This window comes from Eupeodes corollae, chromosome 1 (genome assembly GCF_945859685.1).
Source record: "Eupeodes corollae chromosome 1, idEupCoro1.1, whole genome shotgun sequence".
NCBI classification, from domain to species: domain Eukaryota; kingdom Metazoa; phylum Arthropoda; class Insecta; order Diptera; family Syrphidae; genus Eupeodes; species Eupeodes corollae.
In genome coordinates, this window is record NC_079147.1 from 299,578,956 (window position 1) to 299,723,134 (window position 144,179).

General features: G+C 35.0%; 6 protein-coding genes across 8 annotated transcripts; 3 read left to right on the top strand and 3 right to left on the bottom strand.

Annotated features, from left to right (window-relative positions):
• Positions 1 to 18,181: 18,181 nt before the first annotated feature.
• Positions 18,182 to 45,674, bottom strand: LOC129941364 (calcium channel flower). Of its 3 annotated transcripts, XM_056049978.1 has the most exons (6): positions 45,417 to 45,670; positions 45,187 to 45,316; positions 29,871 to 30,078; positions 29,685 to 29,792; positions 21,113 to 21,246; positions 18,182 to 20,935 (listed from the first exon to the last, which is right to left on the bottom strand). In XM_056049978.1, the coding sequence occupies exons 1-6, from the start codon at positions 45,417 to 45,419 to the stop codon at positions 20,928 to 20,930; spliced, it is 591 nt and encodes a 196-aa protein (XP_055905953.1). In that variant the 5' UTR covers positions 45,420 to 45,670; the 3' UTR covers positions 18,182 to 20,927. The 3 variants fall into 3 exon arrangements, with proteins under 3 accessions (XP_055905953.1, XP_055905952.1, XP_055905954.1); XM_056049977.1 differs by having other exon boundaries at positions 18,182 to 21,246; positions 45,417 to 45,671; XM_056049979.1 differs by lacking the exons at positions 18,182 to 20,935; positions 21,113 to 21,246 and adding an exon at positions 28,725 to 29,314 and having other exon boundaries at positions 45,417 to 45,674.
• Positions 45,675 to 51,388: 5,714 nt separating this feature from the next.
• LOC129942593 (zinc finger protein ZFP2-like) lies at positions 51,389 to 54,477 on the top strand. Its single transcript, XM_056051603.1, has 3 exons — positions 51,389 to 51,583; positions 51,711 to 52,673; positions 52,740 to 54,477. The coding sequence occupies exons 1-3, from the start codon at positions 51,425 to 51,427 to the stop codon at positions 53,547 to 53,549; spliced, it is 1,932 nt and encodes a 643-aa protein (XP_055907578.1). The 5' UTR covers positions 51,389 to 51,424; the 3' UTR covers positions 53,550 to 54,477.
• A 164-nt stretch (positions 54,478 to 54,641) lies between these two features.
• Positions 54,642 to 56,623, top strand: LOC129951806 (uncharacterized). Its single transcript, XM_056064156.1, has 4 exons — positions 54,642 to 54,805; positions 54,848 to 55,098; positions 55,710 to 56,029; positions 56,093 to 56,623. Exons 1-4 carry the CDS (start codon positions 54,642 to 54,644, stop codon positions 56,621 to 56,623), a joined length of 1,266 nt encoding a protein of 421 aa, XP_055920131.1.
• Positions 56,624 to 62,977: 6,354 nt separating this feature from the next.
• LOC129941385 (F-box only protein 32) lies at positions 62,978 to 115,584 on the bottom strand. The gene is made up of 5 exons (XM_056050010.1): positions 114,781 to 115,584; positions 69,217 to 69,485; positions 68,966 to 69,147; positions 64,715 to 64,807; positions 62,978 to 64,650 (listed from the first exon to the last, which is right to left on the bottom strand). The coding sequence occupies exons 1-5, from the start codon at positions 114,882 to 114,884 to the stop codon at positions 64,267 to 64,269; spliced, it is 1,032 nt and encodes a 343-aa protein (XP_055905985.1). The 5' UTR covers positions 114,885 to 115,584; the 3' UTR covers positions 62,978 to 64,266.
• An 8,533-nt stretch (positions 115,585 to 124,117) lies between these two features.
• On the top strand, positions 124,118 to 125,312 carry LOC129941393 (dimethyladenosine transferase 1, mitochondrial). Its single transcript, XM_056050017.1, has one exon. It carries the CDS (start codon positions 124,263 to 124,265, stop codon positions 125,271 to 125,273), a length of 1,011 nt encoding a protein of 336 aa, XP_055905992.1. The 5' UTR covers positions 124,118 to 124,262; the 3' UTR covers positions 125,274 to 125,312.
• On the bottom strand, positions 125,295 to 126,230 carry LOC129941394 (uncharacterized). The gene is made up of 3 exons (XM_056050018.1): positions 126,032 to 126,230; positions 125,822 to 125,962; positions 125,295 to 125,759 (listed from the first exon to the last, which is right to left on the bottom strand). The coding sequence occupies exons 1-3, from the start codon at positions 126,084 to 126,086 to the stop codon at positions 125,476 to 125,478; spliced, it is 480 nt and encodes a 159-aa protein (XP_055905993.1). The 5' UTR covers positions 126,087 to 126,230; the 3' UTR covers positions 125,295 to 125,475.
• Between the last annotated feature and the right edge of the window lie 17,949 nt (positions 126,231 to 144,179).

Below are 144,179 nucleotides of genomic sequence, written 5' to 3' on the forward strand. Positions count from 1 at the left end.
ATTTGATAGAAACAGACATTTTTCTTGGCCAATTTTAATTAGTATGATTTTTAACGAAGTTCAACGAACTTATCTTAGCTTCAAGTGCCTTATATCGTCTGAACCTGTCGATTTTTCTCACTTTCCTTCTTAATGGGTGAAGCACAAACACGCTTCAGCTTTGTCTTCACCAGACGTTTACGAGTTCAGCCATAGGAATTCAATGCATGCTATCACAATGAAGCTTTGACCTCACGTTTCGTTTGACAATCATAAAGAAAAGTACGTAATGTTACGTAATTTGACTCCAAACGGAAACTCAGTTCAAATTTGCTGAAAATTTGCTGAAAATTTGCTTTGTATGACAGCTAAAGAGCTGTAAAAAAAAGTCAACAAACAGTATACATTGCTTTTGGATGGATAATGGTTAGTAGAAAAAGTTAGTAGGTAAGTTATTGAAATAGAATACAATTTTTTCTTGAGGACGTTTTATTTTTGTAGAACAGAAAATTAGCTTCGAAGAACTGCTCATTTAAGAACTCCTTAGATAGGCTGTGTAAGCTACTTCCACGATGAATTAAATTTTTTCGATTTTATAATTCACATCTTTTACTGCACGAAAAATCAAAACAAACTTTTGAGAAAAAATAACAGCTGCTGATGACAGAAGTTTCATTTAAAGCAACCTCGAAGCAGGCCAATCGTAACGCAGACGAAGCCGAAGCGTGTTTGTGTTTCAGCCATAATCGAATTTTTCAAATTGTGTAAATTGAAGTCTGCAAATCGTCACACTTAAACTTGGTTATGTCAGCTAAGATTACTAATGTCAACCCCGAACATTTCGCAGATTCGGAAACTGAATTGTCACAATTACGATGAGAAAAATGACAACTGTAGAGTTTGATGTTTAAGCTGATTTTGTATTTGATTGCAAATGTCTCATCTTTTTGAAATAACAACTGTTATTTTTGCCCAGTAAACACTTTCAAAAGAGTTCATCAGAAACGAAATCATATATGTCACTTTTTGTTGATTGTTTTAACAAATAAAATGCCGCGTCTTAAGATTTATTTGTTAGTTTATGAAACTTATACCTAAATATGAATGTTTTTGATTGAAGCAGAGTTTACAAACAATAGAGATGTCCCAGTTACAGTATTAATTTTACAAAATATTAGAAAAATGTAGTTGAACACCTCTTTAAGCTATGGACAGATGTAGCAATTTTCGTTACCTTCTAGTACTTCCAGTTTTAATGGGGTGGCCATTTTGTATACTTTTAGTTGTCAGTCAGTTGTCAGCCACAATTTGAATAATGTTGAATATTCAGAGATAATTTTTTAATTTTTGTTCTCATTTCTTAATTTTCTTATAATTTCTTTTGATGTGCAGGCAAGAACAAACAAAAATTGATTTATATAAAGAGGAGACTTGTCAATTTAAAAGTCTTTGGGCATATTCGAGCGACTTAAAGGTAAGCCAAGTTCTCAAGTACCTGATAAAAACTTAATTGGAAAGTTGACTGAATTGTTAAGGCCCAACTATAATAGGTATAAGCTAGGATATGCGCGCATAAGTAAACGTGAACATAATGGAATCTAGCTCCGTTTCGTTAAATTTTTCTCAGTTTCGTTAACTAAAGCAAACTTAAGCAAGAGCGATCCCAGTCGCTCGCCGCATAAGTAAAATGTGACATATAGATACGTGAGCTAAATTGCATTATGACTATACGCAGTAATTTCACAAACTTAAGTGAATTTTCGTTGGGTTTTTGACATAAGCTTATTTTTGCTTATGCCTATTATAGTTGGACCTTTACTGTTAATTCAAGTCCAATTATGTCAAAATGACAGCTAATTATGATTTTTCAATTAAGTGTAAGCTGAACTTTATTACTCTGTGATTTATTTATTTTCTGCATAATTCGATTTAATGTTTTATGTTAAATGTTTTGGAAAAGGAATAAGTAATATTTATCTAAGATACAAGTCGAGATAGACTGGTTGCTAGCTTAAAAAGTTTTTTGTACGCAATCATGTTGCCGGTTTTTTTCGCACGATCACATGAAAGTATAGGTTAATGAATTAAAGTTCCGACTTTGAAGTTTATTACACTTCACTAACTAACTAGTTGTTGTGGTTAAATTTACGTTACAAAAAAATGAGGGACAAATGAAGTCCCTCTTGTTGTCTGAACCTGCTCATTGTCAGACGGCAGTGGCATTTGGAACTGTCAGATGTCATTGCTCTATAGATCTTACGATGGCATTGTATAATATTCTTTTGTGTGGATGCAAAATCAGATCAGCTACAAATGTGGCAATAAAGTAGTTTGACCTGTGTAAACAGACAAATTTTCATTTTAAAGGGTTTTGGACTACTGTCAGCTAATTGGAAGGCCATTTTTATAATTTGTAAGCACTAAAAGGGTAATAGCTTTCCCTTACATAGTGCTAACATTATTAAAATAGAAAATAATTTTGACATTGATTTCAAAATTAAGTAAGACATTCCACATTCTTGATGTGCTACTGAAAAAACAATATTTATAGTTGTTTACTTTAAATGGTTTTATGTTTTATCGAAAATAGACACCATTTAGTTCCTAAACTACCGATTACGAGAGCTTGATGTCAAACTTTACCTAAAGCCTTTTAAATATCGATATTTGTTTTTAATGTTAAATCTGACAATCATTTTTATTTAGTTCATATGATAAACATTTTTTCAAAATTTTCTAATCATTTGAAAAAACCGACTGAGTATAATTTTCTGAAAAACGTCACGCTGTTTCCTAAATAGGTCATAATTTCAAAAGACGTCCTTTTAAAAAATCAAATTAATGGCTTTGGCTTCATGCTTCAAGGATGCACTCCGTCTGTTTAAGAAATGATCTTTTATTACCAGAAATGATCATCAACAAAGAAACTTTTGTTGTTCTAAATTCGGTACTTTAATGTCTCACTTTATGGTTCCAACAAAATACAAATTATAGAAGGCAAAATCACAAATTGTATCTTCCTTTAAAATAAAGAAAACACAAAACAAAAAGACACATTGCGAGGGTGTAAAGTAGGGACAATAATTGAGATTTCACGGTGCATCATTGATTTCTTCATTTTTTCTTTTTGATACAATCTTCCAAAGAACCACATTGTCCTGTGCTAAGAAAATATATTTCCAAAAAAGAAGCATTTTTGAAAGAAAGCAACAAATGATAAAGATATAGACGTAAAATATTTCACTTAAAAGGATCAATTCAAGACAATGGTATTGCAAATCATTGCCATGAAAAGGACAATTATCGCATCCACAAAAGCAACCATGATGAGAGAGACGATATACAATAGAGAGGTAGATTCAGAAAAAGGAAAGATCAGCACTTCTTATAACTTCCTGCAGGGCAAAATTTAGCAGATGTCTCCATGTGTATTCTAGATCCTGGCACTGATCTCTTGCCGATCGGTATTGTTCTGCAGTCTTGTTATCCTGTAACTATTATTGGTCTTATCCCTCGTTGCACATTGTGGCCAAAGGATAAGGATTTTTTCGTCCGATAACAAGAAGCAATTGCGCTTTTCTTCCTCCTTTTTTTGTATACAATTTTTGCTCTTTAAGTCCTTTGGCAAACAAAAACTGCACATCGTCATCCTTAAAATAGAATGATGAGATCTTATTTACGGTATAAGATTATTTGTATTCCTTCAGTCAGGTTCAGGTAAAGAGATTTACTGGATACCTTTACTGATGCTGTGTATTTTTGATTCACTCCTCTTTCAACATGTTCCCCAGCAGGAGTCTCGGGATATGGTGTTGCTTTCGAAGGAATTCGGACAAAAGATTCAAAAATGCGAGCCACTGGTCAAGGGAGGCATTCACTTATAAACTAACTTAACATGGGGTCCTTTTTTGACAACCTTTTGTGTAAGAAGTTATTCATTGTTGTTTTTTTCTGACAATGACGGTAGCCGAATAATTGCAGACGCAATCTGCGGTAGCACAATAGATCGACTTTAGCTCAAATGAATTTTGCAAAGAAGATTTTAAAGAAAGGACCTTTTCCTTTGTAAAGGACTTCTTTACAAAGATTTTGTGTTTGTTTTTTTTTTCAAGCTAGACAGCATGTATTTGTCGGGTTCGCGGGACAGGAGCACACGATGTGATATCTTGTTTTTGACTAACCGAAGGCGCAACAGGATGTAAGTGTCAAGGGGAGTTTCGTTTTTTAACTTTACTGCCATAAACCCATTCAAACAATCTGCGCTGGTTTCCTCTTTTTTAAAGGAAAACAAAATAAAGAATGACATGTATTGTTTTGAAAGCAAGTAAAATTCTTTATATTTCTTGAGCAGATAATGCAAATAAATTTAAGACTGTTTAATATTTGTTAACTAAGTTTGGTTGAAATGCCCTCTCTTCTGGAACCTGGTGGTAAATAAAATCCTAATTGGTAGGATGCGGAGGGTTTCAGAGTGATTGTCTATGCGCATAGCGTTACTATGGTAGCTTCAAAATGCCTTAGAAAAACTAACACTTTGGGTTGATCGATGTGGACTAGGTGTGAACCCACACAAAACCGGATTAGTTCTACTTTCAAGAAAATACAAACATCCGTTTGTTAACTAAAGGAATCTTTTGGACAAAAAACTAAATTGGAAAGGCAATATACAAAAAAGACTCAAAAAAGCTTCTGTAGCTCTCTTTTCTTGCAAAAAAGCTATTGGTAAGAAATAGGGCTTACAACCCCGAATTACCCATTGGTTATACACATAGGTAATCACACTGATTTTAATGTACGGTATGGCAGTACGGTGGACTGCTTTAGAAAAAGCTATAAAAAGCTATACACAAACTAAATTAAGTCCAACGTTCAGCTTGCCTATGTAAAAGCGGATCACTTTGCCTTAGAGCTTCATCGCAGTGGATTAACAACAACATTGGCTACTCCCTGATTCTTAAACATAAGGAATTAATTCCTAAGCACACAGAATACACCATGCCCCAACTGCAATTCGACAGAAACTTTCAGATTTCTATAGCTTCCAGATCTTTCTGGGAGGATAGGGCATTCCTAGAAGGCGAGTCTATCCACTTTTATACAAATTGATCAAAAACAAAAGAAGGTGGAGGAGGTGTGTAGTCTGAACGACTAAAATTAAGTCTCTGATTCTGCCTTCCAAATCATTGTAGAGTGTTCCAGGTGTTCTTTTAACGAGAGTTGCCCTGGCTTAAAGAAAACATGATAGCAACATAAGATATCCGTATTTTGTAAGATACTCAGTCCGCTATAAAATCTCTGGACTCTACAAACTCTATAACAGTGCATAATAATCAATCATCTCTAATGCAGATAGGTGCCGGGCCATAGCGACAGGAATGGTACAGTACAACCCATTTGGCTAATGCTGGCACCCTAATCGCTAGATGTAAACTATTGCTAATGGCAAGACGATATGAATAAGGCAAACATCAGGTGGACAACACCACTTTTCAGGTCACAAAAAACATCTGGCCTACACTAGACTTGAAGCTATCAAGGTGATTGCTTTCTCTAAGCAGATCGCATAAAAGCTTGATAATCGGATAATAGGACAGCACGTATTCTCAAATGACTTTTGCAGAAGTTTTATGGATGAGGAAGAAGAAGAGGAGGAAACAGTTCTTCACCTCACCTGTACATGTCCTGCTCTAGCTCAAAAATACAAGAATCTTAACGATCTCAATCCTGAACTACTCAAAACAAAATAGGGCCCACAAAGTCTTTTGGCTTTCGTCTAAAAAAAATTAGTGTTTAAATTTTTGTTTTGGTTATTATGTTTCAGATAAGTATTAATTAATAGTGTACACACTTTTAACACTGTTATAGCCTTTTCTTTTTTCTTTTTTTAAAGATCAATTTTATAATAAATGTGTTAAGAAATAAGTAGTACCCGTGGCATGATGGTTTCCGCGATGGACTGTCATGTGAGAGGTTTTGGGTTCGATCCCTGCTTATGCCACCAAAAGTGCGATTGGAAGAACGTGTTGACGCAGAAAACGTTATACTCTGACCACAATTGTGTACATACTTTTCAATTTTTTGAAAAAAAATTCAAAAAAGCCGAATACAAACTTAGTTTTGACATAAGGAATGCCAAAATTAAAATTCTGCAGAGTCATTGAACAGACACCGACCAAGCTGATGACAACGTCGAGGATGACGATGTTATAAGCGGAGTCGAGATGACGAGGACAATTTTCAATATCTGCCACAAACATAAGTTTTACCAACCGTATAAAGACTCTCTTAAAATTTACAAACAAGCCCTGTCATCAGCCAAAAGACAAGGCTGGAGAGAAAACTGTCAATCAATCGAAGACATAAAGGACTCCGCAAGGCTCACCAAAGTTTTATCGAAGGAACATTGTAATCCTTCATTTCTAAAAAAGTCTGATGGAACCTGGACAGCCTCTCCAGCCGAATCTCTTCAGCTACTGATGAAGACGCACTTTCCGGGTTGCGAGAGTGATAACCCTGAATCGCTTGAAACCACAGAGCTAAACTTAGCTCATGTGGAGCAAGTCAATTCTGTTATAACCAGAGAAAATATTTTGTGGGCCATCAATACTTTTTCTCCATATAAATCCCACGGCATGGATGGCATCAGTGCCGGATTAGCCTCAAGGCAAACTAGGCAGCTGCCTAGGGGCCCCGCTTGAGCTAGGGGCCCCTCGCTCGGCCCCGCTTGAGCTAGGGGCCCCTCGCTCTGACTACGAACAAAAAATTTTTTTGGAGATGCACCTTCAATAAAAAACAGCATTACATTTTTTATACTTGCCATAAATATAAGAAAAAAGAACAACAAAAAAAGAAACAGTGTATACGTGTTTATAATGAATTATGACTCCCATGCCCCATTCCATCCTAATGGGCCCAACCCAGCGATGCCAGAATGAGAGATTTTTACCTTTTTTTTCGGATTTTCGACAGTCAGCTCAAATTTTTTTCACGTTTTAATATCTAATAAAAGTTAGTATTATTCTCTCTTCGGATTTTTAACAGATTTCATGACAAAGACGAACCAAGAGATCAAAGACGCATGTATAAAATTCATTGAATATTATTCTGACGACATCGAGCCACAGTTTACTAATGAGATGGTGCAATTCAAGTTGTTTATGTTGCAATCAGGGGATGCACCAGAAAAATCTAAAATTGTGGATGCCGAGAAGTTACTCAAAATAATTTCAGATAAAATGGTCCAATCAACGTTCCCAAATGTTATGATAGCCTTAAAAATATATAGAAGTTTGATGATTTCTAACGCGACTGGTGAACGTCATTTTTCAAGACTAAAACTTATAAAAAATTGTCTGCGTTCATCAATGTCCCAAAAGCGATTGAATTCGTTAGCAATAATGGCGATAGAAAACGATGTTCTGGATGAGGTCAATTTTCAAGACATAATAAGCGATTTTGTTTCAAAAAAAATTAGAAAAGTCAATATTAAAACTTAACTTGGAAAAAACATTTTTCTTTCTTTTATTACATAATAATAAAACCAAAATTGAAACTTTTGCGTATTATTTAACTCTCCAGTTTTATAATGAAACCGTAAGTATACTTATATACCTTATGAATGCAAGATAATTTCTAATAACTTGTAGTTAATCGAAATTGTCTGAGAACCATGAAGTTGTTATACATATATGCTTTGTTGAGATATCACTGCATATATTTACTACAGTTATTAATTTATATATCAACTGCAGACTGTTGTCTAAGATGTTTCAAATGTTTTAGTTAAGATTTATAAAATGACAGATTATAGCTGATTATTCCTCAGGAGGTTACCTACACCTTCTAACCTAGCTCAAAAAGAGCTTATAATATCGAAAAACCATCGGAAAAGGGCCCAAGAATTACTCTGCCTAGGGGCCCATGACATGGTTAATCCGGCTCTGGATGGCATACTGTCAGTTATGCTTCAAAAGTTGCATGATGTGGCAGCTCCATGGCTGGAACAAATTTTCAAAGCATGTCTCCTTCTGAAACATGTGCCCATGTCGTGGAGACAGGTCAAAGTAGTTTTTATCCCGAAAGTGGGTCACGAATCCGCAAAGGATTTCAGACCAATTAGCTTAACATCTTTTGTGCTTAAAACCTTGGAGCGAATTCTTGATTACCATATTAGAGAAATCCTTGTTGGACGACCTCTCGAAAGCTCTCAGCATGCTTATCTTAAGGGCAAATCTACGGAGACTGCCCTCCATGAAGTAGTGCGTACTGACTACTGTAGAACAAACAATCCATTATAAAGAATTTAGACAAAGAAGGTGCTTTAAACAACGTCCTTACAGAATCCATAGAAGAATCGCTCGTTAAGTTCGGTGTAGAAGACTTCATTCAAGAATGGATTATTTCCATGCTCAGTGGTAGGAAGATTCAAGCCACTCTAGGCAACACAATCGCAACAAAACACGTGAGTAGGGGAACGCCCCAGGATGGTGTCCTTTCGCCTCTTCTATGGCTTCTGGTCATGGATACAATTCTCGTTAAATTAGGGAGATGTGGAGCGAAGGCGGTAGCCTACGCGGATGATTTGGTGCTATTGGTGTCAGGAAAGTACACCTCTGTGATTAGTGAAATCACGGAGTCAGCTTTGAAGAAAGTTAGCAGCTGAGCCACTAGTTGTGGACTAGGAGTTAACCAAAGTAAAACTGAACTGTTGCTCTTTACCACCAAAACTAAAGTACCGCCCTTCACGCTACCTCGACTCAATGGTCAAATCCTATCATTGTCTTCCAGTGCAAAATATTTGGGAGTTGTCAAAAAAATCAAATGGGGTGGCGCAACAGTCCGTTGTGAACGAGGGCCTAGTGACTTACGACTCTCAACCATTCCTGTGTGCGAGTACTGTTGTCAGGAATGGAAGGGACCTACAATTTTAGGCCGAATCCGAACGGCTAGTTTTGAGAAAGCACTTTTTTATGACAAGAATTACTCTTGAAGGATTTGTCAATTCCTCGCAAGAGGCAGTACCCGCGAAAATTATTTTTTTTTAAATTAAGGTGGCACAGGCAGGGATTGAACCCAAGACCCCTTGCATGACAGTCCAACGCACTAACCATCATGCCACGGGTACTACCGTGGGAGTTATACTCGACCCTAAACTAAACTGGAAACTAAATATTGAAGTACGGGTTAAGAAGGCCTGTGTTGCCTTCTACGCCTGCAGCAAAATTTTCGGCAAAAAGTGGGGACTTCAGTCGAAGATGATTTTATGGACGTTCACAGCCGTAGTACGCCCATTCTTCACATATGGTTCGATTGTGTGGTGGCCTGCTCTTAGCAAAGCCTATAACATTAATAAGATAAAGAAGGTTCAGAGAACAGCTTGCGTTGGCACCACAGGGGCCATGCGTACTTGCCCAACGGACACCTTAAACGTTATTTTGGATCTTCTACCAATCGACCTTTTTATTAAATACATAGTTTCCTGCAGCGCTATTAGGCTGAAGGAATCAAACAGCTAGTTGTCAAAACCTTATGGTCACAGCAACACTACGAAATTAATTCCCTCAGATATTATCTCGGTAGACACTGACTACTGCACTCCTACTTTAAACCTTAGTAAGGGTTTTAAGGTTATTTTCCCATCGAGAGAAGATTGGGAGGATGACATTGACATCGTGTCGATAGGTTTCGACACAACCATCTTTACTGACGGCTCAAAGATGGAGTGTGGAATTGGTTCTGGGATCTTTTCTGAGTCCCTAAATGTAGCCAAATCATTAAGGCTTCCTGACTTTGCTAGCGTTTTTCAGGCTGAACTGCTGGCAATAAGGGAGGCATCTAAGATACTTAAACAAAACCAAAACCGAAATGTAGCTATCTTTACAGACAGTCATGCAGCTGTCAAAGCCATTAACTCGGCCATATCCTCATCTAAATTCGTCCAGCAATGTCGCGGTGAGCTTGCGAACCTGAATATTAACCTCGGTGTCACCCTGATCTGGGTTCCGGGCCATAGTGGTATCGTGGGAAATGAACGGGCTGACGAGCTAGCCAGGCAAGGATCGGCCCTTCATAGCTCACTTGCGGAAATGGTTAACATTCCTCTTGGTGCTAAGAAGAGTAAAATCTTTTCTATCTACCAAACTGAATCAGACCGAAGGTGGAGCAATTTACCCAAGTGCATTATATCTATATCCTATAACAAAACCCGTAAAAACGACCTTCTATGCAAGCCAAGGCAAGACATAGCCAGGATTGTTGCGGTTTGTACCGGACATTGGCATATAGGAGTTCATGCGGAGAAGTTGGGTATCTCTGACAACACCTTTTGCCGTAGCTGTAGTGACCAAAGAGAAAGTGAAACGATAATCCATTTCCTCTGCAAATGTCCTGCTTTGGCAAACACTAGAATGAAATACTTTGGTAAAGCATTCCTTCACGAACTTTATGAGCTATCTGAGACAAAGATTAGAGACCTAATCTTTTTTCTCAATGCGACAAAATGGCTCTAACATAATCGCTATGAAGCTTCTCTATCAATCTATCCCTTTCAATCACAGGTCAAACGAGTTTTTGGTACCAAAACGGCGCACTACAGAGCTAATTGGATCTCAGGCTAGGTTGCCTTGAGATCGCCATTTCTACCTACCTACCTGGGAGTTTTGTTCATCATCATCATAATTGGTACTCATGTCCCTTTTAACGTGTTTTTAGTCAAAATAAAGATATAAGACTTTAAACCCGTTATTTGGATTTATTCCTAGATACCTACACATTTTTTCTAGTATATTTGTTTTCCAAACATAGAGTGTTAGAAACGTTATGAATTCCAATAATTAAGGTTTAGTTTTTTCTCTTTACCTACTACACAGGTATTACTTTTCCATTATTTCATTAAAAATATCAAAACTATTTACAGAATAAATTTATTTAATCTAGATAATATTCTATACACATTTATTAAATATTTGTTGATGTTTTTTACATTTGTATTTAATATTGTATTTTCTTTTTGTTTTTTTTTTTGTTTTATTTTTAAGAATCAAATCCAAACAAAGGTTAAAATTTTAATGCTTTAGCTTTTTTAACTAACCTGATTAATAAGAATTGAACACATAATATTTTTCATATGATAAATATTTAATTTTTAAATATATATATGCATATTTTTTTTATTTAAATAAGAAAATGTGTATTTATGTTAATTTAAAGGTACATTTGTTGCAATGTAATAAATTTATTATGAGTGTTACAGTTTTATATTATAAATTTTATACAATTCCACTATTTATTAAAAATAAATGGGTGTTGAATGTGTGTTTGTTTTTTAGATTGAAGATTTTGTGTAGGTGCTGTAAGTGAGAACAAGTTTGAATGTTTTTTCTTTTAATGAAAGAAAATCAAATAAAATCAAAGATAAATGTATATACAATGGAAATTAATTAAATTATTATGAGAAAAACCTACTTTTGAATTATATGTTAAAATTATGTCCCAGGACATGGTCAAAGGTATCGATAGGATTTCACTTGCAGTTTATCATTATATTAAATGTTTTGTTCGAATTGTATTTCGTGGAAGATTTACAATGACATACATATTTCTGGAATAGAAATAGAGAAAGTATAAAATTGATGTAAACCCAATTCAAATTTTAAACTGATTAGAAATAGACTTCCCATTAAATGTTCACGGTTTATAGTCATGCACACATTTGTTGCATATTTATAGGCATTTTAGTCGGTAAGGTAGTATACATACACTTTCAAACATAAAAACGGTTGCATTCAATTTGCTTATTGATGATATTTCACCATTTTTATGCTTCGAAGTTGGCAATTAAAATAATAAAATATAAAAATACTTATAATGACAAACAATATACGTAGATTTTAAGCCCGTTATTTAGAGAAATTAAGGATTTTTTTTAAATCAGACAATTTACAAATTTAATGACCCTCAAATTCTAAATCATAATTGGCTAAAAAAAGCTTACCGAACAAAATATATAACGTTTTCCTCAAAATGATAATGCTTAAAACTTTGCCCCTAAATTGAGATCGGAAACTAATCTCAAAAGAAACTAGGTTCTTATTTTATTGGATTATGATATCTACGATATCTGAAAATATGTCAATGAAAAACAAACTATTCCGAGGGAAATTCTCGATATGGCCCAAAAGTTAGACATTCATATCACAATCATCTAGATAGATAATAAGGTGGGTCGATTATTAAATTAAATTATTTTGTAATAGTGATGATTATGTTGTGCTTTTATCCCAATTGCACACACTTAAAATAATATTCAATTATTTAAAGTGTAAGACCCCGCGCGTCGAACCTTTAGTATTTTAAGATCGTGTAAAATAACGTTTAAATGCAATGTTATCCTAGGCCTCTAGAATTATAAGTTTGGAAGCTAAATGCATATCGTTGTATTATTTTTAGGAGGCATAGAGCTTTTGGCCCTCGTAGAGAAGCGAGCTTAAAAACTTGCGATTCGCTTAGATTAAACTCGCTTCAAATGTCAAAACATTCGTTAATTTATGGCTAAATCACAAACAGCTTCAGCTTCGCCTTCACCTGACGTTTACGAGTTCAGCCATAGGAATTCAATGCATTCTATCACAATGGAGTTTCGACCTCACGTTTCGTTTGACAATCGTAAGTTCAATTATCTGAACATTTGCTTTGTCTGACAGCTTAACAGCTGTAAAAAATGTCAACAAACTAAATATTTTCTCTTTGGAGGTATGAAATAATAGAAATGTTATTCAAAGCAACCTCGAATCAGGCCCACGAAGCATGTTTGTGATTCAGCCATTAAAGACTCAAAACGTCAAATCTATCGCATCAAAATATTCAGTGATAACCCTAGCGCATTTAGAGTTTTCCGTTTGTATTTGCAAATAATTTTTATATTATAATAACAAAAAAAAGAAAATGAAAAATTATATTTTCAACGACAAATGCAAATCAATTCATGTTCAAATGGTAGACATGTGTATTCAAGAGGACACAAGCGTCAACAGGTTTTTCTCAAAACCAACCTCTGTCTATTAACTCCTACTCTCACCCCCCGTGGTGAACATCGGGTGCCCAGTAACTCAACTGGAGATTGGGTTCCAACCCCAGTGGAAAGTTGTTGGGGGCAGCAAACGAGAGAGGTGGGGAGAGGTATTTCCACTAAGGCACCTCTCCTTATCCAGACGGCAGCGGAGGAATTCCCGAGATAGAATCATGGTGGCGTCTACAGTTCCAGTAAGGTTGAACTACTTAGTGAACACCTTATAGGGCTTCTTCGAACTATTCGGAGCGGAGTGGTTTTCTCCGGCTAACCATCCTTGGAGTTATACTTAGGATCTGGCCCTCCAGGTTGGGGGTGACTTCCTGGCCACGTAAAAGCTTTCATAGTTGCGAAGCACCAACAATCCTCGGATACGAACGGATTTAATGTTGACAACCAACGCAAACGAATTAAGGACAACGAACTTCGGATATGCACGTAGAATGTTAGGTCCTTTAACAGACTACATGCGGCCGACGAATTATCGGAGGCAATAGGCCGCTATAAAGCAGACATCACCGCCATCCAGGAAATACGATGGGATGGACCGGGCAAAAAGAGGATGAAAAACTGCAATATTTATTATGGTGACTGCTACCACGAAAACCAGCAGCGCTTATTTGGATGTGGCTTCGTCATTAGAGCCAGACTTAGGCAACATGTCTTGGATTATAGGTGCATCAATGAGCGCCTCATGACCATACGCATCAAGGCTTAATCTGGCAACATTAGCCTGATATGCGCGCACGTCCCCTAATTTTCCTAAGCGATTTTAATGCCAAGCTAGGAAGGATAGACATCTTTGGTGGAATAATCGGGAAGAACAGCCTGCACGACAACACTTCCGACAGCGGATTCAGGCTTATAGATTTTGCTGCCGGGCCAAACGTCATGGTATCAGTACGCGTTTTCCACACCTCAACATCCACAAAGCACTTACAAGTTACAAGTAACCTCTCTCGAAGTCCTCTGCCGGCAACACAATTTATCGAAAACCAGTGGCAACATTGCCAAGATGCAATCAGAGAAGCCGCCTCTGATGTGCTGGGTTAAAAAACAGCCACCAACAAGGAACCCCTGGTTTGATGAGGAATGTCGGTAGGCAAATGCAGCCAAACAACAGGCACGCAAAGCGGCGCTGCATAAAAGGACGAGAGCTGCTCATGAAGTCTATGAGCAGAAGAGGCGAGAGGAACGCCGACTTCTCAGAAGGAAAAAGAGAGGGCATGAGAAGCCTGCGGTCGAACATGTTGGGAGGTTCAAGAGCAAGAATGAAGTTCGAAAGTTTTATGACCAGGTAAAATGAAATTCAAAGGTACATATACCTAGAACCGACGGCTTCAAAGACGAAAGTGGAAACATCATAGTGGAAACGCAGTCAATGCTGAGGATATGGAAGGACCACTTCTGCAGACTGTATAACGGCGACTTCGAACCGAATTCCGCTGTCAGGCAGGATGATCCATTCAACATAGACGACGAAAGCCAACAATCCCGCTCTCCCGACTAAGATGAAGTAAAGATTGCCATATCTAAGCTGAAGTCTAATAAAGCCGCTGGAGTGGATGGCTTGAATGCCGAGCTCTTTAAAGCAGCTAGATATAAGTTGGTTAGGAGCATGCACCAACTTATCTGTAAGATATGGTCGGAAGAAAGAATGCCCGATGAATGGAACCTCAGTATTGTTTGCCCGATCCTGAAAAAAAGGAGAACCTCTAAACTGCACCAACTATAAAGAAATCAGTCTACTTAACATCGCCTATAAAATCTTCTCTGCCGTAATATGTGAACGTCTAAAGCCCATCGTCGACAACCTGAAAGGTCCTTATCAGTGTGGTTTTAGACCAAGAAAGTCCACAGTTGATGAAATATTCACATTACGGCGGATCCTGGAAAAGAAGCCAAGAACACCAAATTGACACCCACCATCTTTTAATAGATTTTAAGACCGCATATGACAGGATCTACAGAGACGAGCTGTATAGAGCCATGTCTAGTTTTGGCATCCCATTCAAACTAGTCCGTTTGTGCAGCATGACCACGGAGAATTCACGCTGCTCCATGAAGGTTGGAAACAACTAAACAGAACCTTTCGATGTCAAAAAAGGTTTTAGACAAGGTGATGCGCTGCCATGATGCTGATTTAAAGGTTAATGAGGGCAAAACAAAGTACATGCTATCGTCAAGAAAGGACATACAACACCGAAGTCTGGGTCAAAACCTCACCATCGACAGACGTAACTTTAAGGTAGTCAAGGACTTCGTCTACCTGGGTTTCACTGTAAACGCAGAAAACAACAGCTAAGAAAGCAGTTGAGTGGTAAAGTCCTCTCTCGAGGGACCAAAGTGTTGCTATATAAGACCCTTATCATCCCCGTCCTGTTATACGGTGCAGAAGCATGGACTATGACAAAAGCGGATGAAAGCACCTTGGGTCGGTTCGAGAGAAAAGTTCTTCGTGTGATCTACGGTCCCGTATGCATCGAAGGTGAATGGAGGAGGCGATGGAACGACGAGCTGTAAGGGCTGTACAGCGACGTAGACTTAGCCAGAAGGGTAATAGTCCAACGACTAAGATGGCTGGGTCACGTAGAACGCATGTAAACCAATGCTCTGGCCCGTAAACTCTTCGAATCCACACCCACAGGACAGCGCAGTAAAGGAAGACCGCGGATCAGATGGCGCGCACAAGTGGAAAGTGAACTCACCCAACTTGAAGCGCGAAACTGGAGACATCTACTGTTTTAAATATTTACCAGTTGCGTTTTCCTTTTTGTATACTATTTCCTGTTGGAAAATTATAACATTTCTGTTTTGAAACAATCTTTAAATTGAAAAGATACACGTTTTTTTAGTTTAAGATTCCATAAAATTAGTGTGCCATTACTTTAACTTGTTCCTGGAAAGAGGGTTTGATAAAACATCAATATATAAATCTTAATAACTTTAATGGAAAACAATCAGTTTTATAGAATTTATGCCGACGCGATTTATAATACATTTTTTTAGAAATAGAATTCTGGGGTTTCAAAAATAAAATGGTTTTAATATGACAATGGAATATCGAAACATATTTTATCGAGAATATATTTACAAGATTTATAAATGTTAAAACTGAATGGTAGAATTTTGTGTAACTTATGAGGTAGATGGATTCTTTTTACACCATTTACAAATCAATCAAAACAAATTATTAAAATTGAAGAAGAAGAAAAATAAAACAGAACCAATTAAATTAAAAAATAAAACCAACAAAGCCAAATTTTCTTTGTGTTTTTGTAAACCAATTAAAACAAATTTTAAAAAGAATGTTATTTTCTTATTATTTATCAGTATCGTTCTTTATTTGATATATATGTTTATTTTTATATATTTTTTAATATCCTTAAAATTAAGATATGGACAATATAATAATAATAATATTTTTTTTTGTAGTTTTAAACTTTTTTTTTCAATACAATAAAAAAAAAATGTACATACCTATACTTGTATTATTATTAATTTTAATCTTTTATTACATAAGTATGCAAATGTTATTTAAAGAAATAACAAAATAATCAAAAAATCATTAAATTACAATAAAGAAACAAATTTTTAAAGCTGTCTTTTTTTAAATATTTTTATTTTTATTTTTTTTAGATATTAATTAACATAATTGTTTAACTTTTAAAAATGTTTAACAATATAAAAAAAAAGAAAAAAGAATACAAAATAAAAGGAATAAACAAGAGAATATATTTATGGAAGAAGAAATAAAGAAAAATACAATAAAAAGACTTGACAAGTGGAATATATCAGTTTACAATTCAGTTTCATTCGTGTGTTTTGTGTTTTGTTAAAATTATTATTATAATAAACCACACTTAGGATACAATTTCTTAGAAAAATATTCTTATCAAAGAAAAATTATTTTTCTATGAAATTGTAGCTCTTAAGTGTATTTTCATGTTAAATTTTTAATAAAGTTAAGTATTTTTTTTTTGTTTTTTTGTTAAATGATTTACTTAAAAATAGATTTTATTTTTAAACTTATTTGTTTTTGTTTAACTTTTGATAGGATAATGCAGGAATATTTATAATAATATATTTTTAGTTTTCTTTTTTTTTCTTTATTTTGTTATGCGAACATTTACATCAATCGTTTTTTTTTGTTTTTGTTTTATTTTTATATAATAATTACAATTAAATAACTATTTACTAAATATTGTTTTGTTTCCTTTGCATTTGAATCGTTTCTATATAAATTTCTTTCTTTATTTAAATAATTTTGTTTTTTTCTTTAATTTGATTCAGTTGTTTGTATACTTTTTTTTCTTTGTTTAAACGTAAAGTTTTTCGCTGGATGGTAGGAATGGGAGTTGTGAAGATTGTAAAGTGGAACTTAACTAAGCTGAATTTAAATATTTTTAAACTTGAGGCAATTGATGGGAAGCTAATTTAAATTTGTTGAGTAACGTCATCTTTAACACTTGACGTCAATTCACCTTCAAAAACATCACTTTCCATATTAAAGATGAGAGCGAATAATATGGATGAAGTTAAGGTGTAATATTCTTTTGAAATACTATCAACCACCAAAGTTGGTGGGTCTTCAGCAATTTTGTTAACCTTAAGTGAGAATGCATTTTTGTATTTCTTTCGATTTACTAGTTCAGTTTATATTCAAGCATTGACTTAATCTAAACGTAGATTTGTTGTTACTTAAAAACCCCTGAACTGGATGAATTTAAAATGAATCACACATCGTGTACATTCAAAAAGCAGTATAGAAAGAAATAGGCCCTCATTATTAATAGCGAAGCGAGTTTAAAAACGTTCGAATTCCATAACTCGTATTATGATTATCGTTTTACTTAAAATGTCAAAACATTATCGAACTTGGTTGAAAAATGCAAATCAATTTGCTACATAGGGAGTATTCAATCCATCAAAAAGAAACCCAAAAAATTAGTGGCAGAATTTTGCAAAAGAACTGAACACTCTTAGGACTTTCGTTTTGCGAAGAAAAAGATTGTCATAAGGTTTGTTGATCAAATTTTTCAGGTCTGGTGGTTAGCCACCTTTTCGCGGGTATTTTAAATATATTTCAATCTCACCTAACGGTACAATTCTAATTTATACGTGTACTTTGGTATGTTTTCCTTGTACGATGCGGAATCTCTGCAAACGAAACGCAGCAGATGAGCTATAAGATTTTTACAAAACACGTTCAGTGTCATTTTTGTCAATGTTAAGTTCTGAAAATCCTTTAAAAACGTAAGAGTGCTTCTGGTGTTATGATTTTATTGTTTTTTTTTTTGTAATGTAGTGTTTATTTGATTGATTTATAAAAACACTATGTTACATTTGTAGAATACCGTGTTCCGAATGAAGGTGATATGGCTGACTTTTTTCTAGAAGATATCCTATCAGATGATGAAAGTGTTTGTAGTTTAGACCTAGACGACGAGTGCAATGATGGGCCTCCAGCTATGATGGTGCTTGGTGACATACCTATCAACCTTCAACTAGAGTTTACCTAATAGAAACAATGCTAGTTTTGGCGAACTCTATAAAGTACCTAAGGCCAATGTTAGACATTCTAAAACGAAATTTTGATCAAAACTTTTACTCCTCAAAAAACATTGTCATTGATGAAAGTGTGTTCAAATTCTATGGGCGCACCTTTTTAAAGCAGTATATGCCAAAAAGCCAATCAAGCGGGGATATAAGGTTGGGATGAAGTGTGCGGAGTCTGGATAAAGTAGGAAACATAGTTCAGACTGATCTCAGCGGCAAGGTGGTTCAAAATTTGGCGAAAATTAAGAATCGAAGAATAATAGAGTATTCTTTGATAATTATTTTAAAAGCTAATCCCTACAGGTAGACTTACTGAAAGACAATATATTAGCGTGTGGAACTGTGCATTCGAATTTTAAATATCTGCCGAAACAGAAAGAAGAAAAAAAATTGACACGAGACCAATTAGATTATAGGGTAAGCGATACAAATGTCGCAGCTATAAAATGGAGAGATGAAAGATTGATTTTAGTGTTAACCAACTATTTAGACTCGACAAAAACAGGTGTTGTATGTCGTAAAGAACGCAATGGGGACATGACTGAAGTGTCATGTCTTGAAGCCGTGATGCAATATAATAATTGCATGAACTATGTGGATAAATTTGACCAACTAAAAAGTACATATGCCATTGACAGGAAGTCCCACAAATGGTGGCATCAAATTTTTTCCACTTTTTGAACAGGCACTGGATCTTCCCGTCCGAACGAATTACAGACGGAAAGCAATTTGCGCCAACCACCACCTTCAAGTACCTTATGGAAATGCAACACTTGTAAAGTCCCGAAACAAAAAATGTTTTCTTTTTACTTTGTATGTAATGAAATTATTTTTTTCATTCTTATTTAAGTTTATTTATGTAAAAGGTTTAGCGCCACGGAGGTTAGTAACATAACCACCTAATATCTCAAAAACAGTTTGTTGAATTTTCAAATTTGTGTTTTTTTGTAAATAATAAAACTATAATTAAGTAGAAAATACGTGTATTATTTTTATAAAGCAGTCTCTGTAAATCCGTGGCTGAAAGAGTTAAGGTAGTTTTAATTTACAAATAGGTTTGGTTGAACTACAATGTAAAACTCAAACAAAAATTTGCTCAACATAAAAATACTTGTGTTATAGTTCACCTTCCTGAGAACTTGACTAAGTACCAACTTAATGTTGGATAAAAAGTTTCTTTTTATTGTTTCCACATCTAAAACCACACAAATTGGGAATTGAAATTTGTGATATAAGCCTTTCCTTTTCACGTCTTGAGTAATGTGAGAATAATAACTTTCAAGTGGTTTCTAGATTCTTGTTCCAAACAAACTACAAAGTTTTGATTATTCAAAATATCACTTCACAATTGAATTGATGATGCATGATCCTCCCAAAAACCAACCATCCAGCTAAACCAACAAAATAAACAAGACTTTAATAATTAATAATTCCTTGCTTCAAATAGTAATTTAAAAATTATAATTTATAAATATGTAGATATCTATTTTCTTTTTGCAAAATAAATATCTAAATTATTTAATATATATATATATGTATTTTTATACTCACTTTGTATGTACCTTTATTTTATATATATATATACTTATTTATATAATATTTTGCATCCTATTTTGAAAATGACATTTAATTTAACATGTTTTTAAGTTTTTGCTATGTAACACTTTTAATGCAAACAAAATTTACATACAACGTTTTTATTTTTGTTTTAATTTACTAAATTTAAGTATTAAATTTTGTATTTTTATTTTTATAAATAATTTCATATAAATTTATTATTTCTTCCAATTTTTATTATCTATTGCTTTTGTGTCAGGTTTAGTGTATTTTTTGTTTCTCTTTTTTGTTTTAAATATTTATGCCATAAGGGTCACTTTTGCAAAATGTTTTTTTTTTAAAAATGTTTCATTGAAGAAAATGTATTATGTTTTGTTTAATGGAAGTCCTCAATTTTGAGCGTTTTGCCTTTTTTTGTTTTTTTAATTTCTGGTTTATATTTGGCTTTTCATTCAGTGGTGGTGTGTTTTTTGGTGGTTTTAAGAAAAACTTAACACAATAAGAAAAATGTCGATATTAAGGGAATTAATTAGGTTTTTAAAATTAAAACCAAAAAACAAAATTATTAATTATTACTTTTATTATTTTATATCCAAAGAAAACAAAAACACAATACATTATATTGGAATTGACATATAAAAAATAAATTAAAAAAATCTTAAGATTTACATTTTATGTATATATGTTTTTAAATATATCATCGCGCACAAACCTGGAGAGGGGGGGGTGTTTTATGATAATATTCTTTCACTAGAAAGTTCTTAGTTTAATATACTAAAAAACAAAAAAGACAAGAAATTGAATTAGATTTTCAAAAAAGGAATTAATATTTTTGTATATATAAAAACAAACAAAAAGGAAATTGTAATGTCTTTCTCTCATTGTTAAATGTTAGTTATTTTTTTTTTAAATAATTATTCTTATTTTGTTATCACACATTGCTATCAGTACCTACGGCACCGGTGAACGAAAATGGTTGTGCATTTTTCACGATACTGGCACGATCATTTGATGTTGGTGTTGTTGCTGTTACACCGGAGAAGCCAGAATTCATTGCTGCGTTACGCATTTCTTCCGCTGATGCTCTATTTTTTTAAATAAAAAGAATTTTATTAGTATTCAACTTGATACAAAAAATTTATAAAACTATAAATAAAAAACAAAATATTTGCTACTTTATAAACCACATACAAAAGAAAAATAACTAATAATAATTATGGAATTAAATTGTGAATTACAGTCAAACTTTTTTGTTGCCACATCTAGCAGTTTTCTAAGTGCAAAATAAACTCAGGTAATATACTTTTGTTTGTATAATCAACTAAAAAAAATAAGAAATATCGTGTAAACTATATTTTATCTATAAAACCAAATAAAAAAATCTTTCATTGACATCAACAAGAAAACTTGCCATGCAAATGTTCAACAAAAACAAGGATATTTTGAGGGAGGACATTTCTTTTTGGTTGGCTACGAATGCGGAGTCAGTGGCTGTATGATGGATTGTGAACGTATAGCTCGTTGTGTTGCCAAACGCTACTTGTTCCAACGATGTAAACCTACAATTAGCATAAAATTAGAAACCGCAAATATAAAATACAATTGTTTGTTTTTGTTTTTAAATGTTTTAAGTTTCTCGTTAAGTGCAGCAGGATGCATGATGCAAGAGCATGGATACGATAATATACATATTTTAAAATATGATTAAGTGTAGATACATTATGAAGGTTTGTATTTTTGAAGTGATTTTGATGTTTTTGACTTCCGAAAGTTTTTTGTTTTAGAAGCCATCGCTTCGTGTAATTATTTTTTAAGCAAATATTAATGAAGTATATGAAAGGAAAATATTCATGTTTTCTTTTTTCCTTCGAGCTGTTCTACCACTGTTTTGTATTGTGAATTAATTTTAAAAAATAACTACTCTCAGATTTGTTTTCTAATTGCCTTAATAACGGCTAGTTTTGATTCTATATAGAAGAAAAATAAATTAAGCAAAGTTAAACTATGCAAAATATCTTTGGTTTTAAAGCCCCATCCTGTATACGTACAATTGTAAAGCCGTAATGAATATAATTGTAGAGGAAGTTTGCGCAGGTCGTTGTTTGCTGAAACAACCATAATAGTAGATAGGGGTTTGATGTCAAATTCCATCGTATTCAAAAGTTCTACAAATCGCGAGTAATGTATTGTAGAACCTATTCGTAAAGTTGCAACACTGAAACGTTTAGATATCCACTCCAATCTATTTCATGTAAAACACAAATTAATTCCGTCCCTATAAATCTTCAGGTGTGGATGCATACAACTAACTATGCTCCAAAAATTGCAAGATATAGCAGTTACATGGCTGGAGATGATCTTCAAAGGAAGTCTTTTTCTCAATTATGTGTTGAGTGTAAGTGTGGTCATGAATTCGCGAAAGGATTTTTTTCAATAAGCTTGACATCTTTTGTTTGTAAAAAGACTAGAACGCATCCTGGAAACCCATATATAATATATATATTCTCTTGCTACCTTCCTAAATTTAGAAGTTGCTATCAAAAACGTCCTCACTATAGGATTTCATTTAGGTTAGGTTACGTTAAAGTGTCTGTGATAGAGCACAACCAACTTGGGCCAGTTTAATGGGTCGTTGTGATACCACATCAATCTTGAGGCTTTCTACTGAGCTCAATAAAATCAGTTTGAGTCCCTTACTTATGATGAAGAATACTCCTAGGTGATTCTTGTGTTTTTGAGCTAGAGCAGGACATGTACAGAGGTGACGAAGAATTGTTTAGTCCTCTTCTTCATCCATACAGGTTCTACGAAAGTCATTTTAGAATCTATTAGACAGTGCCCGGTTATGACACCGATTATCGAGCTTATGTGCGATCTGCTTAGGCATAGCAAGCACCTTGATCGCTTTAAATCTAGTGTAAGTCAGATGGTTTTCGTAACGTAACATGTGGAGATGTTATTATACTTGATATTTGCCTTCTTCATAGCAATGGTTTATATGTAGCGATTGATACCATAATCATTAGCCAAACGTGGTAGAAAGGGTTGTACTGTACCAGTTCTGGCGGGTTCATGTGCCTTACATTTTCCTGGAATGTCTCTTTGGCCCGGCACCCAGCAAAAGAGAATATTAAACTGTTTATAGAGTTTGTAGAGACAGAGTCCAGAGATTTGATAGTGGCCTGATTATCTGAGTAAATATGGATATCAAATGTTGATATTAGGTTTTCTTAGAAACAGGACAAGACTTTTTTTTATCGCCAAAAATTCCGCCTGGAACACGCTACAATGATTAGGAAGGCGGAATGAGAGACTTTATTTCAGTCATTCAAAATACAAGCTTCCACCAAACCCTTCGTTTGTATTTGATCCAAATGTGTCTCGTCTTTCAGGAATGCTCTTTCTTCTGATAAAAATCTGTAAGGGATGGTGTAGTCTGTGTGCTTTGGAATTGATTACAAATACTTAAGAATTACTGAGTGATCAATGTTTTTGTTACCCTACTGATGAAGCTTTAAGGCGAATAGCAGAGTTTGCAGCTATTTGTTTGCTAAGTATATCTAGAGTTGTTAGGTAGAGTAGGGTATCCAGTGCCGCAGATGAGGTCGTGCGAAGCGATCCGCTTATACATATACGAGCTGCAGGATGTGTATAACCAATGCGTTATTCAGGGTTGTAAGCCCCATTTATTCAGGCCTATTCTGCTGTTCATCGAGGGTATTTTACTTGAATATTCACTAATCATTATTCTGCTATTTATTCGAAGTAAATCTGTCGGTAAAACGTCGGTAATACTGCACGTTATTCTTCTATTTACGTGAAAGCATTCATTCAATACAATTCAGATCCGCATATGAAATGTAGCCGTTTTTCATTTAATGTTTAATTTATTGCTAAATTAAGAATATTTATTTTATAAATAACATATTATTTACATTTTTAGGGGAAAGAAGATACTTTTTAAGAATTCTTTTATTCCTCTGCTTGCAATTAGAATAAAAAGTACAATACTGCACAATTACAAAAATTACACAAATTATTCTGTTTAGGCGGATTATTAAACTTACTTTTTTTATAAATCAAAACAATTTATCCAATATTCCCAAGATTTGCACATGAATAGCTGTTTACTTGAATGTCAAATTGGTTTGGGAAAGTGTAGTTCACCTGATGGATAGCAGAATGCAAAGGCAGTGTGAAAGAAATCGAATGGGTGAATCGAATATACGATCCACGTGAATAGCAGAATAGGGATGATTATCAATAGCTTTTTTGTAAGAAAAGCGAGTTACAGTAGCTTTTTTGACTCTTACTTGTATATTGTGTTTCCAATTTAGTTTTTTATCTAAAAGATTCACTTAGGGAGGATTAACAAATGGAATTTTGCATTCCCTCAAAAATGAGACTAATTCGGTTTTATGTGAGTTAACACCCAGTCCGCACCGATCAGCCCAAAGCTTATAATGTCTTAGGGATTTTGTAAGAGTTCTTTTAAGGTGTTAAAATGGTTTCCTGAAACCGCCATAGCAACGTCCTCCGCATAGGCAATTACTCTGAAACCCTTTTCATCTACACCAATTAAGATTTTATTTACAACCAGGTTCCAGAGGGAGGGAACGCCACCTTGGGGTGTCCCTCTACTAAAGAGTTTTCAGGTATTTATTCTGCTACTTAGCATTAAATGAATTAACTTTCCAAGCGAACACCCCAGGACGGTGTTCTTTGCCCGCTCCTATGAATTAATGGATTTTAAATAAAATCCTAGTTTATATAAAAAGTTAAGAGGAATATTATATCGACAAACTAAATAATTCGACCCTGCCCAACAGAAGTCCCAAATATTATACTATTACCACTAAAGAATCAAACTGTTATTTTTCAAGGCCTTACGGACATGATAAAATCACAGAACTGATTCCATCAGATATTTTTACGGCAAACAACGACTACTGCACCCATATCATAATCTTAAAGAAGGATACAAAAGTTATTTTTGAAACGGTTACGAAAGATTTTTTTTATATATAGTCTTGTCGGTGATCTGATTTTGCCTGCGGATTTCAAGTTGAATAACTAGGAATAATCAAACGTTAGGAAGCATTCAAAATACTCAAACCAAAACAGAAACACTTCACTTCACACTGAAAGCTCAGAGGCTGGTCTCGATTCGACATGACCCTCTTTACCTGTCCAAAATGTCCTCCTGATGCAATGAAGAGCAGAACCTTCTCATTTTTTCTGTCAGAATTGGCTCTAGCGTTGGCTCGCTGAGATGTCTCATCCACAGGTCTAACGACTTGGTGGTATCGAGAAGTCAAATGTTCAACAGTAATTGAGTGGCGAATCAATTGCTGCTCGTATCGGTCATCTCTACCTAACTATCCGTTCCTAGTGGAAAACATAGTATGATTTCCAAATGTGGTGAATTTGGAAATGAAACGGAAATATGAAATCCTTATCTATAAAAGATGCCACTTTTGTAGTCAAGTGGAAATTAGTTTGTGTTTCAGTTTTTTAAATTCTAAATTCTTCCAAAATTAAGCTAGGAAATAAGTCAATGTGTTAAGTGCCATTTTTACATTTATTGTTGTATACTAAAATTAAAGTCATTTGGACGACCTATGGTTATCAATTTTGCTGTTTCGAGATCTGTCAAACAAAGTTGTTAATTTTTTTTTTTAAATTGAAAGTCTGACATTAACGAAAATGGATCGCTTAACAACACATGCAAATTGTTAAAACCTACTACAAAAATATTGAATGTGCCACAGCCACATAATGTGCTCTATGTTTTACAAATCGTCCAACTACGCAAGTAATTGGCAAAATATAAAGAGACCGGATTGGTTACCGATATTGCAAGGCTTGTGCATCATCGTTTCGCTCGTACCACTGAAGATATAGCTGCTGTAAGTAAAAGCAATGCCGTGTCGATTCTTCGTCGTTCTCAGGAATTAAGACTGTCTTACTGCACATTAAGTCCAGCTCACACAACGACGAAACACATTTCTCACTCGGTGGGTATGTTATCAAACGAAATAGTCGTATTTGGGGTTCTGAGCATCCTCAAGTAATTAAAGAGAGGACAAAAATTCACTGTTTGGTGGTTCGGAAGCGTGATTGCATCTTACTTCTTCGAAAATGACGATGGAACGACTGTCAATTTAAATGGTAACCGCCTGTTTTTGCCTGCTATTGAAGAATATGTGATTTCAACAAAACGGTGTCACATGATAATACAAATCATTTCGAATTTGTTTCTACGCCATTAATTACTTAGTTGAACTCCCTAATTGACCTTAAAACTGTATCATTCATTCCATAAATTGTCCTATGTTTAGGTTGAAAAAGAAGGTATCTTTCTCTCAATGGTCTAATCGGGGCATAAATACAAATTAACTATAGAAGGTTAGGACACTTTATATGAATAGTTCTTTGAGATTTGAAAGATTTCAGACCCAGAAGATTACGTCGAGCTTGAGAATCTGGACAAAAATTCCAGCGCATTTTACAAAACACATATTTTGTGAAACGATTCTGAACTTTTTCAATTATATGACATCAGCAAACTCAAGTAATGATCTAACTAATGAGTTATATAGAGATGTAAGCGTATAGAGATCCGAAAAGTCAGTTGAGTTTTTACTAATAAAAACAATCATAGAGTTGGCTTTAGCGACAATAGCATCCATATGCAAAACAAATGCAAACTTGGGATCAAAGGAGATACCCAAATCCTTTACTGTAGCAGTTTTCTGATGAGGGATACCATCAAGAGAATACGAAAACTCAAAAGTAAAGAGTTTCCTAGAGAAAGAGATAGCGAAGCATTTCTTAACATTTAGTTTAACACAGTTAATCAAAATTAAAGTAATCATAAATAAAATTCAGTTTTAAAAATAATTTAAGATCATCAGCATATTGATTAAGACATTGACATTAATGTTTCTGCAAATGTCATCGATAAATATTATAAATAAAAGTGGACCAAGATGACTGCCCTGGGGAACTCCTGAGGTACATCTAATAGATCTCGAGGTTTGATTGTCAAGTTTTACTTTTTGTACCTTATCAGTTAAAAAAGATGAAATCCACTGAAGGATATTAGAGTGAATCACAAAGTTATGAAGCTTACGAAGCAGTATGTTGTGGCATACAGAATCAAATGTAGATAGCGTCTACTAGACTTTGACTTTCTATACAATTAATAACGAAAGAGGAAAAACATGCGAGATTAGTGACAGGTGATCTACCCGATATAAATCCATGCTGGGCATCACTTACATGTTCTTTTACGCAAAAATCCAGTTTGGTCTTTACTAAACTTTCGAGCAGTTTAGGAAATTTAGACAGCTTGCATATGCCTCTGTAATTTTCAACATTATTTTTCGAACCAGACTTAGAAAAGAAGATTTTCATTCGTCCAAAAATATTCCGAGCGATAAAGATAAGTTCAATATCATAGCATTTTTTTAAGACAAGAGTAGGGACGCGATCTACACCAGGAATGTAATTGGGTTTAAGATTCTGGAGGCCATTTAATACATCAGATAATTCTAAGTGTATTGAGATATTGAAATATCTACTTTAGGGGTAATATCTAAAAAAAAATCCAAATTTCCTTTTGAAGTTTAGTAAACTGATTCAAAAAATTGAGCAAAAAGATCAAGAGTTTTATTAATGTCAGTAAAATTATCCCCTCTAAAATTCATCGTAGTTATAATGCCAATTGTTTTCCTTTTACCTCTAAAGAATCGATGCTTGAAACAATTCGCGTGTTGGTCATTTAAATGATTTAAGGTTGGAGAATGTTGAAGAAGAGTGAAGGAAACGGCTCTTAGTAAGTTATAAATATCAAAATTAAAATATAAATTTGATACCTCAAATGATTTACATAAAGTCAAATAAATTGTTATGTGTTTTGATTTCGCAACACTGAAATGTCATGGAACGCAACAAGCTATTAAAAAATGCATTGAAGATTAGGATTACAAGGTGTGTTTTTGAAAATCTAAAACAAAGGAAGGAAGGATATCAAAAAAAAATTAAACATTTTATAGCATACCACCATCCAGCCATTAGACTCGCACTTTCTTATTGTTTTATTTTCTGGGAATATTGCATTCAAGCATCTAATCTAAGTGATTTGTTGTGAATTAATAAATAAAATATTATTCTACGGGTTTCTAACAACAACAAACAAAATTTTAAAACTTGCAAAAATTTAAACTGAACAAAATATTTTTTAATATATTTTTGGTTAGTTCAACTACAAAAAGTGCAACCAACAAAATTGTAAGCTTAAATAAACAAAACAAAAAGAAATAAGTTATTTGCCTTTTCCACGCACGCAAGTTATGTCTTTCATTAAGCGCGATGTTTTTTTTTGTTTTTGTTTAAAATGCACTTTGGCGTTATTATGATAATTTATAATTTTTTGGCAGAGAGATGATGGAGGAGCCACTGGCGCATTAACTACTATGATGATGAGAAGGCTTGAGGCTGGGTGATGCAAAGTGGCGGTGGTGTTGTTTAGTAGATTGTTTTATATTTTAAATATTGGATCCGATTAGAGGTTTTTTTTTTTATTGATTTGTAGGCGCGCTAAACATAAAGAGGAGACACCAAACTGAAGAAAAGAGGAACTCAAAATAGGAATTGGAAGGGGATCATGGCTGAAGAGAAGAATATAGAAAAGGATCATCATGGGCAGGGCAAGGGGTTTTGAGGACTTTTAAAATCTTCTGTGTCATTTTGTTGGTTCTTTTGAGCAAAATGTTTTTGTTTTTTTGCTTTTTTGTTTTGTTTTTGAATGCAAATGTTTGTTGATGTTGTTGATTTTTCAATGACACCATTCAAAAATGAAATTTTCTACAATTTGATTTTTGGTGGGGATGTTTTTTGTTTTTGTTTAGTTTTGTTTTGTGTCTGTTTGAATGGTTTTTGTTGTTGAAAGAAGAACTTTTTTGTTTGTTGTTTAAAATTTGAATGAAATTCTCTACGATTTGTTTTTAAATGATTTATGTTGGACGCCATACATCGGGATCTTCCATTAATGTAACGTGCTGATCGGTGCTCATTTGCATTTGTCCACCACCAGGTGTCATTGTTGTGGGTGAAGTTGCTGCCGCAGCCATTTCTTCACGTGTTGCTCTGTTTTGTTCGTTTTATTTGTTTTGTGTCGATTGATTTTTGATTTGTTTTTGTTAGTTATTCAAACATTATTTGTTTTAGTAAGAAAACGTTTGAGAATATTAAAAGAGGAAAAGAAAAAAAGGACAAAGTAAGAGAAGAGACAAAAAACGAAAAAAACACACATATTAGCGATAAGATTCTTCTCCATTGGTTTTAATTATTAAAATTCCAAAAAAATACTTTAAAGCAGTTATTTTGACTCAAGTATATTTTTGAGGGTTTATATTTGTTTTTTTTTTTTTTTTTTTTATTCATATTGCGTGTAAACACACTGTGGTATTAAAAATCTATGGAAAAAAAGGGATGTAACGAAAAAAATTGTACTTACTTTTTACCAAGTGACATCATTCCGTATATTGTTCCAGTTCCAAAAATCAATAAACCTGGGAATAAGCTTCCTAAGCCAAAGCACATGATCAATGGAATAACAGCAAGGCTACAAAAAATAACAAATAACAAAAGAACAAATTAATAAAACTGTTCTTGAAATCTTTTGAGTAAAATTTCTGCTTACGCGCAATAACAAGCCGCCCGATTCCATAAAGGCCGGCTATCAGCTGTTGTTGCAAATATCTTTGCATGTTCGATGAAGAAACAACAACACGGCGCTTCTACGGCTAATATAAAGAAGCCTATGACTATTTGTAGCGCTCCGGCGACCAAGCACATGAAATTTAATGTCAGAAGTCCCAGGGTATTGTAGAAGCCAAACAATATGGAAACTGAAATATAATAAGAAAACAGATTTTTATTAAAATTCATACAAAAGGGTGGATGAAATACAAGTTTTCTTTTTAAAATGCAATAAAATAAAAAAAATTATTACAATTAATTATGAAACACAAAGTCATGAAAGTGACTGCTTCATCTTGAATTTTGCAACACCTTGTTGTTGGTTGGGGTTGTATCCTTAAAACGAATAAATCTTATTTGAAAGTGTTTTTATTTCGGCGAGAATGATATTCATACGTAGGTGACCAAAATTGGCAAAGATATGTTTTGAAAGAGATTTGCAAAATACGAGGGAAAAACTGAGTTGGTCAAAGCATTCCACATCCTCGATTTGCGGTTTAGGAAAGAATCTTGATAGTACACCTGAAATTGAGCTCAAAGGCATTCCTGGAAGTGCGAGTGTTATGGCTGACGCGTTTGTGGGGTGGAATGCAACTGGCTAATTCGACAGAACATTGTTTGTAAAAATATCGATAAAACAACGAAAAGCATGAAACATTGCAGTGGTGTCCGAGGGACGTAAATGTTTCAGTAATAGTTCTATCGCTTATCATTTTTAAAACCCTCTTTTGAATTCTATCCAAGAGATTAAATATGTGATCATTCCATAAAAGGTGATAAGTGTACACATAACGAGTACTGAAAAATGATTAGTTTTCTGGATGCAAGTGCTTTTCATAGATAGGGAGGGTGTTACGCTTTAACGACATGAGACAGCATTGGGTTATCGAATCGGGATCAGGGCTGTCTTTATCTTTAAGTTTATTAATAACTAAATTCCTTGTTATTTTGACTTAAGATTAAGGACAAACGATTAAATAACTAAGGAATCAGTCATTAGGTTGAGAGAATATTCAAAGAAGTTGGAGACTAAAAAACTGGGTGAAAGTCCGTGTGATTTTCTTTTTATATTAATAAAATTAAAAAAAGCAAGAGACCGTTTCCAAAATATTTATAAACATTCTAAAAAATGGTGAATTTTTCTACCTCTCTTCTTTTCTTTCCAAGATCATGAAAAAGCTTATTTAAAATGTTCAAATGGTAGACATGTGCATTCAAGAGGACACAAACGTCCACAGGTTTTTCTCAAAACCAACCTCTGTCTATCAACTCCTACTTTCACCTCATTGAACATTGGGTGCCTAGAACCTCTACTGGAGATTGGGTTCTAACCCCTGTGGAAAGTTGTTGGGGGCAGCAAACGAGAGAGGTGGGGAGTGGTGTTTCTACTAAGGCACCTCTCCTTATCCAGACGGCAGCGGAGGAATTCCTGAGATGGAATCAACGGTGGAGTCTACAGTTCCAGTAAGGTTGAACTACTTAGTGAACACCTTATAGGGCTTCTTCGACTTATTCGGAGCCCAGGCCTATAAGGAGCGGTTTTCTCCGGCTCCCCATCCTTGGAGTTATACTTAGGATCTGGCCCTGCAGGTTGGGGGTTGTGCCGTCGGGGTGACTTCCTGGCCACGTAAAAGCTCTCATAGTTGCGAAGCACCAACAAGCCTCGGATACGGAAGGATTTACTGTTGACAACCAACGCAAACGAATTAAGAACAACGAACTTCGGATATGCACGTGGAATGTTAGGTCCCTTAACAGACCACGTGCGGCCGAAGAATTAGCGGAGGCCCTAGACTGCTATAAAGCAGACATCACCGCCACCAACAGCGCTTATTTGGATGCGGCTTCGTCATTGTAGTCAGACTTAGGCAAAAAGTCTTGAGCTATAGGTGCATCAATGAGCGCCTTATGACCATACGCATCAAGGCTAAATTCGGCAACATTAGCCTGATATGCGCGCACGTCCCCACACAAGAGAAAGACGACAACACCAAAGATATGTTCTTCGAGTTCCTAGACAAAACATATGAGAAGTGCCCTAGCTACGATATTAAAATAGTCCTTGGCTATTTCAATGCCAAGCTAGGAAGGGAAGACATCTTTGGTGGAATAATCGGGAAGAACAGCCTGCACGACAACACTTCCGACAACGGATCCAGGCTCATAGATTTTGCTGCGGGGCGAAACGTCATGGTAGCCAGTACGCGTTTTCCACACCTCAACATCCACAAAAGAACTTGGACTTTTCCAGATCAATCTACACTCAACCAGATTGACAATATTGCGATCGACGCCAGACACGCTTCCAGCATTATGGATGTCCGAACTTTCCGAGGAGCTAACATCGACTCGGGTCACTACCTCGTTGTACCCAAGGTAGCACTTCGGGTTTTCAAACCCAAGCAAAACAGGGCGATGCTGGGAGAAGGTACAACGTCGAACGGCTACAATTGCCAGAGATCGCCAAATCCTTTTCCGACCCAGTTACAAGTAACCTCTCTCGAAGTCCTCTGCCGCCAACACAATGTATCGAAACATTGCCAAGATGCAATCAGAAAAGCCGCCACTGATGTGCCGGGTTTCAAGCAGCCACCAACAAGAAACCCCTGGTTTGATGAGGAATGTCGGCAGGCGAATGCAGCCAAACAACAGGCACGCAAAGCGGCGCTGCATAAAAGGACGAGAGCTGCTCATGAGCTGTATGAGCAGAAGAGGCGAGAGGAACGCCGACTTCTCAGAAGGAAAAAGAGAGGGCATGAGAAGCGTGCGGTCAAAGATGTTGAGAGGTTTAAAAGCAGGAATGAAGTTCGAAACTTTTATGAACAGGAGAAACGAAATTCACAGGTACATAAACACAGATACGACGGCTGTAAAGACGAAAGTGGAAACATCATAGTGGAACCGCAGTCAATGCTGAGGATATGGAAGGACTACTTCTGCAGACTGTATAACGGCGAATACGAACCGAATACCGCTGTCAGGCAGGATGATGATCCATTGAATCAATTCCAGACGACGAAAGCCAACAATCCCGTCCTCCCGACTTAGACGAAGTAAAGATTGCCATATCTAAGCTGACGTCTAATAAAGCTGCTGGAGCGGATGGCTTGAATGCCGAGCTCTTTAAAGCAGCTGGAGATAAGTTGGTTGGGAGTATGCACCAACTTATCTGGAAGATATGGTCGGAAGAAAGCATGCCCGATGAATGGAACCTCAGTATTGCTTGCCCGATCCTGAAAAACCTCTAAACTGCACCAACTATAGAGGAATCAGTCTACTTAACATAGCCAAAAAAACTTCTCTGCCGTAATAGGTGAAAGTCTAAAGCCCACCGTCAACAACCTGATAGGTCTTTATCAGTGTGGTTTTAGACCAGGAAAGTACACAGTCGATCAAATATTCACACGACGGCAGTTTCTGGAAAAAAACCTAAGAACACCAAATCGACATCCACCATCTTTTCATCATTTCAAGGCCGCATATTACAGCATCTACAGGGACGAGGTGTATAGAGCCATGTCTAGTTTTGGCATCCCTGCCAAACGAGTCCGTTTGTGCAGCATGACCATGGAGAATTCACGCTGCTCCATTAAGGTTGGAAACAAATTAACACAACCTTTCGATGTCAAAAAAGGTTTAAGACAAGGTGATGCCCTGTCATGTGATTTTTGTAATATCGTGCTTGAAAGAATAGTGCAGAGCCCACACGTCAACACTAGAGGCACTATCTTTCAAAAGTCTGTCCAATTATTAGCATATGCTGATGACATTGACATAATCGGAAGAACTCAGCGTGATGTCAATGGGGCTTTTGTGAGTATTGAGGCAGAGGCGGCAAAAATGGGTTTCACGGTTAATGAGGGCAAAACAAAGTACATGCTATCGTCAAGAAAGGACATACAACACCAAAGTCTTGGTCAAAACCTCACCATCGACAGACGTAACTTTAAGGTAGTCAAGGACTTCGTCTACCTAGGACCCACTGTAAACGCTGAAAACAACACCAGCGCTGAGATCAAACGCAGAATAACTTTTGCTAACCGCTGTTTCTTTGGGCTAAGAAAGAAATTGACTGGTAAAGTCCTCTCTCGAAGGACCAAAGTCTTGCTATATAAGACCCTTATCATCCCCGTCCTGTTATACGGTGCAGAAGCATGGACTATGACAAAAGCGGATGAAAGCACCTTGGGTCGGTTCGAGAGAAAAGTTCTTCGTGTGATCTACGGTCCCGTATGCATCGAAGGGGAATGGAGGAGACGATGGAACGACGAGCTGTACAGCGACGTAGACTTATCCAAAAGTGTAAAAGTCCAACGACTAAGATGGCTGGGTCACGTAGAGCGCACGGAAACCAATGTTCCGGCCAGCAAAGTCTTCGAATCCACACCTACAGGACAGCGCAGTAGGGGAAGACCGCGGATCAAATGGCGCGCACAAGTGGAAATTGACCTCATCCAACTTGGAGCTCGAAGCTGGAGACATCTAGCTAGGGACCGAGCTAGATGAAGAAGGTTGTAGCGCCACCTTAAGTAAGTAAGTAAGTTTGGCAGTTTACTACCTGTTTCATGTGGCATGAGAGAATGGCTGGAAGGGGTTCGGACGAAGTGGCATCTCGTCTATATATGTATTTAAGGCAACATTGCGACGGTAAACCATTTGTCCTGATAAGCGATATTTGTGGAGGGCAGAATCGAAACGTTAACATCTCGGCAATGCTTCTCTACTCGGTTCAATCACTTGACATCCCGCAAATAGACCATTGCTATTTCTAACCTAGACACTCTATGATGGAGTGCGATTCCGTTCATGCCCATATTGAACGATGTTCAAAAAACATTAATATATTTGACCCCGTGTCGGATGGTAAACTGTCGTAAGGATGTCATCAAAACAATCAAAATATACATTGGTAGAAATGGGAAGCGATGATATCTTTAGCTTCAAAGCAGTAAGTTCTACTTTGATTGAAAATCGTAAGGTAAAAATAATAAAATAAATAAGAAAGCTTTTTTGAAAATTATTATTTTATTCAAAAACGTTTGTGTCACTAAGGCGACGAATTGGAAGCAGTAATCACCAGAACCAAACAAGATCCCAGACGTGAAACTTGTAAAGGAGCATTTAATTGTGCGTAAAATATTAATCCTGCGATAACATTGAATCACATTGTTAACTATTTTTTGTAGTATTTTTTTCATAAGTCTTCACAAATAGTACAGATTTGACCCACTCAAATAAACCATCCCACTTCCTCTACCCCTCTCATTCAAGCTCAAATCAATAGCATCTTCATAGTGAAAATCATTAAAATAATTACTATCAAACTACCTAAGAAATTTATTTACATGATAAAGCTATTAGATCAATCTGCGTGGCGAATAGTCCCAACAACAACAACATTATCATCAATAACAACGTCACTTCAAGCCTATAGTGAGTCGAATTTATTGTGCTTGTGCTTCTGCCTAAGATAAGATTAATCAGCAATAAAAACAAAGAAAAAACTAGAGCTAAAAGATGGTGAATCATTTATTTTGATTTCACACAAGGTGAAGAGGCGAATGGGATGAGGAGATTAGATGAGATGAGATATTATGAGATACTTTACTTTTGATGTTAAGTAGATAGGTGTCTTTTATCTCCTTCTCTTCTCTTCTCTTTGCATAGAAAATGTTATTGGAGAAGAAGAAGCAAATCGAATTAGTAAATTAATTCCATTTGATAGAGTTTCAGTTCGCTTATTTTTAGTTTTTTTTTTTAATTCGTGTTTGTTTTTGTTGTTTTGCTTTCTGATGATTTCTGCGTTCCATTCTGTTGCAAGGTTTTTTTTTACTTCTATTTATACACAGAAATATAAAGTTTACGCGAAATTAGAGAACTTGTTTTAGTACGTATGTAATTACTATAGCAATTGAAGCCAAGTAAGGTACTAAGTTATTTTTTTTTTCATTTCTCCAATGCGGTTATAACATAGTTGTGGACAACAAAGTTGACAGAAAACAAGAACTCATAAAAATACCGCAGCACGGAAACCAACCTAAATTGGGTCTTCTTCTCTAACGCAACAGTTACATAAATATGTCATCATATTATACTTTTTCTTGATAAGAAAAAATCTTAATGACTTAATATAAGCGCTTGACTTAATACAGCGAGAGATAATGTTGCTTGGAATTATTTTCTGTTTGAAATATGTACAATTTAGATCGAATTAAAGTCTTCTCATTACACACACCGCCACGTTAAAAGTAGAAGTAAACATATTTATGTTCTAACAATCTAGTTGTGATATCATTTTTTGGTGTCAAATAAGATAAATTATTTCTGTTTAATTTTTTCAGTCTTATCAATTTTGGGGAGTGTGACTAAGAATATAATAATTGTGCATATCAAAGCAATTTAATGATAGATGAATTGATTACGAAGCAGTTTGATCGTGAATCCATTAAGTGAAATCAGGTCTCGAATTTGAATCTAAATATTTTATATCTTGAGTTTAAGTCAATGATCGCATAGTATCAGCTGTTTGAATTATTTATAAACAGAAATATCAAACGTCTTTGTTTTCACACGATTCAATAAATCATTTTAATTCATTTTTGATGTTGTATTTTAGGAATACATTTTATACTAATTTGAATACGTAAGAGCCCTTAACCTAGCAGGACGAATAGTTTTTTACTATTAGCGTACCCTCCAAGGGTTTTGCATGCGTTCAATATACCAAAAATACAGTATAAAAGTAGTACCCGTGGCGTGCTGGTTAGTGCGTTGGACTGTCATGCCATAGGGCTTGGGTTCAATCCCTCTCTGTGATATCTAGGAATTGACAAATCCTTCAAGAGTGATTCTTGTCGTAAAAAGAGCTTTTTTATACTGTTTGAGAGGCTTAAGGAAGTCGCTGAAGTACCAGCCCAGAGATTGAAGTTATTAAGATTTTGTAAATTATAGATAGATCAAAACGAGAACAAATTTCTTGCATCCTCTAAGAAAACCCAGATATTTTCCCGCATTTTTGGCGACATAACATATTTGATCGTTTAACAAGAGATGGAAACCGAGAATATGGAAATGTTCAGTTTCTTGATGAAAGTGCTACTCATGTATAATAGCTTAGTTTTTGAAGCACTAAATTCCACACTCTTTTTGTATTCCCTATTGGAAAATGCTGTGTAGATCAGAATTTAGTGAGCTTATCATATTTCGTCATTGCAGTTTCACACCCGGAGAGAAGGGATGAGTCAGGAATCGAATATGAATGAAAAACTTAGATTACTACCGTCGACGAAACATTTAATTGGTGTAGAAGAAGTGAAGAATGAGAACGAGTGCAGGATACAAAACATAGCCTTTTGGCACACCAGCGTTTATTTTCCGGTTTACAGACATTAAGCCTTTCAATACTACTTACAATGTAGTTTATAATCCAAAAAGGACGGATTCATCAAGAGAACAAGATGACAGACTTTATCCAATGATTTCAAAATATCAAGTGCTTTAATCTTAACATCTCGAAAATTATGTATATATTTGCTTCACTGTTCGGTGGTAGTACACGTGGCATGATGATTAGTGCGTTGGACTGTTATTGATATTAGTTTTTTCAAAATTTTCTAATAAAAACAAAACAAATAAAATTTAAATTGAAGTAAAATAGATCTTAAGGACGAAAGGCATTAGTAATTAGTGTTATAGTTTAGCTTAGAGTGTCCGTATGGGACCATTAAGTTAGTTGTAAGTTATGGATAATTAGGCTAGTTTTATTAATTTTTGTCTAGCTTTAAGATAGGTTTAAGATTGAATTAAATAAAAATGAATTTAAAAAAAAAAAAAAAAAGTGCGTTGGACTGTCATGCAAGGGGTCTTGGGTTCAATCCCTGCCTGTGCCACCTTAATTTAAAAAAAAAAAAAAAAATAATTTTCGCGGGTACTGCCTCTTGCGAGGAATTGACAAATCCTTCAAGAGTAATTCTTGTCATGAAAAAGTGCTTTCTCAAACTAGCCGTTCGGATTCGGCCTAAAATTGTAGGTCCCTTCCATTCCTGACAATAGTACTCGCACACAGGAATGGTTGAGAGTTGTAAGTCACTAGGCCCTGGTTCACAACGGACTGTTGCGCCACCCCATTTGATTTGTTCGGTGAGATGAACCATTAGATTACTATCGACCGCACTGACCGATATTAGGAAGCTTTCGTCCGTTAAGATATTTATTAAACTAATAATTAATCTACGATTCCATGGTCTTAGAACATAGGGAATTAGGTGCATTTGGTCGATCATTTGAGAGAGAAGAAAATTGGCTGAACAAATACTGTTACTTATTTATTTAATATCAATTATAGTTTATAATCGCAAATAGACAATTGAAATTTTAAAAATATTCATTGAGCTATTATCAAATTAAACTTATATAAAAAAAATTACAACTATTATTACATTATTTAATTTGTTAAAAAATATAAGTTTAACGTGTTTTTGAATGAGTTTCTACGAAAGTGAAAATTAAAATCTATATTATGAGATACATTATTAATCTCCCTTACATTGCGAGTTATGAGTTCATTAAAAGCATAATTTACTCTATGAACGTTTTCCCGGAATAAGGTTCGAAATCTTAGTTCTTTAGAAGGAGCGTAAAGATTAATAAGCGATAATAAATAAGGACAATCAATATGATATGATAAAATATCACGGACAAAATTTATGGCAAACATCTTACGGCGGTTTTCTAATGTCTGCATACCAATACGCTGACATCTAACGTTATATGAAGGCATTTCAATGTTCCAGCCTAGTTTGTGTACTACAAATCTTGTAAATTTCTTATTAGAAATTTTGGACCTTTTCTAATAAGAATTCCACACTTCGCAGCAATATTCCATAATTGATCTAACATACGCCACATAAAGGGCTTTTAGTGTGTAGGGGTCCCTAAGACCAAACGAATTACGAAAAATAAAACCCAACATAGAGTTGGCTTTGTTCACCATGAATTCAGTATGCTGTAAAAAGTTTAGCTTGTAATCAAAAATGACTCCAATGTCTTTTTTAATAGATACTCTATCAAGGACATGATTTTGCATATTGTAATCGTAAACGATAGGTAACAAACGACGGGTAAACGAAAAACATTGACATTTGGATATGTTTAGGGTTAATTGGTTAATATTGCACCAGTTGATAAGATTGTTTACATCAGCGGCGTAAAGACTGTTTAGTTTTTTACACGTCTAGCAAATTTTAAATCATCCGCTAACATAAGACGCATTAAGTTTGTAAGGACATCAGGTAAGTCATTAATAAAAATAAGGAACAGCATTGGGCCTAAATGACTTCCTTGTGGAACGCCAGAAGTTACAGAAAAAGGATGTGATGTAATCGAATCAATTGAAACAAGCTTGGAGCATTGGAAACAATGTTGGAATGAAAATCTATGTTCTCTTATTTTTTTTAATACAATTTTATGATGCACCCTATCAAACGCTTTTGCAAAATCGTCAAAATGGTATGGTTACTGGAAGTTGATCTACCGGATACAAAACCGTGTTGGTGAGGGGATATAGTTTCTTTTAATAAAAATTTCAATTTATCGCAAACAATTTTTTCAAATTCTTTAGGTATTGCGGACAATTTACTAATAGGTCGGGACTTTATTATTTCCTGTTTTGGACCACATTGTGAATAGGAGTAACGAAGGACGTTTTTCATTCTGGCAAAAAATATGTTAACGAACTATTAAACTAGATCAAGCGACAAAACATTTTTTTAAAACAATATGTGGGATTTCATCTAGGCCAGAATTGTTGTCTTCATCTAGACCAGATAGAGCCAATTCCACTTCTTCTTCTGATAAGGTAACACTTAAATTTCCTATGTTTATACTGTTTAGGGACGTGTTATCCCACTTCTCGGAACGAGCTCAAAAACCCCAGAAAACCTTACGCTGTGGTTTTGCTAGCGTGAGTTAAGAAGACTTTTTTATAATAATGCGGTGAATCTTGAGATTTTTTAAAACTCTCGCAACAATATTCATAGGAAAAAATATTGCTCTCATAGAATCGCTCGAGAACTGGCGTAACCATGACATTATAAGGCAAGGAGGAACTTGAGGCGAACTATCTTTCAATGAAGTTAACTTTCTTAATAGTGGTTATTAATGGAATGTCATTGAAAATAAGCGTAGGGACCCATTCAAAAGAAAAATCCTTACATTTCTTAGAAATTTCCAAAATTCTAACTGCCTTTGAGGCATGTAGTATTTTTGCCGTAAATAAAGTTGGTCCTTTAAATATGGGCATTACAGGCCTTCCTGGCTTGAACTGACCACCAGAAAATTGACTTTACCTCAAAGAACCATGGACTAGTTTTGGATCCGATACTTTTAACCTTCCAAAAGAATCCTTTTTTATTTATAACAACTGCACTTGAGTCTTCTTTACTAATGAGGAAGACAAGTGACCTGTTTAAGACCTTAAAGGAATTAGACTTGTATTTATTGCCAAACGGGAATCTCAGGGCACATTTTTTTGATAATTATCAACAAATTAAGGACCTCGTTCTTGATGAAATTTTACCCAAACATAAAATGTTCAAATAGAAAAGAAATACAATTCCTTGGTTTTTGAACATTTTATGTTTGAGTACCGGTTTTACTTGTGCTTTTTTATTACTGTCAAATCCTTTCCTTTTTTAAAAAAATTGTACTTTCAAACGAGTATCGAGTTGTTTGACAGTTTTAAAAATAAAACATCAAATGTTTGTACAAGGATAATTATTACAATATTTACACTGTTGGAATTTAGTTTAATTTGCAAAGAAATGAAGAAGAGTACGAGCAAATTAAACGCAGAAGAATAAGAGATAATTCCAAAATAATTAAGCTGAGTGAGAAAAGGTTTAAACAAATAAAGGGTGATTTTTTAGCTATTATTTTCGACCCATTGTCACTGAAGCGGCCTTTCGGGCTATTGAGACTGATTTTTGCACCAAATTAACATTGTTGGAAATTAAACCACCAACACGTTTACGTAGAGTGTGAACTGAAGAAAACATCGCAGATGTATCGGCCAGTGTTAATGATGACCATCAATTATCGATTCGTCGCCATTCGCAGCAATTGGGCCTCTGTTACTCAACAACGTGGAAAATTTTACGGAATGTTTTGGGTGTGATGCCTTTCAAAATACAACTGGTGAAAGAATTGAAGAAGAACGACCTACTGCAACGTACAATTTTTGGTGAATAGGCTCTTGGAAAGTTGGCCGAGGATCCACTTTTTTACCGAAAAATTGTGTTTATTTTTGACTCAATGGGAACGTAAATAAGCACAATTGTCGATTTTTAAATGTATATCAGCCAAAAGCAGGGCCGGATTTATGTGAGAGCAACCGGGGCGGAAGACAATTTTTGTTTCAAATTGCAACTAGTAAACATCTTTTCCTTTGATATGTATTTCTTGCATGCTCTTTTACCTTTACCTACAGCCTACAGTACTTTGTCCATGATTATTTAATTATATTAATCTTAAATAACAGAAATCATTGATCTATATTTGCCTCAGTCAACGGCTATTCGGAAATCGAATAAGTTTTAACCAGCATATCTTCCAATAAAGACCAAAAAGACATAGTGAGGAATAAAGCAACGCACTTTCTACAGAATATGAGTCATCTTGAAACCGCTGTTTGCAATATTTTGGAATGATATCTAGGAGCGATTCAACGCTACAAACAAGATGTTGCAAGACTATAATAACTCCAATATTCAAATCAGGTTCAAGACAAAACATTTCTAATTATCGTTCTGTATCTAAATTGACATTGATTGCGAAAATTTTCGAAGCAATTGTAAAACGAAGAATTTATGATGAAGAGAAGAACTAAATTTGGGAACCCCAATATGGGTTTTTTACCGGTCGATCTACCACTACCAATTTAACTTTATTTTCTAATTTCTTAAGAACTGAATTAGGGGATGGTTGTCAGGTAGATGTTATATTTACTGACTTTGCAAAGCACTTTGACAGGGTTCAACATCAAATACTTATAAGAAAATTACAATTAATGGGGTTTCACTCTTCTTTGCTTATATGGTTGTTCAATTCCAACGACGAAGGCAATTTGTAGGTATTGGGAACAAAATGTCAAAGGTTATCCTTAACCGATCTGGAGTTCCTCAGGGAAGTCATTTGGGACCTATACTTTTTCTGCTTTTCATAAATGATTTGCCTTTGTATATTATGAATTCAAAATGTCTGCTTTATGCTGATGACCTCAAGATTTTTAAGTCTTTAAAAAGTATAGAGGACTGCAGTCTTCTTCAAGAGGATCTTAATAATGTTGTTAATTGGTGTGCTATTAAAAGATTGCACTTTAATATTTCTAAATGTAATGTTCTCTCGTTTTTCATGCTTCGTCATTCTTTTTATTTAAATATTCTATCTCAAACCCAGATCTAGTTAGAGTCAATTTTAAAATGGACAGAGGCATAATTTTTTATCAGAAACTTAGCTTTGTACGGCATTATGATTATTTAATCTCGAAAGCCAATGCCATGTTGGGATTCCTAAGAAGAAAATCTCAAGATTTTTCCGATCCTTAAGCTTAGAAATCTATGTATACATCGTTAGTAAGATCTGTTTAGGAGTATTGTTCTGTTATATGGGATCCATATTATGTTTGTCATATTAAGAGAATTGAAAACATTCAGAAAAAATTTACACGTTTTTTGTTCCTTCTTATAAAGACCGATGTAATCTTCTTGGGCTAATGAATCTTCAATCTAGAAGAAAATATTTTGTAATAATGTTTGCTAGAGATGTGTTTATAAACCATATTGTATCTCGTTCTATTCTTTCTCTTTTTAATATTTATGCACCTGAAAGATCTATAAGACCTAGAGATTTTTTTATATTGAGTACCATAGAACAAACTATGCCCGTAATGATATCATAATCAAATTTTGTACTGTTCAACTCCATTTCCAATGTAATCGGCTTTAGTCAAGTGAGATCAATTTTTAAACAAAATGTTCTATACGTTATATATATTGGGGCTTTGCATCTTGGAAACTAAGTTTTAATTTAAGTTGTACATATTATTACATTATAAAATTTATTTTATCATTATTATACTATTTATTGTTAATGTTAGTCTGATAGATGTAAGTCGACAGATGAAATACAAATGCAAGAGCTTGACTTGCATGCCACACCGCACGCCCAACACTGGACTTATTGAGAGGTGAGTTCGGTGAACATTTTATTTCACGTTCGGGACTAGTCAATTGGCCGCCTATATCGTGCGATTTAACGCCTTTAGACTATTTTTTGGTGGGGCTATTGTTTAGCTCATGTCCATACAGACAAGCCCGCTTCAATTGACGTATTGGAAGACAACATTGAAGCATTTATTCCTGAGATGCCAGCCGAGATGTTGGAAACAGTAAGCCAAAATTGGACTTACCGGATGGACCATTTGAGGCGCAGAGAGTTCAACATTTACATGAAATAATCTTCAAACATTAAATTATATGGACCGTACTATCGATTCAAATAAAATATTCATGCATTTTTCTGAATTTTATGTGCTTTTTTAAGTTTCCTATAGCTTTTAAAAAAACACCCTGTCATCATATACGGTAGAATATTTGAACGCATTCTTAATGAAAAATATTTACTTTAATTTTAGCTTTGTTAAGATCTATCGTTTTCCTAAAGACGGATTTATGTAGTAGGGTCCTTGTATATGTGTATCTTTCTAATTCTATTAAGCTGCATGTCATTATGTAACTTCCTCAAAGATCCAATTAAATTTCCGTACATTTAAACCTACTTTAGGTTTTAACATATTTTTGGAAATAAAATTTAATTTGACAAACATGTTCTTTTAAAAGCGTAGCCTTGAATCACTTTAAAAGTAAGTTCAAGAGATCCACTCTTGTTCAAATGAAAGAACTCAATTGGAATCCTTTAAGGACGTAAGACCAGCCATGAAATTACTTCCTTCAAAATACTTGACCCTGACCGATGTTTGATTTACAATGTGTTTTCTTTTATGCCAGAATCTTTTTTGTGCCAGAATTAAGACATTTTAAATTGCGTGTCAAGTGTAATGGAGGTTATCTTTAAAAAGTATTTATTTGGCAATGCTTGAAACTAAGCCCATGTATATTCTGCCGAAATGAAAAATTGATAATACAATCAGAAAACAACACATCTCGAGAATGAGCAGAATCATTCATCAAATGCGTCACACTTGCATATCACAGAATTAGAATATGTTAGGAGAGTTGTGATTTATGGTAAAACACAGTAATTTTATCGATAATATGAGCCAAGTACAACTCATCGCATCGCATCCCATAGCAGCATCCTATCGTCATTAAGAGCAGCTCTCCATCACCCGCATCCACCCATTTATCGATAAGAGTTCAATGAGATGTCGACATCGACATCAAGTTATTTAATCACATTGTATTCCATATGCAAAAACATGGATCTATTTCAAACCTCCCATACAATGTACTCCCCCCTTGTTCACACCACCACCCTACCCACCACCCTCTTATTATCCAAAATAAAGGAGAGAGAGAAAGAGGAAAGACATTGACATTGTTAGCGCAGCAGCAGCAGTAGCAGCAAGGAGCAAAAAAACGCTAAGTACACAGAAACAACAACACACACGGGTTATTTGAAGAAAATTAGTTAGAAGCATGAAAAACGGCCTAGGTAAGGTACCTATATATATGGAAAAAATAATAACTGGAGCACTTGACCAAATCAAGAGATGATGGGGCAGTTAAATCTTGTCAAACAAGTGCACAAGATACACAACATCTAATTCCACTGTTTTATTTTTGTGTTTGTCCAACGACACAGAGAAAAACAAAAACAAGGAAAAGAAAAAAAACTCTTTTTTTGTTTTCTTGTTTTCCATTTCAAGAGGAGCAGAACATGACAATTTGATGTATGTACCCTACTATAGGTAGGTATAGAAAAAGCCTTTTCTTCAAGAACACACCATGAACACCGTGATATATACACAAAAACAGATAATAACCGAAAAAAAAGAAAATGTTATGTGGAAAAATCGATACGAGAATGAAAAAGAAAAATCCCAACTGCTACTGCTGGACAGATTTATATTATTTTTCCCCCGATCAATTTTTGCTTCCGCATATGGATGTGTGGATAGCTGAGTGTCCAATGCCCAAGACAACAAAAAGAATTAAAAATTCCTAATGAATCATACTTACAGAATGCTCCTATTGTTCCGAGCAGAGGTGCTCCGTACCGCATAAACCAAGGAACATCAGCGCTTTGGCTCTGCTGTTGGTCTGTTTGACCTGGTCGGGCCATAAGTGTAGCAATTTTCTCGGCGAAAGACTGCGGAAAAATTGCAATTAATATAACAAATCAGCAAATCAGTCCTTGACCGAGGAGGAGTCTTCGTCTTCATCTCCATCTCGATATTGAGTTAACTTACCATTTTTCTGGTGGTTTGGTGAGAAGTTAAATGAGTTTTTCAGTAAATTAGTTTAATTTTCGGAGGAATTGTTCTTTTTCTTTATCTTTTTTTTCTTGGTTTTCTTTTGCAAACGAAACGACGACGACTACGACGAAAGACGAAACGAGAACACGAAGGCGAAAAACCTTTTCTTTTTCTGCTTCTGCTGTCAAGTCAACGAACGACGAGAACGACACGAACAACGATTGAAAATTTTTTGACACATCAGATCAATGCGCGTACGCAATACAAAAATTTTGTGTATGGATGGAAAAAAAGTGACAGTTCTACTTTTGAGCGCTTTTGAGCACAGTTTTGAGTGATGTTAGTTATTTTAGCTCAGTTTTGTTGGCATTAAGGTACAAACATATTGGATTATGTACTAAAAGCATTATAAATTTTTGATATTTGCAGTCTTATTTAATAGAATTCGCTAAACAGATGAATAGTTATACAGTGAATAAGGATTTATGTAGGCTCTATGTAACGTTGCAAAAATTCCTATTTATAAAAAAATCTGCTATAAATTTTAGTTATACAATGCTTATATCAAAAAAAGTGCCAAAAGTACTATAAAATCTGCTAGTTGTCATAGCAACTAAAATATAACAAAATAATTCCAATTATTTGTATGATATTCTCTTTCGAAAATCTATATTTTTTTTAGATTCTTCGTTTCTTCGGCTCACGAGCTAAACTCGAGAGGCATTATTGTTTTTATTTTAATTTCAAAAAGAGAGGAGAGAAATCAAAATGACATTTACGAAATAATAATAACAATAATTTCCTTATGTAGGCTCTATTCAACCTCAAAACGCGTTTAGCTTATTATGGGACTATGCAACCTTGTATAAGTTTTATAAATAGCATTTTTGCGTTTAGAGGCATTATAGAGATAACATAACTTTATGTAGGCTCTATACAGCGTTTTTAAATAAGACTGTTGATGTTTATCAAAGTTTAAAGAAAGATGCAAATACGTGAGAAAGACAAAGTTGGTGAAACAGAAATACTTCGATAAGTCTCAAACCTCAGAGTTTTAAGTTCAGGATTGTCTTAGATGAGTTTAAACGTTTCTTTTTCTTGGCATTCTATTTTCTTGACATTGGTTTATTATTGTTTCTAATGTTTCCCAGTAAAAAAGACACCGGACAATTTCAAGTGGATTAAATACCTTATAACCGAATTAATTTAAATGAAGGAATGGTTGAGAGAGTCTAGCTTGGTAGTTGAAGCTTTGCTTTGATATTGCGTCGTTATTTCCAATGAACGACAAAGGCAGGTTAAAAGTTTCTTCATTCATTCTTATATAATTGTAAAAAAAAACGATGGTTTATCATTCGATTTTAAGCCTAGTACATACTTGTGAACCATCTCGTGAACCCATACAAATTTCAGTTTTTGGTTCACCCGTGAACTTGCTCGTGAAGCTGAGTGGAGAACAAAGTGGAGAGTTTTCGTTCACGGGCAATTCACGCTTTGACATTTGGTTTCCGTATTTAAAGCCTAGTACATACACAAGTGTGTACGAGTGAGCAATGTCAAAAGTTCACTTTCTCCACTGGCGAACGTTCACTTCACGAGGAAGTATGTACTAGGCTTTAATTCTTTCGTCAAGAAAGTGAAGGATCCGAAGTCAGATTTATTTTCTCTCCACATTTTAATCCAATCCCCTTTCTTCGTTTGCTTGGAAATTCGTATAGCATCCTCACAAAGGTCTTACACATCTTACAACATTTCTTCATCGGATGAGATGAGAACAACAAATAAAAGAGAAGTGTCAAAAACCCGCAACCGAAAAACACTCTAGTGTAATAATGCAAGATTGACGGGATGAATGTTCAAAAGAAAATATGCGAAACACGCAGCATAAGAAAGTCTGAGACTAATAACACACAATGGCACAAAACGCTTTAAAATTATATTTTAGGATTATGTAGCACTACAAGGTAGAGTTTTGACCTTTTTGCACACTGAGCTAAGGGTCTCTATAGAATAGCTTTAAAATTCCAAGCTTAAGTTCCAATTGGAAATTATGACGAACAAACAAAGAGCTATAGAACCTGCTTCGAACACCATAGGATTTTTGGTATATGCGAGGTCGGATATTTGCAAGATTTCTTTTGCATTTGACGACTAGAAGACATAAAACAATTTTCTGTCTTGTTCTATACAAATAGCACCTTTTACAAAATTTTCTATCAAATATCAAACCAAATTTCCTAAAAATTAAATAAAAAAATTAAATGAAATTCTAAAAAAAATCAAGGATACCACCACTGAAATAAAAAAATCTGCGAAGAAATGTCAAAACAAACGTTTTTGCGTGTTGCATTATATGAAAAAGTAAAACTTAAAAAAAAAATTAAAACATAAATAAATTATTCCTCACTTTTGAATTGCGATATTTATATACTTTTCGGCATAAATGTATCAAGTAAAATTATCCACGTCATTTAATTAAAGCTGAGCCTCTAATAAAGGGGCCAAGTGGGCCAAAAACCACCGTGAGTGGAGAAACTGAGGAAGCTCGTTTTAGCCACATCGACTTTGTATAAAAAATATAATAATATTATCATGGAGCTTTTTTTTGCTCGGGCTAGCCTCAAGATGGCGTTGAAAGTTTTATATACGAAAGCGAAATACAAAAAACTTTACTGTCTCCGTAGCCACTAAAGACCAGGCCCATAAGATCAACGATGATAGTACTAGGTTTTTTCTACCAAAATGGCGATCCGTTTGGATTTTTAGCATATCAAAAATTAAGTACCAATGAGTAGTTCTGTCTGATTACACAATTTAGGTTCGCCTATCTAAATCTATCTCACATAATAATTGAACTTAAGCATACCCTCACTATCCCTTGTTCTCATATAATTTCTCTAGCCCATTTTCCAGTTTACATATGGAAAATAGTAAACACGGTGTTCATTTTTAAAAACAAATCCACAAAAAAATATTTTCATAAAAGAAAATATGAAACTAACCAATTTGTCAAAAGTGGCTTTAGCTTTGTCGTGTACGCTAAGTTAATTTGGACCATGTCTTATTAATCCAATTAGTTCAGTTGTGCATGGCCGGCTTTACATTTATATGTTAAAACGTATAAACATGGTTTTCATTCTGTTATAATTAATATATAATTTTATAAATTTAAATTTGAATTGAATGAAAACCATTTTATAAATTTGAATTTGAATTGCAATAATGAATAGAGCTTAAATAAAAGCTTATAAATTAAGAAATTCGGTATCGCCATTGAAAACTACTGTCTAAAGACTTCAAACTCTCAACTATTCCTAAACGCGAGTAATGCTGTCATAGTTGGAGTTTTAAGCCGAGGATTTGTTAATTCCTCGCAAGAGGTAGTAACCGTGATTGGCATGACTGTCCTGCGCACTTACCACCCGCAACTAATCACTCGTTGAAAAATGAATTCCAAAAAATACATAAGTGAATAAATTAAATAAAACATAATCTTCTTAAAGCGTAATGTAAATCATAGAGATATGTATATATCTAAGTAAAGTAAAGTAAGTATATTTCTCTATGATTTGACATAACGAATTGAACTCAACAATTAAAACATTTTTTTTATATTTTCTTCAAGGCATCATTCAAATCAAACACATTGTTTCGCTGACGATAGTACTCTTAGCTTTTCAATTTCGTTTCCAGACGCACAACTCTCCTCTTCGGATGTGGAACTGCAACGACAAAATATGATTAGCCCATAAAATTCCGAACTACACAGCATTGTACAATGGTTAATAGAATCGTTTGGAATGTAATGCTTCGAAAACGCAATGCTGTCTTGTATCGTTAAGGCGAGATAAACCCTCTTTGCCACTATCTATGAGTTGGCATTAATGAAACGCAAAATCTTGACATCCTGCATCAGCAACCACCTTTTATGGAGCGATGACATACGCGATGTTGCTCAAAATGCTCAAAAACGCTCCACTGACATCACGCTTGACAATTATGTCAATATCATCTGCGTATCCAAGTAATTGGATGGACCTTTGGAAGATTGTGCCTTTAGTGTTGACGGTTGAGTTTTGCACAATTCTTTCCAGAACGATGTTAAAGAAGTCGCATGACAGTGCATCGCCTTGTCTAAAACCTTTTTTGACATCAAATGCATCGGTGAGATCTTTTCCGACCTTGATAGAGCAGCGTGCATTCTCTATCGTCATTCTGCACAAACGGATAAGTTTGACAGGAATGCCAAAACTAGACATTGCTTGGTAGAGCTCTTCCCTATATATGCTGTCATACGCGGCTTTAAAATCAATAAAGAGATGGTCTGTATCTATTTGAAGCTCCTGGGTTTTTTTCCAAGATCTGCCAAAGTGTGAATATTTGGTCGATAGTGGACTTTCCTGGTCTGAAGCCACAATGATTAGGACCAATCAGGTTGTTGACGAATGGCTTTAGACGTTCACATAATACGGCAGAGAGGATCTTATACGCAATGTTAAGGAGACTGATGCCTCTGTATAGTTGGCGCAGTTTAGAGGGTCTCCTTTGTTATGTATCGGGCACACTATGCTGAGATTCCACTCATCGGGCATGCTTTCTTCCGACCACATTTTGCAGATGAGTTGGTGCATGCTCCGTACCAAATCATCGCCTGCTGCTTTGAATAGTTCCGCAGCGATGCTGTCAGCTCCAGCAGCTTTGTTTGAATTAAGTTTAGATATAGCTATCTTCACTTCGTTAAGGTCGGTTAGGCGGAATTGTTGATCTACGTCGCCGAGGTTCCCTTACAGCGGAATTCGGTACGTCATCGCCGTTATATAATTTGGAGAAGTGATCTTTCCATATTTTCATCATCGACTGCAGTTGAACTACGACGCTCCCAAGGTTCGTGGCTGGTACCCTTGGGAGGTTTTTTTACCTTTTGGTAAAATTTACGAACCTTATTCCTGTTGTCTGATTTGGCTACAATCTACAAAATCTGTATACGTCCGAAACTAAGCATCTTGGACAATATTCAAAAAAGAGTTTTTAAAATGATTGGTGACATTAACATCATCAACTCGTTAACGTCACTCGAACATCGACGCAAGGTTTCTTGCCTCACCCTTTTTACCGTTATTTTAACGAATTGTGCTCTTGTGAAATAGCCAGTTGAATTCCTCTCCTTAAACAATTTAACCTTAATACCCGAGCTTCGAGGAATGTTCATCAGTTTACCCTTGAGAGCCCAACTTCGGCCGTACTATGAAGTACAGATGTTCTTCTTTAGCCGTACTACGCAAATGTTTAACGCCTTGCCACTGTCATTGCAATGTTCAGAAATTTAAAATCAATGTACACCGACACCTCCTATCCAACCCTTCCCCCTTTTTCTAATGCTCATACTGTGTATTTGGCATAAGTTATACAAAACCCCTTTAGTGTTCGCTAATTATAAAAAAACGGGTGGTTGTGCCTCTGGTTACACAATTCAAACTTGATTTGGTGAAGAGAGACGAGAGAGAGACCTCAGTGAACGTATTTCTTAAAGAAAATAAGGGCGTATATTTTTATAAAGTTTCAATAATGTTTCTATATTTTCGCCGAACCTATAGAAAAGCTATAAGCGTTAAGGTACAGATAACATCAACGTGAATTTCTAGTAAAAATGTCAAAAATAATATAGTTTTTATTTTAAGCAATTTAGAATAACACCACGTTCTGCAAGCAAAAGTCACAACTTTCTGAATTAAAAAATCACACTATCAAGGGCTGAACCAATTGAAGGGCAAATCTGAGTGTCTTGTGGTGGCGAGACTTATCAAAATATGGATATTAAACAAACAGAGCGTTAATCAACTCAAACTTACTATTCCCGTCGCCCCATTGTGTATCAAGCTTTAATAGAAACTTAAACCATATGTGATGGCACTGCTTTAAACTGTCAAACATTTTCAAAACAAATCCAAAAGTTATCAGATCAGCTGAGCGCTCCGGGTTCTGGTCGATGTTGCTCTGTGAAAATGACTGATTTCTTGGATTTGCAACCAATAAATCCACAAAATAAATTAAATGTTTGTCGTATTTGTGCTCTAGAAAGTGAAAACGGACAAATTCTATTCGACACCAACAGTGAAATCGAAAAAATCGCCATTCAAATATGTTCTCTCATTTCAATCAAGGTGAATTTCTAGGGTTTCCCTCGTTTTATTTAAAAAGAAACAAAAAAATCACCCCTCTCATCAAAACCCATCCTCTTTAAAGAATATCTTATACATCAACCGGAAGTTGGAATTTTTCTCTTTTCAGTTAGACCCAAATATTCAAATTTACCCAAATTGGATATGCTCCCAATGTCATCTTCAATTCGAAGCCATAGTTCAGTTTTTCGAAGTGATAAGCAATGGACAACGTCAGATGGGGGAACTATTTGGCTACCCTCGGAAACCTGGAAGAAAACCTAAGCCAAAATTCGAACGTTGGTTCTCTGTCGATGTGAGCCAGCTGGATGGAGGAGCAGCGGGTTTTGATAAACTCAGAGTAAATGGCAAACGGGTTCCCAAAATCCCTGAGAGATTCAAAGACTCAATGCAAGGCAACGAGCTGGAAGATCTGTACAGCGAAATAGGCTTAGCGAAACGAAAATCAAGACAATCTAAAATAGAGAAAAAAGAGACTATCGCCCACATCGAAGACGAGAATGGGATGAAATTTTGTGAGATGTTTTCAATCCAACAGGATTCCAATAGAAACAGCACTCGTTATCAATGTGACTTCTGTGAGGAGAGCTTCTCAATGGAACACGCCTTCTACACCCACCTCTCCAGCCACACGAACATCATGTACGAATGCACTGAATGCCAAGCAGTCTTCAAAGCCAAGACCATGTACGATGCCCATGTGCGGGAAAGCAATCACTCGGGATTGGGCATAATAGAAACACCTCCAGCTAACGTCGAGGAGGCGACACAAGAAGAAGAAAAAACCATTAAAAAAGTGAGGAAGTTCATTTGTTTGAAGTGCCCAAAGACATTCGATACGAAAATGGCCATTCAACGCCACGGAAAGACACATTCCCCCAATCGGCCGTTTCAGTGTGATATTTGTCTGGCTAAATTTAAGAAGAAGTTCGTTCTCAAAGTCCACAAAACCAGACATTTCCAGGAGAATTTTTTCAAATGCCACGTCTGCTCGCAAACATTCAAACACAAGCGCTCCCTCCAAGTGCATTTGCAGACCATTCACGATGGCCTTAAGCCCCATTCATGTTCGGTAAGTTAAAAGTTTAGACATTTCACTTTCTTATTTTAATTCTAACTCACTTCATGTTTCCCATAGGTCTGTAAGAAGAGTTTCAGTCAGAAGTCGAATCTTAAAATACACAAACGCATTCACACTGGCTATCGTCCATTTGTCTGTCTTAAGTGTGGGGCTTCCTTCAAGACCTCATCACAATGTAATCTACATCAAAAAACCCACGTGGTTCTAGAAACAACACTCCCAAAACCCAAACCAATGGTAGAGTGTAAAATATGTGGCAGGCCATTTTCCCAAAGGAGCAATCTCAGAAAACACATCCGAATACATACTGGAGAGAAACCGTATGTTTGTAATGTGTGTCCCATGAAATTCTCAGATCCATCTAATCTCAAAAAACACAAACGAAATCATCCCAAACCAAAGATACCAAAATCCACACCGATTTCACTAATCGAATCCAATTTGCTTGACGAAGCTGTTGCATCGATTGTGGAACCAAATCGAATTCCTGAAGATAATGAACTCATGGCGGTAGCATCCAATTCGTTTAGGGGGATGGGCAATGTTGTGGTTCCAATTGTTGACAATTCCTTAATGCAAAATGTTGTCCTGCCAAGTGTTAGCAATTCCTTAATGGAAAGTGTTGTCCTGCCAAATGTTAGCAATTCCTTAATGAACATCATGGATGAAGTTGTTGGCAAGGATGATGCAAATCCATGGAATTCAGATGTGATTGTGACAGATATTCCGAATGATGAGAATTCTATTGTTCAGCAACAACAGCAGCAGGAATTGCTAATGAATCAATTGGTTTGTATTTCATACCAGGATCCCATGAACCCGGTTGGAAGTAAGACTACTTTCTATGTTGTCAATGGAGGCAATTAGATGGAATGGAAGTCAAATTGTAACTCTAAATCACTTTGTTGCCTTCTTTACGAAAGATTTTTGTATAAGAACCCAATGATTCAGAAAACTAGTTTTTAAAGATTGAGCTAGTCAGAACTCAGAACCCTTTTCCTGCAGTAGGTATATCATTATTATTATTTATATATTTATTCATCCAAAGGAAAAACAATACAAGTATTATTGGTTAGGCAAGTTTTCAGTTGGCCAACTGCCAAAAAATTAACTTCCAATTAAAACAACTTATTGGAAAATTGACTGGAAAGTTAGTCAAACAAAATCTTCATAACTATTAACTCAAATCTTCTTCTGTCAAAATGACATTTGATCATGTTTTTTCATTCAACTGAAAAACTTACTAATTGCTTTCGTCAAAATGTACGTTTAAGGAATGAAGTTGACTGCAAATGAAGTCCCTTAAGTTATCTTAGCCATCCCATTCTTTGATGCAAGAACTTACCATTGACAGTTAAAGTGTTGAATTCACGAACAGTGCTATTTACAGTTATCTTAAAGGAAATTATTTCAGTTCAGTTTAATTAACTGTTTGGTTTAAATTTAAATTTCATTAATTTATATTTTAAATGAAACTTCATGAAATAAATAACTCTCATTAAGTTAATTGTTGTTCTTTGCAACTTTTATATTTAATAACAAACATTTAGGTCAAAAATCGTGGAAATTAGCAGCTTACGAAAGTGAAGTAAAATACCGTATTATGTTTTTAATTTTTAGAAGGAAAATGTCATATTATTGAGTATTATTTCTTTACCTAGAAAAAAAAAATCATATTAAACCTTTAACAATTTTGTAATAAGTTGGCTCTTTTGGTCATTTTTTTGTTTTTCAATATTAAGAAATGAGGTTTTTTTATATCTCCCTTTTATGTGTACTTAAAATTCAAATATATTGAAAAATATCCAAAAACGAATGATTAGTTTTATTTTACTTTGTAGCCAAATGCAAAAATACGGATAATTTTATATTATTTCCAAATTTCTAGCTTTTCAAAAGTTCAAGACGAATGATGAACAAGTTGTTTTAGGTATCACATACATCGGTAGTCCACGAAACATGCAAGAATACATTCAGGACACGATGACTTACGAGTATGTCCGTCATTGCGGACGTCCAGATTTGTTTATAACATTTACGTGCAATCCAAATTGGGAGGAAATACAAACTTTATTATTACCAGGTCAACAGTCGATACATCGTCACGGCATTACTGCACGAGTGTTTAAACAAAAATTATAATCCTTAATTGATTTTATTGTAAGATATTCAGTCTTTGGCAAAGCGTGTTGTTGGTTGTATTCAATTGAGTGGCAAAAGCGAGGCTTACGTCATGCTCACATTTTAATTTGGCTTGATGTTAAAATTCGTCCAGATGAAATTGATCAAATTATTTCAGCCGAAATTCCAGATTCATCAATTGATCAAGAATTATTTGACATTGTTACAAGTCACATGATTCACGGGCCGTGTTGTGCTTTTAATATGACATCGCCCTGCATGGAAGATGGGAAATGTAAAATAAAATTCCTAAGAAATTCACGAATGATGCTATTTCTGATGTCGATGGTTATCCGTTGTATCGCCGTAGAAATGCCGATAACGGTGGTCACACATTCAAAATAAGAACGTCAAATTCTAACCAATTAGAAATTGACAATTAATGGATGGTACCGTACTCTCCGCTGCTCTCAAAAACATACAAGGCTCATATTAATGTTGAGCTTAGTAGTTCCATTAAATGCATTAAGGCCCGTTTGCTGATACTCTTCTTAAATCTGTGCCATAACTAAGTACATCTTAAATTCTAAGTATAACATAATTTATTTTTGGTTGTCAGAAAATTTGTATGTTCCACTTTACTAAGTTACACATAAAATGAAACGTAGCCAACTTCGCTTAGATGTAAAATGTCAAAAAATTCAAATTGTGTAAACGTATGTGTGATATTTCAAAAACGGTAAATTTATGAATAGATTGTAAGACGCTTTGTGTTTGTTCAAAAGTTATTAATAATTTCTGACAAAAAAAGGACAAGAAATCCCAATTTTTCCCTAAAAGAAAAGCGAACACTTTTTTTAGAATGTGCTTATGAAGAAAAAGCAATAATTGAAAATAAAAAAACAGATGGAGTTACGTGGAAGGAAAAAGAAACAGCTTGGGAGAGAAAAGCATCGAATTTTAATTCCCATTCGGATTCAGCATGCTACAGGACCGTCAAAAAATTTTACCAAGGCTATAAAAAAGAAATTAGCAAGGTGGCCGCAGACGAAAAAATGTCCAGAATTCAGACTGGAGGTGGCAAGGCCATAAATGTACGCGATGAAAACTTTGATCTTGCCATAGCCATTATGAATCCAAAAACAATAACTGGATATGAAAACATTTTTGATGGTGATGGTGCAGATGAGTTGTTCGAAAATGAACCCGGAACCAGTACAAACATTGTAAGAAGAATATTTTGTTGGTTTTTATTAACTTTATTTTGTATGTATTTTTTGAATTTACAGATTGAAGAAAGGCAGGATGATGAACCAATTAAGGATTGGGGAAAATACAAACCTAGTCAATTGAGAAACCCGATACATCCAAAATTAAAGAGAAGTCATGAGAATATATCTGATGAGCAGGAAGTTATTTATGAAAATATTGATGACAATAGCCCAAAAACTAGCATTCTTATGTCCAAAGGATTTAAAAAGCAGTTTGACAATTCAACCACAAAAACAGAAAATAAAAGTAACTGGTGTGGAAGGCGCAGACCAGTTGCTTCAACATTACCTAGCAGCAAAATAACCGAGCAATATAAACAGCTATCGGAAATAAAAATTGAGCTTGCTAAGCTTCAATATGATACCCAAAAAGAGGAAGCGACTCAAAAAAAATATACAGCCTCTATTGAACACGAGTTAAGAAAACGTTCTTTGGAATTGGATATAGAAATAAAGACAGAATTTCTTAAAAAAATCAAAAGTGATTCGTTCAGAATGTGTGAGACATGTAGTATCCTTAAGGACTTGGGAAACCTTAATCCCAAATAATAAACATTTTAATACTACATTCTCAAAAAAATTCTTATTTCTTCTTTCTCTCCTGAATTAATTGCGTTTTGAATGTCTTCTGGGTCAAAATCTACGCTTTCAGGAGGTTCTAATGACACACCATTGTATCGAAGTATGTTGTGCAAAACACATGTTGCCACAATAATTATCAATGTCGTCTTTAATTGTAGACGACAGCCGTATGCCAGTACAGGAAACCGTCTTTTCAATATTCCAAAGGATTTTTCTATAGGACCTCTTGTTCGTATTTGAGACTCATTATAAAGTTGTTCTGCCGTGTCACGGGGACTGAGCAATGGTGTCATCAAATATGGTTTTTGTGGGTAAGCGGAATCACCTGCGGTAAAGTTATACTGCATATACTATGAAATCATTATAACCAAATTTTTTACCCAGAATAACGCAATCAGTAAAATCTGGACTTTCCATCTTGGCTCTTATTTTACTGCTATTAAAAATTGTAGCATCATGAGCAGAACCAGGCCACCTTGCAACCACATCAGTAAACACCATTTTTGCAGTACATACTCCCTGTACATTTATTGAAAAATAGCTTTTTCTATTCCTAAATATTTCTGCATCGGACCCCCCTGAGACAAATTTGAATTTCGTGTGAAATGAAACCATATTTTATCATACCTGGAGACTGAATTTTAACATGTGTTCCGTCAACAGCACCAATAACAGAAGGAAAAGATGCTATATCAAAAAAATCCCTTTTAACCTGTGAAACTTCTGATGATGTAGATGGAATTTTAATATATTTCCTATACAGCTTTGCAATTCCTGTGGCAACTCTTGAAACTATTCTTGAAACAGTTGAAACATGCATCCCTCCAAAATCAGCAATACTTAAAAGATGATTGCCTGTAGCAAAGAATCGTAGAGCTACCAATAGCTGGTTTATGGGTGGAATTGAATTATTTCTGGAAGACGGAAAATTTTTTTCAAGGATTTGTTATAAAAGACATGTATCAAACCTGTTATAAGGTCGTTCTAGATCCTTCTCGATTTGTTCTAATACATGGATAGCCATCTTTTTAGTCAAACAAAATCTTTTGTAGAAGGCCAATTCAAATCAAATGGGGTGGCGCAACAGTCCGTTGTGAACCAGGGCCTAGTGACTTACAACTCTCAACCATTCCTGTGTGCGAGTACTGTTGTCAGGAATGGAAGGGACCTACAATTTAAGGCCGAATTCGAACGGCTAATTTGAGAAAGCACTTTTTCATGACAAGAATTACTCTTGTCAATTCCTCGCAAGAGGCAGTACCCGCGAAAATTAATTTTTTAAATTAAGGTGGCACAGGCAGGAAGGCCAATTCATCGAAACTAAAAAAGTACTCATTCCCATCGTAAACCTGACGGGGGACACCAACTTCAATCAATTCAAGGACCTCCACATCATCTTCCAGCAAATCGTCCAATTCAAAATTCATTGTTATTATTTTATTTTAGTTTGAACAAAGAACTACTTTTTTGGCACAACAATTTACTGAAATGTCAACACACAACATAATCTCCTAAGTGAAACTTAAGGTTTTATGCCCTACTATATTTTCCCCATAAAATAAGTTTCACTTAGGTTCATTTATGTCAAACTTTGAGTTCTGTGCAAACCATTAAGCACAACTTAGTAACTTATGTGGAACTTATGACGAAATAGCACGATACCAAATGGGCAGATACATTAGCAGGAACGAAGCTATCTGGCGTATACTTAGTTTTCCCATACACCACAGAGAACCATCTATCCAACATCTTGCAGTGCATCTTGAAAATGGTCAACGTTCACTGAGGAGAATGTTTTTCAAAGAGCATTTGAACCACCAAAAACGACGTTAACTGGATTTTTCTCACTTTGTCAAAAAACTGATGCCTTTGGCAAATTCGCAAGAACATTATTGTATACCGATATTCCATGCTATTTTACATGGAACATCTTAACAAAAAAATGGGAGCCACGTAAAAAAGTAGAACCACATCCTTCTATAGCAGGTATATTTATCTAATCTAAGACACTGGGGCGACTTTATACAGTACATCCAAAACAACGTGAATGCTTCTTTTTGCATTTGTTGTTGGTTAATGTTCCTGGACCAATCTCTTTCCACTTCTTACGAAAAGTTAATGGTCGAGTGTTTAGTACGTATCAAGATGCATGTCGTGAGTTGCAACTTTTAGAAGATGACAAACATTGGGATCTGACACTTGCTGACGCAGCTTTAACGTCCTCGCCAAGTTGTATTCGTCAACTATTTGAAATCATCTTGACGACATTTTTTCAACACAGTCATCTAAAATGTGTGAAAAATATAAAAACTACGTGACTGAAGATATACTATACCGACTTAAACAAACAAACCAATGTCCAAATCCAGATTTATCACCAGATATGTATAATGAAGCATTGATATTAATTGAAAACTTATGCATTATGATCTCAAATTCATCACTTAGTCATTATGGTATGCCATCACCTAATCGTCCACCTATAGACTTAGTGAATAGCGATTTGCAGCGAGAAGAACAATTTAATAATCTTGATTTAGCTACAATTGTTGCTAATAATGAACCGTTAATTACTAATGAATACAATCGGATTATGTTGGCTGTTGATGCTAAAAAAAGTGGTTTCTCTTTCTTGGATGCACCAGGTGGAACTGGTAAAACACTTTTGATATCGTTGATCCTTCCGAAAGTACGGTCACAAAAGAAAATTGCATTAGCAATTGCATCATCAGGCGTAGCTGCTACTTTGTTAGATGGTGGTCGAACAGCACATTCTGCTTTTAAATTACCACTAGATGTCCATAAAAATCCAAATGCTATGTGTAACATTAAGAAAAGGAGTGGAATGGCTACAGTGTTACAAAGGAGTTCAATCATAATTTGGGATGAGTGTACCATGGCTCATAAACATTCACTCGAAGCAGTTAATAAAACTTTGCAGGATTTAAACATTTAAACAGTAATGACAGACTTTTTGGTGGAGCTATTCTACTATTATCTGGTGATTTTCAGCAAACATTACCAGTGATTACTTACTTACTTACTTAAGGTGGCGCTACAGTCCTGTGTGAACTAGGGCCTCACCCAACAAACTTCTCCATCTAGTTAGGTCCCTAGCTAGATGTCTCCAGTTTCGCGCTCCAAGTTGGGTGAGGTCACCTTCCACTTGTGCGCGCCACCTGATCCGCGGTCTTCCTCTACTGCGCTGTCCTGTGGGTGCGGATTCGAAGACTTTCCGGGCCGGAGCATTGGTTTCCATGCGCTCTACGTGACCCAGCCATCTTAGTCGTTGGACTTTTACTCTTCTTGCTAAGTCTACGTCGCTGTACAGCCCGTACAGTTCGTCGTTCCATCTTCTCCTCCACTCCCCTTCGATGCATACGGGACCGTAGATCACACGAAGAACTTTTCTCTCGAACCGACCCAAGGTGCTTTCATCCGCTTTTGTCATGGTCCATGCTTCTGCACCGTATAGCAGGACGGGGATGATAAGGGTCTTATATAGCAACACTTTGGTCCCTCGAGAGAGGACTTTACCACTCAATTGCTATCTTAGTCCAAAGAAACAGCGGTTAGCAAGAGTTATTCTGCGTTTGATCTCAGCGCTGGTGTTGTTTTCTGCGTTTACAGCGGAGCCTAGGTAGACGAAGTCCTTGACTACCTCAAAGTTACGTCTGTCGTTGGTGACGTTTTGACCAAGACGTCGGTGTTGTATGTGCTTTCTTGACGACAGCATGTACTTTGTTTTGCCTCATTAACCGTTAAACTCATTTTTGGCACCTTTGCCTCAATACTCACAAAGCCCCATTGACATCACGCTGAGTTCTTCCGATTATGTCAATGTCATCAGCATATGCTAGTAATTGGAAAGACTTTTGAAAGATAGTGCCTCTAGTGATGACGTGGGAGCTCTGCACTATTCTTTCAAGCACGATGTTAAAAAAATCACATGACAGGGCATCACCTTGTCTAAAACCTTTTTGACATCGAAAGGTTCTGTTAAGTTGTTTAAAACCTTTATGGAGCAGCGTGAATTATCCATGGCTGCATTTGCCTGCCGACATTCCTCATCAAACCAGGGGTTCCTTTTTGGTGGCTGTTTGAAACCCAGCACATCAGAGGCGGCTTCTCTGATTGCATCTTGCCAATGTTGCCACTGGTTTTCGATACATTATGTTGGCGGCAGAGAACTTCGAGAGTAGTTACTTGTAACTCGGCCGTTCGACGTTGTAGGTACCTTCTTCCAGCACCTCCCTGTTTTGCCTTGGGTCTGGAAATCTGAAGTGCTACCTTGGCTACAACGATGTGGTGATCCTAGTCGAAGTTAGCTCCTCGGAAAGTTCGTACATCCATGATGCTGAAAGCGTGTCTGGCGTTGATCGCAATATGGTCAATCTGGTTGATCCTTTGTGTATGTTGAGGTGTGGAAAACGCGTAATGGCTACCATGACGTATCGCCCCACAGCAAAATCTATGAGCCTGAATCCGTTGTCGGAAGTGTTGTCGTGCAGGCTGTTCTTCCCGATTATTCCACCAAAGATGTCTTCCCTTCCTTCTTGGCATTAAAATCGCCTAAGACTATTTTAATATCGTAGCTAGGGTACTGCTCATATGTTTTGTCTAGGAGCTCGAAAAACATATCTTTGGTGTTGTCGTCTTTCCCTTCTGTGGGGGCGTGCGCGCATATCAGGCTAATATTGCTGAATTTAGCCTTGATGCCTATGGTCATGAGGCGCTCATTGATGCACCTATAGCTCAAGACTTCTTGCCTAAGTCTGGCTCCAACGACGAAGCCACATCTAAATAAGCGCTGTTGGTTTTCGTGGTAGCAGTCACCATAGTAAATATCGCAGTTTTTCTGTTAAGGGACCTAACATTCCACGCGCATATCCTTTATTCGTTTGCGTTGGTTGTCAACAGTAAATCCGTCCGTATCTGAGGCTTGTTGGTGCTTTGCAACTATGAAAGCTTTTACGTGGCCAGGACGGCACAACCCCCAACCTGGAGGACCAGATCCTAACTATAACTCCAAGGATGGGGAGCCGGATAAAACCGCTCCTTATAGGCCTGGGCTCCGAATAAGTCGAAGAAGCCCTATAAGGTGTACACTAAGTAGTTCAACCTTACTGGAACTGTATACGCCACCGTTGATTCCATTTCGGGAATTCCTCCGCTGCCGTCTGGACAAGGAGAGGTGCCTTAGTGGAAACACCTCTCCCCACCTCTCTCGTTTGCTGCCCCCAACAACTTTCCACTGGGGTTGGAACCCAATCTCCAGTTGAGGTACTAGGCACCCGATGTTCACCACGGGGAGGTAAGATTAGGATTTCGCTCGGACCACTAAAAATAGTGTTGCCGAAGACCCGAATGTGTCGATTCCTGGTCGTTCTCAGGAATTAGGACTGTCTTACGGCATATTATGGCGTATCTTGATGCATTTGGATCTTCAGCTACATACATACATCCATATAAAGTTCAGCTCACACAACAACTGAAGCCAGCTGACCATTCACATCGTCTTGGGTACGTTGATTGGATACTTGAACATTAGTCGGTGGACGGCGACTTTCGAACACAATTTTCGTCAGCTACGAAGCACATTTCTTACTCAGTGGGTATGTAAATAAACGAAATTGTCGTATTTTGGGTTCTGAGAATCCTCAAGTAATTGAATAAAGGCCATTACATCCACAAAAAGGCACTGTTTGTTGAGCTCTTCGGTCCGGAGGTGTGATTGGACACCTTTTGAAAAGGACGATGGAATCACTGTCACTGTCATTTCGGAGCATTATGGTCATATGATAACCGACTTTTTTTGCCTGCTATTAAAGAACACGACTTAGAGAATATGTGGATTCAACAAGATGATGCCACATGCCACAGAACTCAAGTGAATATGGCTTTATTGCTTTATTATACCTTTTACTCTTAAGAAATTAGAAACTAACATTCGTCAAGTTATTGCTGAGATACCGCCCCCTATGTGTCAAAAAGTGTTCGAAAATCACCTCAAAAGAATCGATGTTTACAACTATTCTCGTGGTGGTCATCTAAATCAAACAAAATGTCGACGTTTAAACTTTATAATAAAAAAGAAATATTATGAAAAAAATACGTTATATGTGTTTATTTACGTTTACTTTTGACACCGCAAAATGAATAAACCTTTATAAAGAGAGGCTTCCCTATATTTTCGCTTTTATAAAATTATGCTCCACGTTTTTATTTCCCTCAAATGAACAGTCGAAATCACTGAGAGCTTTTAAACTCACATTTCATCTGTGCCATTAATATTTTCGCTTTTAAATAAAAACAAATTGATTTTATTTTCTTTCACAAACGGTATACATATATTTAAATATTGCATTTATTTTTTTTTCTTTAATTTGTTGCTAAATAAATCACGTAATTCTTCCATAAAATGCTGCAATTTTTTCTTTTTATTTGAAAAGTTTTATATTATTTTATATTTAATGAAAATTCATTAAATTTTTTATCCGCATTTAAACTTTTATTAATAATATAGAATACCTACTTAAAAAATATGTTTACCTCTTTTAAATATCATTTTAATTTATGTTTTGTTTATTTTTTTTTTGTTATTTGCAAAATTTCAAAAAGCAGTGTTTTGTTTTGTATTTTTATTTATTTTTTAAATTTAATGAAAGCAGTTCATTTTGATAGTTGTTGTTTTTACTATTTTAAATATTCGCATAATATTTTAGTTTGTATCAAAAATTATAGAATATTTGGAACTTATTTACGAACATAAATTTTAATGAACTGGCAGCTTCGTATATTATTGTTTCCAATTCAATTTAGAGACGGAATTCAATGTTTTCTTTATAAATTCTTGTTCAAAATTTTTAAGTTAATACGCATTTTGTTCGATTATAAAATTGGCAAATTCAAAATTGCCAACATTTCTCAAAAACAAAACTTAAAAACCACTTTGCTGAATCTTATTTGCCTTTTTTTGGTACAGCGGTGAAAAACGTTTTACTTTAGATTTTCTTTTTGTTTTTTAAAAGATTTTATATACTGTACGAGTTGAAAAAATTCAATAGTAAATAAATTCTAATATCACTTATACAAAAATGTGTTTTAATTTACTTTCTGTTTTGTTGTTGTTTATATAAAAATTTATATTAAATTACAAAAATTTAACAAGATATTAATATTAGCACACAACATAATATATAATATATAAAATGATAATCATGTTGAACACGACATAAGTTTCATATAGATTGATATAATCTTTGATTCTAGACACAAAAATACATAGTTTTGAATAAATATATTGATGAAAAGAGCAATATATACGTTTTTAAAAATATATAACTGCCGTACAAAGGATGAATAATAAAAGAATATAATACCGAGTTGGTATAAATTTTTTAAATATACACGCATATACTTAACGACTTCTTACAAAATAATAGTTTTAGTTAGTGTGTCTCTAATCTGTATATAATCAATTATATAGTATAGTTAACTAAAATATATAGTTATTTTCATTTTAGTGTAGAAGCATTTTCCCCAACTTTTATTTAGTATTTGTTTTTTCTCTCCATTTTTCTTGTTTTATGAAACTTTTAAAAAATCTTTTACAAAGAGAAAAATTTGAGAAACTGTGATGGCAATACTGGCTGTGATACCTCCAATTGGCCACCAGCTTCTTCAAGGCGCTGCTTAAATTCTGGACACTGATCAACAATACATGGATGGCCATCTGATGGCCAAAAGAGGCAACAACAATAGCGACACAAGGATAGAACTTCAGCAAATTGATAATCATCATTGACGCCATAAGTTCGACGTAATTGATGATAGATCTTTTTCCAGTCTTTTTTACCAGGCTGTAGTTTAAATTTATTCATATCTAGGACAGTGTTTATTTGATTTTGATTAAAATGAAAACGAGTTAATTCTCGCCAAACACGTTGCTCGGAAACTAAGGCTGCCATGAGGGTCCATGCACTGGAAGTTGCCTAGAAATATAAATAATTTTAAATTAATTTGAAAAGAAACTGAGAAAGATAGGTGGATACTTACTTCCAAGTCCTTATGATCAGCAATTCTTAAAATAATTTCTCTAATACATTCTTCAGGTAAGTCGTGTAGTTTTGGACGTATTTCTGGACCAGGCTGAAATGAATACATGAATAAATTAATATATTTTAACTGTCTTAGCTAAATTCGAAATAATACAAAATGTATCTTTTTTCGAACTCGAAAAATACAAAAGTTTCGAAAACAAAAAAGGTACGCGCCACCATTTTGTAATTTAAAATAAAATAAAATTGGGTGGAGCAACATAGTCCGTTGAGAACTAGGGCCTAGTGATTTACAACTCTCAACCATTCCTGTGTGCGAGTAATGTTGGCTAATTTGAGAAAGCACTTTTTCATGACAAGTGTTACTCTTGGAGAATTTGTCAATTCCTTGCAAGAGGCAGTACCCGTGAAATGACTTTAGATGGCGTAGGCAGGGATCGAACCCAAGACCTCTGGCATGACAGTCCAACGCACTAACCATCAAGGGTACAACCATTTTGTAATTAATGTTTTATTTTTAGAGATGCATTTCGATCTCAAAATGTCTTAGAGTGACTTGAAGTCTTTGTACGCTAAAGTGGAGTTGAAATGAGTTTTGCTCAAATTGATAAGCAACGGTAGCAAATGAAATATTCTCGATAACCTTACAAATTCCAAATTAATGGTGTTGAATCTATTTTGGAGAATTGGTATTGACCCTATTTTTAACGTGGCTCCAAAGAAAAAAGTCTAAGTCTGTTAAATCACAAGATCTCGGTGGCAAAATCTGATCAACTCGTCAAGAAATATAACAAAACTTTTTGTGCAAAACTGAGCATTGTTTAAGTAAATTTTATCAATTTAAATGTATTTTTGAATTTTGTATCGTTTTATTTTCAGTAATTTCGTAGTTTTACTTATTAAATGTCATAAGATGACAGCTTTTAAAGTGACAGCTGCATATACAAAATGAATCCTATGTAAGACTGCAATTTGAACATGATGTTCGTTAGTTATATCAATTGAAAACATGGATGAAATAACAAAGCAGAATTCTAAGATAATATGCATGCATCTAGATTTTAATTCTCAAATCCAAATCGAGTTCTCAATTCAAAAGATGAAAAACGTGGTTCGAATTCGAACTCATTTCAATTTGAGCTCTCCATTCTGCTTGTTGTAACATAACCACTTCGTCAAATCCGATAATCATGGAGGACCTGGTCAAAAAGAAAGCGGTCTAATGCACGGGACGCAGAATGCAACATTGCGTTTAGGGTATAAAATACTTACTCACTTACTTAAGGTGGCGCTACAGTCCAGGATGGACCTGGGCCTCAACCAAAATGCGTCTCCAGCCAGCTCGGTCCCTAGCTAGCTGTCTCCAGTTTCGTTGGTTGAGGTGTTCACCCACCTGAGTCGCGGCTTTCCTCTACTGCGCCAGTCGAAGACCTTCCGGACTGGTGCGTTGATGCCCATTCTCTTAACATGACCCAGACCCAGCCATCTAAGCTGTTGGACTTTTATTCTGCTAACTAGGTCAGTGTAGCTGTACAGCCCGTACAGTTCGTCGTTATATCTTCTCCTCCATTCTCCATCTATGCATACGTGACTAAAAATCACCCGAAGAATTTTTCTCTCGAAGCATCCTAAGACGTTCTCATCTTTCTTTGACAGGATCCAGACCTCTGCGCCATAAATGAGAACCGGGATGATGAGTGTCTTATAGATGGTGATTTAAGATGCTCGAGAGAGGACTTTACTTCTCAATTGCCTTCTAAGTCCATAGAAGCAGCGATTTGCATCTTCGTTTGATTTCAGCGGTAGTGTAGTTGTCTGTGTTTATAGCGGTGCCTAGGTAGACAAAGTCCTTAACTATCTCGAAGTTATAGCTGTCCATGGTGACGTTTTGTCCAAGACGTCGTTGTTCAATGTCCTTTTTTGATGACAGCTTATACTTGGTCTTGACCTCATTGACCACTAAACCAATCTTCTTCGCTTCAATGCTTAAAAAGAGTCCACAGGTTTTTCTTAAAATCCACCTATGCCTATCAACTCCTACTCCCTTGTTGGCGTGAGCAAACGAATGAGGGGTGGGGAGGTGTTTCCACTAAGGCACCTCTCCTTATCCAGACGGCAGCGGACGAATCCTCGAGATCAACGAGGAATCAACGGTGGCTTCTACAGTTCCAGTAAGGTTGAACTACTTAGTGAACACCTTATAGGGCTTATATTACATATTTGGAGCCCAGGCCTATAAGGAGCGGTTTACCCGGCTCCCCGTCCTTGGAGTTATACTAAGGATTTGGCCCTCCAGGTTGGGGGTTGTGTCGTCGGGGTGACTTCCTGACCACGTAAAAAATACATTAGTTGCGAAGCTCCAACAAGCCTCGGGTACGGACGGATTTGCTGTTGACAACCCAAGCAAGGTACGGCTACGGATATCCCGGTCCAAGCCAAAACAAGGAAGCAATGTGAGATGTTTCGATGTTAGACGGCTACAATCGCAAGAGACTGCCATGTCTTTTTCCGATCGAGTCTCTAATAACCTCTTAAGGAGTCCTATGCTGCCTGCATTAAGCATTGAAAACCAGTGGCAACATTGCCTTGCAGCCATCAGAGATGCCGCCTCTGAAGTGCTAGGTTTCACACGGCCAACACAGCGAAACCCCTGGTTTGACGACGAATGCCGGCAAGCGTACGCAGCGAAACAGCAGGCATACAAAACGGCGCTGTACAGAAGGACCAAAGCTGCTGGCGAGCTCTGTCACAACAGGAATCAGGTTCGTAAATTTTACGAAAAGGTAAAAAAAACTTCCCAATGGTACCAGCCACGAACCGAAGCCTGTAAAGACGATCATAGTAGAACCGCAGTATATGTTGAGAACATTGAAAGACCACTTTTCCAAACTATATAACGGCGATGACAAACCGAATTTCCCTGTAAGGGAGATAGAACCACTTAACCCAGGCAACGCAGATCAATAATTCCACCTACCTGACCTTGACGAAGTGAAGATAGCCATATCTAAACTAAAGTCAAACAAAGCTGCTGGAGCTGACGGCATCGCTGCCAAACTATTCAAAGCAGCAGGCGATGACTTCGTAGGGAGCATGCACCAACTCATCTGCAAAATATGGTCGGAAGAAAGCATGCCCGATGAGTGGAATCACAGAGCATAGTGTGCCCGATACATAAGAAAGGAGATCCTCTAAACTGCGCCAACTACAGAGGCATCAGTCTCCTTAACATTGCGTTTAAGATCCTCTCTGCCGTATTATGTGAACGTCTGAAGCCATTCGTCAACAACCTGATTGGTCCTTATCAGAATGGCTTCAGACCAGGAAAGTCCACTATCGACCAAATTTTCACACTACGGCAGACCTTGGAAAAAACCCAGGAACTTCAAATCGATACCCACCATCTCTTTATCGATTTTAAACCCGCCTATGACAGCATACATAGGGAAGAGCTCTACAGAGCAATGTCTAGTTTTGGCATCCCTGTCAAACTTATCCGTTTGTGCAGAATGACGATAGAGAATGCACGCTGCTCTATCAAGGTCGGAAAAGATCCCACCGTTGCATTTGATGTAGAAAAAAAGGTTTTAGACAAGGCGATGCACTGTCATGCGACTTTTTCAATATCTTTCTGGAAAGAATTGTGCAAAACTCAACCGTCAACACTAGAGGCACAATCTTCCAAAGGTCCATCCAATTACTCAGATACACCGATGATATTGACATAATTGGAAGATCAATGCGTGATGTCATTGGAGCGTTTTTGAGTATTGCGCGTTCTGATACGTCAAACGGAAGCATCTTTTTTTTTTTTTGCTTTTGTAATTAACTTTGACAAAATATACTTCAAAAATCGAATTGTAGAAATCTGCAACTTCAACTCGACCGTTGCATTCTTTTTCCTAATGATGGCCTTAATCGCCTTCTGTCTAAATAACATCGTATAATCCCATAGAAGACAGGGAATGCGATAGACAAAATTATTCTTGTCCCGCCTGGCAGCGTTGTGCTTGACAAGGATTTGAAGCTATGATAATTATTGATTTTAATTTTGTTTGTTTTGAATTTCGAATAACTTTTACGTGCATTCGAAATTGTGTTTTTCGAACTCATTTGACAGCTACATATTTTTTTAATGAAATTCGACCTAAATAAAAAGAGATTCCGAAAACATTCCCAATCACAAAACTAAGCTGTTATCCGCTTTAAAAAATACTGGAAAATGACAGACCAACCTCGAAAAACTTACCTCTTTAATTTCAATTTGACTAGTTAACGATTCAATTCGTTTTATTGTCTCCACATGTTCTTGCCATAAATTCATACTTCCTAATGGTTTACCCCAGCATTTTTGATTTTCTTGATTAACAATTTGCTGCAATTGAGTTGTTAAACCACGAAGGACGTTAAAATGTTGTTGACTATCATTTACTATAAAAAACAAACATACAATAAATTATTATAAAACTTATAAAAATAATAAAGTTTTCTAATTATTACCATGTGATGCAACTTCTTCAACCATTTGTAAAAGTAATTTTTGAGCACTGCCTGATAAATTAGCAATACCCTTATGAGCAACAAGTAATCTAAGTAAAGCACATATATAATGGAATCGTCTACGATCTCGTACAGAACTTCGAAAATCTAAACGTCGGACAACTTCACCAAGTCCATTGAATCCGGCTATTTCACGAGTACATCGTATTGTGATGTGGCAGTGTGGCGGTATTGTTTCGTTATCTTCGTCATCAGATGTTGAAGGATGTCTGCAAAAAAATGTAACCAAAAGGTATTTTTAAGTATAATGTTTTTGTAATAGCTTTATTAATATATAAATTCCTTCAATTCTACATTATGCAATTTTACACAAATATCTTGTGCTTTTCAAGAGCTTGTACAGGGGTTTTCAACAGGGACGCTACAAAAGTAGAGCGACAGGGACAACACACGACGCCATTTTTCTTGCCGCTCTTTTGACATTTCTCTTTAGTTTGGTTTGGCATTTATTGATGGAAAGATATACGAGCCTAAAACAAGTCGAAATTATTAATATCTACTACCGAATTTCGAATTCAGTGGCCTCAACGTTAAGAGTGCTACGTCCAATTTATGGTCGTGATAATTTACCTAGCAGATCAGCAATTGAACATTTGAATCCACAGACACAGTACAAAATGTTTCCGCGCCAGTGAGGCAAAGAAGTGCCCGTAGTTTTGAGATTATTGCTGCCGCTGAGGCTTCAGTTGCAGAAAGCACAAATATGTCTCTCACACTTCATTACCAAGCGTTGGGCATCTCGGTTACGTTGTTGTGGTAAATTTTGCGAAAAGATATTGGCCTATATTCATTTTTACAGGATTAAATTGACGGAAGAACTGAAGCCTCTTGACCACTGGAATCGTCGTCTGCTAGTGAATTGGGCTTAGCAAAACTTGAAAATGAGTTGGATTTTAATCGAAAAATCATCTTCAACAATGAGGCTCATTTGTGGCTGAAGGGCTGCGTCAATAAACAAAATATGCGGTATTGGTCAGGCAGCAATCCACACGTACTCCATGAGTCATCGTTGCATTCCGAAACAAATTTGGTTTGGTAAGGTTTATGGGCCGGCGGTGTCATTGTACTTCTTCCGTGATGATCAAGACCGGCACGTTACTGTGAATGGGGTTCGCTACAGTTCAATGATAACCGAATGACGAGGACTTGAAGGACATGTGGTTTCAACAAGACGACGTCACAATCCACACAGCGAATGTCATAATCAATTTATTGGAAACCAACTTTGGACATCGTTTTATCTCACGAAACGGTCCAGTTGCTTGGCCACCTCGGTCGTGCGATTTGACTCCGTTAGACTATTTCCTTTTTCGACACCTCAACATTCACAAAGGAACTTGGACTTCTCCAAATCAATCTACCGTCAACCAGATTGACCATATTGCGATCGACGCCAGACACGCTTCCAGCATCATGGATGTACGAACTTTCCGAGGAGCAAACATCGACTCGTACCACTACCTCGTTGTAGCCAAGGTTGCACTTCGGATTTACAGACCCAAGGCAAAACAGGGAGGTGCTGGGAGAAGGTACCTACAACGTCGAACGGCTACAATCGCCAGAGATCGCCAAATCCTTTTCCGACCGAGTTACAAGTAACCTCTCTCGAAGTCCTCTGCCGCCAACACAATGTATAAAAACCAGTGGCAACATTGCCAAGATGCAATCAGAGAAGCCGCCTCTGATGTCCTATGTTTCAAGCAGCCACCAAAAAGAACTCCTAGTTTGATGAGGAATGTCGGCAGGCAAATGCAGTCAAACAACAGGCACGCAAAGCGGCGCTGCATAAAAGGACGAGAGCTGCTCATGATCTCTATGAGCAGAAGAGGCGAGAGGAAAGCCGACTTCTCAGAAGGAAAAAAATAGAGGGCATGGTAAGCGTGCGGTCGAAGATGTTGAGAGGTTTAAAAGCAGGAATGAAGTTCGAAACTTTTATGAACAGGAGACATGAAATTCACAGGTACATAAACCTAGAACCGAAGGCTGCAAAGACGAAAGTGGAAACATCATAGTGGAACCGCAGCCAATGCTTAGGATATGGAAGGACCACTTCTGCAGACTGTATAACGGCGACGACGAACCGAATTCCGCTGTCAGGCAGGATGATCCATTCAATATAGACGACGAAAGCCAACAATCCCGTCCTCCCGACTTAGACGAAGTAAAGGTTGCCATATCTAATGCGAAATCTAATAAAGCCGCTAGGGCGGATGGCTTGAATGCCGAGCTCTTTAAAGCAGCTGGAGATAAGTTGGTTAGGAGCATGCACCAACTTATCTGTAAGATATGGTCGGAAGAAAGCATTTCCGATGAATGGAACCTCAGTATTGTTTGCCCGATCCTGAAAAAGGGAGACCCTCTAAACTGCACCAACTATAGAGGAATCAGTCGACTTAACATCCTATAAAATCTTTTCTGCCGTAATATGTGAACGTCTAAAGCCCATCGTCAACCACCTCATAGGTCCTTATCAGTGTGGTTTTAGACCAGGAAAGTCCACAGTTGATCAAATATTCACATTACGGCAGATCCTGGAAAAAACCCAAGAACACCAAATCGACACCCACCATCTTTTCATCGATTTCAAGGCCGCATATGACAGCATCGACAGGGACGAGCTGAATAGAGCCATGTCTAGTTTTGGCATCCCTGCAAAACTCGTCCGTTTGTGCAGGATGACAATGGAGAATTCACGCTGCTCCATGAAGGTTGGAAACAACTTAACAGAACCTTTTGATGTCAAAAAAGGCTTTAGACAAGGTGATGCACTGTCATGCGATTTTCTTAACATCGTGCTTGAAAGAATAGTGCAGAGTTCACACGTCAACACTAGAGGCACTATCTTTCAAAAGTCTGTCCAATTACTTGCATATGCTGATGACATTGACATAATCGGAAGGACTCAGTTAGTATTAAGGCAGAGGCGGCAAAACAAAGTACATGCTGTCGTCAAGAAAGGACCCACAACACCGACGTCTCGGTCAAAACGTCACCATCGACAGACGTAACTTCGTCTACCTAGGCTCCGATGTAAACGCAGAAAACAACACCAGCGCTGAGATCAAACGCAGAATAAATTTTGCTAACCGCTGTTTCTTTGCAATTTAGTGGTAAAGTCCGCTCTTGAGGGACCAAAGTGTTGCTATATAAGACCCTTATCATCCTCGTCTTGCTATACGGTGCAGAAGCACGGACTATGACAAAAGCGGATGAAAGCACCTTAGGTCGGTTCGAGAGAAAAGTTCTTCGTGTGATCTACGGTCCCGTATGCATCGAAAGGGAGTGGAGGAGAAGATGGAACGACGAGCTATACGGGTTGTACAGCGACGTAGACTTAGCCAGAAGGGTAAAAGTAAAACAACTAAGATGGCTGGGTCACGTAGAGCGCATGCAAACCAATGCTCCGGCCCGGAAAGTCTTCGAATCCACACCCACAGGGCAGCGCAGTAGAGGAAGACCACGGATCAGGTGGCGCGCACAAGTGGAAAGTGACCTCACCCAACTTAGAGTGCGAAACTGGAGACATCTAGGGATCGAGCTAGAGGGAGAAGTTTGTTTGGTGAGGCCCTAGTTCACACAGGACTGTAGCGCCACCTTAAGTGAGACTATTTCCTGTATAGCTACGTCAAGTCTATGGTGTATGCAACACAGTTTGACATTTTCAACTTTCAAAGTATAGACAACAACCATCAAAACATCCCATGCTGCTGAAGAAAACCTAAAAAGGTGTTTGTTTTCAAGTTCTGAGCCGAGCCTGAGCACGTCGAGCACAATCTGAGCCGAGTTTTGGGGTTTTCCATGGTTATGTTCAGATTTCTGTCCAAAATTGATTTTTTTTTCGTGGCGCATGGAACACGATTACAACTGTTTTTTTGTTTTGTCATTGTGTTAGTGTTAGTTTTTTTTAAATTGTTTAAGCATTATTGCAAAGAGTGGTGTATCTTCCGATCGGTGGATTTGATCTTAAATCAAAAATAAATCAATTTAGTTTTCTATAAAATTTTCTGTTTTTAACACACCCTATTAGTTATGATCTCACCGATGTATGTATATATAAAAAAAAAACTGAAAACTGAACTGTCAAAAGTTTTACAATTTTCCTTATGTCCCTTTCTTACCACACAGAACAAAGTTAGCCGCACTCAGCTTTTTAATGAATCTGTTTGGCCATTTTATTCATGGAGTGCGCTCTGTGCTTAAAAAGAACCAAACCTTTTTTGACAGCTCAGCTCTCTGCGCTGAACTTGAAAAGAAATACTTCCATTAAGGGAGTCTTCGCGAAATATAACTGTCAATTATTGGCTTTAGGTGCATTTAGCATTTGTATACACTTTTCTGTACCCGTGGCATGATGTCTAGTGCGTTGGACTGTCATGCCATAGGTCTTGGGTTCGATCCCTGCCTATGCCATCTAAGGTATTTTCACGGGTACTGCCTCTTGCGAGGAATTGACAAATTTTGTCAACTCTTCGCCTGGCAAAAATCCTCGTTTCAAACCCTCCCAGTGGGTGCCGCGCGGTAATGATCACCACAGTTGTCTTGCACGTTTTCAAGATGGAGATCAGCTAAGGTCAGGTTGAATTGCTGAAGTTTCCTACTCCTTAATAGTAGCAAGCTTAGCAATGCAATTTGACCATAGATACAGGGTCCCTAATTTCAGTGGTGGTGTGAGCGTCTTACATAATCCGTGCCGAAGAATGAAAGGCTGGGGGCAAACTAGTCGCTAACGAGCTCATTCGGATGCCTTGGCAGGTTCGAGTGCAACTCGAGGAATCAAAAAACAATCAAAACGGCCTCTCACATTCTTGCCAAGATTGCCAAAAATGAAGAGACCGGAGTGATTCATGAGAGTTACGCCCAAGATAAAATAAAATGGCAGAAGGTTGTTGATGAATACAACAATCTTCTGGCCAGCCGAGAAAAGGCCGTCAAGCGAAACAGATCTCAGATAGAGATCTGCACGTCTCAAAAAAAGAGCAAGCTTGACGACCGGACAAAGCCAGTGAAAGCACCATCTTCTGGATCAGCGCAACTGCGTACTCTTAGTGAGGTTGTCAGGGATGACCTCCACGTAGCAGTTGTGGATGAGCTCTCCACAAACAGCAAAGGTCTGCTGAACACCTGAGATGGTGTTTTCATACACTATAACAAACAGTGAGGGCCCCTACCCTAGTTTTGACTCTGGCGAGATGCTCAGGGGGCATATTGTAATTAAGTGTGCGGACAGGTTTTCTAGGGATTTCCTTAGTGAAAGAATTGCTAAGGTTAGCAATGACTGGGAGGGCTTGAAGCTCAAGCTTATCCCAGCTAAGGACATCCCTAGACAACCTAAGGCTCGCATTTGGTTGCCACTCATGAGCATAAAGCCAAGCGGACAGGACCTGATCCGCGGTCTTCAGAGGCAAAATCCGCTGGTCCCCATGCACGATTGGGCTTTAGTTAAAGCAGAAGAACCGCAGAAGACCAGCGCCTCTTACCTTCTGAGGATTAGCGAGGAGAGTCTAGGGGCTCTCAAAAAAGCCAAATACAAACTTAGTTTTGGCATAAGGAATGCCAAAATTAAAATTCTGCAGAGTCAGGGAACAGACACAGACAAAGCTGATGACAACGTCGAGGATGACGATGTTATAAGCGGAGTCGAGATCCCAAGCGAGTTGCCGGGCCCCAGCTCTTCAGCTAAAAATAATTAAAAAACGCGCTGAAGGTCAACCAGATTAATCTGAAGCACTCTAAGTGCGCTTCAGATAATCTGAGAGTTTTCCTTAGGAAGGGAAACTTCGACATTGGCGTTATCCAAGAACCGTGGATAAACGGCCTCAAGGTGCGAGGCCTCCAAGACAACCAATACGACTTCTTTTATAAAACCGCAGATCAAGACCAAGATAATCCCAGAACTTGTATTTTAGCTAAGAAACATTTAAAAGGTTTTTTATGTCCAAATTTTAGCACTCCCGATCTGACAGTTGTCAGATTTGAAGACAAGAATACACAGGGTTTGCTGTTGGCCTCTTTTTACTCTGCCCATAATGCACCATCACCTCCGGAGGAGGTGTGCAAAATCATAACCGAAGCTAACATCAAAAAGGCAAACCTTCTGATCGGAGGCGACGTAAATGCTCGGCATACCCTTTGGGGAAGTTCTGTGATCCATGAACGAGGTGAGTCACTTTTTGATTTTATTATTGAAAATAATATGACCATTTGTAACAGAGGCAATACTCCCACTTTCGTCTTTCCGAGCCCGGAAAATTATGATGGATGGGAGGATGTGCTTAATGTTACTTTAGTAAACAACCGTAATTTATTAGTGCAGAATTGGAGAGTTTCCCCTTTGAATTCGTTTTCGGATCACAAGTGGATTCTTTTTCAAATTAATTACGAGTCGAAAAACCCTCCGCCTTACAGAAATCCCAAAATAACTGACTGGACGAAATTCAGTCAAATTGCGAATTTCAAACTAATCAACTTACCTAATCTCACTAAATCGATAGGAGACCTTGAATCAAAGGTGAAAACCTTTGAAACTTCTATAAGTAAAGCTTTTAGAGTCTCTTGCCCAGTTAAATATAGCCGTAAAACCCTTCCTTCGTGGTGGAATGAAGAACTGTCGAGTCTTAGGAAAATGACGAGGACAATTTTCAATATCTGCCACAAACATAAGTCTTACCAACCAGAATGAAATGCTTGGAAAAGCATTCTTTCAAGAACTTGATGAGCTATCTGAGACAAAGATTAGAGACCTAATCTTTTTTCTCAATGCGACAAAATGGCTCTAACATAATCGCTATGAAGCTTCTCTATCAATCTATCCCTTTCAATCAAAGGTCAAACGAGTTTTTGGTATCAAAACGGCGCACTACAGCGCTAATTAGATCTCAGGATAGGTTGCCTTGAGATCGCCATTTCTACCTACCTAACTCTTATCATGAAAAAGTGCTTCCTCAAATTTGCCGTTCGGATTCGGCATATAAACTGTAGGTTCCCTCCAGTCCTGACAACATTACTCGCACACAGGAATGGTTGAGAGTTGTAAGTCACTAGGCCTAGTTCTCAACGGACTGTTGCACCACCCTGGTACTGGTCAAAAATAAGTTTCATCTTATTCCAAAGGCTAATTTATAAAAGCCAAAAGTACAATGTCGAGTAGTTTTAGAAAAAACCAAAAAACACCAAACAACTAAAACTTTCCAAGGAATAACAGCTCAATAGGCATCGTATAGCCTTTATAAGTAAAGAATCCTTGAAAAAGTATTGTTTAAATTAATTTGTTTTCACTGATGATGATATCTAAAAGGTCAGAGATAGAGTTAAGTCTTTATCTGAAACCGAATTATATAAATAATGTAGGTCAATTTTAATACCAACCAACAGGGCACAGCTGGCTGATGATGCCACCATCATCACCACAAGCATTCAAAGCCTTTTTGAACTAAACTTTTATCTTAAAGCTATTAATGATACAATAAGCCTTTACCAGAATAAATGTTAGAGACATTTTGGTCAACATAATCATACAAAGAAGGATTTTATGTACCTATTTTCTTTAAACATTTTAATCTATACATCTGGCCGGACATTTACTAACCTCACTTTGACGATGGTCTCTCTGCTATAAGCCCATCAAAAACCGACTAACCAACCAACCAACCGACGACCGACTTCTTTGTTTCATTCAAATATGTCACCGCAACTTATAAGCCCAACTATTTTCCAGGAATTCGGTCAAGTTTATAAAATGTTGGTGGTGTGCTGATGATGACCCAGTTTCCATTTGCTGCTGGTTGCTGGTTAAAGATGGTTTTCCTTTTTATGAACTTTTGCAATACCTACCCTATATACACAAATACACATACAAAATATCTACCTATGTGAGTATATTGTATACGTATACATAGAGTAAATATCAGGCTTGCCAGATTGGGCTATTTATCGCAAATTGGGTTATTTCTTTTTCAAAATGGCCGAACGAAAATTGATATGACAGTTCAAAAATAACTGGGCTATAAGTAGCTCAATTCAAATCTAAGGCGATTTTATACTTCATTCAAATATAAACGGAACATTTTTATTAAATTACTAAATTTATGGACTCATCTATTTTATTTAACGTTGTTTTTTAAATTTTTAAATTGAAGCGACATGAATTTTATTGAAATTGGTCTATTATTTGAGATACTTTTTCGGCTCTGAATTTGAGCTACAAAAATTTTTGAATTGAGCTATTGAGCTATTCCATGTCCTGCATGGCTTGGCAACTCTGGTAAATATAGCTTTTAGCCTTCTGATGTGGAAGGTACCTATATTCATCTACTTCCATTATTTTGTTGTTGTTACTTTCATATTATTATTGTTGTTTTTGCTGTTGGCAGGATTGTTGCGCTGCATTTTGTCCTTTTTCCGTTTTAACCTATACAAAGAGGACTTCGTGTTGTATGTATGTACTTTCATTGACTATCAAGTATGTGTCAAAAAGGAAAGAGAGCAAAAATGTGAACCATCTAGGTACTATCATCAGTACCTACATTAGATGAATTTTATACCAAGGGCGAAGGAAACAATTTAAAAAAGTTATAAAAGTGAATATGTTTTGTATCTTTGTATGTGCTCTTTTTCCTTAAAGGATTGATTGAAAACGCAAATTGGATAATGCGAAAGTGTATGTAATTGAAATTAGTTTTCGATTCGTTTTTCATTTTCCATTTTTCCAATATTCATCACTCTCACCCAGGCACAAGGACGACAGACGAAGGACGAAGAGGGAGGACTTGGGATAGATTTTGATTGATTTATTACAATTATTTTAAAATGTAGGTCAGGAATTGATGTTGACTTTGAATATTTATATCATAAAATTTATAAAGGGATGTGTAAATTATGCAGAATGTAATACAGTCCGGCGGTTATTCAGATGACCAGTGGTTTTACTGTGGATATTGGTTTTTTGTAATTTGATGGAGTTTTCTATTTATTTTGATAAAGAAAATATAGTTTTGTTTTTGATTAAAAATTATTTTAAATCTTTTTGGGTTTTTAACTGATGATACAAAGAATGAACCACAATTTTCGAAAACAATACAATGTAGATAGCCCCAAAAAATTGAAAGTCAGTAACTTGCAATAGGTAACTTTTAACATGGTTAATTTGAAGTATTATCAAATATGTGCCAAAAGTTTTCGATAATTTATCGGAAATCAAAATGAAGGGAACAATCAATATTCTTTTTAAGGAAAATATTTTGTTTTAAGCTGTTTAAATGGAGATGTTGACGGTCTAATTGATGAACTTGACCATTAAATTTAATTTGACGACCTTTGTACTTTAACTTATTCCAATTTTTTTTTTCAACTTTAAGATGGGTCCATTCAGTCAAGAATCAGGAGAGATTATATGAAAAATCTCAAGCTGAATACAGATAACTGTCAAATTTAACAATATTTTTATAATAAACAATTTAGTGAGACCAGAAAATTCATTTTTAGCCATTGTCAGACAAAACTCAGTTATTGACAACAATCTGAATGCCTTATTTTTATTACTGTCAGATAATTAGAAACTTGTCTTGAGATTGTTTAAAATTATCAGATGTTGTTTTAGATAACGTTATAAATAGATTTTTAAGCTATATAACCCATGTTTTAAGATTAAATAAATCTTTACGGTGTTTCCTCCAGATTCAAATGATTAAGTTTGACAGCACTTTCTAAAATGTTGTTTCGATCTTTCTTATGAAGTGTAAGTGAGATAGTTTGATTCGTGTTAAGCAATAAAGAACTGAATAGTTCAGCAACATTTAAAAATACGATTCCTACTCCATGTGCAATTTTTAACTTCTCATAGGTAATGGGTCCATTTTGTCAAATTGAAAATTTTGATATTTCTCGACGTTTCAAGGTCCCTAGAGTCGACTTAAAATATATTTAGAAAGATGTCTGTTCGTGCGTGTGTACGTACGTTCGTACGTTCGTACGTTCGCGACGTATTTTTCGTCCTCCATAGCTCAAGAACCAGAAGAGATATCAACTTCATAAATTTTGTTATACAGGTAATAAGGCAGAAAGATGCAGAAAGGGCTCTCTAGATAATTGCGTGGTGGTGTTTTTACCATAGCAGTTTGAAAAAAAATGAAAATTTTGGTGAACCCTAAAAAATCTTTCGAACCAAAAACCCTAGAGACTGAATTAATTTGTATATAATATATTGTAACGTGATATCAAAGAAGTATATTTTTTGAATTTAACGTTTTTTTTATAAATCAAAAAAACTGAAAAAAAATTTGTCACCTCCAAAATTTTACGACTAAAATATGATTTCATCTCCAACAAAATTTTGTGCAACGAAGAATAATGTTTTTGACAACTGATGAAATTTTGAGAAAAATCAAATTGACAGATTTTTTTATAAAAAATAAAAATCTAAAAAAACATTACTCAAAGTTGGTAAAAATTGAATATCGATTCAAATATCTTTTCAAAAACTTAAAATTTTGGCTTCAAACTTATTTAATCTTATTAGAAATATTGTTTTCAACATTCTGAAAAATGTTGAGAAAAATCGAATTGACAGTTTTTTTACAAAAAATAAAATCTTAAAAGAAAATTTTACAATAGTTGGTAAAAATTGATTTTCGACTCAAATATCTTTTCAAAAACTGTAGATATTGGCTTAAACTACTTTTAGCTTTCAAAAATTATTGTTGTTAACATTCAGTAAATTTTTGAAAAAATCGAATTTACAGTTTTTGTACAAAAAATTGAAAAACTAAAAAAAATTTAACAAAAGTTCTTAAAAATTGATTTTCGACTCAAATATATTTTCAAAAAATTAAAAATATTGGCTTCAAACTTATTTTATTTCACAGAAAATATTGTTTTCGATATTCAGTAATTTTTATATAAAAATCCAGCAGTTCGTTTTTTCATAAAAAATAAAATCTACAAATAATAGTACGCAAATTTTGTAAACATTGATACGAGTACATATAGGCAAACTTTTAAGCAAGACAAATCGACAGACGGGATGGGAAGTTCAATTCAATTCAATTCAATCATTTTTTATTCAATTTTCACTTCAGAATAACATAATAACAATATTTTTAGATACTCAAGAAGATAAGTTTTAAAAAAAAGAATAAGATCTGAGCCATTCAGTAACATGTGTATGTCAGTGTTGAGTAGCCGGCTAAAAATTAAACATACTAGAGAAAAACTGACGTGGGGTACTTTCAGTTGTTCTTTTCTGCAATTTTTAATTAATTCAAGTCAGAAATACAAAATTTAGATATCAAAATTAATTTAAAGAAAGTTGAAAAATTGGTTTAAATAAAAGAATCCTTTTGCATTTATTGTCGTACTTTATAAACCAATTCAATGTCGCTCATATCCATGGTGAAAAGCCATTCTTTAATTTTTCTTAAGAAAGAGTTGAGATTGTTTGTTGTTCTTATTCCAAATGGAAGATTGTTGAAAGTAGTTCGCGATGTCATTAGATAGAAGTTCATAAAATGTGTTTTATGTGCAATCAAAGTGCTGACAAGTTCTAAATTGTTGACCCGTAAATTGTATATTGAAGAATTTCTGCTGGGAATATTACCACTTTGTTGATAGAATTCTTTTAAGACCTTAAAAACATACAGGTGACGCAACGGAAGTATCTTTAATTCGCAAAAAAGAGGCCAGCTGTGTGTACGTTGATTTTTACCACAAATAATACGAATTATATGTTTTTGGGCAATTAAAATGGGTCTAAAAGTGCTCATAAAAGTACCCCCCCAACTAACTATACCGTATTGCAATTTAGACTGAGTAAGTCCGTAGTAGATCATAGTTAAAACATTCTTAGTGCAAAATGGTCTTAACAGATAAGTCTTACGCGTAATAAGATTCATATAATTTCTAAGTGAATTAACATGAGATTTCCAGTTTAGATTACTGTCGAAAATAATTCCTAAGTATTTAAATGAGTCAACACGTTCAATTTGAAAACAGTTTGGGGAACACTGGTTATTATTTAAAAAATTGTATCTACCACATACATGCAAAGGTAAAACGAATTTTTGACAATCATACGAGTGGAAATACAACTCAAAATCCTTAGGAAAGTCATCTGTTAGCTTGAAACACATAACTTTTGTTTTATCGCTAATAATTAGTTTATGATATGCAAACCACACCCTTAGTAATTGTAAGTCTTTATTTAAGTTGGCAAGACATTGAAAATAAGTCGGAACAGTGTAAGTAAATGCTATATCATCTGCAAAGGCTATAAGATTTCCAGAAAAATCTTGAAGGAACAGCGAGTTAATGTAGATTAAAAAAAGTAAAGGTCCTAAAACAGAGCCCTGTGGGACACCATTTTTTAATGTTTGCACATTACTGAAAACATTATTAATTAATACTCTTTGTTCCCTTCCAATCAAATATGATTTAAACCATTCATATATTATACCTCTAAAACCAATATTATATAACTTACTTAAAAGTATTTCATGATCGACCATGTCAAATGCCTTTGTCATGTCAATGAACAGCGCCATCGTTGAGTGGCTTTTGTTTATACCCTTGTATAAATCACAACTTACTTTTAAAATAGCATCTTCCGTACTTCTACCTGATCGAAACCCAAACTGAACTTCGGAAAAAAAATTGATTTTTTCGAGAAATGAGAGCATGCGTGTTTTAATTAACTTCTCAAAAAGTTTGGAAAACGTAGGAAGCAGGGAGATAGGCCTATAATTAGCTATATTTTTATGATCTCCTTTTTTAAAAATTGGGATAACTTCTGCAATCTTCAATGCATTAGGGAGCTTCCCAAAACTTATACTTAAGTTGAAAATATAGCATAGTATATCAACAATTTCCCAAGATACTTTTTTTAAGATAACCGCAGAGATGCCATCACTAGTACAAGATTTCTTATTTTGTAAACTTTGAATTTGCATATGTATTTCTCCAGGGGAAAATTCTTGAAAGTAGAAGCTATTAGTTTCCATTTTGTCTTTTTTTATGCTATCAGCGATGGTGCAGTTGCAGCAAAGGTGGTTTGGTTCAGGAGGTTTCAGAGCATCGGTGATATTTACAAAATAATCATTAAAACTACCCGCTATTATGTTCGGATCAGAAGTAACAACATTATTGCATAGAATGTTTGAAATCTCATTTGGTTTATGTTGCTTACCTAAAATACAATTAACAACTCTCCATTCTTTTTTCACATCGCCCCTATATTGATTTAAGCGGTTTTTATAATAGGAATCGCGTGCCTCAGAAGTTGTTTTTTTTACACGTTTGCAGAGCTGAGAATAATATTTTTTTAAATTTAGGTTAAGTGGATGCCTTTTGCATTTTTTAGCGATGCTATTTTTAAGTTTTATTTGCTTTAGCAAACTATGTGTCATCCAAGGCTTCAAGAGTTTTATTTTGTTTGACAATTTTAATAGTTTTTTAGAACTCTCTAAATGTCTACTTAATATGGAAATGAATTGATCATACGCTTCAGAAGGATCGCTCTTAGATAAAGCAGTTTCCCAAAATTCATACCTTAGTTTTTGACGAAGAATACCAAAATCTATTTCATATTTTATTTTTCCCAACTCGATTTGTTGTGGAGTATGGTTCTCACGAACTTTTAAAACACATAAACGGTGATCAGTTATTTTGTAGTCATGCACTTCACTAAAAAAGATTGACTTGTTATTTTTGTAAAATCGCACAAAAATATGATCAAGGCAACTTGAACTTGAACTTGTAACTCGGGTTGGCACATTTATGACACTTTTTAACCCAAATGAAGACATCAAAGACATATAACAATTTGTATCGTTATCATTTTCATTCAAAAGATCAATATTTATATCACCTGCAACAATTAAATTTGTATCTTTGGTATTATTCAAAACATTATGAAACTCTTCAATAAAAAAACTTTTGCTAAAAGAATGTAAACGATAAATGCAGATAATTGCATAACAATTATTTTTATAAGTAAATTTTATTCGTATGATATCCGCACTGATAAATTCAATTTTTGAGTGATCACACACAACCTCACATTTTATGTACGCTGCTATACCACCAGCAGCGTAGGATTCGTTACAATTGGCATACAAAGTGTATCCATCAATATTATATAGACCTATTTCATATTCATAAATCCAGATTTCACTAACTATTATAACCAATGGCAATTTTTCAAGAGATTGAACATGAACTAACAAATCATTAAAGTTTTGACGCAAGCTTCGGATATTTTGGTGAATGCAAAAAGATTCTTCAGAATTGGGAATATTAATGTCATTATTACATACAATTAAATTATTATGGTAGGATGGAATGTTTACATGGAGATTCGAAAAATTTTGAGAACTCATTGCACTTTAATAAGGTCAGAAGAGCTTGTTATTTTGATAAAGTTATCCCCCTCTTTTTTACGCATGTAAACGATCCCATTCCGTGTCCACAGAAATTTATAATTTTTTGAAACTTTAATTGCTGCTGCTGTTTTAAATAGTTGACGTGTGTTGTATGACAGGCTTTCGTTGATGTACATTTTCTCCTCCAAAGCTCGGTTACTGCATACGGATGTTTTCAATTTGTGTTTTTTTTCATGATTTGCTTTTAATATTTTCTCTTTTAAATAACGAGAGACTAATTTCACATGCAAAATTTTGTTTGTGTTTTTTGCTGCTGCCACTGTCTCTGCCGCCGCCGCCGTCGTCGTCGCCTCTGCTGTTGTTGCATTGCAATTTGGAGAACCATCGTCCGAAGCTTTGCTTCGGTGTATTGTTTTTATATAGCAGTGGTCGATATAGATAGTGGTTATCAGTGTGGGTGGCATCCCAGCCACTTTTTCAATTGGTGGTTTTAACAAAAAATAAAGATTTTATACATTGTTAATAGCTTAACCAGTTATTTTATATTTTTTTGTTTAGAAACAATGTCTCAGCTAAAATGATGCAATGTGTTAAGTTCCATAAAAAAGCTGTTTTAACTGTGCAAAAAAGTCGTAAAATGTTCTTAGTATTTCGTCGGATACCCTTTTTGCTTAAGCACTGACTCCAGTCTCTTTGACATTGTTTAGGTCGTTATCTTGATATAGTCGAAAACTGTCCTTGATGTTGGGATTTTCATTACTTTGCAACAAGTTTTGCTTCACAATATCTAGATGCATGTTTATATCCTTATTACCTTTGGTAAAAACCAGGTTTCCTAAGGCAGCAGAAGACATACAGTTATCCGTGAAGATTAAATATACTTTTATTTTAATATTAATTTTAATATAACGGTGTTCCAAAAAAATTCGTCCATGTTTTTTTCAGACACTCCTTCCATTAAAATCGGCATATCTTAAGATCCGGCGTATTGTCTCAGCGCCGCACTTTTTATGAAAATATTTTGTCTGCTTCTTGGGCTAATTTTGGTGCGCTTAAGGTAGGATCTTCCTTCACTTTTCTTACAATCCATCGGCAATCCTTCTCTATCGGAAAATATTTGTTTAGGAGCTTCTTTTGCCTTACTGACTTCTCGATTTTCACGGATATAACGTTCAATTATATGTTGCACAATTGAAGAACTAATTTTTACCATTTCTGCAATTTTTCGTTGTCTTTTGCTATCTTTAAATTGTTTAATTAATAGTTCGCCGGTTTCAATACTCCCATTCCGAAAACACAAATTCAAAATATTTTATTATGCGATTGAAACACGAATGAAATTGAAAAGGAGCTGCTACTTCAATTTCGTTCTACAACAACGTCAATACAGTATACATTTTACCGTTAAAACTGATTGCATCATTTTCGCTGAGACATTGTTTCTAAACAAAATAATTATAATGTCTGGTTAAGCTATTAAAAATATATAAATTCTTTATTTTTCGTTAAAACCATCGTTGGAATAAACTTAATAAATAATTTAACGTATGGTTTTCTTTTCATTTTCAAGCGGTTCCCTTGTTATTTAAGTTTTTCAGCAAAGAAATTGAGTGCATCATTTTGCTGGGAGCCACTGTAGCTGCAGAAATAAAAAAAAAAAAACAGGTACTAACTGCTCAATAAAATGTCGATAAATGGCCGATCTTGACGTTTCAGATCAAGGCAAGATATTACAGGAAGAACCCCAGGAGATAAGGTGAGAATTCAAATGTTTTTGACAGCTGACAGAACTCTCCACATATATTTTTCCGCTGTGTTTTTCGGTTTCATTTTGCTCTGCACTTGGAGACCGCCGAAAAAATTCGTTTCACTTTAGCTGCTTACTAGTGAACCGTAGTTTTCAGAAAACTGACAGTTCTTATAACATTGCAAGATCTTACAATCGTGTGTACTTAGCCTAATACATTATTTTGACTTGAACTATTTCTTCTACTCTTCTATATACATAATTGTGTTATATTAATGGTTTACAATTATTGTAGTTTATGCCTTTTTTTGAAATTATATGGCTTACCAACAGCTACTAGGTCCACTTCTATATATATAAATATACATATAAAAATGGTCTGACAAATATATTAACATATAATAATTTATCAATTGTGAATCGTTGAACGGATAGGACTCAACTTTTTCTTTAGTTGTTGGTAATTGAAATGAAAAGGTTTTTTGAAATCTTAGGCGGAGAAGTTATAACATTTTAATATTAAATTGTGTTGTGCTGCGATCAATGTCAGGTAGACTTAGGTTGTCCGCAATTTGACAGGTGTCATTTTTGTTCGGGTAAATATAACAGTCTTTTATTATAAATCAAATAGATTTAGTTCCCTATTACATTGGGAAAATCACATTTCAATTGCAATTCCTTAGAAGTAGTTTAGCCTCTCCTAACCTGGGGGCCAACATCGAACATAATTAAATCGAATGTTTAATTTTAAATAAATCGATTGTGAAACCCGCTTTATTTTGTTTAAACTTGAGTTAAAAACAAATCTGGATACGCATAACGGCTAACAAAGAATTAATCAACAGCAATCTGAATATTGAAACTATTTCTAAGTAGTGTATACCTACTATTTATAAGGACAGAAAGATCCACCTTAAACCTTAATATTCGATTACCAGTTGTAAGCCACCTTGAGTGAACGACTTTAACGGGTTTTCTCTTTCTTAAACCGTCACTATCAATCCCTGAACTGATAGCTTGATAAATTTCAAAAAGTGTCGTTGGTTAGTGCTGAGATCATGAGTATTTGATAATGTTGGAAGGTTACATTGGATAGCTTGAAATGACACTACCGAAATTCTCACAATCCTTCAGTTTATTTCCCAAAGTGCCTGTAAAGCTTCGTGGTCCAGTTGTTGTTCCATCAACTGACATATGAACCGGTTTTTTGAGCTCTAGTTTCAAACGGCGAATAGCACCCCCTTTGGATCCCGTGCTTATAACTGTGCCATCACTTCCAATAACCACAAGTTTGGACTTATCAATCCCCTTTTCATCAAAGAACTCTTTCAATTTTGAGCTAATTGTTTCAGCTTTTCCGTTTTTAAGTATTCCGATCCAGGTTCTTTAACTAAAATTAAATGCTCTTCAATAATAAGCTCCTTCTTTTATCTATCATTCTTAGATTTTATCTCTTCGTCCATCAAAATATATCCGAAACTGGAGATCTTGGAAATACATCGAGAATGACAAAGTTGATAAAGGTTGCCCTTTCCTTCTCACGGGCACGTCTGATTTTGTGCCTATCTTCAAATTTGACAAAATTGTCCTGTGAAATCATTCCAACATCTTCCAAAGTCGCTGAAACAATTGCTGCAGCTGCCCTGTCTGAAATTCCAAATCTATCGAGAGTTTTCGCAACTGTAAATAAGTTCTCAATTTTCTGTGTGGTTAGATGTTCTGCACCGATTGGAGTAACAGTTATTTCAAACGAAGATTCCGGTGATGATCCTGATGACAAAGTTGAATTTGTATCTTGACGAGTAGGTGAGGGTGGTATTTCATCGTTTTGAATTTCCGATATGAAAGTTCTACTAGTTTACGGAGTTTTTTAAAAAACAGATTAGTGGCATGTTTTATAAGTGATGCATCATGTCTTCTTTTCCTTTGAAGGCATTCTGAAATCTGCTTTGTTACTTTGACATCAACATTGCTTATAACCATTTTTCGTTGCTTTCATTGATCGATTAAGAATTGTCTTTCTCTTACTGGCACTTTGAATTGCTTTTCAAACTGGCATGAATTCAAATCCTTACATTTGCATATCGCGATATCAAAAAGACAACGAGATTTTTCTTTAAAAATTTGAATGCGATTTTTGTAAGACTACGTCTTTTCTGGATTTGTAGGGTTTCAATAAGTTTCGGTATTTCTCATGATAACTTTTTATTTTACTCGAAACTGAACGCTGCTGGACTATTACAGCTGTTAATACTTCACATGTATTGGAAACCGAGTTCTTGAATTCTTTTGGTATATTTCGACTAATCCACAAAAAAACATAGAATAACATCTTCATATGTTGGAAGTACATTTTTTGGTAAGTCTCGACCAAAACCGAAAATTGGACACATCAAATCACTCCGTAAAACCGACATTTCTCTATAAAAGGAAAATTAAGCACTTGTCTAAAAAAACATTTCTAAATGATATTGCTAGATCTAATACAAAAACTTTTTTGTTTCGAGATATGGGTTGCGTCGGTTTATATTTATAAAATGCTATAGGGAAGGGATGGCGATTTTCAAAAATTACGGTTTTCAGTTTTTTTCGGTTCTTTCGCTTTGTTACCCCTTCAGTTTAACCTTCCAGTTTTAAGCGGACAGAAAACCGGATTTTTTGAATAACCGGTTTTCGTTTCTTGTTCGAAACAAAATTCAGAATCTTTAAGGTCCTTGGGGCAGTATTTAAAATTGAATTTTTTTTAAAATATTTTGGATTCCTATTGAGAGGCTATTATGATTGGCAACTCTGCGCTTATAAACGTCACACGTCAAATTTATTACGTCTTGTTCAAGATTCCTCAAATAATCGTTATTTTATTTAAAAAAATATAAAATCTTTATAAAAACTTTATTATCAGAAACTTTAAACTATTGTTTACCCAAGGTCAATGAAATAATTCATGAAAAAGTGTTGTTCTGGCAAAAATAAAGAAAAGTGTTTGTGCGACTAAACATAACCTAAAAATATATGGAAGTTCACAAAAAGCGAATGTACCAAGAAACTTCACCTGACCAAAGTGCTTCCATTGTCTGAAAAAAACAATTATTATTTAACTCAACAACAATGTCATTCCCTTCGCCGAGCCAGAACCAGTCGAATAATAACACCCAGCCGACTCCATCTCTGCTTGCTCCCATTGCTGATTTTTTTCATCGACTGTGTTTGACTCCAAGCTCAGCGCTGCTCTGGACCTGAAACTGCATGACGTCGCACCTAAAGACGACCTACAGCCACTCAGTATGGAGATTCAGCACCTGCGTTCAGAGAACACACATCTTAAAGAAGAGTTACAGGCAATGAAAAATAGATTAGAGTTCATTGATAAAACATCTCGTCGTGCAAACATTGTTGTCAGTGGGTTAAGTAACACAAACGCTCAATTAGCTGTTGCCGAATTCAATGATCTGTGCTCCAATGTTCTGAACACCCCAGCAATCGTTAAGGAATCAAGACCGGTTCATGGTGGAAAGTCGTTCGTGTTCTCATTAGACTCAGCCCTACAAGTCAACAATATAATTGCAGCTAAGCGGCACCTTAAAGGAACTACCATCTTTGTACAAAAAGACTACACGGCTGATGAACGTAATAAGAGATTCCAATTAGGAAAAAACATCACAAAACTAGGAGACAAAATAAAAGTTCGATTTGGAGAGTTCTGTATCTACGTTAACGATATTCAGTTTACTTGGAAAAAATTAAAAGTCGAAGCTGCGAAGATCCAGGACGTCGAATTTCTCCGAGGGATTGTCACAAAAGCCAAATTCACTTGTGATATAATTGTAAGAGAGACGCCTAAATCTAATGCTAAAGTTCCTGTGCTGCTAGCCTCATCTAGTGATCAGTCTAAAAATTAGCAACCAAAAAATGTCTGTCAGGTATTGTCGTATAATGTAGCAAACTTAAAGAGTAAACTTATCTTTAGTAATTTTCTATCTTACATAAATAAATTTGATGTTTTTTTCTTATACGAAACCAATATCTTGAATGATAAAAGAAGTAATTTTTCAATTTATTTTAGTGATTTTTACTTGTATTGGAATGATGCTATAAAGTTTCATAGTGCTGGCCACGCTATTGGTGGTTGTTTGTTCGGTTTCAAAAAAAACTTAAAAGATAAATTTTCGTTTAGATTTCTTGAAATTTCTGGTGATGTTGTTCTGACTGCTAAGTTTGGTGACGCGAATTTCCATTTCATACCTCGATATTTAAATGGTTCAAATAAAACAAATTGGGCGGCCGATTTTGATAAGTTTGAAAGCTTTTTAAAAAATATGAATTTTGAGTCTTTTTGTATACTTGGCGATTTAAATGCTCGGACGGCTGAGGCCCAATTTGTTGACAAGTGTTTATTGAGTAGTACTTCCATTGCCTCTGAGATACGAGTATCTAAAGATAAAGCCATAGACACAAAAGGAAAGAAATTACTAGATCTTTTTGAAAACATAGGTGCGGTGATCATCAATGGCAGAACGTTTGGCGATATGAATGGTGAGTTTACCTTCTGTGGCGCCTCAGGTAGTTCAGTCATAGACTATTGCGCATGTTCGTTTGATTTTTTACCTTTGATAGAACATTTTTCTGTAGTAAGCAAACCTTTTTCTGATCACATGCCCCTCAGCCTGCGCCTCTCTTTCCCTTCAACCCACAATCAGAATGTTACGCAATTGGTGCTCCCTCAAAAACTCTACTGGTCCGAAAATAATCGTGTAAAATATATAGCCACGCTCAGTCGGTTATCTAACTGCCGTTATATTTTTTCAAATATGACAATAGAAGAAAAAGTCAGCTCTCTCCTGTACAAAATTAACAATGCTGCCGGTAAGGGTAAGGCTTGTAAACGTTTTATTCCAAAAAAGAAATGGTTTGACTTTGAATGTTTTCGCGCTCGAAATATGATGTTAAAACAGCTCAATCTTTACCGAAAATATAATATCAGATTATATAAAAGACTTTACATAGAGAGGCGGTCTAAGTACTTAGGTATCTGCAAAAATAAAAAAATCAATTTTGCATACAAAAGCATTGAAAAGCTTAACACAGTTAGGAATGCTAGTGATTGGTGGAAGTTAGCTAACTCGATGAAGAAATGTAAACCAAAACAAAATGGTAATCTTAAAAGTCAAGACTTTATGATATATTTTAGGTCACTTTTTTCAAAATCTGTAAATGATCTTCATTTCTCTTGGGCTATGCCAGAAAAAATAGATAACTTTCTTGACTCTCCTTTTGATATGTGGGAGCTTTTGCATGTAATACAAAGAGCAAAGAATAAAAAAGCGCCGGGTGAGGATAGAGTGAGCTATGAATTTTACAAAAATGCTCCAATTTGTTTTTTAAAAGAAGTTCTGTGTCTATTCAATCAAATTTATCTCACCGAATGCATTCCTTCTTCTTTTCGTAAATCAATTATTATTCCACTTTACAAAAAAGGGGATCCAAATTGTGTTGAGAACTATCGAGGTCTTTCGCTACTTGATTCATTATATAAAATTTTCACTGGTATTATCCTTAATAGGATTAATAGCTGGATTGACTGTAATAGTATCCTCAGTGAGTTCCAGGCAGGTTTCCGTAAAGGGTATTCAACGACCGACAATATTTTCAACCTCACAAGTATTATACAACTTAACCGCAAGAAAAAGAAAAACACTTTCGCTTTCTTTGTGGACTTTTCCTGCGCTTTTGATTTAATTCCACGAAATTCATTATTTTATAAACTTTCTTGTTTCGGATTATCCTCAAAGGTCATCAGAATCCTTCAACAGCTTTATGAGAACACAACATGTCGGGTGTGGGATCAAACATCGTTGTCGGAGTACTTCTTGGTTAGCCAAGGCGTAAAGCAAGGGTGTTTGTTAAGCCCACTTCTATTTGCTCTTTATCTGAATGACCTTCATGAAACTTACCCGGTGGGGTGTTTGCGGCGAATATGGTGATTAAGATTTTACTTTATGCAGATGATCTCGTCTTGCTCTCTAACTGCCCTGCTGATTTGCAACTTATGATTGATCATCTTTTCAAGTATTGCTCCATTTGGGGCCTAAAAATAAACTTAATCAAGTCAAAGATAGTTGTTTTCTGTGATGGTGCAAGAATTTCTAAGAATCTTAAATGGAATTATGGAGAGAACCCCATTGAAATAGTAAACCATTATAAATACCTGGGTGTTATACTTAACTATAATTTGTCTTTTAATAAACATCTCGACTCTAGGCTGGTTATTTCAAAAAATGCAATAAATGCAAAGTGGTCAAATTATATTAAAAACTCTAAAATAGTAATTTCTAAAAAACTTAAGATTTTTAACACTGCAGCTAAATCAATTATGTTTTATGGCACTCAGGTTTGGGGCTACAAGCGATTTGAGCAGGTTGAAAAACTATTTCGGTTTTTCATAAAAAAAATGCTGTACCTCCCCAGTAACACCCCCAACTATATGTTACATTTAGAAACTGGCCTTCACTCTCTTTATGTTCAAACTCTACGACTCCATTTTAATTACATAAGAAAAACTCTTAAACTGCCTAGTTCCAGATTAACACGTATCCTTGCGGAGGAGACAATCGCTGTAAACATTTATTGGGCCCGCGAATGGAGAGATATATGCAATAAACTAGGTTTGAATATAGATACTAACTGTTTTACTTCTCCATCTTCCTTGATCGATCTGCACGAAAATATTATTGAAAGCTTGATAAATTTCGAAATCTCGGAAAACATTAGTAGTGCTAGAAATTCACAATTTCATGATCTTTACCCTCAACTCGAATACTACTCTAAACCATATTTTTCCGACGAAAATTCTTCCCATTTGGTTAGCCTCGTTCTCAAAGCTAGGGGTGGGCTTCTCAATATTAACGCCAAAGCTTTAAAAAAAAATACAGTCGGTATTTGCACAATTTGCAATCAAGATGAAGTGGTAAACACGTACCATTTTATTGGCAGATGCCCAGTTTTCAAGAACTCTAGACTTATATGTTTCGGTAAAAATGTACTTTCTTCAGAAGTCCTCTATGAAATTTTAAACGGCAAAAACTTTCAATCTCTCTTCAGTTTTTTAAATTATTGTTTAAAGTATAGAGAGTTATTATTAAATGAATTTTGTTAATAAATAAGTAATGATTAATAGGAATACGAAATGTAAAGAATAACGTTGTAGTTATTATTTCAATAATTTTATAATAAGATTTATATTAGTATATATTTAGCCAACCTGACAGACAACAATAAAAGTTATGTCAATAATACTGTAATATTAACATTACACTATTAAGATTTTGTGAAAAATTTTGTACTGATTTTGTAAACAATGAATTATTAATAAAATCTTTTATCTATCTATTTATCTATCTATCTATCTATCTATTATGATACCTTTTATACATATATAGCCCGAACCCCATCAAACAAAAAAAAAATGCATACAATTTTTGTATCAATCGATCCACAGTACATATCAAAAACGTTTTCCCGAAAGATATGTCAATTTTATGTGAGTAGAGCTGTCAGTATTCAAATCTTAGATCTCAGAATTGCTAATAACCATCATACCACTAGTCAAGCTTGCATCAACATAACCCTGTAATTTTAAGTTATTTCTAATGGCGATGGCAACATCGTGAATTCATTTAATTTCTAAGGGGCCTATCCCATCAGCATCACCATAATAACTTAACTACCATATAGCATTTGAAACCTCAATTCAAACTTCAACTTTAATAATAATTGACTTCCTTAATAATATACTTTTACAGCTGCTAACCGTTAATCGTGCATAATCATAAAACCATGAAGTTAAAAAATCTAAAAAATCACCTCTCACTAAACACTCTTACACACAAAAATGTAGCTTATCTAACAAAAAAGCTAATTAATGGAACGAATTGTTCATACGATTGAGTTCATTCCACTTGCTTCATCCAATTAATCTGTAATAAGTGAAGTATAGGAGTACTTAATAAGTTTTCAACTCGCAACCAATTTTCTTGCACAATTTTCTCAGATAATTTCTAGTACTTAGTTTTACGTTTTTGGTTTTGGTTTAGACTCAAAAATCATGGGTATTTATAAATAATTTTGTATTTTTATTCAAAACAAATTAAGATGAAATGAAATTGCGTAAGTCCGAGAGGCGTTGTTATCGGCTTCGATTACAAAACCATTTTTTTGTTATCGGTGACTTTGAAAATTGTTCACTTTGCTCTGACGTTCGTGAGACTTTTGGATGATGGATTTCGAAATTTAAACAATTTGGACACTCAACTCGAACAAAGGCAATTCCAGATTCGGTTTGGGATTTTTCCTTTTATTGTTATGTGTTTATCCCACTTCTGATTTTTAATTATAAATCAGCTTTGGCGTGTGTTTCGTGCGATGCTGTTAAAATATTGTTGAATCCATTTTAATTAATTTTTATAGAGCTCCGATGCATTTCGAATGCGCCCAACAGACGTCGACATCATCGTCGTCGTTTGTTCAGCGGCGTCTCGACTCGATCTCGATGTTGTGTCTATTTTTGGTTTAATTCAAAACAGATTCCCCGTGTATCCATTTTGTGTTCTGAGATTTACGAGAACGCTTTGGATTTTAAGTGAGTTTTTGGTTGGATAGGCACGATAGCAATCGGGAGCAAGACTAAATTTAGTTCGCCTGGAGATTAACCTAAAGGTCTGTTGACATTTCTTTTTTTTTCTATATTAAAATGCTTTTCCTTTTTCTATTTTCAAATGCATACATTATAATTTTAATAGGCAAGTTAACGACAAACGGCACAACTTCAAGATTGTTGTTGATATAAAATGGTGTATAATATTTTTTAAAAGTGAAAACTAAAAGTAGGAAGTTAAGATGCTGCTACATGCAGCATTGCAATGTGGTCTTACTTTCTGTCAGCGTGCATCGCTATAAATAGGCGAATACGGAAGGCTGTTAGTGTTTAGGAAACAGTTTTACGTTTTGCGTCTGTGATGGCTGCGATATTTTGTTTCCTTTTTTCTTTGATTCAATTTTGATGTGAAAATGAGAAAATAAAATCTATAATCATGAGTTTAACGAACTGAATTAATCGAAATGAAAATGCATCTTAATGCTTGATGTATGTATCTACTTAAAAATACCAAATAACGGGTTTTATGTATAAAAGTATTTTTGTCTCTTTCTTTGTTTAGTTATGGAGAAGAGTAGTAAAAGTTTAACGGGACCTAATGTCATTTGATTTATTTGAAAAACTGAACGTCTATATTTGTTCATATTCGTTTGAGCCATAAATAATATTATATAAAATTTATCGGAGTAGTTTTTGAATAAATCTTGAAGTGCTTTTTTGACTGGCACAATCCGATTTATGTTTTTAATTTCGAGATTTATTTTGACGTTTGAACTGTGACATTTCAAAATGGACAAAATTATACTCAAATAAAAACTGTTTATCTTTTATGAAAATGGTGTGAAACTATTTTTATATCCAATTTGTTAATTTTACAGAGAAAAACTATTGACGTAGAAAATTGTTCTGATTGACAGATTCATTCATACGTCAAAAATGCTTATTGGTATAACTTTAAAAATGAATAAAGTCTGCAATAATTTATATAAATGCATATCCTCTACAAAATGGTTAAAAAATTAATTAGGTAAGTCAAGAGTCTTGCAGACATGGACCAGTAGGTACTCTTTGTAAAGAAAAAAAAACGGAGTTCTTTTTTTCAAAAAAAAACTTTAGAGCACCCTGGGAAAATTTTATGTTTCCATCTTCGAAACTTAACTTACGCTACAGAAAGACGATACCACTTTCCAAAAATGCAGAATACCGTGGAACTGCAAATCTCTTTGGAGTTTGAAAAAGTACCGCATGCGGAAATATTTTACACGAATATTTTTGAATAGATATTTTAATGTGGGAAGGTTCGACAGCTGAGATGAAAATTAACAGATTTTAATTTGACGAAGACTAACAGATCTAGCTTTCAAAACGAAAACTTGTACTTACTGATTTACAGTTAATTGCGAAAATTAACAGATTTCAAAATGGTATAAAATTCGCTTGATTTTTCTCTAAAGATTTAATGCTTGAATGCCGAGCTCTTCAAGGTAGCTTCAGATAATTTGGTAAGAAGTGTGATGAAACTTATCTGGAAGATATAGTCGAAAGAAAGCACGCCCGATAAATGGAACCTCAGTATTGTTGCAATATGTAAACGTCTAAGGCCCATTGTCAACAACCTGATAGGTCCTTATCAGTGTGCTTTTACAGAAGGAAAGTCCACAGTTGATCAAATATTCATATTAATGTAGACTCTGGAAAAACCCAAGATTATCAAATCGACTCCCACCATCTTTTCATCGATTTAAGGACATCATTTACAGGGATGAGCTGTATAGATTCATGTCTAGTTTTGGCATCCCTGCCAAACTTGTCAATTTTTGCAGCATTACCGTAGGGAATTCGCGCAGCTCCATAAAGGTTGGAAACAAATAAACACCACCTTTCTATGTCAAAAAAGGTATTAGACAAGGTGATGCGCTGTGACGCGATTTCTTCAACATCGTCCTTGAAGGAATAGTACAACACTGGAGGCACTATCTTTCAAAACGCTGTCCAATTACTAGCATAGACTGATGATAATGACACAATCGGAAGAACTCAGCGTAATGTCAATTGGGCTTTTTTTGAGTATTAACACAGAGGCGACAAAAATGGGTTTAACGGTTAATGAGGGCAAAACAAAGTACATGCTGTGTCGTCAAGAAAGGACCTACAACACAGACGTCTCGGTCAAAACGTCGCCATTGACATTGACATTGACTTTGAGGTAGTTAAGGAGTTCGTCTACCTAGGCTCCGCTATTAAGGCAGAAAACAACACCAGCGCTGAGATCAAACGAAGATTAATCTTGCCTACCGCTGTACCTCGAGTTATTACCTGCGGACGGGTGTCAAAATCAAATTTCGATAAATCAATAAAGCAAACGTTTCAATGTAATGAGAGCGTTTCGCAAAAAAAAGCTGAGTAGATTTAGTTTGAAACTACTTTTAATAAGTATTTGGAGTTTTTTGACTTTAAAGAAAAAGGAGTATTTTTTAAGAGAAATCAATTGATGGTTATTTAATTTTATTAATTATAAACGGTCTCAATGAATTCTTGTAAAGAGGTTATCAGGTTCAGAGATTTAAGTTTCCGTTGTTATAAAGCCAACCCGACTGAGGAAAACCAGAATAAGTTTAACAAGCTAGAAATACCTGTAATAGTCATATTAGGCGAACAAAATTTTTGCATGATTAGAAATTAAGGCAAAAAATACTACAATGTCCCAAAGGTAGTACAAATTTCTGGTCATTTGTAAAAAACGTACGAAACACCACGTCATCCTCGGTTCCACCGCTCGTCCACAATGACACTCCCTATGTAAGCTCGATTGTTAAAATGAAATGGCTTTTGGTTGCAGCACAGTTTGCTGTTAATTCGACGCTACCGGATAGTGTCATGAGTCCTCCTGTTCTTGAGAGCGTAAACGATTCTATGAGACGTATCTTCTTTCGCACTCGTACAGTCGAAAGAGTACTGAAAGACTTTGACATACACAAATCTGCTGGCCTGGATAGTATACCCCCTATTGTTCTGAAGAGGTGGTCTTCACCGCTGGCAAAACCACTACGTAAGCTTTTCCATCTGTCCTATTCTACAGGTCTCTTCCCGAGTGGATGGAAAACCGCATTTGTCCAGCTTGTCCCTAAAAAAGGCGAATCCTCCTCCCCCTCAAACTATCATCTAATTGTACTTAAGTCCCTTCTTTCCCAGGTCATGGAAACGATGATAAATTATCAGCTCAAGAAATATATCGAAGAACGGAAGCTTCTTAATGACCGACAGTATGGCTTGCGTAGCAATAGGTCCACTGGTGATCTCATGGTTCATCTCACCGAACAGTGGAACAAATCTTTACATCGTTTTGGAGAAAGTAAGATCATTGCACTTGTGATTTTAAAAGCATTTGATAGAGTTTGGCACCAAGCCCTTTTTCGTCCAAATGCGTGATTTTGGTATTGATGAATCCCTTCTTCGTTGGATTAGAAATTACCTTTCTAACCTACAAGTTGTATTGGATGGTTTCAAGACTGAAATTCATAAAATAAATGCTGGCGTCCGCCAGGGCTCCGTTTTGTCTCCGAATCTGTTCCTAATATTCATAAAAGATCTTATGTCTGCCACTTCTAATCTATTAAACTGCTTCGCCAACGACAGTACCCTCAGCTTCTCATACTTGTTTCTAGATTCACATCCTTGTCCTTCGGATGGGGAACTTCAACGGCAGCGTATGATAAGCTCATTAAATTCTGATCTAGACAGCATTGTCCAATGGGGAATCAGAAACCGGGTAGAATTTAAAATGCTGCTAGTTGCTTAGGATTTTTCCGATGATGCAAGAAATTTTTCACCCCTTCTGAGCTGGCTGTAGTTTACAAAGCCTTCATCCGTCCAAAGCTTGAATATAATTCGCATGTCTGGGCAGGTACCCCAAAAAACAATTTTAAATCTCTTGGATAGAATTCAAAAAAGGGCTTTAAAAATGATAGGTGACAGAACTATAATCGAAACATTTACATCGCTAGAACACTTATTCTTATTTTTTTTTACCATTTTTTTCTTCTTAGTTAATTGTATCTTTCTCACATTTGTACATAAATTGTTCCTATAATAATCAACAATTGCACCAAACTAATTGATCTGTCAAAACTTTCAGAATTGTACAGTATTATGAGATACAGTATTTTGACAATACAGCATTTTGAGACACAGTATTATAAATTTACAGTATATTGAAATACAGAATATTAATCATACAGAATTTTGACCATACAGTATTTTAAAATACAGAATATCGAACAGCTCCTTTCAAAACTTTTTTTGAAAAATTAGAATTGGCTGTTTGACACGTAGGAAATTTATAATGAATTTTGACAACTTAAATGCGTTGTTGAAGCGTGCATCTGTCTATTTTTAGTAATGGCGTACTTTTTAACTTCCCATAGGAAGTTATTGTAATGGGTCCGATTTGTCAAATTGAAAATTTTGACATTTCTCGACGTTTCAAGGTCCCTACAGTCGAAATAAATGATTTTTAGAAAGATGTCTGTGCGTGCGTGTGTACGTACGTTTGTACGTCCGTACGTTCGCGACGTTTTTTTAGTTGTCCATAGCTCAAGAACCAGAAAAGATATCGATTTCAAATAAATTTTGTTGTACAGATAATAAGGCAGAAAGGGCTCTCAAGAAAATTGCGTGGGTGGTTTTTTTTACCATATAGCAGTTTAAGAAAAAGGTGATCATTCCCTAAATATCTTACGAACCAAAAACGTTAGAGACTTGAATTAAATTTTTTATAATAAACTGTAACGTGATCTCAAAGAATTATATGAAAACAAAATTTGTCAATTCCAAAATTTAACGACTAAAATATAATTTCATCTCCAAAACAATTTTGAGCAACGGAGAACAATATTTTTGAAATCTGATAAAATTTTGAGAAAAATCGAATTGACAGTTTTTTTTATAAAAAATAAAAATCCAACAAAAACATTACTCAAAATTGGTAAAAATTGAATATCGATTCAAATATCTTTTCAAAAACTTGAAATTTAGGCTTCAAGCTTATTTTATCTTATAAGAAATATTGTTTTCAACATTTTGAAAAATGTTGAGAAAAATCGAATTGACAGTTTTTTTACAAAAAATAAAAACCTAAAAAAAAATTAATTTGTAAAAGTTGGTAAAAATTGATTTTCGACTCGAATATCTTTTCAAAACTTTGAGATATTGGCTTTAATTTACTTTTATCTTTCAAAAACTATTGTTGTCAACATTCAGTAACATTTTGAAAAAATCGAATTGGCAGTTTTTTTTAGAAAAAATTAACAACCGGAAAAAATTTACAAAAGTTGGTAAAAAATGATTTTCGACTCAAATATCTTTTCAAAAATTTAAGATAATAGCTTTTTATTAAATTTTACTTATAAAAAAAATGTTTTCAACACTAGGACAAAGTTTTAAAAAAACGAAATGACAGTTTTTTTACAAAAAATAAAAACCTAAAAAAAAAATGTATAAAAGTTCGTAAAAATTGATTTTCGACTCAAATATCTTTCCAAAAATTGTAGGTATTGGCTTTAAACTAATTTTATCTTATAAGAAATATTGTTTTCAATATTCAGTAAAATTTTGAAAAAAATCAGTTTTTGTACAAAAATTAACAAAAGTTGGAAAAAAGATTTTCGACTCAAATAGCTTTCCAAAAATTAAAAATATTGGCTTCAAACTTATTTTATTGCACAGAAAATATTGTTTTCAATATTCAGTAATTTTTATATAAAAATCCAACAGTCCGTTTTTTCATAAAATAAAATCTACAAAAAATAGTACGAAAATTTGGTAAAAATTGATACGAGTACATATAGACGACAAACTTTTAAGCAAGACAAATCGCCAGACGGGATGGGAAGTTATCAGTGTGGGTCGCATCCCAGCCTCTTTCTTTTTAAAATTATTTTAACAGCATTAAATGTAATCCCCTCCCATCTCACCAGATCACCAGAGCCTGACTGTAAAGAACACATGAATGGCAATTTCTTGTACCTTTTTATTTAAACTTTAACGAAAACAATAAAATGAACGTAATAACTCCATGATTGCGCTGAAAACTTGTAGAAAAGAGGGAATATGATTGGATTGTAGTAAGAACATTCTACTTACTAATAACATTCCTTCATTATTATCATAAACATGGCTGAGCACGCCAATGAACTATTGCTCATTCGTTTTAGACATCTGTCTAACTACACAACCAATAGGTGATCGCTTTACAATTTAAACATACATGTTCTTCCTCTTTCTTATCTTCAGATAATTTATTTTCCATCCCGGTTCTTCTTATATGAAATTTAAATAAAACTTTCCAAAGGAAAAAGCTTTGAACAAACTAGTTTAATACACAAACAATTGTTTTCGTTAAATATGCTTACAAGTATATTTCATTTCCGGGATGAATTGTCCTAGGATGAGTAGTGTCTTGGGATGAATCGCGCAGTTTTTTTGACAAATCAAATGGCATTTATATATTCGAAGACAAGTTTATTTTAGAGGTATATTTTTAAATTTTATATAGGTACTTTTTTAAAAAGACACTTTGCATACAGGAGCAAGTTCGTGCTTCTCAGTCTTGGATTTTATTTTTTTCAGAGAATAATTTATTAAATCATTATAAAGGGTGATTTTTTTGAGGTTAGGATTTTCATGCATTAGTATTTCACAGATCACGCGGGATTTCAGACATGGTGTCAAACAGAAAGATGCTCAGTATATGCTTTGACATTTCATCATGAATAGACTTACTAACGAGCAACGCTTGCAAACCATTGAATTTTATTACCAAAATCAGTGTTCGGTTCGAAATGTGTTTCGCGCTTTACGTCCGATTTATGGTCTACATAATCGACCAAGTGAGCAAACAATTAATGCGATTGTGACCAAGTTTCGCACTCAGTTTACTTTATTGGACATTAAACCAACCACACGAATGCGTACAGTGCGTACAGAAGAGAATATTGCGTCTGTTTCTGAGAGTGTTGCTGAAGACCGTGCAATGTCGATTCGTCGCCGTTCGCAGCAATTGGGTTTGTGTTATTCGACCACATGGAAGATTTTACGCAAAGATCTTGGTGTAAAACCCTATAAAATACAGCTCGAGCAAGAACTGAAGCCGAACGATCTGCCACAACGTCGAATTTTCAGTGAATGGGCCCTAGAAAAGTTGGCAGAAAATCCGCTTTTTTATCGACAAATTTTGTTCAGCGATGAGTCTCATTTCTGGTTGAATGGCTACGTAAATAAGCAAAATTGCCGCATTTGGAGTGAAGAGCAACCAGAAGCCATTCAAGAACTGCCCATGCATCCCGAAAAATGCACTATTTGGTGTGGTTTGTGCACTGGTGGAATCATTGGACCGTATTTTTTCAAAGATGCTGTTGGACGCAACGTTACGGTGAATGGCGATCGCTATCGTTCAATGCTAACAAACTTTTTGCTGCCAAAAATGGAAGAACTGAACTTGGTTGACTTGTGGTTTCAACAAGATGGCGCTACATGCCACTTAGCTCGCGATTCTATGGCCATTTTGAGGGAAAACTTCGGAGAACAATTCATCTCAAGGAATGGACCTGTAAGTTGGCCAGCAAGATCATGCGATTTGACGCCTTTAGACTATTTTTTGTGGGGCTACGTCAAGTCTAAAGTCTACACAAATAAGCCAGCAACTATTCCAGCTTTGGAAGACAACATTTCCGAAGAAATTCGGGCTATTCCGGCCGAAATGCTCGAAAAAGTTACCCAAAATTGGACTTTCCGAATGGACCACCTAAGGCGCAGCCGCGGTCAACATTTAAATGAAATTATCTTCAAAAAGTAAATGTCATGGACCAATCTTACGTTTCAAATAAAGAATCGATGAGATTTTGCAGATTTTATGCGTTTTTTTTTAAAGTTCTCAAGCTCTTAAAAAATCACCGTTTAAATGCTGTGAAGACCAAAATCCGGTCAAATATTTGCACTCATTTATAGTTTGTCTAAAAATTATTCGTTTTTTTTTAAAAATGAAGCACTTAATACTGAAATAGTTTTTAAATTGTGTTTAATTTTGATAAATGAATATCAAATAATTAGGCAAACAAAGATCACTTAAATTTAAGGTATTATAAGAAAATTGAAGTTCAAAACATTGTCTACACAAGCCTTCAAAGTTCAACGAAAAGAATTTGTAAACAAAATAAAAATAATTGTATTGAACAAAAATTCTTCTTTTCAAAACCTTATTTAATTTATTTTATTTAACTGTGGAATAAGTAAATAACCCAAAAACATAACATATTGAGCAAGTTTTATTTGGTACATTGTGTTGTCCTTGTTTTATGTTAAAAACTTTTCAAGTAACTATTTCGTGTCCACGAGATTTTGGAAATTTGTTTGCATACGCAACTTGTGACTTAGTCACCGTGGCGTATACGTAATCTTTTTTTTCCAAACATTTTTCTTGTATTGATTTTACCTAAAATAAAATAAGGATTTCAAATCTCATTATTTACATATATATTTAACATCCACTCAAATTCCTTTTCGCTAACCCTTTTCTATAAATCGATACGCAGTATATTTGGGTTTAAAATACGCCAAGTGAAAAACTTCTCCTCTATAGGTTTTGCTTTTTCTGGCTGTAGAGCCTTGTGTGAAAAAAAAGTCCATGGTTAAATTAAATTTAACAATAAAAATAGAATACAAAAAAGTACAACAACGAACGAACAAACAAAAAATAGTTCAATGTCACCCTATAAGCAGTACTATACTCAACACCCAAGTAGAATTTGCAGCTTGAAAAGCTTTTGAATTTATTTTGTTTTTGTTTTTATAATAAACTTTATAATAAACTTATATACTTCGCATTTACCTCTTCATCTAGATCTAGAAGGTACGTACATGTAATCGTGGCGTAGAACGCTCAACTCAACTCAATTATTTGATTAAAGCTCATGGGATTGCATACTGCACAGGCACAGTCACAGCCACAGTCACAGACACACTGCTCTGACAAGTGCATTTACACCACCAACATCTTTTTCCGTAGAGTAGAATGACTTTTGTGCCTCATTGCGCCGTGCCGTCTGTCAAGAAGCAGGTTTTTGCAATGGCCAGAGATAGAGTAGCTGCTAGATTGTAGATGGGAAGCTACATAGCTGAGAGTTGTAGACGAAGCCAAAATAGCAACTTTGTAAAAATAATACAAAATAAACGGAGAAAGAAAGCACGCCAAGAACTTTGCCAATTTTTATAGGGAGGTTTATTTGTACGTTATTAATTTTGTAGGACTACTAACATATAACGAGGGGGTAGCGGGGGAGTCATGAAAAAGATTCGTTTTTATATTTTATTTTAAGCCTTACCAGAAATAGGGTTCGGACCATACACAACAAAAGTACAAACACACTTTAATCTTTTTAATTAACTTTATAGAGATAAAGAAATTTAATACGGAATATAAAATAAAATGCACGACTGGGTCGCACGAACTTGCTACTGTATGCAAAAAGTCTGTTTAAAAAAGTACTTATATAAGATTTTAAAATATATCTGTAAAATAAGTTTGTCTTCAAAGATATAAATGCCATTTGATTTGTCAAAAAAACCAGCAATTCATCCATACAACTTATCCTAGGACATTTCATCCCGCAAGTGAAATATATTTGTAACCGTACTTAACGAAAACAATTGTTTATGTATTCAACTATTTCGTTTAATTGGATAGCCTTATTTTAATTTCATGTTAGAAGAACCAGGATGGAAAGTAAATTATCTGAAGATAAGAAAAAGGAAGAATATGTATGTTTAAATTGTAAAGCAATCACCTATTGATTGTGTAGTTAGGTAGGTGTCTTAAACGAACATAAAATAGTTCACTTCGCGTGCTCAGCTTTATGCAGATAGATAGATATGATGATAGTGAAAGAATGTCATTGGTAGGTATCCTTCTTTCCTACAAGTTTTCAGCGCAAACATGGAGTTATTCCGTTCAGTTTATTTTTTTCGTTAAAGTTCAAGAAATTGCTATTATATATATCAAGTGTTGGTTACAGTCAGGCTCTTGTGCGTTTTGGATTTAAGTTATGAATTGACACGTAAGCAGTAGTTGTAGAGGTTGTACGTTTCTTTTACTAGTACTAAGTATTTATTCTTTCATATAATCGAAAGCAAATAAAATATGTGTTAAACAACCTTATTCTTATAGGAATGTAATTAAAATTTTGCCAAAATAATTTACTAAAAATAAAAATTATTAAATTAAAAATGTAGTACCCGTGGCATGATGGTTAGTGCGTTCGACTGTCATGCAAGGAGGGGCCTTAGGTTCAATCCCTGCCTGTGCCACCTTAATTAAAAAAAAAAAAAATTCGCGGGTACTGCCTCTTGCTAGGAATTGACAATTCCTTCAAGAGTAATTCTTGTCATGAAAAAGTGCTTTCTCAAACTAGCCGTTCGGATTCGGCCTAAAATTGTAGGTCCCTTCCATTCCTGACAACAGTACTCACACACAGGAATGGTTGAGAGTTGTAAGTCACTAGGCCCTGGTTCACAACGGACTGTTGCGCCACCACATTTGATTTGATTTGAAATTAAAATAATAAAAAAAATATTTTGAGATTCAAAATTTTACCTGAAAAATAAGTTTGTCCTTTTAATAAATCAAAAAACCGTTGATTTTTCAATTTTTTCTTTTGAAAATCGTTAGAGCAGTTTTTTTTTAAATTAATTTTTTGTATATAAAATTTTTCAATTTTGTTTTAAAAATATTTTTGGTATGCAGTTGCTTTGAGATTAAAAATATACGCTATGCATTTGAATTTTGTAAAAAAATGTTTACCCGTTTATGAGATATCGAATTTTGAAAAAAAAAATCTATATTTTTTTAAAAATCCAAACAATAAATAAATGCACTTTTGATAATGAAATTATTATTCCAAGCTTTATTCACTCATTAATACTTTAAAATTTACAATAATTTATAATTACCATTTGATTGAATATATTTACATTACATTTAAACAAGTATGTGTACGTAAAATTAATTAAATTACAAGAAACAAATAATTCAATGAAGGTTTAAAACTAATTTAAATATATACATTATTTGAAAAGAGAGGTATAATTTTAGGTTATCTGAGCATAAGCCTCCCCCAGACTTCTCCATCTTCTTCTATCTAGTGCTTCTCTCCAATAAAGTGGGCATATTTTTCGGATGTCATCCTTCCAGCGTTTATGTTGTCCACCTACGCTTCTTTTGCTTTCTAAGGGTATCCATTCGGTTACTAATTTTGTCCATCGATTATCAGGTGTACGTATTACATGTCCTGCCCATTCCCATTTGAGTTTCTTAAGCCTGTGTCTAACGTCTTCAAAATTAGTTTGACTTCTTATATTCTGATGGTTAATTTGCTGGGCAATATGAACGTTCAAAATAGCTCTCTCCATTGCTCTCTGACATGATTGGAGTTTCATTTCAGTGTTTTTCGTGACTTGCCAAGTTTGGCACCCATAGGTGAGGACTGGAATAACTGTTGAGTCAAACACATATTTCCTTGTTTTATTCGAAATATTCAATGTAAGAAGATGCTTAACGTTCCAGAACTGCCTCCAAGCGTTCGTCATTCGCTGCTCTATATCCTTTTTTTCTTTGTCTTTGAATGAGATAATCTGACCAAGGTATGTGTAGTCTTCAACGTATTCTAGTATATTGTTATTAAAACTAACTGGATCATAAGCACCATTTGTCATAATTTTAGTTTTCTGTTGATTTGTTGACAACCCAATATTTTCGCATTCCGAGCATAGTTCGTTTAGCATCGTTTGAAGTTCTTCACTGCTGTTTGCGATAATTATAATGTCATCGGCAAATCGGAGGTTTGAGAGACATTTGCCATTTATCTTTAATCCTTTGTCTTCCCAGTCTAGCTTTCTAAATACTCCTTCTAAGGCTGCGGAAAACAGTGCTGGTGAAATTGGATCTCCTTGCCTAACACCTCGCGATATTTTAAAATCTGATCCGATGCATTCCGTTTTTATGTGGGATGTGCTCCTGTCATACATTTTCTTTAGGATTCGAACTATTTTTTCGTCTACACCTTGATTGAGAAGCGCCTTCCAAATAAATCTTTGCTCTACTGTGTCAAAGGCTTTTGCAAAATCGATGAAGGCAAAGTATATTGTGATGTTATACTCTTTGCATTTTTCAATTATTTGATTAACGGTTTGTAGATGGTCTATTGTTGAAAAACCTGATCTAAAACCGGCTTGTTCAAAAGGTTGATTTAAATTAAGAGTGGTTTTCATTCTCTCAAATAAACACTTCGCAAAAACCTTGTATATCGATGATATTATGCTTATCGGGCGATAATTGTTGATTGTATGAGAATTATTTCCGATTTCGTCCATTGGTCTGGGACTTCCTCGGTGACCAAAACCTGATTGAAAATAGTAGTCAACCAGTTGGCCAGTGAAAAGTTGCCGAACTTTAGGTATTCAGCTAATATCCCATCGTTTCCTTTGCTTTTTTCATTCTTTAAACTATTTATTGCTCGCTCTATTTCACTTTTAAGAAATAGTGGAAAATCTTCTTCCTGGTTTTGTCGCTCTAGAAATATATCATCAGTGTCTACTATGCGTGTTTTGTATAGATCAATGTAGAAGTTTGTAGCTATTTGGTTAATATTCTTCCTTTCGTGAATTCTTTTATCATTATCCGCCATTGCTGTTATCCACTCTTTATAATCTTGGATTGCACACTTTGCCTTTTTTATTGATCTCGTTTCTTCGATTACTGTCTTTAAGAGGTTGTCATTGAATTTTTGGATGTCTTCTTGACAACGTTTTTTGATGTTCTTCCTTATATTTTTCAAATCTTGTTTTTCTTGGGCATTTAGATTGGTCTTTTTTCTAATACTATTACGAAGTGCTATCATATTTAGAGTTTCACTCGATAGTTTTTGCTGTTTTTGAGATACAGCAGTGAGAATATACCTGTCTGCAGATTCTTTTATAGTTTTTTCCATTTTGTTATATGCTATTCGAGTAGGTTCAATTAACCTTGATATGATGTTATATCGTTGTTGAAGATCAGCATTATAACTTTTGATTATATCTGTACTTATCGATTTTGTTAATACTTTTCTTGTAGTTTTATGAAGTTGCCTAGTTTTATGGTTGATTAACAACTCCGCGCGTACTATTCGATGATCCGATTCGAATTGAAAGTTATTAAGTACGGACACATCTTTAAGGATTGATCTTTTATTGCAAAAAATAAAATCTATTTGGTTTTTGTACTTTTGGCCTAATGAATTCCAGGTCCATTGATTTTGCGGTTTCTTTTTAAATAACGAGTTTCCAACTATAAGTTTTTGTTGCCAAATATATTGGATAAGACGACTACCTCTTTCATTTCGATTACCGTAGCCATATTCTCCCATAATGGTTTCTTCGCCATTTTTCCTGAAACCTAATTTGGCATTGAAATCACCGATTATCAGTAAAATCTGTGTTTTAAAGTGTGCTGTTGCTATTTCCAGTGTCTTGCAAAAGCGATTCATCTCGTTATCAGTTGCTTTCTCAGTTGGTGCATAGACTTGTATGATGGATATGTTACAATTCTCTACTTTGACTTTCATTCCTATTATCCTATCGTTAAATCCTTTAATTTCTTGAATATTCTTTTTTAACTCTTTGTTTATAAGGAAACCGACGCCATAAAGGCCTTGTTTAGTTCCGAAGTAAGCAAATATATTTCCGTTGTTAAGTTCTTGTATGCTTTCGCGTTGTCGTCTTACTTCTGCTAAACCGATTATATCCCAGTGTATCTTATTAAGCGCGTTTTCTAGTTCAACAAATTTTTCTTTTGATTTGAGAGTTAGTGTGTTTAGAGTTGCTACGTATAAGGGTTTCGTACCTGTATTGCTTTTATTAGTATAGTAGTTTTTGTTTGTATGTTTTTTGTTTAGTGAGATGCTTTCCGCAAATTTATAAAAGGGGGGGTGTTGGCCGAAATCCTCCACGGTGGCCGACCGGGTTGGAGGTTTATTCTTCAGTTTATCTATTATAAAATTGTCTTCGTTATTAATAATTGGCTCGCTGGGGTTGACTTTTAGCATTTGTTGTGGTGGATTGTTCGTTAGTTGTTATTGATTTGTTGTTTTTTCGAAGTTATCTACAGCAAATTGGTTACCATTTTTAGCGTCGGCACATAATGAAATATTGTTCAAGCAATATAAGAGCTTATTCAGAAAAAAAATTATTGAAATCGGTTCATAAGTTGCTGAGAAAATTAAAAAACAAAATAACGGTTCTATGGACGGTACCATTTCTGAGCAATACCAAAATATGTTTTTCTTATAAAAGGAAGCAAAGTTAAAAAATAAAATTTTAGAGAAAATTAAAAAAAAATGTATCGGTTTGTTTTAGAGAAAATTCGAATTTTCGTTTTTTGACCAAAAAATTTGTATGGGAGCCACTGTTAGTTTTGATCTTAAAAAAAAAATGAAAAAAACGCCTAACGCGAATCTGCTCAAAATCTTAACTTCCAAGTTTGACCTCAATCGGCCCAATGGTTTAGACTGTAGGAGCGTGGACAGACAGACAAAACCGACCGGACGGAATCGCGGGACCCACTTTTTTCGACTTCTCTACTATCGTAATATCATGTTTGATTAAAATCTCGATTTCGAAATTTTGCACGAATGCAAAACTTGCCATATATTTAGTTCCTATATGTAGCAAGTAAAAAGAGGCTGGGATGCAACTCACACTGATAACTTCCCATCCCGTCTTTCGATTTGTCTTGCTTAAAAGTTTGTCTATATGTACTCGTATCAATTTTTACCAAATGTGCGTACTATTTTTTGTGGATTTTATTTTTTATGTAAAAACGGACGGTTGGATTTTTATATAAAAATTACTGAATATCGAAAACAATATTTTCTGTGAAATTAAATAAGTTTGAAGCCAATATTTTTAATTTTTGAAAAGCTATTTGAGTCGAAAGTAAATTTTTTCCAACTTTTGTTAAATTTTTTTTGGTTTTTAATTTTTTGTACAAAAACTGTCAATTCGATTTTTTTTTAAATTTTACTGAATGTTAAGCACAATATTTTTTGAAAGATAAACGTAGTTTAAAGCCAATATCTACAATTTTTGAAAAGATATTTGAGTCGAAAATCAATTTTTATCAACTTTTATACATTTTTTTAGGTTTTTATTTTTTGTAAGAAAACTGTCAATTTGATTTTTCTCAAAATTTTACTGAATGTTGACAACAATATTTTTTATAAGATAAAATAAGTTTGAAGCCTTAATTTCAAGTTTTTGAAAAGATATTTGAACCGATATGAAACGAAATCATATTTAAGTCGTTAAATTTTGGAGGTGACAAATTTTTTTTCTCAGTTTTTTTTTGATTTATAAAAAAAAACGTTAAATGGATTTTTTTTTCTTAAAAAAATACACTTCTTTGATATCACCAATATATAATATAAAATTTAATTCAAGTCTCTATCGTTTGTTTCGTAAGATATTTAGGGTTAACCAAAATGTTCACCTTTTTTCAAACTGGTATGGTAAAAAAAACACCACGGTTTTAAAAAACCGACTGATTTTTATAAAAACTACTGAATATTGAAAACCATATATTTTATAAAATAAAATTTAGTTGACGCCTATATCTCAAATTTTTGAAAAGATAATTGAGTCGAAAATCTATTTTTACCATCTTGTATTAATTTTGTTTGGGTTTTTATTTTTTGTAAAAAAAACTCGTTTTTTTTCAAAATTTTACCTGATATCAAAAACGTTATTTTTCGTTGCTCAAAATTGTTTTGAAGATAAAATCATTTTTTGTTCGTAAAATTTTCGGGGTGACAACATTTTTTTCAGTTTTTTTTATTTACAAAAAAAAACGTTAATTGGATTTTCTTCCAAAAATGTATTTGTTTGGTATCACTTTATAATATATTATATAAAATTTAATTCAAGGCTCAAGCGTTTTTTGGTTCGTGAAATATTTAGGGTTAACTAAAATTTTCATTTTTTTTAAACCACCCATTTTCGAGCCCTTTTGCATTATTATCTGTATATCAACATTTATTTGGAGCGTTGCGAACATACGGACGTACGAACATCTTTCTAAAAATCTTTTAATTCGACTCTAGGGACCTTAAAACGTCTAGAAATGTCAAAATTTTCAATTGGACAAATGGGACCCATTACAAAAACTTCATATGGAAAGTTTACAAAGATGATTTGAAGAATTGATATAAAATTAACTTTAGGTACTTGAAAAATTTTCTGGAAGCTTGTAGGATAATTCACAGGTCCGTAACGTGAAACTATACGATTACTAAATATTTCCTTCGTGCCATGCCGCCATCTTGTTGAAACCACAGCATAATGTTTGTTCAATTGATGAACGAAAAATTCAGTAATCATGGCTAAATAATGGTCGTCATTGACTGTAACTTTCTGGTTAAAACCTTTTCATCTATCCAGTTTTTTCAACGATTTTTTTTACAAAGTAACAAAATAGCATAATAGTTGATTACTGCTTTTATTCTTCTGGGCATGGATTCAACTAACGTTTTGCATTGATTCGAGCTGATACTTTGCCAAGCAGTTTGAATTCTTTGCCATAATGCTTGTAAATCTGGACAATCTCCTGGCATATCCGTTAACACACGTTTAACCTTAACCCAAAGATGTTCCATCGGGTTGAGGTCAGGAGATTGTGGTGGCCAATCAAGTGTCTCAAACTGATTGTTTTCCAGCCACGCTTTAGTAATTCTGGCTGTGTGTTTCCGATTATTATCTTGATGGAAGATGATGCCCGACACACTTTTGTTCCATCTTGGGAGTTTTCTCCCAAAATGCTGATGCATTGTTCCGCATTAATGCGACCTACCACATTTATGCATTCACCGACCCCTTCCGTATGCATGCAGCCTAAAATTATAAGATTTCCTTCCCCAAATTTGAGTGGTGGTTTCACGATCCGATCGCTTATTCGTTCACCAGGTTTCTTCCAGATCGATTGACGGCCATCAGATCCAAAACGGTTTATTTTTGTTTCATCCGACCAAATTACCCTTGCCCAATCACCTACACTATAATTTTTGTAAAGTAAAGTTCAACCTCAATTTCTTATGACGGTCTGTCAAAAGTGGCTTCTTTATTTTAGCTCGTCCATGAAAACCGCTCTTGCGCAAATTTTTTCTCACAGCTTCAGTTGTTACATTAATCTAATCATTGAGGTTAAGTCCTTTATTGACCTGAACCACATTATCATGTACGCCATACTTTTTTTGCCTCACAATACGCCTTTGAAAGATGGAATTCAAAATTGGTTTTTGATCGATTTTTTTTCAACTTGGACCTCCATATTCTCTTGTATGTTTGATATCATTCCCAATTAAACTCTTAGTTTTCGAGAAATTTCTCCATGAGTTTCCTTAAAAACAATAAGCCTTTGCACTTCTTTAATTGTGAAGCTACTGAGTTCTTTCATCTACCATTAAAACAAGGAAAATATAAAATGTCTTCAGAAACCGAAATGTTACAATATCTTTTGCAAAATATTCAATATACTCGAAATAAATTTATTAATAATAAATAAATAAATAAATAATTTAATTTTCTATTAAAAATAATAAGAAAAATTCGATTTTCACTACACTTGAGTCACATTTATAGTCAACTGCAATAAGGTCAACAAATTGATCACATGCATAACGGTGTATTTTGACTTCCCTTTTTACACTAATATCTAATGACTCAATTTGTTTTGAGTACAAAATAAGTTTCTCTTACAGTTAAAACTATAAAGTTACAACAAAAAGATGTACGAGTATTTGTATTTCCAACAGAACCATGATTTTCGAAATAAATTTGCACAATTTGGAAGCGTTATTTAGGCGACAGTTCTTTTTTGTTATGTCTAAATGTCAAACCAAACTAAAAATAAATCACTACACAGCTATCAAAATGGCCACCAATGAAAATAGTGTTGCCAACTTAAAGTTTTATACCTTTAAAAAAATAACTAATCCAACTTGCCATTATCTTCAAAGAGAAAATCTAGATGGAATAAATCTTCATTAATTTGTATTGCTCAAATCCCCAAAATTACTCAAAATCCCTAATTTCCAGTAACTTCTATGGCATTTGAATGACATCATACCGTGGTAACAATAATACTTCTGATCAAGCTTTGTAATAAAATATTACGATTTAACTGCGTGATTCACTATATACTTGAGTATTTTAATTTGGAAATATTAAATAGGAGATTTTTGCTGTTTGGTAGTTTTAGTTTTTTGAATTTTAGCTTAGGGATATCTCACGAACCCTTTACAAACTAGGGAAAACTACAAAAAAAATGTTTAAACAACATTAAGGTTTTAAAAAGTAAAGTCCAATACAAAAACATCGAAAACGAAATATTGAAAAACTGAATGAGTCAAAAAAGATTTCAGATTTTATTTTACTCTTTTTTTTAAACCCTTCATGTTAAAACGATCTTAAACAGAAAAAAGCAAAACAGTGTATTTTTTATTTTAACCAGTGGTCAAGTGAAAAACTAACTAAGTACTTTTCAAAAAGCTAAGAAAATATACGAAAGACTTAAACAAGATATTTTCGGTAAAAGCTTACATATTTAACGACAACATACTAATTAAATTAAAAATAGTCTCTCAGTCTGAGTCTGGCCCTATAAGCCTTAACAGTTTTCCAGCTTCCATGATTAAAAATTACGATCTGGCAATATTCGGTTCGCATTAAGATTCTAATAGGTAACTTAGGGGTTAGTTATAGCTATCATTCAAATCGATCCGGGAAAATTTTTGAACCGATATTTGGCTATGTTTCCCATCGATTAGAAATGAAAATTATATACTGATCGATAGGAAAAAAAGGTTTAATTGCACATTTATTTTTCTTTAAAAATGTATTTTTCCGGACGGAAACTAATTTTCCTGAACAGCTGATACACAGCTGAAACGAATCATTTCACTGATTTGTGCTACAATTTCACACAATTCTAATGACAGACTTCTGTCAGTAAAAATTTGTCGGTAGATTTCAATCAGGACATTTTTTCCAATGACAGACATTTTTAATAAAAGCTATAAACGGGCTGTCAAAAAAAAGTCCAATATTTGTTTTCAATGATAAAAACAAATGGTCAGGTTCAGGTAACATAAGGGACTTCATTTGCAGTCAACTTAATTCTTTGAACGTAAATTTTGACCAAGGCAAAGAGTCAGTTTTTCAAGTGTCAAGAGTTTCAAATTCCGAACTTTACTTCACAAAACCTCTGCTGTTAGTTAATAGCACAAAAAGTACCAACAAAATTATTGTCTACAAAGCAGTCCTCAGCCAAGTAACAAGTCCATCACGATTTGTATTCTGTATTGTTAAATAATATTAGTTATTTCTTTTCTAATTTGACAAGGAACCCTTTTACAGAAAGCATTAAATGAAGTTGTGCAAAAAATAAATAAATCATAGAGTAATAAAGTTCAGCTTTCAGTTGAATGAAAAAACATGATCAACTGTCATTTTGGTAGAAGTGGACTTGAATTAATAGTTAGGGAGATTTTTCTTGACTCACTTTCCAGTCAACTTTCCATTAAAGTTGCCTTAATTGGAAGGTAATTTTTGGGCAGCTGGCCAATCCAATCAGATACTAGAAACTTGCCTAACTTTCAAGTCCCTTATCTCGTCTGGACCTGTCAAATGATAGCTATAACTGGCGCCTTATGTAAGCTAAGTTACGGAATTTAAGACCGCTAATACTTAAAGGTAGTAAGATATAATTTAAAACAAGAGAGATTTTTTTGCTTCATTTTGGTGACCTTACGTCACCAGCAAGTGGTTAAGATGATTTTGAACTTTATTTGATGTACTTGACATTTCCCTTTTTTCATAGTGTCAAAACTTGAACTGATATTTGGAAACTATGTTTGAGCTTTTTGGTTTATACTAATTTGAAATTTAAGTTGTAGTTAACTTCCTTTTCAAAAACCTTCACAACACTTTATGCACTTTAAACCGAACCCTGGATTTTTCTCCCCTTTTCATATTCTTCTACTGTCTTTCCCCTTCTAATTAAAATTTACGCAATAAACAAAAACAAAAACAAAAGAAAAAATAGTTACTGGAACTATTATAAGCCTAAACACACGACTGTCGTGTGCAGCAATATGTCTTGTCTAGTCCCCCCATTGTCATTGCCTCCCCAACAATCCCAATTCCATATCAAAAGTGTTGTGTTTTGTTTGTTGTTGTTTTATAGTTCGTTAGTTAGTTTAGTCTTGATGGTCTTGGTCTCCAGCTTATATTGTTTTGCTTTCGTTTTATGAAAAGCTAAAGATAGAGATGTACCTATAGACACTATGGAATGGATTGACGAGACTGGAGCTGGAGCACAGTAACATTAAAGGTGAGAGGTAGAGGTCCGCGATTCAGTTTTCACATGATGAAATTATGAAACAAAGAAAGCTAAATTATAAACTTAAATAAAACAACAACATTAAAAAATAGGTAGACATTTACAGATACATTATGCAGATATAGTTCAGATGGAGACGTATAGGTACGGTACGTGAAAGGTGAAGTGAGAAAACTACACAATTAATGACATTTATGTTTTCTGTACAGATAAATCATCTTCTCTGCTTCGCAGTATTCATATTCGTATTCGCACATACCTTGTACGTTTTCCACATTCAAGCACCTTCAACTTTTCCCATCCTTCGTCCGTTTTAACCCATGCTTCGCCAGGCGAACGCCAGTCTTTTGAAATGAATGGCATTTTCTTGAGCTTGCGAAAGTTTCTTTTGTTTTTTCGCGACGACGACGTGAATTTGACAAATTTGACCAATTTCAAATAAATTATTTAACGAAAAACTGATTTGCTTCGTTATTTTTTAATGGCTAAACAGATTAACGGTAAATGGGTTTGTTTGTTTAATCTTTTTAAGTGGCAAACACAAAGGAGAAGAACTTTTTTTTTTCTTTCAAATATTTAAAAGGGCAATCGCTTGTTTTTCTTTTCTTGTAATTCTATTTTTCGTTTTAATATGAAAACACTCTTTGTTGGGGTACACAGCTGATTGAGCAAAACAAATACAAAAATAAAAACACGAATCTACTACTCTTGTACTTTACAACAATGATTTTAATACGAAGGAAACAAAATAAAAACAAAAACAATTATTAGGTAGAGTGAGAAAATAATAGACGGACGAGCCGAACTACGCGGCAGCAAAATTTGTTCTGGGCTTGAAATTGAAATTCTAATTTAATTCAACATTTAGATTATTTTTTGTAGACGATTGTGACGACGACGACGACGCACGACCAACAGCAAACCCAATGAAAAAGTCAAAATCAAAACCACGATACGATACGATACGACTAGCGCCGACCAAAACGTCGAATCCGTAAGAGATGCCAAAGGGAACTAAACTGGGGCTATGATGGATCGGATATGGACGGCTACGGTTAGATGGTGAGTTGGTGGAAAATGTCTGAGAAATGCATTTTGTGAAAATTGGGGAAAATATACTACTCACGGTACACGGCCGACGCGACGGCGGCGGCACGGTCACGATGGGATGGATGGTGGAGCGTGGAGGTTTGAGGAAAATCTAAGCAGTAAAAGTTGTTTTGGAGGGTGGTGCAATATGTTGCAGCACATTTTAGAATTGAGTTTAAAAAAGTGTTTGCATGAAAACTTTTTTGGAAGAGAGGTTGAGTTTTTAAACTAATTGAGGACATTAAGGTTATTTGAATTTTTGGAAAGTTTTTATTTCTTATAAGAAAAATACAGAATGGTTTTCCTAACACATCCACCACTGTTATAAATTTCCCCAACTTAAATTCTATCAATTTCGTTATAAGTGAAGATACTGTCCTTAATAGTATCCCACAACTTGAAGAATGTTTTAGTCCTGGTCCCGACGGTGTACCATCATCCATTTAAATAAATGTGCTGCATATTTAGCACACCCGTTATGTTTTCTTTTCAAAACGTCTTTAAGTAACTCGCTGTTTCCTTTTATCTGGAAGAGCTCCTTCATAATACGAATACACAAAAAAGATCCTAAAAACGAAATAATTAACTACCGACCTATTGCTAAACTATCTGTAATACCTAAACTATTTGAGTCAATCGTATGTAGCGTCCTTTCTTTTCACTGTAGTTCAATTATCTGTGATAACCAGCATAGTTTTGTTAAAAAGCGTTCAACTGTTACTAATCTGTTTAAATTTACGTCCTTTTGTTTAGATGTTTTTGAAAAACGTGAATAAGTAGATTGTATCTTTACTGATTTCAGCAAGGCCTTTGACAAATTTTACTCTTAAAACTATCGCAGCAAGGTTTTAACGACTGTTTCATAAACTGGATCTCCTCATATTTGCAAGATAGACGTTATAGTGGTAAATTTTGTAATTAGTGTTCAAGTTCATTTGTTGCGAATGTTGGTGTCCCCCTGGGTAGTCACCTTGGTAATATTCTATTTGTTCTATTTTGTTCTATTTATAAATGAGTTGGTTTTGATTATACAACATTCGTCCGTCCTAATGCTGATGACATTAAATTAAAAAAAAATGTACTCTACATCTGACTTTCTTCTCTTGCAAGAAGACTTAATATTCAGGGTATGGTGCAATAATAATCGTCTTGTGTTAAATATTGACAAATGTAAAAAAAACGCAACATGTAAAACGCGCAAAAAAGTTATAATCGTTTTCAGTTACATTTTTGATTCTTGTCCTTTAAGTAGAATATATTTATTTTCTGACTTGCGTGTTGTCTTGATCCTAAACTAACATTCAATGAACATATTAATTTAATAGTTAAAAAAGCAAATAGAGTTCTGGATTTTATTAAGAGATTTGGCCGTGATTTCCCTGGTGCATATGTTTTAAAATTACTTGTACTTGCTTGTACAGTATGGTCACCTTACTACCTTACCACCATACACGTCAAAAAACTCGAAGCCATTCAGAAAAGATGTTTGTTTCAATTTCACGTAGTTTCTTCTTAAGTACTGTGATAGTTGCGATCTGAAATCAAATGAAATACCTAGAATACTAAAATTAGGGTTTTCAGATCATGATCTATAGGTTATCGTCGCAACTGGACTTTTGGCAACGATATTATGAAATTTGTGTTGTATGTATATAAGCTTATGGTTATATAATCACAATTTAAATGTTCTTGCGCATGCTTAAGAAAAAACAAAAGTTCTCAAAGTTATTGAAATAGCATGTGTTCTATTTTTTTAAGAAAAATTTAAAGTCTTCAACGCTACAGTGGAAAACTGTTTTTGCTTACTTACTAACTTAAGTTGGCGCTACAGTCCTTTGTGAATTAGGACCTCACCAAACAAAATTCTCGATCTAGCTCGGTCTTAATGTCGTCAAGAAGTCACCCTGACAATGACTTTCAACCTGAAGGACCAAGCTAAGACCTAAACCTTCGGAAACGAATTCTTAAGATAAGTTTTGATAGTGATTACAGCCCAGTCAAAAACTGTTATAACCTAGCTGTTTTGAATGAGTTTCCGATCGCATTGCAAACCGAAGATATCGAAGAAATAAAAAATTCTTTTTACGACTGCATGGCTCTCCTTTAACGTTGAGTGTTTATCGAGAGTTAAGCCTCAATTTTAAACAATTATTTCTGAAAAGAGTTTTCAGTTTCAGAAATAAGATTGATTTTAAAAGTCGGAACTAAAACACTAGAATTGAATTATAGACCGTATAGATCTAATTTAAATCCTTATTGGTCGCTTTCTAACTTTGATATCAATGGATATACACACTTAGTGCTGTGTCCAATCTTACAGGAAATTAGAAAACTTCATTTTAAAGCAAGGTTTCTTTCGTTAAAAAAAAAAAAAAAACACTCATAGAATATGTTTGTCATGAAAAAAAATATCGAGATATTTATTTGAAAATGCTTTGCACGTTAATTAAAAAAAGAACACACAACATGTACCTGGATTATTTTTGTTTTAGCTAAACTAAAAGCCTTTTTTACCATTTTATATTTTTGTTTTGATTTAACATTTAATATTTGTTATATAGGCTATTATATAATAAATATTAAATGTTTCTTCATTGTTTATATACAAAAAGTTTAAGACACTGCATTTTCAGCATCTTTTGATGATATTCTCTGTAAGACAAAATTGATTTGAAGTCGATATCTGTTCTGACATCACACAGAGATTTCTCTTAAAATCTTAAAGTTAGATACTAGGGACAATTAAACGACTAGAAATATCAATATTTTCAACTCGACAAATTGGAACGGTTACAATAATTTTCCACGTTCTTAATTTTATTTGTCAAAGTTTTTTTCCGATATCAATCACATGCTGTATTCAAAAAAACATTACCTACTTGTTTTATTAAATAATTTCTGTCGTGTTGATTTTTATGTATTTATTTATATTTGACCAAAATAAAGCATGTGGACAAAAATCAATAAAAGGATTTAAATTTAACCCCTTCGTTGAGCTCAATCTTTAAATTTAATGAATTAATAAGACTGGTGGGCAAAATTTACCCTACATATTTGCTAATAATAAATTAGTTGATAATTCTGCAAATTAAAAACTTTTGTGTTCTTGATACAGGTTCAATTATTTAAGAATCTTACTTAGTTTCTATAAATATTTATTAGTTAGTTGTCTTTTTTTTAATCTATGTGAAGTTTTGAGAAACCTTCAATTTAATGCTAACGAAAAATACGTTTTGGAGTACATTTTTAGTGATGATTCCGAATCCAAACTTTTATTGGTAGTTTCTGCTCAGTTTCTTAAAATACACTTTTTGAACATTATTTTTAAATTTGTTTAATATATTTTGGAAGAACTTGATATGATAGCCTTGTTTAGTTAGCGAATTCGTTACAATCACCAAATAAAATCTTTAAATATCTTCAAACAGTTTCGATTTTTGTTTTGTTAAAAGCCCCGTTTAAATAAAAAAAAAGTTGAGCGTTTAATGTTAACGATTTTTTTTTGACAATTTTATGAAATATTGTAAATTTTCAAACTGAGATCATAGATTTGAAAAATCATCTCGAATTTTATTGAAAAAAACTTAAAACATTTGTTGACCTGCTTCCATAATCACAAATTTGCGTAGGAACCAAAATATTTATGCAAACAAATTTAAAAACTCCATCGAACTAAAATCGTTTTAAGTTTTGGTAAAATTTAAAACTCATAGTTGACCCACTGTGAACAAAGTGTAGCCCTAAATGCTTGCAACCAAAAGTGATTTTTAATACCCCCTAGTCTGTTATTGCATAAGTGTATCTCCCCAATCAAGATAAACAAAATAAGTTTTCTTTGTTTTTATCTGGTGCTGCTTTGATGCAAAATAAGCTTTCTGGTGCTCCAATTGGAATGGAACTATACGCGCTGCGCTGCACTGCCTCCAAAGTTCAATCGAAAGCTTCTAGTGTGTCAAATTATTTTCTCCAAATCAATTTGTTTATTTCACCTTATCTCTCAATTGTAAATAATTCTCTAACATTGAAGGTTCCATTAGCACTTTTATTCCAAGTCGCTCATATGTTTACTTTTTATGTCCGTGAAATGCATTTATGACACGACCCATCTACATTCATTAGAATTTGATTGAAATAAATCATATGACCGCGGAGATAATTTTGAGGAAGATAAAATCATTGATAAGCTGTTTAGTCAAAATAATAATTGACAAAGGGGCAAACATTTGATTAGTCATGGTCTTGATAAAAGGTGATACAATTTAATAATCTACAATCATAAATTTAACTGCGTTTTCATTTCCATTCAAGCAATAACGATTTGTTTACTTTGGGAGTCTTGCGCTTTTCACCTGTTCTCTGAGAGCTTTTCATTTTTAAGTTTTTAAATGTTTGTTTGGGTTAGGTAAGAATTGTTTGCAATATTATAAAGCTTTAAAACAGCTGTTCTAATTTATATGATATTTATAAAAACGTTCAGAAGGAGTAAGGCAAATCCCTCTGTGTTAGGCCAACTGTCATTTTCGATGACATAAATCAATTTTTTTGATTTTGTTTTATTTTTAAAATAAAGAAGTGTCATTTTGGTTGGTTCAGAGTGCTTCTAGGCATCAAATCGAAAACGCCATGAAACAGCTTTCGTATAGTTGTGAAGTGAAGCTAAGTATACATGATTGGAAGATCTTACAATATTCGCACATTTTTCGCAGACACTTTTAACCAATTTTCTATCAACTATGTTAACACCCAATTTTATCTTTTAAAAGTGACAGTCAACAAATTTAACGACTTCGGAAACAATCAATTGCTTCAGCTTCGGCTTCACCTGCCGTTTTCGAGTTTAGCCATAGGAATTCAATTCAATGCATGCTATCACAATGGAGCTTCGACCTCACGTTTCGTTTGACAATCGTAAGGAAAAGAATGTAATGTAACGTAATGCGACTCCAAACGGAAGCTCTAGTTCAATTATCTGAACATTTGCTTGACAGTTCAACAGCTGTAAAAAAATTTCAACTAAGAAAACATTTGCTCTTTGGAGGGATGAAATAATAGAAATGTCATTAAGTGCAACCTCGAAGCAGTCCCACCGTAACGCAGACGAAGCCGAAGCTGAAGCGTGTTTGTGATTCTGCCATTAATATTCACCATTTAAATTATTTAAGTTGCTGTCATTAGGTTTTATATTTTTTAAATGTTTTTCAGTCCTTAAATAAATGTTCATGTTTATCTGTTAAATTTCTAAAGAGCCTACTATTGGTATCTTTCAACCGTGTAAACAGACACTTGAAAGAAAATTGCGAACTGTCACATTACTTGCTGACAATGGAAGAAAGATAAATAAATTTGGACCTGATTTCTTGTAAAGAAGTTTTCAATATATGGGTAGCCGTTACTTTTGAAGCTGTTATCTATAGAAATTTGACAAGTCAAAGCTTTGTCATTACCTAAAATCAACCGATGCACCCTTTAGTAAAGAACTAAATTACTAAAATGTACTATAAAATTGATATTACATGCCATACAAGCAAAGAATCAATAGCAGTTTGTAAAAAAAAGTTGTCTGACGTTGATCCAAAAAAATAAAGTATAAAGGTGTTTAAAAAATTAGGTGGCACAACAGTCCGTAGGGAACCAGGGCCTAGTGACTTACAACTCTCAAACATTCCTGTGTGCCAATAATTGCAGGGATAGAGGGGACCTACAGTTTATATGCCGAATCCGAACGGCTAATTTAGAGAAAACACTTTTTCATGACCAGAATTACTTTTAGAGAATTTGTCAATTCCTCGCAAAAGGCAGTATACCGTTGAAAAAAAAAAAGTTAGGTGGCACAGTCAGGGAGCGAACCCAAGACCTCTCAAATGACAGTCCAAGCCACTTTTTTTTAAATTCATTTTTATTCATTATTTCTTAAAACTATCTTAAAGTTATACAAAAATTCATAAAACTAGCCTAATTATCCATAACTTACAACTAACTTAATGGTCCCATACGGACACTCTAAGTTAAACAATAATACTTAATGCTTTCGGCCCTAAGATCTATTTAACTTCAATTCAATATTATTTATTTTTTTATTCATTAGAAAATTAAAAAAAAAACTAATATTATTATGCTTTTTACTTAAAAACTTCTTAAAATTAGGTCCTTAAATAAAACAGGAGTCGCCTATCCGGGGTTCGTCGTCTAACGTGGTAGATTAGCGAAACTGCCAATCTATCCCGTATCAGACCGCATCTGTCTAAGAAGTGGAATGCCTCTGGTGGAATTAAGCCGCTCAAGCGTGCACTCGCTGGTGTAAATGCTGAAGAGAATCGCCGAGTTCACCGCTCCCTGTTGAAGACCATTTGTAATTAAGAATGTTGTGGTAGAAGTCACATTGCCACTCTTGACAACAAACTTTCTACCGTATTTCTACATAAAGTATTTACAACAATGGTTTGCTTATGCCAAGCCAGCTCAGTTTTAGGCAAAGACCCTCTAACCATACGGTGTCAAAGGCCTTTTCCAAATCAACCAGAACAGCACCTGTGACCTGTGCATTGTTGTTTTGATTTATTCCATTGAATATCAGAAACTAGTTTAGACGCAGCATGAATTGTGTCATGACCTGCCTTGAACACGAACTTTTCATCCGGAATTGTTTTGTTGTCCGCAGCCCACTTAGTCAGAGCCCTATTAATGATCTTTTCGAAAACTTAGCTGATGCTCGGAAGAAGAGTTATCGACCGAAGATTTGACGGTTTTTCGGGAGAGGATGAACCACAGCGGTTTTCCAATGCACTGGATAATATGCATTATTCAGTGCATTATTGAAGAGCGTGGTGTAAATGTCAATTGCTTCCATCGGTAAATGTCTTAGTACAGCGTTGGATATACCATCGACACCTGCTGACTTTTTGTTTTTTATTGAATTGAAGATGAGCTGAAGCTCAACCTTCGTCACTAACAAGGGACTTGGTCCCGTTTGCTTGGCGATTATGGCATTTGCCAAGAAATCGTCATTGAACCGCGGTTCTCAGATCGCCTTATGTCATATCATTTCGAAGATAAAAGTGATTAAGTAGGGCTCTGTTTTCCAGGTCGTGGTTGGGGCGAATGCTAATATTCACCTTGTACACTTGCTGGAAGGCAGCTCCCACCACCTCCACTTTTTCCTTCGGATCTTCAATTATGTAAAAGTCATCGTCAAAGATGGCTTCCTCTGGATCTATTTGCGCTGTCCTGAGTACGTCTCTGTTCTCTTCAGTTCTTTGGAGTTTAAGACACGGAAGGTCATTGTCGTTTTTTTTCCTGAATATCTTGTTGATTTTGGGGAACATACTATGGTCACTCGAATTAACTGACCGGATCTTGCGGTCCCAGTACTTGTTAATTGATAGCCTGTAGTTCTCCTTAAGCAACATATTGACATTTTTTATTGACGACTTCAGTGTCCTAACCTCCAAGTCGTGTGGGTCTGTAAGTCCTCTGTACAAGTTTTTAAGTCTTGTTAGTAAGGCACTCTTGTGTCCATGTAGTGCGTCAATAGTCTGTAAACTGTAAGCGTCCATTTGGTCTCCTTCTTTGTACTTTGGTATTGTCTGTTCCATCGGTCGTTTTATTGTTTTGTCCATCTGATCTAAATGTTGGTCAATTTTTGTATTTGTCAGGTTTCTGTTGTTTGGTTGGGCTATGTCACTCGAACGACTGGTAAAACGAGGACAACGCATCTTACAGTCCAACGCACTAACCATCATGCCACGGGTACTAAAGGTGTTTAATAAATAAAATATAAGGTCTATGTCAAACTTCCACACTTTCCACACCATCATTTTCATATGTGATCCAAATCTAGTATGTCAATAGGTATGGTGTTGCCGAATTCTTCACAATTAAATAAAAATGCGTTGATTTCATTTAGAAGAATACTCACATTTTTAAAATCTAAATGAATCTTCTTATCGGGAAACTTTATGTTACAAAAAAAAAAAACATTTACGCTATTTTTATAGCGTTTCGTTGTCCGTCTTGCCGAATTGCGTGATACAATTTACCATCGCTCCCATAACATTGCAGATTATACTACTTTCTTAGCACCACCCTGTTAATTGTATCCATAACATTCCATTACGTCTCATTTCCATTCTGTCAACTGTCAAATATTTCAAACTATTCCCCCAATTGTCATCGTCCATCCATCACAATTCACAGATGAAGACTTGAGTGGAAAAATTATTTTAAAAATTTTCTCCATCCAAAAATTACAAGACATCTTTAATTTATTTCTACAGCAAAAACTATGTCGTCAGGTGAAGAAAATCAACGCAAAATCAAATACGCCGAAGGTAAAATCGATCGTGCACAATTAGAGTTCATGAAAATCATCGAACAACAAAATCTACAACGCGTTCAAAAACTCCAAAAACTTCGTCGTAATAATTTAATCACGGCCGGAATTCTAGGAACCTCTGTACTCGGAATCTACGCTTATTCCATGCTGAGTGTACAACAGGAAAAATTCCTGGACGATTTCGAAGAACCCAAGAAAGTGCAAACTCAAAATTAAAACAATAAAAAACAGTCTAGAACAGAAAAGTTAGGTTAGTTTATATTTGAGTTCTTTTTTTTTTAAGTTTCAGTCGTAGTAATTATATAAAAAGTAAAAGTAAAATGCCGTACGGATCTGCCGCTGTTGCCGCTTCTCGCGGCCTGCGTCTTCCTCCTCTACCCACCATCCGGGATCTTGTTAAACTGTATAAACTGCAAGCCATCAAACAGATGTCCCAGAATTTTCTTATGGATGAGCGATTGACAGACAAAATTGTGAAATCTGCCGGGAGGATTTCAGACACCGATATTGTGTTGGAGGTTGGACCTGGACCGGGGGGTATAACTAGATCGATTCTGAGACGAAAGCCAGCAAAAGTGATACTCGTCGAAAAAGATCGAAGGTTCCTGCCGACTCTGGAGCTTCTCCAGGAGTGCTCCCAGCCTCTGGGAATCCAAATGGACATCCATCAAGCAGATATACTTAGATTTCCAATGGACAAAGCTATTCCTGATGTTTCCCAGAGGCTTCATCTGATCGGGAATCTTCCGTTTGCGATTTCCACTCGTCTCCTGATCAATTGGTTTAAGGATTTGTCTCTCCGGCAAGGCGCCTTTCGTCGAAACGACACCACAATGACGTTGACCTTCCAAAAAGAAGTCGCCGAAAGGATTTGTGCCCCGTTGGGAAGTGAACAACGCTGTCGTCTGTCGATTATGTCCCAAATCTGGACCGAACCAACGCTCAAATTTATAATTCCCGGCAAAGCCTTCGTCCCAAAACCCGATGTCGATGTTGGTGTAGTAAAATTTGTTCCCCTGAAGGAGCCCAAGACGGACATCCCTTTCGATGTGGTCGAACGAGTTAATCGTCATATCTTTTCAATGCGCCAGAAGTTTTGCAGACGTGGGTATAGTACACTCTTTCCGGAGGAACAACGAGACGAGACGACTTATGAAATGTTTGTGGAAGCCGAAGTTGAACCGACCCTTAGGCCGTTCCAATTATCTGTCGATGAGTGTCTCCGTCTGACGGAAGTCTATTGGCAGTTAATTCAGAAGAACCCAGAAATTGCTAGCTATGACTATCGCGGACCGAAAGCTCCCAAAGAGGAGGAACTTGTTGATTATTAGAAGTTTTATGGCAAAATAAAGTTTATATTAAAAAAGAAATGGTTTTGTAATTTATTTAAATTGTTTCTATAAAAAAGATTGTTAAAAACTTTACAAAAAGGCACGGTTTTAGTTGTAAAATAAAAACTATACAAATCGGATTTTTGTACAAACTTTTGGACGGAATGTGTTTCTTTGACTTAAAAAATAATTCGATTCGATCTTAACTTAGGGCAACTGCAAGGTAGCCAACTAATGCAATCGCCAAAACTGCGATATTTGTGGTCATAGTTGAAGCTCCATTGCATCGATGGTCGAGGAAGCAAAAGCAGTATTCGACATCTGTGAAATAATCCCTACGCACGTCGTGTTCCTTGACTGTGTGATTCACGTAGTGAGCCAATCGCCCATCGACTGCTGCTTTACGGCAACCTTCGTATTTGTCTGCGGGAATGTCTGTTCTGAAGTTGAGGGCACTCAAGCATTCTCTTATAATTGTCTCTTTAGCTGCAAAACAAAAGAATTTCAGTGGTTTATTCTTCGTATAAACGTTTTGGGGAAATGAATACCTCCTCGTCTTTCGGTTACTTTAACGCATATGTCCTCGTCTTCGGGACAATGTTCTCCCCAATACCCAATACCACGCCAGTTGAAATTGTCTCCGCATCCAGGTGTGGCTGAAGTGCAACGATAGCACCAAATAGCAAAGGCTACACGAAAGAAATACAAAACAAAAACTTAGTAAAATGATTTCTGGTTTTTGTGTGATGTTTACAAACTTTGCTGAATGGTAATTGATAAAATTAGGAGTTTAAATATTGCGAAAGTTTTCATTTTGTTTGACGGATATGTTTAAATATATTTTTTATTAATTAAATTGTCAAATAATAAACAAAAACTCGAAATTAATTAACAATTAAATAAAACTAACAAAACAACGCCCTTAAATGTTTTCACCAAAATTCGAATGACAAATGACATTCGAATGAAGCATTTTTGACAGATGACGCATAAAATGTCACTCTGTTGATGTAAACGCAACCTGGTGGACAATAGTTTCAACTGGTAATTGTTGTATAGGGTGATTTGAAATAGGTAATTTGTATTCCATGTTTAACGTTGGGGTCTGTTTAATTTCGATAGTTATCGGGAAAAAATAATTTGTATTCATTTTCATATTCAAGGACAATTATTTAGGAATATTAAGTAGTTTTTAACTTTATTAAGTGCGCTTTTTTTGGCTCAACTTTCCATTACCGCTTCACGAATTTCGAACGGTTTTTTTTATTTGATAGATATGTGCAAATTATTAATAACTAAAGTAATTTAAAAGCGAGGAAACATTTATTTCTATTTCAAACTAATTTTCAAAGTTTACTTTTTTACATATAAAACTCGCAAAAAAGGTTGATTTTGACATTTTTCCATGTTTTTTGTTCAGTGCTGCCATATTTCCTTTTTTTGTTGGGGCTTTCTTTGATTTTAGTGCTCAAATGCAATGTGTTATCAATTTTTAAAAAAAACTTATTTTAGGCTCAAAAAATGAAATGAAAATAAGCTTAAAAATGACAAACCGGAAAAAGTTAGTTTTAAGCATGGGGGTGGATTGACATTTGGTAAATTAAGAAAATGGATGAGCAAGGAGAGGAGATAATACAGGGTGGATATAATAATATTAACGTGTAAATACCACAGCGTGTGAAAACAGTTGCACTTTTTATTTGCCCGTCTTTGCAACTTTGGTTTGAATTGTAAACCTTTTACCCAACAATTTCTGGGGCACCTTCTTTATAGGTTCGACTGGTGCAAACCATTTGGAGCAACGTGTTATGGTAGGAAAGTATTCACTTACCCATCGCTTCCAAAAGTGATCCGCGTACTGCTTTGATGTTTTCCTATTTTTTCTCACTACTTTAACATCATCGTGGAATACTCCTAAAGGCTTTATTCTATTTGATGACCCCAGGAGAAAGTGGTTTGGAATATATGTAAGCGGGCGAGAATTTACGATATTCTCAACTTCTAACATCATGCTCCTTAACAACTCATCGGTAGGATTTCGCATTGGCATAATTTTGAAGAAAACTGTTTTTATTGAGCGAACCAGTCGCTCCCAACACCCTTCCATGTGCGGAGAACTTGGTGGATTGAAACTCCATTTGGTTCTAGGAGAGGCGAATGCTTCCATCAATTTAAGTTTATCGACATCATTAAGTGCTTCTCGCAGCTCTCGTTCCGCACCCTAGAAGTACCATTGTCACCAAATATTTCGATGGGAGTTCCTCGACGAGCCATAAAGTTTCGAAGGGCGAGTATGCACGAATCTGGAGACAGGCTGTGTGCGATCTTGATGTGGACGGTTCTGGTGGTGAGTCTAGTCACAAGAACTCCCCAACTTTTTTCACTCCTTCCGAAAATGGATTTGTTTATTGTTAAACAGTAAATGAAAAGGACCAAGTAAACGGTGACAATCGCGCTTTGAGTAACTGGGTCATCATTAGTTCACGAGGTTTTGTATTCTGGTTCTTACAGTCTTGACACTTCTTCTTCCTCATACCTAGAATGAAATGCGGTTCTTAACTGTGGGATTTGATACATTTGACGAATTGCATTGATAGCTGTCTCATGATTTTGATGATGGAATCTGTAATGCATGTCTTTGGTCTTTTGGAAGTATGATTGGTCTGTTGAAGTCATCGTTCGATTCTATAGAGAGGTCAATTCTACCTTTCGCTCGAATGATGTTATGATCGTCAAGATATGGACACAAATTATAGATAGGGATGCTTTTGTCTAAAGGTCGCTTGGAAATCAGATCTGGTAGCTCTTCTTGGTAAGTAATATGTTGAGCTTCTCTCATCAGCACATACCATGCTTTTTTCAATTCTTCTCTGTTTAAGATTCCAGAAGTTCGTTTACATTCTTCTTTTTTAATGTTTAGATTGTTCATATATCGCATAATGTAGGCTTTACTTCGCAGTAGTCGGTTCAAGCATGAAAAGTTGTCTGCTTGCAAAATATTCTCTTGAGATTTGACGTGGACGTGAACATTCATATACTGAGTCTTTAGCTCTTCAACGGTTGTGTCTTCGGAGCACACTTCTTTTGGCCAATTATCAGAAGAAAGCTTCAGAAACTCAGGCCTGTTGAACCACCTGCTCTTTGATGAGAATTCAGTAACATTCTTCAATTTAGTTGCTTCGTCCACTACGTTGACTTTTGTTGAAACCCACTGCCACTCATTCACATCTGTGTGATCTAAGATTACGCTGACTCGACAGGCAACATATTGCCTGTAACGCCAATGAAGCCAACTTAGAACACATCTGGAGTCGGACCGAAATACCAAAATAGATGTGAAGCTGCCATTCTCCTGTGTCTTCAGTCGCATTCGCCACATCTAGGTATGTTTAGGTTTTCAACAGCGGGCAAGAGATGTACCCATTTTAGCCACTTTTCAAACTCAGGATCTTGTATTGCTGTATCCCAATCGATTTTCGAGCGCCATATGTCCAGCAATAAAATTTTGACAAACATAAGAAAATATGCCAAGAGACCCATCGGATCAAAAATAGTCATTAAGATCTTCAAGACTTCTCGCTTTGTGGGTCTTCGGCCATCGAAAAGAACTTCTCTTTGTTGTGCATTTTTTGTTAGTTAGTAGGTGAAGCTGTTATTTGAGGTGGACCACCACACATGGTTTGAGAAAAAAGCCAACATGCCCGTTAAAAGTTTGAGGTGAATATTTTGATTTCTAATTCTTTTAAAAATTGAGCTCAAGATTTTGAGGCCTTAAAAAATACACTTGTAAAGAATTTTCAAAGAGGATTTTGGATTATGTGTCAATCATTAGATTTAATATCTGTGTTCGACTCTTTTTCTAACTATAGTTGACTATTGTTTTTATGTCAAACATTCATCTGTCATTGCTACGAATGGATTCAATTTGTTAGAATCATTGAAGAACGACTATTATTAGAGTTTGTTGGTCTGTCAAACTACTGATGCCAAAAATATAAAAATTGGGTTTGAAGCCTTAAAACTCAAAACGAAACAAAAGATTAAAGCTGCTGTTAACTTGTTTGAAAAATGTTATGATGAGGTAAATAATGTATATTTAAAAAAAAAGGATACAATGCACACACGAATCGATGAAAAATAATAATTTATTGTAGGCGTTTTAATCTCAGAGCAGATCTGATCTGTCAAAAAAATCTGTGTTTCTTTTTCCAATCTTAAACTAGCTCCAAAATCGCTCAATGACTTCTGAATAAAATGAACGAGCTAATAGAGTACAAAACTGAGCTCGTACCGGACTTTGTTTCGTGTGGTGAGAGACAGATGGCAAATTCTGAAACTTTTGAAGGTTTATTTTTTCAGTGTGTTTCATAAATAAATCGGAAAAACGCCCAATTATTATCATTGTTTTCTTCTAATCAAACAAACAAATCATTAAATCTATGTCCTAGCGCTGAGTTACGAATTGTTACAAATCGTAGTAATTGACACTTCATTACGATGTAATGACGTCATATTCGGCTAGTTTATATTTACATATGAGATCTCAGAGATTTCTCTTTTTTCAGAAATATAAGCAAAATTTCAAATCCACATTTCTAACTTTTGCTGTCACAAATTTGAGAATGCAATTTGTATAATTCAAAAAGAAGAAGAAATGCAAAGCTAATATGATTCCCCTGATCTGTCAATCTAATGGGGGAATTTTTAGAAATGTTGGAAACATAAACTGCTCACTAATAGATAATAAAAGAAAATTAACAGACCACTGTCCAAACGCTGAACATCCCATTTTATTTATATTTGATTAAAAACTAAATTGTCAAATTTGTTTGTGACATTTATGGCTGAAACACATACACGCTTCAGCTTAGGCTTCGCCTGACGTTTACGAGTTCAGCCATAGGAATTCAATGCATGCTATCACAATGGAGCTTCGACCTCACGTTTCGTTTGATAATCGTAAGGAAAAGAACGTAATGTAACGTAATGTGACTCCAAACGGAAGCTCTAGTTCAATTATCTGAACATTGGCTTTGTCTGACAGCTCATCAGCTGTAAAAAAATGTCAACAAATAAAATATTTGCTCTTTGGAGGGATGAAATAATAGAAATGTCATTCAAAGCAACCTCGAAGCAGGCCTAACGTAACGCAGACGAAGCCGAAGCTGAAGCGTGTATGTGTTTCAGCCATTACCTTCTCTTTGCAGTAAAATTTGCATCTGTCAGTTTGAATGATGGTTTTTGGATTTGTTTGTTTATCATGAAAAAAATAAATATTTATGAAGCAGTTTCAAAGGAATTAAATGGTACATGAAATCTGTTTTACTCTTCTGTTACATTTTTATTTGTTAAAATTTAAATTTAAAATTTGCAATAATATGACATAACCATAAACAAGTGTATGATTATTAAAGCAAGAACATTTCTCCTTTTGCAATTAAGTGCTTGTGAAATTCAAGTGACCAAATTTGGTTTCCTTATTTTGACTACAAATTAGCACATCTTTCTTCATTACTAATTTAAAAATTTCGAAATTTAAAATAAAAATAAGGAAACATACAAAATAAACAAACAACACTTTCACGTGAGGCTTTAAGATTAACAATAATAGTCTAAACCTGGTTATACACGATGAATCGCTTTCCCAAAAAATTGGGTGATTGCACTTAACCGCGCCCATTGGGACTTGGTTTTTGGAGTGGTTCGCTTAAACCAGCCCATTTTCATTTTATTAAACAGACAACTTTTGGCAGAATTAAAAAAAAATTAAAAATTAATATTTGTTCTATTTATACTATAACAATTATCATTTATTTGTCTTCCTATTTCAAAACACAATTTCACAAAATGATTTGCAATTACTAATTTAATGTGAACTTCGACTCCGACCGTTATTTTCTATATGGCGTGTGTGTAGGCGCCGACTTCAAATGTTTACTATAACAATTATTCTAATTTTCAATAGAAAAAACCTGTTTGATTAATAAATTATATCTCGAACTTGTTTTGCAGTGTAATGTCAAAATGTGTCATTTTATGCATTTAATATATTAAGAGGGAGTGCTTGACGGTATTGCATTTGACATCGCTTTGGTTATTTCTACAACAAAACAAAAATAATCTGAGAGTTTTAAATTGTTTGCGTTTAAAAATGATGCGATCACGATGCAGAAATTAATTAAAAAATTATATTTTTGACCTTGATATACAAATCTTTTGGTGTAATTGAACCTCAAATTTGTTTGATATATTTAAATATGTTTATGTAGCTATACAAAATTATCGTTATTGCTCACACAGAATAAAGTATTTCAAACAACGCCATATTATAATAAATATCGATGTCTCCTTGTTTGGCGTTTGATCTGTAAACAAACTGCGCATCTACCTTTATGAACGCCACCAATAACTACAACCGCACGAACGTTCTTAGTTTCTTATGTCATCATCAATCATTTTACTCGAATATTTTAAACATCATATTATGACAGATTTTTGACAGCAATCAAAATAATATTCATACACAATTTTCATATAGAATTAGAACTTAAAGTTTGAATGAGTAGAATAACATCTTTGCTAGTTTCTTTTATTTTTTAAAGTGGGAGTTTAAATTTTCATAATCCGTTGTTATTTCAGTAGAAGGAATGCAAAATTTACTTTTTAGAACTTATTATGGGAAAACTTGTTTTTCTTGCTGAATTTTATAGTTACGTATTTCGGATCGGCCGACGCGACGTGACCTTAGATTTTTTTAAGGAATTTAAATAATTAATTGACTTAATTAGGTATTAATCCATAAAAAGATAATCATCATCATTAGTTAATTAAACGGGTCGTTTTGTATATTAATACTTTATCTTTGATGAAAAACCGGGCATCAAATTCAAATAAAAACACAAATTCCTTAATATAAGCTGATTTTAAATAATTAATTTCATAATTTAACCATAAATTCACCAATTAACAAAGTTTCATACTTGACACGTTTCTTAAAATTACAATTTTCTGGTTGGATTTGTTTGGTTTAATATTAAAAAAAAAATACTTTTAACGGTCTTTTACAAATTTATTTTCTGTGTTTGAACTTGACAAAACTTAAAATGCACAGAACACTACAGACATTCAGCGAAAAGGAACAGATCTTTGAAATGTGTATGTTCCTTTACATTAATAGAATTAATTTCTTCAACGAATTGCTTATTTTTAATACAAACTGTAAAAGGTGTTTAAAATTAAAGGAAATTGCAGTTTCAGAGGTTGAAGGAATAAGCCAAATGTTTATATAATGCGTTTTCTAGAATTTCTTTGACAAAATCTGCATCAAAGCGTAACAATAAAACGAACAGAATCTCAGTGACATTTATGTTGTGCTGGAAACTTCTTTCTAAGTGTTTTTATGGATGCTATATCCGAGACTGTGCCTAGGCGTACGAGAGTTATGGCTGAAACACAAACACGCTTCAGCTTCGGCTTCGCCTGACGTTTGCGAGTTCAGCCATAGGAATTCAATGCATGCTATCACAATGGAGCTTCGACCTCACGTTTCGTTTGACAATCGTAAGGAAAAGAATGTAATGTAACGTAATGTGACTCCAAACGGAAGCTCTAGTTCAATTATCTGAACATTTGCTTTGTCTGACAGCTCATCAGCTGAAAAAAAAATGTCAACAAACAAAATATTTTTTCTTTGGAGGGATGAAATAATAGAAATGTCATTCAAAGCAACCTCGAAGCAGGCCTAACGTAACGCAGACGAAGCTGAAGCGTGTATGTGTTTCAGCCATTAGTGACTCTTGGATATCCCGAGACACCTGGGAAAAAATCGAGCTTCGTAAATCGTTGAAGCTGCAAATAAATGCCGAGACAGACGCTCAACGAAAGGCTGAATTGCGAAACGAATATCGGATTGCACACAAGATGGTCTATCGGTGTGTGAGACGTGACAGGAGGGTGAGGATAGATGGACTAGCTGATAATGCTGAAAACGCTGCAAGAAGAGGAGATATCTGAGAATTGCACCTTGCATCTTGAAAAAAGCAACAACAATCATTCAGTAAATGATGTGGAAGGCACACTATTGGTATCAACTGAAGATCAACTTCGCAGGTGGAAGGATCACTTTTGTGCCCTGTTAAATGAGAACCCCGTTAAATAGAGTGCTTAAGTGCCCCAACTTAACGAGATGCGCAGATCCTGCAGGGGTATTGACATCGAACCCCCTTTAGTAGTGGAAATTGAAACAGCGACTAATCTTCTCAAAACCAACAAAGCAGCCGGGCTTGACGAAGTACCAGCTGAATTCCTGAAAGCTGATCCCGCCACAGCAGCTAGTATCTTGCATCCGCTTATACAATCTGTTTGGGAAAACGAAACCTATCCCAGAGAATGGAAGGATGGAGTGATTGTTAAGGTGCCAAAAAAAGGTGATCTCAAGAACTGCAACAATTGGCGTGGTATTACAGTTTTGTCCGTTTAATGGCTAATGGCAACTTTAGTCCTCGAACGTATAAAGGCTGGAATTGAGACTACAATCAAGAGGAATCAGGCTGGCTTCCGCAGCGGTCGGTCGTGCGTTGACCATATTAACACCTTACGCATTGTTCTTGAGCAGTCTACAGAATTTCAAACACCGCTAAACCTCATGTGAGAAGGCATTTGTCGGAGTTAACCGAGAATGTATATGGAGATCACTTCTTGGTAGAGGAATTCCGCCAAAAATTGTTGCCATTATAAAGGAGTCCTACAACAATGCCAGCTTGTTTTGTGTTGCATAATTGGCAGCTATCCGACTCTTTCGAAGTGCGTCAGGGTATGAGACAAGGGGATGTTTTATCGCCAATTCTTTTTTACTGGTGATAGATGATGTTCTGACGGCCAGCGTCGGTACAACTGAGAGGCAAGGTATTCAATGGAGAACGTTTGAAAGGCTAAGCCATTTAGACTATGCCGACGATATATGTCTCATGTCAAACTACATCAGTGGGCTGAACGAGATGTGTCAAACTTTACGGGTGAAAGGAGAATCATGCGGCCTTAAAATAAATAGCAAAAAGACAAAAATAATGCTAACAGGCCCCCAACACAACATCATCGTATTATTCGACATGACACGCCTTTTGAAGAGGTCGAACAATTTAATTACCTCGGAAGTATTGTATCAGCAAATGGTGGCACGGATCTGGACGTAAAAAGCAGAATAAATAAAGCTCGCTTTGCCTTTGGTGCTCTGTCCCAGATTTGGAATTCCAGTGAAGTTTCCTTACGGACTTAACTGAGATTCTTGGAATCCAATGTGAAATTCATGCTATTATATGCTTGTGAAACATGGATAGTCTCGGCCACCATCTCGAGAAAATCGCAGGCTTTTGTAAACCGTTGTCTGCATCCTTAAAATGCGCTGGCTACCAACAATATCAAACCAGGAATTGTGGCGTAGGACAGAGGCGCTTGGACATCGACATCAGAAAGCGCAAATGGCAATGGATTGGCCACACACTGAGGAAACCAAGCGATGATATTGCGAAGCAGTCCTTTGAACGAAATCCTCAGGGGTCACGGCGGGTTGGAAGACCAAGAACAACATGGAAATCTACAGTGCTATTTGAAGCTGACTCCCAGAGAAAGACGTGGCCACAGTTAAGGTATCTAGCTGCAGATCGAGAAGGATGGAGACGTTTTGTTGACGCCCTATGCCCCATACGGGGTTAGAGGAACTGTGTTTGTTCCAGATTCAGAACTAACGAGGAGAAAGCAAAATAATTGAAATGTCAAAATTGCAAACATTAACCATAAAATCAATATTAGATCTGTTTGTAGCGCACTACTCGTAATTATACTCCCGTATTACCAATCTAAAAAGATATACACAACCGGTCAATGCCTTATGACACCTTAAATATGCATACAAGTAAAAACTTATTTTTGGAAGTAAAAGCTGAGAAGGTGTGTCAAAATTGAATTTACATATGCGGATTTGTATGTTGTTGATCTAATTAAAAAAAAACTGTAGAAAATAAAATATGACGTACGAAAATCAAATGCTGAAAATGTTAAAATATCTAATCCACAATATTACCCCTTTTTTGCAAAACACAAGATCTGAGAACATGTGCCTCTTATTTACATAAATACGGATATATGGAATGAAATAACTTAATCTATAGAAAAAGCAGGTAAATATTCCAGTCTATGTTTTTTTGTTTAAGATTCCTGCTTTATTTGAATTTATCAAATTATGTAGATTCCTACCAAACTCGTTCAAGGCACGAGTACGCAAATGAATATGTTAATTAATCCAAAAACTGCATTAACATTAAACATTTAGAAAAAATATAGAACAGGATCTACTATTTCATGAAATTATCCTAATTATTCAATATGCAAGCACCGTGCGTAGTTATCGCATACATAAATGTCATTTGACCATGGTATCCATATTCCCTAATCTGTCAAACTGACGTTTTGTTGTAGGTATATATTTTAAAGTCAAATTAACGATGTATGTATAATGAATTTTATGGGAATTCCTCAGAATTTTTTGAATATATTTACAAATCTTTATAAAAAAAATTTACTTGTTTATCTTGCAAATTTATTCAAATGCGAGCTTAGAAGATTTATTTAATTGATAAATTAAGCAAATACATATTTGACTTGTATATGTATGAAATTTTGGAATTTTTTTGAGGGTTAATAACAAATAAAAATCAATTTTGTGAAAGTTGAAATGTGTCTTCCAAAAACTAAAAACAACAAACATTTTTGCATTTTTATACTGTCAATTAAGTCCTCATTTGAATTGACGTAATAGGCCAATATGGAAAAGAAGGCAAATTCCAAAAACAAAATGGTAAACAACCATTCCAAGTAAGACATCGAGTGCAAGAAGAAGGTGTTATCTTCAAAAATTTATTGAAAAAAAATTAAATTAAACGCAATTTGAACCCGTATAAAATAAAATTTGACGAATCAACGGACTTGTTATTGTGAGATTAAGATATTATAGTAAAAACATATGGTTCCTATAATGTGTTTGTTTATGTTTTGATGAATTTTTTAAAATGCAATTCGGTGTTGTTGATGTTTATAAGTTGAACTGGTTTTCAAACTATGTGTGATGCCTTAATTGATCAAACCAATTTAAATTTTGTTTACTTAATTGTTTAAATATTTACTAACTTCAGAAGTGTGAAACCATAAGTTTAATGATGTTGTTTATTTTAACAAATTCTGAATCATACACTGCTCATGTATATAAATACCTGCTATAAATTTGATATTAGGTAAGAATAATGTGTACAAGTACTTTAAATTTATTTGACTTTCAACATTAACTAACTGTTATAGCTGTCATTGGTTTTCATTATTGAATCCAATTATAGGAAAATAATTGACAAGTCGTTTATAGCGGTCATTGAACATTTCTGTAATTGACAAATTTTCCTGATTCAAGTTCATCGGATTTTTTTCCAAAACTATGAAAGGTTATATTTTATTAAGATATTTTTAAACTTTCTATTCAGAATACTTTAAAATTATTGGTCTTGTTAATAGAAAAAAAGCCAACTTAAATTTATAAGCTTAGGCTTTATATTAAAGGATGTCACGTAGATATCTCTGGATTAAAAATCGCGAACGTCAGATAAATTACCCTTATGTTTTGATTAAGCTTGAAAATTTCGAATGAGAATGCCCCGTTTATTGCTTGTTTTATAAAATGTCAATATTCTTTCACCTCTTTCCTTATAAAATAATAAAGAAAACTTTCCAACGTGCTCAAGAATCAGCTGTTTTGTTCTTTGTTTTTAATCTAAATACTGCACTAAGGGTGTACTTACACTGTTCTACACTTTCAAATCTACAAACAAGTGGAGGCTTAATATTAAAATCACATTAGTTGGATAAAGACAGTAGACGAATTATGCAGATTATAGGAAGAAACACGAACATATTCGTCTTTCCCAAGGCCCAAATCCTTCCCACATTCTGTTTTAAAACAGGCACCTACTCCGATCTTCCATCAAAATTGCAAATGCAAATTAAAACCAACCATAATTCTAAGCGTTTCGATGCTATAAAAATAAACCTAACCCTAGTTCTCATGTCGATTTAATTCTTTAAAATATCTCGCAATATTCTTGGATTTAACCATTAAAAAATTATGCAAACTCAAAAAGGGAAATTCATAATTAAGCTACAAAAAATGGCAATGCTTAAAATTACATTACAAAATTACCGAATACAACAATTTAGATCCGGGAACGTTTTAATTTTAATAAATGTACGTACAAAAGTAATTAGGTGCCCAGAGCTTGCCATTCAAAAATAAATTAGATGGAACGTTGTATAAAAAAGATAAATTAAAAACTTATTAAATAAAATTTTGTGATGGGTGCGCTCAAGCTCATCAGTTAACCAAGAAATTATTAGAAGCGACATGCCATAAAAAAAACCGACTAGCCGCCATAATTCGCAAATAATTGTCTTTAGCCGTCTTAAAATACGTCAAGTTGGAGTTATTCATTGAATCTGACAGTTTAAACATAAATATAGGTATATTTATATATCTAACCACATAGACTGCATTTGTTTTGATACAAAAATAAAAACAAGTGACAAATAAAAGTGGTTACGGAACGAAGCTTCAAAGATTGCTGTTTGCCTACACAACTCAATGAGATTCTCCATTGACATGCATTTTGCCGGTGAGAACTCTTTTTAAAAGTTTAATGGGTCATTGAAATTTTATGCCAACAACGAAAACAACCGATCATCGAAGTCGATTGTCGATTCTATGTAAAATGTTGAATTAACTTGAGACTTTCTGTATAAAAGTGTGATAGAGGTTTAAGCGTAACGTTAGCGTTATGGGTAAACTTTATTGTAACGTGTGTATTTTGTTTATAAGCTGTATATAAAAGGCAAGGCAAACAGCTTTAATGATAAAATGAATGATTTTTGTTTTAAATAATAATAAATCTTTTATTCGCTGAAGTGAAGCAAGTTATTTGAAAAATTTTCTGTCTTTTTTTAATATAAAGAGGTATAGGAACAATTTGTAGACTGTTTTTTAAGACCTGATTGTGCTATAAAAAATGAGATGTAACAGTTAAGTTTTATTGAAATTATATATAATTAAAAGTAATGAAAAAGTTGTGATTTTTGTGGTGCTAAATGGTGGAACTTAAAGGGGATTTTTGTTCAAGTGTGACACTTTAGACTCGGGCTAACAACTTTATGAGGTTATATCTTAAAATAAACTTTAAATAAAAAATCTTATAAGACATTTATATACGAAAAACCTATAAAAGTCGTCTGGCAAGGGAAGATTAAGTTTTCCGCTTACAATCCAAATAATCTTAATAAGTCATTATCAAATATATTATTATTCCAGGTGTCATTGCATAATATCTCCTAACTTTCAATAAGGAAAATGACAATCATTATATTTTTTATTTTATTGTAAATGTCTGTCATAATTGACAGTTTATTTTCTTTTTGCAGCAGTTTCAATTTGTCTGAAAATAATTAATAAAGTTTCTTGGTAATAATGTTTTATTTTTATTTTACAAATTTACAGCAATTAAAAATTGAAGGAATAAATCACTTTATTTTTGATTTAATTCTTCCCAAGTGTCGATTTTTAACTTTCTTTCCATTGGGCATAATAAATTGATTTATAGATGTCAATATTTCATCTGTTCGTTCGCTGTTTGTTTCTTTTTTTTGATTGTTTGTTTGTTTATTAATTTCATTTGAAAGAATGAAATAATTGATGGAAGTGATTTTAAAAAAAGAAGAAAATTCATACATCAATTTATTCATCTTCTTTTGAAATGAACTAAGCCAAGGAATTGAATTTTATTTCTAAATTATTAAACTTCACCTCGATGACAAAATCTTATTTATACGGACATTAATTTAACCGATTGTAATAAATAAATATAAATAAGTTAAGAATGTCAGTTAATGGGAACGGCTCTAGAATAATATACGTATTTGACATTTGCACCTGTCAAAACATTGACAACAGCCATCAAAACTTTTCATGCAGCTAAAAAACACCCAAAAAATATATGTTATGACAGTTTTGTTTCCATTCAAATCGTCAAAAAAGTGACGTTCGATCTTTTTGCATGACATTTAGGTCATGATGACAATGGTCGCATTCACAATGCTAGTGGCTACGTAGTTAAGGGATTCTGATTGGCTAAATCTAACTACAGAAATAGTTGAAATTTCCCCTCCAACGTAGTGTAAAAATTTCGGCTACAAAGTTAGTGCACACTGGCTTTGACGTTTCACAGTCAGCTGCTCGGCAAGGACACAAGAATTCAAAATGAAATGAATAAATATAAATCAATCATATTATGACTTCTATTTCTATTGAATTTAAAAAGAAAAAAAACTATTTAAAGTTCCAAAAACCCAAATGATTCTTATTTTTTATATTTGTGTTTGTCATTAATATGACAGTTCCGGATTGACTAGCTTTGTAATGCAATTTTGCATTCACAAAGCTAGTTGAATTTTGACTACGTAGTCACTAGCTTTGTGAATGCGACCAATGACTACATGGGGTTATTATTCAACAGTACCTAGTCTACACATACAAAATAAGGGCTTTCGGCTTTAAAAGTAAAGTTAGATAAAACAATGTTTTATTTTTGATGGAAATTCCTTTTCATTATAAAATTTATTCTTTCGCGTTAAGTGTGAACAATAATATCATTAAAATGGCTGCCTTGAGTAATGTTTGTGTTTAAGCCCCACGAAGAAATGTAACGGTGTCGACTTGTATGGTCTTGGGATGCAATTAAAACGTGAAAGTACACTTTCAGGAAACTTTAAAGCAACAAATAATTATACTGAACTGATGAATTTGAATGATCACCAACACTTGCACTTGCAGTAAAAATAATTTGAATGAAAGTACAGTTCTATAATGTAAAGGCCCCTCGACATCTCTCAATTTTTCTTAAAATTTTACCGATTGCTTGCGTAGTCTTTCCATTGTGGTGATAATGATGACCGTGTCTTCGTTTGAATCGCCAATTAGTAGATAATTTAATATTATGACACTTTAAGTGACAGCTGAGTTTGACATGTGTCAAATGCCCTATACAACTAATGGTGCTCTGAAACAGATCTAATCAGGTCATTCGGCCACACTCTTATTCGAATAAAAACAAAACTCTTTTACTTCAGCTTTTGCCCTTCACTTTGTGCAGCATTTTATTTTTTTAGTGCCTAACAAGCTATATCCATAAAAGTGTCTATAACTTAATTTATATGTGTAAACACTTTACCTATATCGAAGATTTTGTTTTTGGCGCCAGTAAGTCGCGATCCAATAACTTATCTGATGTCTCTTTATAACCTATACTAAATTTTAATCATACAAATACTCAACGCCTCTTTGAAACTGGTTGTATTTTAGGTACCTACCTCTCAATCAATTTAAAACTGCTATTCTTTGCTATTTCTTTTTGAATCTTGATTCACATTCCAATCTTCAGAAATTGGCGTCACTCAGACGATTTTGATTAAAAACAAAACAACAAAAATTAATTTTAATTACAAATTTAAATTAATTCAACAAAACCTAGTGGAATTTAGTGTAAAAATTAACTCTTGAATTATTTAAAAGTTTTGTTTTTGTATGCAAAATTTTGTATAAATTATCAAAAACTAATGAAGATTGGTTTTTCCCCAAAAAAAAAAACCAAATACCTAAGATGCTTTTATGACAGATAATTTATTTGTTTTACAAGATTTTTACGTCAACAGTGATTTTTTTGAATTTATAATTTTGGACTTTGACCGGATTCAAACAATGCTTACATTTTTTTAAACAGTTTGTTGTTATTTTAAAACCAAAAAAAGGGGTGTGTTAGCATAAAAGTTAATATAAATAAACTTTTCAAGTTAAAAAAAAGCTTTTTTAAGGTTTGACCTTGACCTTGATTAGGCTATTAAGAAGAAAATATGGGTTCTGCTAAACAAACAGAATTGATCTTTAAGGATGAGTTATCATATTAACGGAGGTTTGACATTTACTTCTACACTTTGTTTTATAATTTGCTAAGTGCAATCAGGGTGTTACTTTTAACATGTAAGGAAAATAGAAAAGGATATATGAGGAGATACCAGTTCTTAAGGTTTTGAATATCAAAATGGGAAGGAAAACAGCACATTCTTGATGTGCGTTAAAAAAGATATTTCATACCTGACAGTACACCCGAATGGAGAATTCACGCTGCTCCATTAAGGTTGGGAACAACTCAACAGAACCTTTTGAAGTCAAAAAAGGTTTTAGACAAGGTGATGCACTGTCATGCGATTTTTTTTGACATCGTGCTTGAAAGAATATTGCAGAGCTCACACGTCAACACTAGAGGCACTATCTTTCAAAAGTCTGTACATTTACTGGCATATGCTGATGATATTGACATAATCGGAAGAACTCAGCGTGATGTCAATTGGGGTTTTGTGAGTATTGAGGCAGAAAAAAATGGGTTTAACGGTTAATGAGGGCAAAACAAAGCACATGCTGTCGTCAAGAAAGGACATACAACACCTTACAACAACGTCTTGGTCAAAAACGTCACCATCGACAGACGTAACTTTGAGGTAGTCAAGGACTTCGTCTACCTAGGCTCCGCTGTAAACGCAGAAAACAACACCAGCGCTGAGATCAAACGAAAGATGACTCTTGCTAACCGCTGTTTCTTTGGGATAAGAAAGCAATCGAGTGGTAAAGTCCTCCTTTGAGGGACCAAAGTGTTGCTATATAAGACCCTTATCATCCCCGTCCTGCTATACGGTGCAGAAACATGGACTATGACAAAAGCGGATGAAAGCACCTTGGGTCGGTTCGAGAGAAAAGTTCTTCGTGTGATCTACGGTTCCTTATGCATCGAAGGGGAGTGGAGGAGATGATGGAACGCAGAGCTGTACGGGCTGTACAGCGACGTAGACTTAGCCACAAGGCTAAAAGTCCAACGACAGTAGAGGAAGACCACGGATCAGGTGGTGCGCACAAGTGGAAAGTGTCCTCACCCAACTGGGAGCGCGAAACTGGAGACATCTAGCTAGGGACCGAGCTAGATGGAGAAGTTTGTTGGATGAGGCCCTAGTTCACACAGGACTGTAGCGCCACCTTAAGTAAGTAAGTAAGCGCATGACAAACTAAGCTCAGGGTCAAGGGTAAGTTGATGGAAGTGTTAGTATTACGGCTGAATTGCATGAGGATAGGAGCGTAACTGGCTAATTCAGCAGTCTATTGCAAAAATGCTGCAGTTCGCGAACAATGTAAATGATCATGTTCAGGCAACATAAGGGACTTCATTTGCAGTCAACTGCATTCTTTAAACGTGGAATGTTAACCAAGGAATCTAGTTAGTTTTCAAGTGTAACACATTTCAAACTTGGATCTTTAATTCACTAATTACTACCTTCAGTTCATCGTACAAAAACTACTAAAAACATAAAAACATAATTGGGCTGACCTGGGCCTCAACCAACATGCGTCTCCAACCAGCTCGGTCCCTAGCTAGCTGTCTCCAGTTTCGCACGCCAAGTTGGTTGAGGCCCGCTCCCACCTGGGTGCGCCACCTGAGTCGCCATCTTCCTCTACTGCGCCGTCCGTCCCTCGGGATTGGATTCGAAGAACTTCCGGGTTAGACCGTTGATGTCCATTTGCTTTACATGACCTAGCCATCTAAGTCGTTGGACTTTAATTCCGCTAACTAGGTCAGTGTCGCTGTACAGCCCGTACAGTTCGTCGTTATATCTTCTACTCCATTTTTCATCTATCCCTACGGGACCAAAAATCACCCGAAGAATTTTTCTCTCAAAGCATCCTAAGACGCTCTCATCTTTCTTTGACAGGGTCCAGGCATCAGCGCTATAAATGAGAACCGGGAATTTGAGTGTCTTATAGATGGTGATTTTAGATGCTCGAGAGAGGACTTTACTTTTCAATTGCCTTCTAAGTCCAAAGAAGCAGCGATTTGCAAGAGTTATTCTTCGTTTGATTTCAGCGCTGGAATCGTTGTTTGTGTCAATAGCGGTGCCTAGGTAGACAAAGTCCCTTACTACCTCAAAGTTATAGCTGTCCATGGTGACGTTTTGTCCAAGACGTAGTTGTTCAGTGTAATTTTTTGATGACAGCCCTCTTGCCCTCATTGACCACTAAAACCATCTTCTATGCTTTCGTCGCAATGCTTAAAACGCTCCACTGACATCACGCTTTGATCTTCCAATTATGTCAATATCATCTGCGTATCCGAATAATTGGATGGACCTTTGGAAGATTGTGCCTCTAGTGTTGACTGTTGGGTTTTGCACAATTCCCTCCAGAACGATATTAAATAAGTCGCATGACAGTGCATCGCCTTATCTTAAACTTTTTTGACATGAAATGCATCGGTGAGATCTTTTGCGACCTTGATAGAGCAGCGTGTATTCTCCATTGGGCAAACTATGCTGAGACTCATCGGGCATGCTTTCTCCCGACCATATTTTGCAGATGAGTTTGTGCATTCTCCGTACCAAGTCATCGCATGGTGCTTTGAATAGTTCGGCAGTGATGCCGTCAGCTCCAGCCGCTTTGTTTGACTTAGGTTTAGATATAGCTATCTTCACTTCGTCAAGGTCGGGTAAGCGGAATTGTTGATCTGCGTTGCAAAGGTTGAGTGGTTCTATCTCCCTTACAGCGGAATTCGGTTCGTCATCGCCATTATATAATTTGAAGAAGTGGTCTTTCTATATTCTCAACATCGACTGCGGTTCTACTACGATGTTCTCCTCATCGTCTTAACAGGCTTCGGTTCGTGGCTGGTACCCGTGGAAGTTTTTTTACCTTTTGGTAAAATTTACGAACCTCATTCCTGTTGTGAC

Bases quoted from the DNA above. Each gene is read 5' to 3' on its own strand.
- LOC129941364 (XM_056049977.1), bottom strand. The intron at 29,793-29,870 runs GTAAGCAGAAAT...TATTTTTTGTAG, and splicing joins CGGGCGGCTTGTTATTGCGC to CCTTGCTGTTATTCCATTGA. The intron at 21,247-29,684 runs GTAAGTACAATT...TTAAAAAAATAG, and splicing joins ATGATGTCACTTGGTAAAAA to AGCATCAGCGGAAGAAATGC.
- LOC129942593 (XM_056051603.1), top strand. From the start codon at position 51,425: ATGACTGATTTCTTGGATTTGCAACCAATAAATCCACAAAATAAATTA. The intron at 51,584-51,710 runs GTGAATTTCTAG...TTCTCTTTTCAG, and splicing joins GTTCTCTCATTTCAATCAAG to TTAGACCCAAATATTCAAAT. The intron at 52,674-52,739 runs GTAAGTTAAAAG...TGTTTCCCATAG, and splicing joins TTAAGCCCCATTCATGTTCG to GTCTGTAAGAAGAGTTTCAG.
- LOC129951806 (XM_056064156.1), top strand. From the start codon at position 54,642: ATGCAAGAATACATTCAGGACACGATGACTTACGAGTATGTCCGTCAT. The intron at 54,806-54,847 runs GTTTAAACAAAA...TTTTATTGTAAG, and splicing joins CACGGCATTACTGCACGAGT to ATATTCAGTCTTTGGCAAAG. The intron at 55,099-55,709 runs GTAAAATAAAAT...ATAAAAAAACAG, and splicing joins CTGCATGGAAGATGGGAAAT to ATGGAGTTACGTGGAAGGAA.
- LOC129941385 (XM_056050010.1), bottom strand. From the start codon at position 114,884: ATGCCATTCATTTCAAAAGACTGGCGTTCGCCTGGCGAAGCATGGGTT. The intron at 64,808-68,965 runs GTAAGTTTTTCG...TATTCATTTCAG, and splicing joins GTCAAATTGAAATTAAAGAG to CCTGGTCCAGAAATACGTCC. The intron at 64,651-64,714 runs GTAAGTATCCAC...TTATATTTCTAG, and splicing joins CTGATCATAAGGACTTGGAA to GCAACTTCCAGTGCATGGAC.
- LOC129941393 (XM_056050017.1), top strand. From the start codon at position 124,263: ATGCCGTACGGATCTGCCGCTGTTGCCGCTTCTCGCGGCCTGCGTCTT.
- LOC129941394 (XM_056050018.1), bottom strand. From the start codon at position 126,086: ATGAAAACTTTCGCAATATTTAAACTCCTAATTTTATCAATTACCATT. The intron at 125,963-126,031 runs GTTTGTAAACAT...TCTTTCGTGTAG, and splicing joins ATCAATTACCATTCAGCAAA to CCTTTGCTATTTGGTGCTAT. The intron at 125,760-125,821 runs GTATTCATTTCC...TTTGTTTTGCAG, and splicing joins AGTAACCGAAAGACGAGGAG to CTAAAGAGACAATTATAAGA.